At 39.5% G+C, this 122091-nt stretch overlaps 1 protein-coding gene, 1 non-coding gene and 1 pseudogene across 2 annotated transcripts; 1 reads left to right on the top strand and 2 right to left on the bottom strand.

Moving 5' to 3' along the window:
• Positions 1-2512: 2512 nt before the first annotated feature.
• Positions 2513-115630, bottom strand: LOC139741815 (broad substrate specificity ATP-binding cassette transporter ABCG2-like). Its single transcript, XM_071652401.1, is given in 17 exon segments — positions 2513-2660; positions 11437-11501; positions 14460-14549; positions 18603-18757; positions 20788-20912; positions 26026-26115; positions 27242-27327; positions 30321-30371; positions 30373-30387; positions 64753-64940; positions 66806-66901; positions 67316-67467; positions 68212-68369; positions 87049-87201; positions 114251-114365; positions 115122-115181; positions 115617-115630. Coding segments are annotated over 17 exon segments (1761 nt in total).
• Trnat-ggu (transfer RNA threonine (anticodon GGU)) lies at positions 45954-46026 on the top strand. The gene has a single exon. It is a non-coding gene; the product is annotated as a tRNA-Thr (tRNA).
• On the bottom strand, positions 95806-97423 carry LOC139741826 (uncharacterized; annotated as a pseudogene).
• Positions 115631-122091: the final 6461 nt, after the last annotated feature.

The raw sequence follows: 122091 nt of genomic DNA, 5'->3' as shown, positions 1-122091 counted from the left end.
GCAAACTACCCTGGGTCCCAGGGTTTAACGGATAGTTTGCAGACACAAACCCTCGTTGAGCGTTAAGGAGTCTGCGCCAAGACTACAACATGCACTAACTGGCACTGTCCGTCAGACTGTTGGGGGACGCTACAGTACAGGGCCTATGTGACAGTGTAGTCTTGGCGCAGACTCCTTGACCAAAAACGAGGTTTTGTACCTGCAAACAAGCGGTCTGGCAACCCCTTTCCCGACCAGATATTTTGTCAGGTTTTATATTTTGATTATGTACACCCATAGGACATTCATTTAGGCCAAGTTTGGTCCATGGGCTCCATGGGGTAAATTACACCCGCCAAGGGCCCTTTTCGGGGGGTCCCTGGGGGCCGAACCCGCCCTCAGGGACCAGGCTGACGCGCATTTTTTTTTTTTTTAATGAGGAGGGTGGCCCCAGCAACTCTGAGGGGTCAAACCTTTAAGGCTTGGTGGGGTAAATTGACCAGCAGCCAGCTCCTGGTTTAAAAGTAAAAGAATTTCTTCAATTCTGTTTCATGATCAGGCAGGAATGCCACTTCTTTATGCCATAATGAGGTCCTGAATACATCTCTTTTCCTGTATGCCCCCTGAAAAGCAGAAAATGAAACGGAGGCAAAAATATCTATCAATCATCCGCCGGTTTGTTTTCTATCTAATGACGATCGCACCCGCCCATGAACTTACTAAAATCGGGAGAGTGTTCCTACTTCACGAACAGCGTGCGATTCTGTACTTTTTGGCCCGAACAATCCATACATGCTATATGGGTGCTGTTGAAGAGACATTTTCTCAAAAATGGCGAATAGAGCTTTTGAGGCTCCCGTTAGCGACATCTGCCAGCTGCAATAACTGCATTTACTGCGTCAACTTCAAAATTTAATCTCAACTTCACAGCTTCATAATTGACTGGTTGCTAACTAGATTTTGTCACGGTTATTGATAATCAAGTTCATAGCAATTAGCAGTTCGAAGTTCCACTTTGGCATGAGCAGAAAAAAAAGTTATATCTTCCTTTATTCATGTTTAGTCATAAATTTACTGAGATAAGCATCGGTGATATGATTACTTATATAACTCTTATTAATAGTAGATTGCTAGCACAACCACCAGACATCCCGCAAGCCTGATATGTGGCAATATTGATTAAAAAAAAATGTTTGTTTATGCATTCAATGCAAAACAATGTTAGGAATGCTTCCCCAAGTGTTGACTAACGAACCATTCTGGTCATTCGGTCGTCTCACGTTTATTCTTTGTGTGAAAATGGATTCCATAAGTTGTCACATTAGGCAAGCTCACACAATATGTCTCTTTAAAAACGAGTGAAGTGTCTTACCAACTGTGAGAAAAGAAAGGTCATTTGTACCAACGTGCACAATGGTTATGTGCTATTAAACTCCGAGCTGGCTTTTCACACATCTCTATCAAACGGACTCCGCAATATTCCCTATAGATTTTCCGTTCATATATTTTAATTCAACAGTGCCTGGTCTTCGTTCTGAGAACAATTCCATTCACTTACAAATGTGACCGTGCATCACAAAACAAACAAAAAGTCGCACCCCTGGATTTTACGTAAAGACTCAAAAAAGATGAAATGGGTCAACAAATCAATGTTGATTTCTTTTTTTATATTTTGTGAAAGAGCTATCATTCTTCTACATTATTCTTTAGTTTGGGATCATAACATGAATGGGAAAATGTGTTTTCAGCAGTTTTTCTACAACTCTTTTTTGGGGGAGAGTAGAATGATCAGGTACGTCTTAGAGGCCCCTTTTCACTTCTTGAAATCCTTAGAACACTCTTCACTTTCAAGTCTAATAACTTTTGAATGGATAATGCTACTACTTTGAAAGTTGGCATTAATCGTAGATAGAATGTGTTAATAGAGTAAGCCAAATTAAGCTTAATTCAGCTTAATCTAATAATCTCTTTATTGTTGCTGATCCGGTGGTTTACATCCTGTGTTTTGTCCCTTTTAACACACAGCGTGCACGGCTTGGTAAAGATTAAGCACTTGAATGTACCCTGTACTTCAGAGCCTCTTTTCTGAGTTCACACTTTTCCAAGTGTGTGCTTTCTTTCCAGTATTTAGATAGGTTAGGGGAGTCATTTTGAGTTGACCTATACATCATTTTAAAGCTTAGAGTCTGCTCTTTCAGAATCTACGCATAACTAAAAATCCATGTCTGGTGACTTTTTGATGGTTTAGTGATGCAGGGTCACAAATGATAATTCAGTTCCTACGTAGTATCAATTCTTATGTTGGCGCTAATGTTGTTACTTGAAGTGTGGGAATATTTGTAAATGAATTCGTATTGTGACTCACCGTGTAATAATACCAGCGATTACTTCATTTACCCGAGGTTAGTCATTTCAAGCTCTGCATCACAGCAGAGATTCATGAACGCATTTGTGGCAATACCGTCAACACGACCCATAGCATGCATGTGAGCCACAATTTGGATCCAAGTTCCTTTACCGGGGCTCATCTATACTACTTGAGCTTGGGCATCCTCCACAGTTGGATGTAGCCGATGACGAGGAGACCGACAGTCATGATGCCGAGGGCCATTTCGTTTTGCCACAGCCCCCAGACGCTGTAGTCAATACCCTGTTCGTTGAGATACACTGTTCCAGGAATACTGCCACGAAAGGATTAGTCATAATCATAATCTTTCGATGCACATCTGTACACCTACATACGGACATGTTCATGGATACACTGTGTGATTGTCGAGACTATCTCCGGATTTGAACAGAATCATTTCATTGTCTAGCAGCTGATTGGTGCTCATATCTTCGCGTGAACTATTTTGTCAAATTGGAGCACTGTGGTGTCGTGGATAGGGTCTATAGCTCTAGGTGTATGACGGGATATCTCGGATCCGAAAGCATCCCGTTGTGCACTTTTTTGAACAAGATTTTTGAACAACTAGACAGGAACCTATGATGTGTATGTGAGTGTGTGCTTACAATGAACGTGAACACTGGACATGAATACCACCTTTTTAGAGCTCAGCTGACTAGCCTTATGGTCTGTTGCTCCAAGGCACATGAATGATTGATTAATAATTCACGATGGACTGCCTTAGGCACCGCTAGTCTGAATTCATGGCAAAGGGTAAAATGCATGAATAAGAAAAAAGTAAGCATCTGTTTCTATGTGCATACACTACATTTCAGGATGAATAAAAACCAGCTGTGATAGTGGAATTCCTCATGAACAATTAATAAGGCATTCAAACCCCGGCAATCGTTTGGGGTTCACGACACACTCCAATACACTCCAACTGGCCCTGTGCAAAGTTAAAATATAATTTATTATTATCTATAAAGTAAAGATAGAGTAAAATCTTAACCATTACTTGAAAAATTAATCTTGAATTTAATGAAACGTATTCATGCTTTCGTTTTTAAATTTCCTTCATCAAATTTGTACACTATTTAGCTATCACTCATATCAATGTCAGTGTCATCTGATACATAGTTTTTGAACCACTAGGGATCAAAAGTGGGAATTTTTTTGTAACACCTAGTACCAATAGGTTATTAACAACAGCAGGACCCTCAGTGACCAAAACAAAGAGGCTACCCTTAGTAAAACGGGTGCACGTCACGAGACCGACACCCACGAGTCATACAGCCCACAAGCCATACAGCTCACAAGTCATAAAGCCCACAAGTCATACAGCTCACAAGTCAGCAGCCCACTAGTTATACAGGCCACGAGTTCGACACTAAGTAAATAAAGCCCATGAGTTCGACATCAAGTAAAATAAGCCCACGAGTTACACAGCCCATGAGTTCGACACTATGCACAAAAGGCTCACGAGACTGACGCTGAGCAAAGAAAGCCCAAGAGACCGACACTACGCTTAAAAGGCTCACGAGACTGACACTAGGCAAAAGAGACCCACGAGACCGACACTAGGCAAAAGAGGCTCACGAGACCGACACAAGGCAAAGAAGGCCCACGAGACCGACTGGATGAACAACACCACCTATAGACCAAGTAACTGTATAGGGTGTCCAGATAATGGCATAAAGAAGGTATAAGAGATGGAAAAGGGGAGTTGCTAGGGTATTACCTCGTCAATTGCCCTCCCTTACCCCCTGAACGGTTCAAGATTTTTAATTGTGTTTGCGTTTATGAGTGTTTGCGAAAAAATAAACAAAATTCAGTAAAAGTGCATGAGACCGGTAGACACCGACTTAGAAAAAAATAAAATAAAATGATGGACATTCAGATCAACCAACTAGAAATATACCCAGGTATGAAATGAAGTTCACTACAAGAAAATTATTCACAAAATGGTCAGTGTTGTAGTGCACACCTGCTTTACATGATCTGGGGGGGGGGGTAGTCATCTGCAAAGACGTTGAAAATAAATTGTATAAATTCACAGAAAATAATGTTATCGTCCATTAAGACAGCGTTAAGAATTCGGAAAAAGAAGATGCACCCATGACAACTTTTCTATTTCATAAAAAAATGTACCGTTTGGAGAAGAAAAATTTTACAAACACAAGCCACTGAAACCGAGGGGAATCGCTGCGATTTGAAAAAAAAAATCATCTGTTGAATTTGATACGACATAGTTAAAGAAAAAAACAACGAATTAAACTCTGAGCAGGCGGGTATAAGCAGGCAGATAGGGTATCTAATAAGGCGTACTTAACTTGTGAAGCGAGAAAGAAAAGGGCGAAAATAAACCATCCATCGTTCTTGTCCTCTATAATTTTGTCGAACATTTTTTTGGTGGTTGGTACCATGAAGAGGACAATTTTATTTCGAAAAAACGGCAACAATGTCGCTCCCCGTAGCGTGACAGAACTGCCCCCTAAAAGCCACACACATAAAAATACGATATGTAGATGGTGCTGTTATTAGTTAGTTACAATATGTCGCTCGACAGCCTAACGAAATTGCACCCGCCAGTATATAATTTCCCCCCTAACGGAACACCCTGTACAGGTAGATATTTGTAATTGACATGTAGATGGCGCTGTTCGTCCTGTCGGTCTCGTGAGCCTTTTTTGCCTAGTGTCGGTCTCGAGGTTTCTTTGTCTAGTGTCGGTCTCGTGAGCCTTCTTTGCCTAGTGTCGGTCTCGTGGGCTTTCTTTGCCTGGTGTCGGTCTCGTGAGCCTCTTTTGCATACTGTCGGTCTCGTGAGCCTTAATTGTGTAGTGTCGGTCTCGTGGGCTTTCTTTGCTTGGTAACGGTCTCGTGAGCCTTTTGTGTGTAGTGTCGAACTCATGGGCTGTATGATTCGTGAGCCGTATAACTCATGGGCTGTATAACTCATGGACCTATTTATGATGTCGGTCTCGTGGACCGTATGACTCGTGGGTGTCGGTCTCGTGGGATGATCCCAGTAAAACGACCATATTCTTAACTAATCCTCTCCTCGACGTAGAATATCAAACAAGACACCAGGGGGTATTGCGATCACCCGAGTTTCTCAAGTTCACCTTCCACGCATTCTTGCAGACTATTACCTGAGAACATTGGAAACTTGGTGGTGAGTCGCTTTGAGGGCTTTCACGGGGGCATGGGGTGCATTTGGACATTATATTAAAAACTTTAAAAACTAGCCCCAAATTCGATCCCCGTCCAATCCCAGGATTTGACATTACCTTGAAAGTACATTTACTATAATAAACCTACTATGATGAATCTATTCAGAGTTTGTCTGGTTTCAAACAATATTCTGTATATCGCATATTGCCACCTAGTGATAATTTCTGCCAAGTTTGGTAACAAATCTGAGATGAGTTGCCAAGAAGAAGAAAAATCGTGTAGTGGTCCCTCCGGGCCCACCCCTTGGAACTGCCATGAAGTGACTTAAAACGGCAGTTTCCAAATTACCCAATAATAGCACTAACTTAGCGTATCACTGCTTGTTCTAAAAAAGATTTGTGAAGATTCCTTGATTTGGGGCTTTGTCTCTCCCTCCCCATCCTCAATGGGCATTGTACACACTCTAGCAATGACACCTGTCAAGTTTGGTGTAAACATGACCATGTCTTTTGAAGAAGATGAAAATGTGAAAAATGGCTAATTTTAGTTTTCCACCCCTCCAAACAGTCACCAAGCATAGCACTCATTGCACTAAATGGCTTATATCTTCTGGTTCTAAATAGAAGATTTGCAAAGACAACCTTAATTTGGGGGCGTTGTCCCCATTCCAGAGGCATTAGGCCCCTTGGGATCCCCCAAATGAGGATGGTACCCATTTCCAGAGATGAATATTCGATGACCCTAGCGACAATCCTTGCCAAGTTTGGTGAAAATCTGACCAAGCATTTTCAAAGAGAAGATAAAACCGAAGAACTGAAGAGGCATCTCGAATTGAAGTCGAGATACAAAGCTTTGCCTTTCGTTCACTTTTAAGACACCCTCCCAAGCATATTACTAACTACTTGTTTACAACAGAAGCATTCTATCATCTTTCACAATACTTAAAACATAACCTAATACTATACAATTATAACCTAATATAATAATAATTGAAAACATGAGTTGTGAAACAATAAAAAGAGACACCCATTTTTTTTCTGTGTATCACAAGCTAGAGTGTTACATTCTATAGCTGCAGCTAGTATCCCATGAGTTCGCATGTAAAACTTGCAGACGATCGATCGCTAAGGCGTACGTGTTGTGTCATTGTGCGAGATTTGAAACACTTTGCGAAGAGTTTGCGAACAAAATGGAAGCCTCCAGGTCCAGATTCGTTTAGTGAACTGAGGACGATTTCAGTTTTATTTTGCGCGAGAAAGACGCCAAAAACACAAGAACGGCTACGAACAAAGCCGTCAAGTTGTTCCGATCGTATCTGCGGGAAAGAGGCCAAAATGAGGACTTTCAAAAGCTTGACAAAAACATCGCTTTGATCGTTGTTCGGAATTTTCCTTGGAAGCAAGGAAAGCTGACGGGGATTTCTATACGACGACTTCACTTTCTGGCATCCGTGCTGGTCCTAATCGCTACTTGAAAGACGCATATTACCATGGAATCATAGATATCATCAGAGACAGTGAATTTGCCAACTCAAATGTATCCCACCGAGCAGCAACTGTGCAGCTAAAAAACTAGGTAAGGGGGATAATGTGCACCACTCCTCGATTGATGAAAACCACATTACAACACTGTACCAGTCAGTTTCCTTTGTCCAGTCTACTCCAACTGGTTTACAGAGAAAAGTATGGTTTGAACTTATGATCAACATCGGTAGGAGAGGCCGTGAAAATCTAAGGGACTTGAAACGGGATCACTTCCAAGTTTATGTTGACTTAGATGGCCGTGAACATGTAGCGCAAGCAAGAGATGAGCTGACAAAAATACTCGAGAGGATAGTCGATCCACACGAATTGATGGGGGTGGAATGTACGAAACACAGGATGACAAGGGCCCTGTTGCGTTTTTCAAAAAGTATATTTCCAAGCTCAACCCTGATTGTGACGCAGTCTTTCAAACCCCTAAGTCGGTTACACCATCCACAGGACCGTGGTACAAGAAGTGTCCGGTGGGGGTCAACACACTAGGTACTATGATGGTGCAGACTTCAAATACTGCAAACTTGTATAGAGTGTACACAAATGACTGTCTTTAGGGCTACATGCATTACGATACTAGACAAGACTGGCTTTACATCAAGGGAGATTTGTCAGGTTTCTGGTCATAGAAACGAAGGAATCCTTGCTTCATATGTAGGCCGAGTTGGTGACGACAAGAAATATGACATCTCCAATGCCTCGTCAAGAGCTCTAGGTAAAGAACCAGACCCCAAAAGCTCTAAACCTGAAAAGCCATCACCCTCAAGAAGATCAACGATGCCAGCAACTGTGAGTAAAGCTCCAACACGCCCACTGACACTGAAAATTGGAGAAACTGAGGCCCCAAGTGTTGCATCTAGGCTTCAAATTGATCAAGAGTTGAACTTTGATTTATCGTACTCTTTGACTAGTTCCCAAGACATTGAAACACATCACACTGAGTCTCATGTCTTGTGTGAGGAGATAAATAAGGACTGTACTAATTCAACAGGAGACGTAAACAACAAAAGAGCTTGCAGTTCCGTTGCTAACATACAGCAGATCTACTCTCACTCATACAACTTCGAAAACTCAAAGTAGATCTGCGGTTTCAACAGAGCCCTTTTGTGCTCAACAATTGCAATGTGACAACTAACTACTACTTTCTGGAGCACTTTATGACCTGTAGATACGTTGGTGTTACTAGGACATGTTTTGCAACTTTGGAATTCGCGGGATCGACAATAGCTGTAAGATATTCGCCGATGGTGGCGACATTTTTTTTCTAGCCTTTTGGTTGTGATGCCTACTTCCGGTATCGGTGCGCGCGAGCGTACAGCTGTTTGTATTATGTGCAGTGGTGATCACTATGTACTAGTGTTTATGTTGTGAGAAAGCGATATCATTGTGCAAACGGGTCACGCTGTTCAAAAGTAAGTAAAATATTGGATATTTATAAAATGGGTTCAAAAATGTAGCCAGTTGGAAGCGCTGAAATGAGTCACGTGTGCGTGTATTACTTTCTCACTAACATGCACGGCCTGACGTCACAATGTTTACACTAGCAGTGCGCACTCAATCAGTTGTTATAAGTGCGTCGCGCGCCACTATACGCGCTGTCAATCCTGTAAACAACTTCTAGTTCGGGCTGCCGGCCGGCCTTTCTTGTGTGCATACGTGTGGCGTACGTATACTCTTATATTATGTGCGGGATTTCCGAGTGCGACGTGCGTAAAATAAATGTTTTGGACGAACATCTTCGGACATCTTGGCTCTTGAGCGAGTGCTACATGTAGCTGACTGGTATTGACCCACAAAGGTACGTGAAAAATGCTGTTAGTTTTCGACCCATTTTATAAAACAAATGATGCACAGGATTATTTCGTGGCGTTAGTGGAGATGCAGCTCACTCTCGGGTATTTACAATGTAGCGTGCAACATGCACTCGGCTTCGCCTCGTGCATGTTTCACAATTGTAAATACCCTCGAGTGCGCTACATCTCCACTAACGCACTCTATCCTGTGCATCATTTGTATAATATCGCAGTATGATGACAGATACACAAAAATGTCTATCGAAGAGATGGACGGAAGACCGGCGAGCTCAACTTTCGAGTTCACGGCTTTACCGTTGAAGTCACGCTCGGAGCCATCCGCTGCGGTCACCCCACGCCGCTTGCGCAGGGATTCTTCACGATCACAGGGCTGTATCACATCGTACGTGGTCGCGGCTTTCGATGCAAAACTGAGGAGCTCGTCTCTCCGTTTACCATTGCATGGTACGCCTCTGACAGTCAAAAACTTACGAAGTTGGGGGACAGTCATCCTCTGCAAATCTCTGTTCTCAGAACCGTTCATAATGATGGATGAAACGACAAAACAAACTGATAAAATTCGATGAATTCTCCGTGTAGCAATTCGCAAGCCGAGTATACTCTTATATACCGGAAGTACACAGCACAACCGGAAACTCGACCCGTGATAGCCAGAACACACGGCGACCAATCAAAAATAAGCATTTGATACAGCCCTCTAGCGGCTAAATACTTATATTTATTGTTGATCCAGCGAATTTCGCGCATTGCCTTTGCATTCGGATTGGACCTGGAGTTTGCAGCCATTTTTACCGGATTACATCTAGACGCCTATGTGTCTCAAGACTATCACCCTTGGGTACCTGTAAGTCAAATTTTGCCTTACATAGATAAAATTATAGATAATAATGATTACATTGGATGGCTTTAATTTATGGAATACCATGGAATATTGCACTCGTTAGGACCAATATTGCACTCATCTTCGATTCGTGGAACATTGGTTATAACACGTGCAATATTCCCTGCTGTCCCATTCATAGCCATCCAATATGATATTATTCTGTCAAACTGGTAGAAATATCAGCTAGTATATTGAAAATCTGACCACGCATCTTAAAAAGAATATCAAATATAAAAACCTGGGCCACGATTCGTTCAAGGCGGTAATGGGACCACGTCTATTTCTAACATAAATAGCCTTGAAAATCCATGCACTTATGTATTTACTCAGATTTTCTCTTGTTTTAACGATCCTTTTTATGAAAAGAATGTCTATAGTTGGTGGTTCTAGGGATCCTGGGGGTTCCCAGCGGGTGGGAGCATGGTGCCCATTGTATAAGTATACATTCTGTCACCACAGTGATAATGCCTGCCAGGCTTGGTGACAAATTTGACCATGTGTTTCGAAGAAGATTATAAAAAGGCCCCATGTGATCCCTCATCATCATCATCGGAACTTGCACGAAGAAACTTGAATTTGCGGGCAACAATATACTTTTTCACGACATTAACTTTGCCATTTTTGGTTCTAGAAAAGAAGATTTCACAAAGATTGCTTAATTTGAGGTTTGCTCGTTCCCACTCCCTGGGCATTGAGCCAAGTTTGGCGAAATCTAACTATACGTTTTCAAGAAGAAAATGAAAAGGTGAAAATTCGGCCCAAATTATTAGAAGCCCCGACCCACTCCAAGATCTGCCACGAACAAACTTGAAACGGCAGTCACCAACCTAATTACTCATAACACTAAATAAGTTAATCATTTCTGGTTCTAGAAAAAAAAAAGAAGATTTGTACTGATTCCTTTACCTTGTGTGCCCTTGGGGCCTCATTGAGGGGAATGGTGCCCATTTGTACAGATTATATTCTAAACAGGTAGCAATAATACCTACTGAGTTTGGTGAAAATGTCACCATGCATTTTCAAAAAAGAAAATGTAGAAATTGAGCCCCAATCTGGCCGCCCGGGCCATCCCTGATCTGACAAAACATTGCAGACAGTAATCTATGTAGTCGTAGATCTAACATAGCTTATTACTCAAGGTGTGAGAGAAAGTAATATTTTGGGGCTTTGTCCCCCGGGAATGGGGAGAGAGGGATCGCTCAGGGGGACCAAATTTTGTAAAAAGTTTACCATGCGTTATCATGAAGAAGATGAAAAAGTAAAATTTGTGCCCACTTTGGACCCCAAGACCTGCCATGAACAAACTTGAAACTACAGCCATCAATGTACTCTCTTATATAGCGTTAACCTAGATCTGTGATTTCTGGTTCTACAGAAGATTTCTAAAGATTACTTATTTGTAAGGATTCAACCCCTTGTGGTCCCCTACAGATCGGGATGGGATGGGGGGGGGGGGGGGTCGTGGGACACATTGGAGTAAATTGACAACCCATCCCTAGGGATGCTGCGTGCCAAATTTTGGTGAAAATGTGTTATGAGGTTTTCCAAAAGAAGATGAAAATGTAAAGGGTTAACGCATGACACATGACGGACGAATGATTGCAATAGCTCATTTGAGCCTCTGACTCAGGTGAGCTAAAATGTTTCAGCAAATATTCGACTAACCATCCTGTCTGTTCCGCCACATCTTCGCAGAATGCTGTATCCTTGATTTCGTTTATGAGAAGCGCCTGGAAAGGGAACAATCGTTTTAAGAAGAATGTCACACATGAGTATACCAGAAAACTTTGTGCATTATAACATGAATAATGAACTTCTGAAAGATGCACACACATACACACATACACACATACACACACACGCACACATACAGATATAAATGTATAGAACGATCATCAGATCAAAAGAACGCAAATCCCAAAGAGATGTCAGACAGTTCGGGGAACTGAAAGTTCTGGACGAAACAACACCGCCAGTCAAAGTAACGGGAAACCCCGCACTTGAATAGAAAAGGACACAACAGACTCTTCAGGAAAAGACTCAGACAACAGACTCTTCAGGAACACAGAAACGGAGAAAAACAACGCCATCAACGGACACAACGAACGCAGCTACAACCATGACCACCGGGGTGAAACCAGACTTATGAAGGGGTATAACTTTTGCGAATGTAGCGAAATTGGGATTCACCAGGGTTCGTAAAGGGTTGCAGAGGGTTCGTAAACAGTTGCAAGAAAGTTCGCAAACGGTTTTTATTGTCGCAAGCAGTTTTTCTCGTCGCAGAGAGATTTTGAACATGTTCAAGTTCAAAAGTACAGGGTCTTAATCTTTACCAAGTCGTGCTAGCTGTGCAATGAAAAGGACAAAACACAGGATGTAAACCACCGGAGCAACAACAATGAAGGAATTATCACATTAAGCTAAAATTGAACATGCTCTATCAACACATTCTTTCCATAATTATTGCAACTTTTAAAGCATTACAGTTATCATTTCAAAAGTTATTCGACTTGAAAGTGAAGTGTAAAGGATTACACGAAATGAAAAGGGGACTCTAAGACATACTTGATCATTCTATTCTCCCCAAAAAAAGCGTTGTAGAAAAACTGCTGAAAATACACCTTCCACTCATGTTATGATTCCAAACTAAAGTATAATGTACAAGAAGGATAGCTCTTTCAGAAAATATGAAAAAAAAAATCAAGATTGACTTGAGTGACCCATTTCACTTTTTTTATGATTTCTCATGTAAAATCAAGGGGTGCGACTTTTTGTTCGTTTTGTGATGCACGGTAACATATAAACATGACAACAGAAGACAATTTTAACACGATAAGAAATGCAAATTAAGACGCAAAAAAATATTGGAGGAAAAAGAAAAATCATTTGGCAAATTCCAATTCAAATGACATTAGGGAAGAAGCAATAGTGATAACACAAATGGTAGAATTTTGAAATGTTATTTGAAATCTAAGAAAATTGAAAATAATCTCTGGGTCTTGACTTTATGGCATAAATTCTTAAATTTCAAAATAGAAAGAATGAAACAAAGAAATGTTGTCCATTTTGCCATCTTTGCCGCTTACTCTGTATGTCATTTAAAGTTTGAGTTGACAGAAAATTCTGATTTTTCTCCTTCAGTTTCACCGATTTGTTTCTGTTTGAGGATATAAAGGACACAAGGCAACGAATACTTACTTTTGCTATTTCTATCCTGTCTCTCATTGTCTTAAATTGGTCTTTTGTTTTCAATGCTATTTTAAAGGTCATATACAAATAATTGAAAAAATGTCAATTTCTGCATTTTTTTTTACTGTTGTGCCTTGGAGAACAAAAACGAATGTGTTCACTAATGCGTAAAATTTCCCTCAATGATTTTTATCAAAATCTTCTATAAAAAATGAGATCAAAAAGTGTTTACTTTCTTCTTCTTTTTTGATGAGTGTATGTGGTAACGTCTGAGTTAGAATGTAAGATTTTAGGGCAAAAATACAATTAAAAGACGGAAAATGTATGATTTTTAAATAAATGATTTGCACAAATTTAAACATAAGATAAAAGATGTTCTTAATAATGTTGAGCATACCAGAGAAGAAATGTATGAAATATTTGTTAGACCAAGAACCACAACTCTTCTCAGTAAACACATGGAATTTCAGTTTGTTATTTCATGGATTGACTTACACTTACAAGCAACTTTTAGAATATAGTTTTGTTGCAAATAGGTTGTCTTTTTTGTACTAAAAAAATAGAATTTTATGAATATGTATTTCTGCAATGTCAGATAGTAAAAAAAAATACGGAGAATAATGATATCACATCATAATCTTATGGAAATACGAGGTATGCATGGGGTAGACATTTTGTTGGACTGTCCGGTAGCTCAGCGAGAATTGAGTTTGTAAATGCTGTTAGTTAATTTGCTGAAATATATTGTTTTTAAATCAAGAAATACAGGCATTTTACCATCTTTTTAACATTATTCAGAAAAGAATAGGGGAAAGTACTGAAGAGGAAAAGAAATTGGCAACTATAAGAGGGAAATTTGGTTTGCATTTAATAGAGTGGGAGTATGTTCATCGATTGAAATGTTTGGATAGATTAGTGAGTGAAGGTTATTAGTGTGATTTGTAGAGTGCGGCTGGCGTTTGTAAGGAGATAGAATTGATTTTGTAAAGCTTCAAATCTCTGCGGCATAATGTTAAGGGCTATTTTTGTCATTGCTACTTACGGCTAATGCCTATAATTTGTGATTATATTTATTAATTACTGGGCATGAATATTATATTTTGTACATTATAATTTATATGTTATATTTCAATATACCTCATAAATACAATTTATTGAAGTGTAGGATTGGGATTTGAGCGGGGACCCTAGAACTGAATCAGGGGAGGGGAATGCGTAAAGGGGCTGGCAGGGGTATTTTTTTCTTTCATGTAGTTATATGTGAATTTGTTTACAAATGTCAGCTGTACGAATTATTTTGCTGTTGTTGTTGATTAGTCATTGTTGACCATTATATAGTGGGAATACATTAAGATGAATGTTTTGTTTTGTGAAATTTAAGAAATCAAATAAAGATTGAAAAAAAGTGAGTGTCTGTCTGTGTTGGTGAGTTTCAAAGGGAGGGAGGACATAATCTTCCATTAACTCTAAGATGTCTAGAAACATGAAAAGCAACCTACGTTGAGTCCGTATCTGAAGATACTGAGGTACTGCAACCATTGCAGCCAGACGGGTAAAGAGCTGATGTTAACCAACAAACCACCAAATATCTGAGGAAGAAGGAAATGATAGGGAATAAAGATTTATACATATATGTTCATTTTGTATGTTGCATTCGTAAATACAAAATGAATTGTTTTGGTCCAGACAAATCGAGAAGCTAATTTAAATCATGCAATGTGCTTATTCTCGACGATGAAATCAAAAGTTCTCACCCTTGCGCTGTCATAGTCTCCAGTGGCGTTCGTTTGGTCAGTACTACCGGTTCTCTTCTAATTACAACTAAACTCATGCCATTTGATTCTTTTGAAATATCTATTCTTCATGCATGAGTATAGAACACTTAACCTTCACATTGTGCAGCAGCACTTACCTGTCAAGCCACACTCATCAATGTTTATCATCTAAACTTTGATATTTATTAGTCGATTGATGCACGGCTTGATAGGAGTAAAATGAATTACTTGCAGATATCTTTACAAGCTATGAAGACTACATGGTCTAATCATAAAACAGTGTCTTTATAAATGTCAGGCTGAAGTGGAATCAGTGTATTTCGAACAAATATTTTCATAGGCACGCCAGGACTTTGTCCAAACCAGAATTAAACACATCATTATAAACAGAGGAAAATCATAAATAGTGAATGAAGTTGCGCCTGGCAGTGGCTACAGTGTTAGTTATTTCTGACATCATATTCTAGTCTGGGTGCCAAAGACAGATTTTTGGGTTAATCTTGTTTTGCAGTCTGCCCAATGTTTTTTGACTGTTTTTACTCTATTTCGGGGGTGCTGAATCTGAATCTGGATGATGCAGTCCTTGTTTCCTTTAGGGTTTTGATATATTCAAGATGGTCGCCAACATGGCCGTCAAAAACAGAGCCTCCCATGCATTTGCTTCTCAGTGATTAAATATGAACACAATCAATGGTTTTACTCTGTTCGGGGTGCTGAATACGAATCCGGATAATGCAACTCTTGTATCCTTCAGAGTTTTGATATATTCAAGATGGCCACCAAAATGGCCGCCCCAAACATAATTTCCCATTTATTTTCTTCTAAATGGATACAAATTGAAAGTAATTGATAGTTGTACCGTACTTCGAGGGTGGTGAATCCATAAATGTATATTGCAACTTTTGTATCAATTAGGGTTTTGAGATATTGAAGATGGCCGCCAAAATGGCCGCCAAAGATAGAAATTCCCATGTCCTTCTTAATGGTGAAAAATGAAAAAATGCAGTTGATAGTTCCAACCTTTTTCGAGGGTGGGAATTCCTAATCTGCATGATGCAATTCTTGCACCCTTGAAGGTTTTTGAAATATTCAACATTTTTTGCTAAAAATGCGCTCCGAAATCAAAAGCTGCCATGTATTTCCTTGTAAATGGTAAATAAGAAATAGAAAATGATTGGTTTAACCAATTTTGAGGGTGTTTAAATCGAATCTAGATGATGTAAGTCTTGCAGCTCAGAGAGCTTTGAGATGTCATGATGGCTGCCAAAATGACCGTCAAAATTTAAATCGCAGTATGAATACTTCCTTATAATTTGCAAACTTGAAAATAAATTGACCGTTTTATCCTATTTCGATTGCGCTTAATCCGAATCCGGTTGATGTAACTCTTGCATTCTTTAGGATTTTGAGTTATTCAAAATGGACGCCAGAATAGAAAAAATGAGAACTCCAATATGAGTATTTCATTTTAAGTGGTAAAAATAGACAGTTAATTCATGGTCCTACCTTTTTTTTTTTCGAGTAGGATCCGTAGGAATCCGAATCTTGTTGATGCAGCTGCTGCACCCTTAAGGGCGTTGGTTAGGGCTGCGGCTAATTTAGGGCATTTGTAAAATCAGCTAATTGCCATCCAAAATAGTTGCCACAATGTTGATGTGAACCAAAATATCGCAAAAATGCATGCGTCATAGGATGCTCTCGCGTTTACTGAGAAAGTTGCTACTGACATCCTCTCTAGAGGAAGTAAAAGTCTCTCACTTATAAACACACAGATATAATGACTAATGACATATTATGCTAAAAACACGTAAAAAAGATGGCTCGGTAAAAAAGGAAGCCAATATAGCTCCACAGATATATGATCTATTGCTTACCTTGTTTAGCTAGTTAAATTGCTTCACATGTGATTCTTTTTTAAATTTGGGAGAAAGTGATTACTGAATACTGAACTATAGATGTTCTTTTTTTAATAAAACACTCCTTAGGTTCTGATTCAAATATTTTTTTCCTTAATAGCAATGCTGGTTGGCGTGTGACCAGCATTCTTTCGTTGTGTAATATTCGACGGAGTAGTAAATTGATTATGTTTCCATTCATGATCCATAGAACCATCTGAAAATAAGAAAGATCTATACTTGCTTAATCAGTACTTGTCAAAATTTACTCTCATGCAGAGATTGTTAAACAAGTGGATTTCACTTAATTAGCAAACAACCAAAATCAGTCTCCCTTGGTTCATTTTGTTCCGATCAAGCTCCTCCATCTCCCCTACGATGAGTCCTTTTCTTTCCTGAAAGCTTAAGTTTTTATACAGATAAGGTATTCAAGTTATTCGTGACGCTCATGAGCATTGAGCAGATAGGTGGCGCATTTTAGGGTTTTGTCGCGCAGTCTGGCTTTTGTCTTAATATCAGATTTTCTGTTTAACAAGTGAGGTTGCTCCTTGTGAACAATAGTCCAGTTTGCTCACAATAATTAGGTGAGTCAGTAAAACTTTTTAGCAATTATGCCTCTGTGACACCATTAAAATATTAGCAATAATTCTGCGCCTAAACATTTCACATTTTGTCTCTATAAGAATTGGGTATTATCGATTACCGATATTATAATTACGTAGAACGCTTTAGGATTCAAATTGATATATATAGTGGTCATGAATTCAGCCATTTCTGATGACGTAATCAAAATATGGGACAAGTTTAATAAGCATTCGAGACGAGATTCATAAAAATATCCAGACAAGTTTCGGCCCTTATACCAGCAGCTGGCAGCAGGCCATACTACTTACTCTAGTCGAAGTGGAGTAGCTTGGTATGGAGTATTTGGCAGCCATAAAGCCATTTTGTATTTCTATTACATAAGGTAAGAATACCAGTGGTATCTTGGCGGGGGGGGGGGGGGGTTGGTCATAAGTTTCAGAATAATGTTTATATCTTTTCAGTATATAAACACCACATGGGTCATTTCTGATACCACTTACTTCTGGCTGATTTTACAAATTTGTTTGAATGACTCGTATTTAAAAGAATGAAATATTGCTTTTCACTCCGGGTACAATCCCCAGCTTAACTTCATTGGACAATATTTCACCATTTGTATAAAAGATATAAAGGAATTTCCATTATTATGAGACATATTGAAGAAAATCAACACTTACAAAGATGCAAGAGTTTATCAAACCGGTTTTAGCACACTCGAAATAGGATAGGATCATCAATTAATTTCAAATTTTCTATCGTTTATGAGGTAATGTTCATGAATATTATTGGGATTTGAATTTTTTGGCAATCATTCTGGCATTCTTATGAATGCAAGAGTAGCATCAGCCAGATTCAACGTCAGCTCCCTCGAAAAAGGATAAAACCATCTGTTTTTATATATATTTACAAGGAAATACGCTTAAATGTTCGTTTTTTATGGCAATTTGGCTTTGATCTTACGTATCTCAAAAGCCTCAAGGATTCAACACTTCTATCATATGCAGATTCGGATTCGATACTCTCGAAATAGGGTAAAAGCACCCACTTTCAATTTTCAAGAATCGCGAAACATAGGAATTTCCATTTTTGCGGCCATCTTGGATATCTGAAAACCGTCAAGGATGCAAGAGTTGTATCATGTTGACTCGGATTCTGCACCCTCGGGATAGAATAAAATCACACATCAATTGTTTCATATAGAAATACATGTGAATGTCGGGGGGGGGGGGGTGGCCACCATTTTTAATATCTCAAAACTCTTAAGGATGCAAGGGTTGCATCGGCCAGATTCGGATTCGGCACCCTCAAAATATGGTAAAACCATTAAAAAAATCAGTTCAGCCTCTGGCACTTCGGACTATTTCAGGACACCAGCAACTCGTCATACCATCATGATTACGTAGAGGCCAGCGATAAGCAGCGTTGCGATCCCGGCGATGCTGACGCTGGAGCTGATGGCGAAGGCTATAGCGCTTGAGACGAGAGTGACGAGAAGGAGGGTCATGAAGTAAATGAAAAACTGGGCGGCTGACGACTGCAGACCTTGGGAAACAAGAATGCAACCAGAATATTGGAAGAAAGGGTTCAAATTCCACTGTGAACATGGACCACTGGATGGGTACTCGGCAATGGTTTGTAATTGTAATAACCCCAATACTAATCCAGCAGTCTGACATGGATTGTTATACTTTTCCTTTTTCCATATATCCCCATTATTACTTAATCGGCAACATGTTATAATTATTATTTTAAATAAAATTCCTCCCCTCGCTTATCAGCCAAGGCTGGCGGTGGCTAACCACAAAAACAACAAAGATTGTTATCCCCGAGGTCCTTGTCTGATTGATTCGGATCGACACCCCAGCATGTCCTGCATGTCCTTTTTTAAAGGGTGTTCAGACGCAATTCAATATATAATAAAACGATACAGCTATACCAAAACGGTTTAGCTATACAATGAATTTATGCGTCTGAACGCTGGCTAACGAAACGACGTATAACGAAACGACGGTAAGAGCATCGTCGAACTAAACCAGATTATAAAGAAACGATGTATCAAGAATCATCGTATAGCCGACAGACCGTTCAGATGCTAATCTCGACCGTTCTGGAAAGCGTCAAATAGATGCACATTTTCCCACTGTGCAATACATGTTGTTATGGTCATGACGTCGTCGCGAGTGACAGGTAAAGCTTAGGGTCACATTTCGTGCGCACTCCCATTAGGCCTCGCCCAGTTATACCGTTCTATGGTGGCCATACGTTCAGACGCCTCATGGAATGCTGATTCGTTACCGAGTTCTTTATTCGAAAAAAAGTCCCACTCAATTAACCCCCTATTCAGACGCAAGCCAGTTTATTCCAAAACTCGATAAAGAAACGACGTATAAAGAATCATCGAATAGCCGATAGACCGTTCAGACGCTTATTTCGACCATTCCGGAAAAACGTCGTACAGATGTGTAGTTTCTTACTGCGCATGTTGTTATGGTCATGAGAGACAGGTACAAGGTCATTTTTCGTGCTTGCTTCCATTAATCCTCGCCCATTATACCATTCTATGGTCGCCATACGTTCAGACGCGTAATGGAATGCTGATTCGTTATCGAGTTCTACTGTAGTTCGAAACGATGCTCTGACCGTCGTTTCATACGTCGTTTCGTTATACATCGTTTCGTAAGTCAGCGTTCAGACGTATGAATTCATCGTATAGCTATACCGTTTTTGTATAGCTATACCGTTCTAGTATAATTTTTGCGTCTGAATGCCCTGTAAGTTACAGTGGCCATCTCATCATGGCACAGAAGATTTCACATTGGAAGAAATTATAGACTTCAGGCAACACAATGACTGGACAACCTAAACACACACAAACACACACACACACACACACACACACACATACACAAGTATATATATTTCATTGCACAGCTAGCACGGCTTGTTAAAGATTAAGCGCTTGAATAGACCCTGTACTTCAGAGCCTCTTTTCTCAATTCACTCTGTTCCAGAGTGTTTTTTTTTTCTTCAATATTTAAATAGGTTAGGGGAGTCCATTTGAATTGAGCTATACATCATTTTAAAGTCTGGGTTTTCAGAATCGGCCCTTAACTAAAAATCCATGTTGGTTTTGTGATGCAGGGTCACATTTATTTCATAACATCGTTTCAAGAAAGAATTCACAAGGATGCGAAACGATTCTGATTGATATCTAAATATCACCAGGATATCGTAGTTTCACGTATAATTCAAAGTCCAATACTATTCTATCAAATACACTTGAAATTTCATATGAGAGTTCGGCGGAGTAATTGCCGGCGGAGTAAGTGTTGGTTTTGCATATATTGTCGGCGGGGCAATGTAATGCCGTGTCGTCATTTCAGATACACGTAACACAACAGATAACTTTTTACCGTGACCATTATTTTACTCCGACGAGTAGATCAGGACTAGACAACAAATGCCACTGAAGCTATTACAGGTATACAATTCACCTACCATTCATTCAGTTCCAGCATGCCGCACCCGGATTAATTTTGGCACCAGTAATACAGCCATCGATGTTTACTCACCTATCATCCAGTAAGTTATAACAGAGTAGATGACTGTAGGCACTACACGAAGAGGGATAATATCGCAGAAAACCTTGGCAAGAAAATAGGCAGACACCCTGTAGAACCCGCTTGCTGATTCGTGTCTACATGTACAGGGGAGAGAATGCATCAAAATGTATACTCTTCATCCTGCTACATCTTAAACAAGATGCCAAGTTTGTTCCGACATCATCAATTTCGCTGTCGATGGAATTACCCGACAATGACAAGGAGTCATCCTGGATCACTGGAATCAATTAGCATTTTATGGGTGATTTACGATACAAAGAACTTCTAAAAAATTCAGTGAACGTCATTCTCCTTTTCTGAACAAGACACACTGAGAGGGTTTGCTCAAAGTCCCAATGCGGTGCAAATTATACATGTTGACTCGTGTGAATTCATGGTACCCTCAAGATCAGCTGTGTGGCAAAATAAATATATAAATACGTTACTTACATTTTATAATGATTTTCTACTATTTATCCTTCAGATTACTTGCATACATCCACACACAAAAAAACAACAACTTCCAAACCGAGATTCTGCTTTTTGACCTCTGTCAATCATTGCTAAAGTACTAGATTATGATTAACAAAATGTTATCGAACCGGGCACAACTTGCGTGTTTCCCTGCAATGTCTTATGTTCATCATATTAGTTGCAAGGAAACACACAAGTTAAATGATTATCTAATAATTGGGCTCGGGAATGTATTAAATTGGCAACCTGGTAGCGACTCTAGTCTCCCTGGTCGCAGAGTTCGCGGAGACGTCTTTGCGACATCTCATGTAATGAAGCCATGGATCCGGGAGTCGCGAGAGAATCAAACATGTTCGATTTTTTTTTTCCGGGGGCTGTATCGAAGTAATCTGAAGAAAAAAGTAATTGAGGAATATATAGAATGTATTTATGCTACGTTAACACCCCATTTGCCAGAAACGTGGGTAGGTGGAATGTTTTCTTTCTTTTTCCCTTCCTTATTCTGGTCTTGTTCGTTCCAGTCTTCGCTCCAATAAACATGAAGCTGTCAGAATCCGTTCTTACGGCATCTGGTCAGGCGAGACTACGCAATATATTCTATCTCGTCCAATACGGACCGCCTTTGTTACGGCTTACGTGCTCTCACGATTTATTGCGTTTACCCGGTTTATTACGGCCTACACTGTACCCACCGCAATGCCAGAGCGTTAAGGTGCGATCACACATCGCCGCACAGTGAGCCAGAGAGATACCAAAGTGCGCCAAAAGTCACTTTGGGCACTTGGGATTTTTTAATTTTTGACATGCGCTCTTGAGAGGTAATGCTTTGAAGAATATATCATTAAAATATTTGAATCAGGTATGTACATTAAAGGGGTATATTTCCTACCTGAAGTAGCAAAATACAATATTTTAAGAGTTTCAAAGCAAATTGTAACCTCTTTAATAAATAAATAATTTCAACATGTAGTTTTTGAGATATCAACCTGTAATTTCTCCCACATATTTCTCAGAGTTCATTTTACGTTATGAATGCCATAAAAATGCAAAGAAACTTAATGTGCATGAACATTTTACGCTAAATATCCTGGAAAAGAGGCTAATTATTTGTCTTTTTAATATACCCTGATGAAAAGTTTAGATTGCCACGGATTTCCAACTAAATTCTATTACCACCACATTCCCTGATGTCTCAGCTTTAAGCTGATACCAGATTTGGCTGCCACCTTTTGCCACTTTTTGTGTTAGAGCCGATTTTCCGCGACACATTACGCCTATTTTGGACCTTGTAGCCGCTTAGGAATGCTGTTATATCATACGGGGCCGCATGAGGGCGGCATTTTTTTATTCATTAATTTTTTTCTCGCACGTTAAAGACACAGAAACATGAATAACACTGAATAAGAGGCAAACAGAGTTATAAAATACATGTATAGGGCTAGTCCGGCACCTAAAAGACCCCTCCTCCGAAGATAAAAGAGTACATAATTGCACATAGCCAAGGCCATGTAGCCATATTCTCCATAATTGTCAATGCCACTACTGTAAACATAGCTATTGCCACTGCGATACATATTGTATGGACACCTAAATACATGTACTTCGATGCTACTCTTGACATATGCAGATAGACCGTTAAACACCAAAACACAGAGATTTTATTCTCATCGGGTACTCGTTGGAAGCAAAGACTGCTGCTTTCCGGCCGCTCAGCAAAGTGTATAGTATCGCAGTTTGTGAATCCGATTGCAGGTCAATGTCAGACATTGCTCGCGTGATCCTCATCGGATCATGCCTGACATGTCTGACATTGACCTGATAGGCGACCAATACAAGTCGGATTCATCAGACTGTGATCCCATACACTTTGTGGGTTGTCGGAAGCAAAAAAAAACTTTGCTTCCGACGACTGATGAGAAAAAAAAAATCACTGTGGAACGTGGATGAATTTATAATTTCATATGATTGTGATTTCGATAAATTTTTCATTAAAAAAAAATCTTATTATTTTAGCTTTTCCAAGTAAACTTTCATACACGGCAGACTCATTCTTAGCTGCTAAGTCACAACCTTTCATTTTCCTGATTACTGACTTCACAATTTGTTATCCTTCCATTTAAATTAGACAAAATGGTTTTTGCGCTTGTATGAATTGATATGGCATAGGCCTAAGATTATATATGAAGTAGAGAGATAAGAACTATATCGGAGATTGATTTTATATCGCGCATTTATGTCCTGCTATAGAATAAAGTGAAAAAATTCACCCAAACGTACAGCGTACATCATAAACTTATATTCTAACTAGTTTACACGGACAACAGTATCATTTTGCAGTACGTGTGTAATATGGAACTTTCAGCATAAATTCGATTCTTTTAACGAAACCCGAATGTTTATACACTTACTATGACATGTAAGCATCGTGTATTCAATGGTAGTAGATAAGCAGTGTCAGTGAAGGTGAAAAGATAAATTAATCTTTAAAGAAAAAAATAACAGCCTAAGATTTGCATTGCTTTATTCGTCATTTACAGACAGATTTTTGGTAGCCAATGAAAAAACAGCATCACAGTGACGTCATATGAGTTTGAAATTATGTTCAATCAATTCTACGCCCCTAATTACCCTAAAACACCAAATTTGGGTAAAAAGAAACCACGGAATATAATTTTGGCGCACTTTGAGCTCATTCTGGCCCACTGTGCGCCGGTTTAGATGGCGGTTCATGGCGGTTCTCAAACCGCCGTGAACCGTGTCCCAATGATGGCGGAAAGCACTTTAACTACGTTCTCAACACGTTTTGAACACGAACCAAACGCGGATTGACGCGGTAGTAACACGGATCGCCCCGGAAGGTGGAGGAGTCCATACCAAGCCCATGTAGTTGGATGCAATCAGAGCCCTTTCACTTGTCCTTAATGGGTTTCAACAAGGAGCGTTTTGCTTTCTTAGGTAAACACAATTTTAAAGAAATTATGAAATGTTGTAGCCCCCTGTGTTTTACAGATTGATATAAGTGATGCAACAATCAATTATCTTCAAGTTTCAACGTGCTTTTTCTCTCTCAGAATATCTGTTTTAACTGTCATTACAAAGACATACTGTACATATCAAAGCAGAATCCAACATAGTATCCAAAGTTTCCTGTTCATTTGCAGGTTTATTTATCAAGCGATGTACAAGTACTTGCTTGTTTCAACATCTCTCTTTTTTTAAATTAAATTTTCACATAATTACTTCGCGTATTGAATTTAAGATCTTGTTGCTTGTTTATCCATGTTTTCACAAAATTACTTCTTCTTACCTTTCAGAGCTCCTTGTGAAATATGAGCCTATGAGAGTTCCTAAATCGTAAGGGGAATCTGTATGTGATACCCTCGATCCATTACAAAAAAAAAGCTACTATGGCAAACGTGGTTTATGCCGCCCCAGAACTGTGGAACAGCACCTCAAGTGGTAAAACATGCAAGTTCCATCAATAAGTCTAAAATTTTTTTTAAAACCTATCTGTTAAAATAGTTACATAGTGATTGTAGATGATGATTTATGCAGCATGTTGATGTTTCTGAAATTACCTTTTCCTGTTTATCTTTTTGTTCCCCCTCTAAAGCGCATAGAGACCTTGCCAAAGGTATTATGCGCTATATAAGAACGGCAATGATGATAATATAATTATAATATCTTTAACAACAGTCAATAAAAAGACATTATGTACATTATGCATTATCAAAGAAGCATATACAGTATGTGTGCATAGCTTCCTCTTTACTTACAGGTTCACGTATAATAATGGTGTTTTTTTTTCAAGTTTCAACATTGCTTTTCCCTCTACTCTCTTAAGTTTCAACATATCTGTATATCAACATGCAGTCTTGCAAAAAGGCATACATACATGTAATCACGAAAGCAGAACCCAACATATTTACATAAGTTTTCTGTGTATAACTTATCAGGTTCACGTTGCTGGCCATCTTAAAAGCTGTTAAGCTTTAATAAAATTATGAACTTACCTTTTAATGTAAATGATGTAGTATTCAACATACCTAACAACTTTTTGAACATTAAACTTTATTTGTTACTGTATATGTGTTAAAGAAATAAGGAAACTATAGCATTCAATATAATTATTTACCCGATCTTGCATTATGGGTTCATCTTTGCTTTTTCTCTCCATTTTTTATTGCTCCGCCACGAAGTGTCGCCGGAGCCATTATTCTCTTTTAAGTTCATTGTTTCTTTTCGCTTGAAAATTATGGCGGTGTTAACTCGGTATTATCACGGATCTTGCGGTGCAATCACGGAGGATGCCGTTCTGTACACGATGAACGGCGATGTGAACACGGTCCATTTCAAACCGCCAAGACCGCCACGAGAAATTAAACATGTTTAATTTTTCTGGCGGTTTCCCGCGGTTCCCCGCGGTTCTCGGGGTTCATGGCGGATGAGTGACGGATGACCAGGGTTTGTGTACGGTGTAAACACGGTCTTTGGCGGAGCACGGCGATTTGCTGAACCGCCATGAACCGCCATCTAAACCGGCGATGTGTGATTGCACCTTTAGACATTCGTTTGCCACATACAGTAAGTGATGCTGCGGATATCAAGAATCAACACAAATCAGTATATAGAGAATTGTTTCTTTGAGAACCGTAAATAAAACTTGTAGGCCTACAGAAAAAAAGATTAATAATGCCCAAACTGTCATACTGTATAGAAATACGTTTTTCTTACACGAAAATGACTCTCTCGTCGATAAAAAGTTGGACTGCGCTCAAATTCTGGAAAACAACTTGCATGATGAGAAAGAAGAAAGCTCCGATTCTGAAATAGGGATCGGTTCACAAAAGAAATAAAAATTCATTTTTACAAACGCAGCATAAGATAAGATAAATAACATGACATAACGTAACATAGCATAACACAACATAACATAACATACGTCCCATACCATAACATACCATAACATAACATAACATAACATAACATACAATAATCACCAGATATAAAGTGAAGACGGAGTGAATGCATTTTCAAAGACTTAGAAACGGGTCCAATACTATTAAATGCATTCATTGTCAAGAGATGTTAATGGTAAACTGCAAACCGTTGCGAAACCACTTTTCATTGTTTTCCGCCATATCTGGAACTTTAACAGTGTGAAAGTCTTAAAGTGGAATTCCAGTACAGTTAAAAGTGTTACTGATAACAAAGCGTAAAACATGTAATTCCCTGTTGAATAACTTCAGAATGATTATCGGTTAGATATGTAAGGAATTGAGACTGGGGAGTAATTACATTTGAACGAAAAACTGAAAAATGTCACAGTTTTATGTACCAACTATATGGCAAGCTATTACCTGAAAATTAGTGTAACTTTCAAAATTTAATTTCTTAATACTTTTCATCCAATTTTATCAAGTTGTCATAGTTAAGAAAGCCCATTTTGCTCCTCTTCAGACTAACAGCTAACTGCAATGGTATTCCCCTTGAAGTATAGTGTAAAACAATGCTGTTGTACATAAACATATTACAACATTCGATTTCAATGCAAAAGGTGATAAGCGAAAGAAAATCTATTAGTGACTTGTTCATGTTAACTTGTTAAAACATACGATTGGACTCAAATTGAAAATGCAGTACAAATTCAATAGAGCGATCTTAGAGCGCAGTATATTAAAGCGTTGTTGTTGTTTTTTTTGTTCCAAGGCGAACATAATATCAGACTCCCCAGCCCCATTATTATTTTTCATACTTAATCTCGACGTTCGAAGAACTCAAGATTAAGCATTCAGCTCTCATGAGAATGACCTCTGAAAAGTAAAACCGAAGATAAGATAAAAACATCATACTACTAGCAAGAGTCACAGAGCGTCTGACCCTTGAAAGTATTTTCCCAAGACAACTACACCAATAACATGAATTCTAGCCACCTATTAGACTGACTCACCTGTTTTGATAACCAGATGCGAGTGAATTATCTAAATCGAAGTAGATTCCACCGATGATGAGTGCAAACATGATTGTTGAGGAATTCTGCGAAGTAGAAAGAAATTCAAATAATTTACGGGGTGGCTGAAAAATGCTACTTACAAGTGGACACAGTGAAAAGGACAGTCGGTTCTCAGACTATAAAAATGGTAACTAACGAACTTCGTAATGCTACAGTCACACACGGCCAGATTTCGAACCGGGTCCATAAGGAAATAAAACCGTCCCCTCGACTCAGCATGACTTGCATGTTTGTGTGATATCAATGTGACTAACAAAAGACATGGCGAGGGAACATGCAAGTTATGCTGAGTCGAGGGGAAGGTGCATTCCAATGTCTTTTGTTAAACATTTCAGTACTTTAGCAATGATTGACAGATGAGGTCATCTGAGGAATATTGGTTTGGAAGGATTTTTTTTTGTGGGCGTTCCCAAGTAATCTGAAGAAAAATAGAAGGAAAAAAATCGTTAAAACTATATGGAATGTTTCGAGATATTCGTTTCACCGCAAAAGTGATGTTGAGGTTATCAAAGATCAACACAAATCAACATGCATTTGGATTTCAGGGGCCCTTTAAATGTAATTTCCATCGGCAATGTGTTTGCATGCAACACGAGTGATGGTGGACATGAGGTAACTGACCGAGTGTCGGCTAAATCTGTTGGTGTCTCCTTTTCAGGGTGATTTAAAATCACAATGAAGCAAAACATTAATGAACAATCAACAGTCGTAAAATATACTGTAGGTTTTTCCCAACAATTTCATACTTGTGTCATTCCAATTCATGAATGTGCATTTGAATTCACATACGCACGCAAAAATATTCGCCGGGCATTCATATTCAGAGTGCGAGCGATCAACTTCATTTATGGGAGCTCTATTTCGTTTCCGTCAAATCAAATTTAAGGTACGTGCGTTCGACTTCCGAAAAGCAAGCACTGCAATCCCTACTCATGTATTCAAATTCACGCGACAGAGCGTCAATTCCTACTTCGTCGCAATCAATCTAATGAAGGAAATGGAATAGATTTTTTGACGAAGTGGTAATGGGGTCAGGATGGCGAAGAAAGGGGCGAAAGTAACTTATATCAGCACACCGGTATACACTTCTCACAAACGCTTTATAACGTACATGTGTAGGATTACACCTGCAAAAACGTCGGGTGTTAATTACGAAACACTGAGCTGGTGTTGAATTTCCGGTGCTCATTTTTGGTATTAAATTAACACCTCCGGTGTCACTTCAAATATGAAACTTTCTTCTGATTTTTTGACGGGTAATTGTTTATTGTTCTTCTTGTTGATTTTGAATTTCGACAAGAATACGATGAACAGGTTGGTGTTAAATTAACACCTCCGGTGTCACTTCAAAATATAAAAACTTTCTTCTGATTTTTTGACAGGTAATTGTTTATTGTTCTTCTTGTTGATTTTGAACTTCGACAAGAATACCATGAACAGAACTTTCGGATAAAGTACTTGATTTCTGAAAAAAAAAGTTGTAAACGACATTGGCACCACAGGAATACTAGTTTATTGTGGTCTCCTATTGACACTGGGCGGATGTTATACTATTGACATTAACACTAGCAATATTAAATCAACACCATGTAGTGACATTGTTGAATTAACAGCTACAGTGAAATGCCAGGTGAACCCTTTACAACATTATCACAACATAATTTCTACACCTGTCGATGTAGTCCGTCCTCTATTGACCCTTCATCAGTGTTAGATTTAACACCATGGGTATTTAAATCTAACCCAATAGTTTTTGCAGTGTATGTTTAAAGGTAATGTATTGTGTATATTTTGAAGAAGGGGAAAATGGGGCAGGGATAGGGGCAGAAATGGGCGAAAGTTTTTTTTTAAAATAAAACAAGCAAAGAGATGTACACAACCCAGTCATATACGCATTCAATTATGTTTAATGCTTTTGTGTTGTTCTGTGTTCATGTATTTATGGCTTTTCATTTCAAGACATTTTAAACTGTAAGGTCCAATCAGCAGTGCCCCAAACAAAACGACAATTTGAACATACTCCTTGATGACACCGCACACACTAAAAAAGGACAACGCCCCAACAGTAACCAAACAATGCATCAATTTAAAGACAAATTTACATACAGTGATCTCACATAGTCTCGCAAAAGTTAACAAATAAGGTTAACAACAAACAAGGCGTATTGGCCTACAATGTTCAATTTAAAGACAAAACTGACAGACAGTGATCTCACATAGTCTCGCAAAAGTTAAACAAATAAGTTAAAAACATACAAGGCGTATTGGCCTACAATGTTCGCGGTTTCAGTTGCCATGTAGTCCAAATTGCTTTTCTCGAAGGTGTCAATCAACCCCCCCCCCCTACTATGATCGTTTGTATACAGTGCCTGATGTGCCTCTATATGGCTGCCGGTTACACTCGTTATGCTCGTTAAGTGCAAATTTTTAGAATAAAAAGGTGATGACCCTATAAGGCCAAATTGAGAAAGAAAAAATCTTCAGTCATGAGAACCAAATCTATTCAAAGCTATGTAAAAAAAATACACACATACACGGTCCCCAAGAAAACTTAATGCAAGACTTCCTTTAAATTGAATGCACTTATTTGGGACATGGTTGCCTTTTCACGAATTTGAATGACCGACGAGATTCCATTGTTCAGCGTGAAATAAATTTGAATGTTCATGGCTGAAATGCATGCATCTATCTCAGATTTGAATGACGCAAAACGAAAAATTTTACTGCTCATAAAGTGAATTTGAATGACCGATTTTTAATTTGATTGCTGCTTCAGTGCTGCGAGCGTGCAATGCGTAAAATTGAATGCTCAGGATAGGAAATTGAATGACAAAATCATGAAATTGAGTGGGAAAATCTATATAAACTGTACAGTTGCATGAATTGCGAAGTTGCATAGATGTACGATTGTGCATACTGTGCATTCCGATTGTTTAAGAATGTCCCATCCATTGGATAGATGTAAACGTAGTTGCACTTATTAATGAATCGAACGGGCCCCGCCATACATTCTCACCTGGATAAACGTTAGAAATGGATTCCGGAGAATGTTCAAAACGGCCTCGTGCAGATACATGGTAGAGCTGAAGGGATGGAAAGTATAAAGAAACATAATTCATCCAAGGGAAGATAGGTGATTCTATACATATTGAGTAGGTTGTCTACGTGTTGGGCGTGATAACAAGATAAAGTAGAAATGTCGCTATGGCAACTGGTATGCCTCCGCCATAATGGCATGGTTCTCCTAATAGTACAAAGTCTTGGCAATTTGTGATTACAGTTTCACATAATTGGTAAAATATTAAAATGACAGGTTTGTTACAAATATGTTGAATGTTCACTTTCCTTGAACGAAGTATAATTGCATGAATGGCTATATTGTTTAAGAGTGCCCGTATTTGGAGATTTGAGGATTTTTACTTGACTTTTGACCCTTTGATAAGTTTATGCATTAAGTAATTTTCAAAGTATGGAGAAAAAAGTGTAATTTCAGTATTGAATAGTAAAATTTTAGCGTTTTAAACCTGGTCATTGTCCCTTGAACTTTGACCCTATGACCCTAAAAATTCCCAAGAGAAGCGCTGTCAGGTAGAACATGCATAAATATTTACTAAGTTTCATGATGATACCTTGAGTCACTTTCGAGATAGGGTGGGAAAGAAGTGAAATTTAACACTTTCACTTGACCTTTGACCTTTTGGCCTTTGACCCTTTGGCAAGAAACTTCAAGACAAATCTATATTGGGTAAGACATGTTAATATTTCTGTTTCAAGAAAAAATCCTGCAGGCACTTCATTAATATGAGAGAAAGAGTAAAATTTTGAGGAGTTGACCTTGACCTTTGGACCCCTAACCTTTGACCCATGAACCCTAAAATCCCTACATAATCACTGTCAGTCAGTACATGCATATGTTCTAAGTTCCATGAAAATACCTTGAACCATTTGCGAGATATGAAGAAAAAAGTCAAATTGTAATAATTTGACTTGACCCTTGACCTTTGACCCCATGACCCAAAACTGTCTCTGAGGAATTCTTATCTAGTAGTACACATATACGCTAAGTTTCAAGAAAATACCTTCAGGCATTGCATACATATGGGGAAAATAATGAAATTTTGAGTATTTGACCTTGATCTTTTGACCTTTGCTCTCGAGCATAGCGCACCCAAAAGTTGATAGGCACAACTTCGCCCACTCATACATATACATGCCAAGTTTCATTAGGACATCTCTAACGGTTTTTTAGTTACACTGTCCACGAAATTGATTACGGACGGAAGGACGGAAGGACGGATATACGGACGGATAACGCGAAAACATAATGCCTCCGGCGACACTTCCTGGCGGAGGCATAAAAAAAAAAAAAACTGGAACAAAGTTCATGCTGTATTCACCAACATTTTTATTTCTGCACACAAATTTTCGAGCGATTTTCCTCTTTCTCAAGTGTTGATACTGATGTTTATATTGTTGAATATCAACACTTGAGAAAGAGCGAATCGCTCGATTTTGTTTGCAGAAATAAACTGTTGGTGAATACAGCATGAACTTTGTTCCAGTTTTTTTAAAAAATCTTATATATCAATGCATGTATATATATATATATATATATATACATACATATATATATATAATATAATATAATATAATATAAACATATACATATATAAAAGTTTAGTTTTCCGTGACAGTTACTCTCATTATGAGGAAATGATTGTCAGGCACAGTTGATGGGCAGATATATGTTACTAGAAATTATGATAATGAAAATTGCCTGAACACAAACTTAATACAACAGTAAATAAATGCCACGTGTATGGCGGCACACAAGACACCCATCAACGCATAACTTTTTTTTTTCAGATTTTGACTATATGAGACAGAAAAATGGGAGCGGCATTACCAGAAACAAAAAGGTGTCTACAAGTCGCCAAGATGAGTTTTGAAAACAGTCAATCAAGAATTGGGGATGGTAGAAAAAAAAAAAGAAATACAACATGTGACCGTCTTTGACTTGATAAAAGGCAGAAACAGGAAACAGTATAATCAAAGCTAGGTAAAGTCAAGATTTGACGATGATATACCTTTGCATCAAACTAGAACGAAATCGGTCGAGAAATGTGGCAAGTAGAATGCAAAATTGGGGACCATCAAAGATCAACTCCTTTGTGTACAAAGACGGAACAAGCGAGGGGCGATATCACCAGAAAATTTACAAGCGGCTACATTTTGGAATAACGCACTTTTATGTCGTATTTGAATTAGATCGGTCAAGAAAACGCAGCCCATTGGACACACACAAGGCACCAACCAAAATATGAGCTTGAACCTCATAGAAGGCGGACCATTCAATCTGGGCTCTCTGACCTTTATAACTATGTTCAGATTGATAAAATTATAAAGAAAAGTAAGCGTAATGAAGATCATGAATTAATTATCAAGACATCTATGCATTTGCTTAACTGGTGCGGGCGCGGATCCAGGATTTGGCAAAAAAAAGGGGACCCGAATTCGACCGAATCCACAAACACCCGGCTTCTTACCCGAATATTTTATTTTCCATGCCAGCTACTAAAAGCGCAAAAGGGGGGAGCCCGGGGGAGGGGGGTTGATGGTAAAATAAAAAAGTGGCTGTGAAAATAGCTTGCACCTCTATTCACAGAACCACCTAGTGTGCATTTTAAAGTACTTGCTGATGATTCAAGTTTTACTAATCCACTCATAGATACAGGGATATTCTCATTGTATTTATCAATGCATACTTACAATTAAAAGTAATTGCTTTATTCCTAAACCACTTCATGAAGTCACGTCACTGCCAATCATGCCTTTGAATTAACCTCGCTATTTTCCAGCTAAATTTAGCATTTCATTGAGCCCAACATGTCGTCTCATTCACAATGCCAACGGACAATGACAATCAAACCGTCCGCCCGCCCCACTCTCTCTTCAATTCACGGTAAAGAGCTGTTGTCCCACATTCCACACATTGTGTACGCTACTGGTTCTGTGGCAAGCCGAATTATCGTTGAGTTCGGGATCTCTGAGAGTGCATAATGATCACATTTAGAAAATTGCAAGGGTTCACAAAAATAATCCTAATATCATAACGCATTAAGCCAAATTAAAGAATTTCGTGTCATTCTATTGGAAAATGAATGGCCTTTCCAATGGTATGCAAAGTAAGGACATATTTGCAACGATATCGCTGCAATTAAAGATCTTAGGTGTTCCGTTCTTTTTAGGGCCACCAAGTATAGGCCGGGCTATTCAGGTACTTCATTTTCACTCGTTTTAGAGTGACCTCAGGGATCACTCCAAAAATCTGCGAGTGATCCCTGATGTCACTCCAAAATGAGTGAAAATCAACATTTTCACTCAAAATTCACTCCAATTTCACTCTAAATTCACTCTTTTTTTTGTATTTACTCTTTTAAGAGTGAATATTTTCACTCGATTCTTTTTAGAGAGTAGATGATGATGTGGGGGGGGGGGGGACTCCCAGGCCCCCTCTAGATTTCAGCTTTCGACTGCGTGATCTCGACAAAAATCGGCACACAGGTTACCTGCGATGCAATTCACTCAACTGTACAGTTGATTAAAAAAAAAAGAGTTATGCTGATTCATGCACAATGTATACGTGAAATCAGACTTCTTACTATAAATCAATAAAGCAAGCTCCAAAAAGTATATTTTGGTGTAGCAGTTCTTAGCAAATGTAAGTTAAAAGATTGTGGCAACAGAAATAGTTTCTTATGTTATTGTTTATCAATTTCTTATGTATTCTATTGGTTTTTACTTTTTGTTTTCATTGTTGTTTTTTCATGAAATCTGTCGGCCACACTGCCCGCAGAGCATCAAAATATGTTATTTATTGATTTGAAGCAATAACAGCAACAAAAAAAGTGTGTTTTCATGAAATTTGACCGAAGTCACAATTGAAATTGAAATTGTACATGCATTCACGTTTTTGAGCAATTTTTGATCCGACGTGCATGTACGTATTCATGCGTCACTTTGTCGCAAATTACGTATCAAAAGATGCTGGAGACTCAACTAAAAAAAAGCCGTGAAAGCGTAGCTTTTTGCGATGCCGACATATCGCACGGAATGTCAAGGGGGGGGGGGAGGGGAGACTCCCCACCCCCGCGCGCCTAGGAAGTGTTAAGACAGAATAAGCAGTAAAATGTATGCTCGACTTTTTGATGATAACCTTCATATCGAATTGAACAAAATCAGTCCAGAAAAGTGGTCAGTACGTATACCATGCGCACAATGTGACGCGCCGGCGCGGCAGAACACTGGTGAATCCAAAGTTTATCCTCAAGTAAGTGTACCGGGGGATACATTAGGGAACTTTCGCTACACGACGGGAAGAGAGGCAATCAGCTGTGACAGTCCCCGCACTCCGACTTCCGTTCCCATTTCTAGCCAAGTCCGTTTTTCTGTGTGGACGCAGACGTAGCGATTTTATGGCCGGCCATCGCGTTCAAAAGTCGCACAATCGATACGTATCCCCAAACGGTACGTATCCAAAATGCAAGAGATACGTATCCCAATTTGACCAATCAGATGCCTCACAGAACAGATACGTTTCCCTTTATCATCTGATACGTATCGAGAATAATGAGATACGTATCTCTCTATGCTTTTAATACGTATCTCATATTCTCCATACGTATCTCATATTCTCGATACGTATCACACTATTTGGGATACGTATACTCTCTTCTTGATGATATGTATCTTATATTCACGATACGTATTGAATTATACGAGATACGCATACACTTTCCTTTGTGACACGTATCTCTCTGTCCTCGATACGTATCTCACTGTTTGGCAGTGTAACTGTCCAATCAAAACCCGCGTTTCACAATACTGATTCTCGCAGTCAGTTACCCCCGATAATCGCGCTGTTTGCTCCTAAAATGACCGTCGTTGGGCTCCATGGTATACCACGCCCGCTATGTGTACTGCGTGCGCTTCTTTACTCTTTGTCATTACTGATATTGATAGAAATACACTCTGTATTGATATTTTTCCATAGAGAACAGGGTTTGTACAATATCAAAATGCTGAAGGGCTTCGCCTCGTATCAGTACAATGCAGTATGCAAAACACACGCCCTCTACGGTCATAAAAGGTAAGAATAGAGTTGCTGGAATTCTTTAGGGTATGATAATTATGATTAATAATAGCGTTTTTCCTACTCCACATTTCACAGATGGTTATGTGTGTGTGTATGTGTGTGTGCGTGCGCGCATGTGGATGTTCTATTACAGACGGAGGAAGTGGGAAAATCAAAATATTTTACATTCCTGCGAGCTTATGTGGTTTTCCCTTGATCTTAAGTTTTACATGAACTTAAGCAATCTAAATCATGTCTATCTATAGCGCAACCTGTTGGGGGAGCAAGGTTGTTACAAATGAATAAATGAATAGATGGATAGATAGATAGATAGATAGATGAATAGATAAATAAATACGTATTTATACATGGAAATATCAATGGCTACGCTGGATATATCTCAGGTATGCATAATCATGTAAGGCTTACGTGATACTACACACTGTAGTACTTCTATCCTTATTTAGGCAGTTTTTGTTGTTTTTTTATGTGATTGAGAAAGCGAGTATTCAAACAGTTTCATGCAACAAGAGAGAAAATGAATTTGAATGTGCTTTGTCAAAGATTTTGTCGGTTGCATTCTTCCGAGCTCTTTATCGCTTTTGGCAAGTATACGAGACTGTCCACATGCTTCGACACATCACTGAACAAAACATGAATGATTGGGGTTCCAATAAGTCTATGAACAACATGATGGTCTAACTGACTTTGCAATTCTCAGATTATAAGTACAATTATAATTTCTTAAAACTTCTCTTCTTTGCATTGACAGAGGCTACCTCCTAAACAATACAATTAATGGCACAATGTCTAAAAACATATGACATCTTCAAATAATTTCTTTCCCCTTCTCTTGTTAAGGAGGCTGAAAACCTCAGTCATGTCAATGAAGCTGAAATCCGGAAGGACGATGAATCATAGGGTTACGACCGAACTTCACGGAAGGCGTCAGATCACTAATGCAACCCAAAGAAAAAGTCGGGAACCATTATTCCTCCAAGCACCAGCTGATTACAGTATACAAGCGTCAATATAAAAAAAAATGTGCACCACTTTTGTTAATTTTTACATCTGAAAGTGCAAAATCTCCCTTGTGTGGTATTAGTACACGTAGGGGAATATCACCCTTCCCACTGTCTTCCCCCACTCAGTTCACCTCCGACAGACTTAATATACTTCGCGAATTAAAAATGCAAAAACACAAATCTGTAGACCTATCTAATCTGTATCGATATCTAACTGTTAGCGGCGAATGTTTGCGAATGTAGAAAATTGTAGGTTTTATCAGAAGTTTTGAACATGTTCAAAATTTCTTTGCGATAAGAAAAACTGTTTTTGCAAACAATGAAAACTGCTCTGAATGCAATTGTTACCGAACCCTGACAAAACCTTATATGATTTGCTAGAATATGCAACGTTCGCAAGCATCAGCCGATTAGTTTTACAACCCCATAACGTATGTTTTGATTATGAGAACATTTGAATTATACCTGCCAAAACGGAGTTCGATGAGGTCGTATGGTAGTACATAATACAAAAGGTTAATCATAGTACCGATGGATTATACGCGTTCCCCTCCCCCCTCAATATTTTTTTTCGTTTTAAATATCCCGGCAGTGACACTAGAGAAGAAAAAAAAAATAGAATGAATTCTATGAGCGCTGTAAGGCCTTTATTTTAGGTTTTTGTTTGTTTGTTTGTTTTGTTTTGTTGTTTTTTGCTTGTTTTTTGTTTTTGTTTTGTTTTGTTTTGTTTTGCTTGTTACCTCATGCATCCCAGAAGTGGGCTCTTTTGAAAAAAAAATTGCGCCGGCCATAAGGACAGTAATGTCACATAAACATTTTGAGCCCTATGATCTGAAAGTCACCCGCTCTTTAAGTAACTTAACTTTTTATTTTGTAAACGGCACCAGTCAATCTCCTCGACGGGTAAACATTCAGGCAAAGCACACATTAAACATGATGCATAGCAATAAGTAGGAAGCACATGGCGCTCTACATCTGGCAGTAAGAGCCATTCGAGTCGATAGAGAAAAATAGGATGTTTGAGAGCATGGTTTCCTTGAAGGAATTAAACAATGAAAGGATTCAATGTGATGAAACTGTCACATAATTACGTGATCAGCATCAATAACTTGTCCTAGAATGAAAGGTAATTTCAGGCACAGATCTCATCCACGGGAGTCGCGGCATCGTTGATGGCGATCCGTTTATTGCATCAATTTTCTTCATTTCTCTCTTCTCAGGTGTGAAAAATAATTGCATGTAACAAAAGGCAGGTCTCATCTATAAGATACGGCATGATTATATGTTTTGCCAATTAATCATAACAAGCGTGGGACATATACAATTGTTATTATACTTATCCCGAGGATGCTCACGATAGCACTTTTCCGTCGCATTTCTTTTTTTTTCCTTCTGTTCATCAGTATGGCCTTGTCTTTAGAATGCATGCAACCCATTTTTACCAGATCATGCTTATTGCAGTGTTTTTCCCAAGTGTTGGGATACAATAAGAATCAGCCTACAACGATAAAAATCACCCGGTCCCGACGATCTCGTTGTAATGGGATTCACCTTAACACACAAACGAAGATCCTTTACAGTTTTGGAAGTGAAGTGGAGAATTGTACTGTATTAATTTCTTGTACAAACACGCATACACACATCAAGGACTTGAACATTCAAGGGGGTGAGGGAGGCCAGCTGGCCCGGTGACACCATTGCAATCCCAACCTTTGAGGTATGATTTCAAAGTTACTAGTATGACCCTCCTTGGTATGACCTCCCCATTCTCATTAGGTTTACTCATTTCTTCCTTCTGCATGCAACAATCGGGACACCCTATTTGGTTTATTGATGGCACTGTTCATCCTGTCGGTGCTAGTGAGCCGAATTCTTTGCCAAGTTGTCTGTCTCGTGAGCCTCTTTTGCGTAGTGCTGGTTTTGCGGGCCTTTTTGTGCGTAGTATCGAAGTTATGGGCGTCATTTGCCCAAGGAGGTTCAAGAGATGGAGTTACAACAGGGTTATTCCCTTTGATCCCATGTTTGAAGCTGCCACTAGGGAATATTTAAAGTATGTGCTAAACTGGACCTGCCTCACAGATAGGAAGATAATTGATTCATGTGGCATTACATCATGACTCGTCACTCTCAATGGAAGATATGTCTTTAGGATGGTAATTACTTTTTGCTGTCCCTTCTTTTGAAACACGAGCGGTACATAAAGGTACAGACACAGGCAGGTGACAGGGATGTGTTTATTTATTTATTTATTTATTCAGTCTTTTTTCAACAGGGTAGCCCCATCAGTAGGCAAGTATCGTTCTTACTGGGGGCCCTGCACAAACAAACATTACAGTTGACAAGACAGAGACATATACATCAAATACAACACACTGTATGTGGACAGGTACAATTCTTCCACTGAGTCCCCTACATACAGTCACACAATAACTATACACTGACAATTACACGCTTACTAGTCAAACAAGCAATAATAACATGGTGATGGGCCTACGTAACTATCATAACCAAACAATTAACCATAAATTTCATCAAGAATTAAAACTTTCACTGAGAGTGATAAATACCCCCACCCAAAGCGGGAAGAAATGAACCCAACCAGCAACCATCTTATTATATTCTTACTAATAACAAACTTGGGAACATAATAATATGTTACTCAACATAGAATAAGAATACGAATACACTGCCCATTGGCATTCACATATACAGCTGTATATCATATCTCTTGTCTAATGCCCAAAATCTGAGAAAAATAAATATATCGGTAATTTCTGTGTTTGTCAGTGAAAACGCTGTTGCCATGGTAACACAATGTATAACATGAAACAAAAATCTACACAACTATGATATCATAGATCATATCATATCCCAAATTTCAAATCAAATACTAAAAAACTAAAAAAGGCAGTATTATTCTATAATTTTCATTCAAATGATGTTGTTAACATGGCAACGCACTTTTTAACTACATATATAACATAACAAAAATTCAAACATCTAAATCATATGATTACATATGCCAAATTTCAAACCAAATACTCCAAATCCATATTTTTTAACATGATTTTTCATTCAAAATGTACTGTTACCATGGCAACACATTGTGCAACAGTTAACCACAAAGCCTATCTCATCCACTGGCAATTTGAATGACCTTCAAAACAGAGAAAGGAAAAAAAAGAGAAAAGAACAGAAAAGAACAGAAAAGAAAAGAAAAACAAAACCTGTCACCACAGCACATACTCTCCGACAACTACCAAAGGTGGGTCTGCATTCCTACAAACTTGTACATACCATAGAAAACACATGTGTGTATATAACTTCAAGTCATTACCAAAACAATATTGCTTGTGAAAAAAAGAAAAAGACAAAAAACATATACCAAATTATCAAATGTAATCATGTATATGATAATCACCAATACAGCATCTTAATATTGCCGACTTTTCAGAAACTGAGTACAAAATGTTTGCTTTGTTTGAGCATTTCTCACTTCACTTGGAAAACTATTCCAAAGTATTGCACCATCAAAAGACTAGAAATGTCGCTATGGCGACTGATGCCTCCGCCATAATGCATGATTCTCCCAATAGGCGTATAGTACAATGTCTTCACAATGTGTGATCCATGACAGTTTCACATGACTGGCAAAATATTGAAATGACATGTTTGTCAGAAATGTCTTGAACTGGGTTTGCTATAATTTTCCAAGAGTGCAGGTACACATATTTGGGGAATTGAGAATTTTCACTTGAATTCTGACGGACCTTTTTATAAGTTTATGCATTGAGTAATTTCCAAGGTATGAAGAAAGAGTGTAACGACAGTACAAAATAGATTTTTTTTTTTTTTTTGGGGGGGGGGGGCATTGAAACCTGGCCTTTGACCCTTAACCTTCTGGCTGGAAATTTCCTGGAGAATCTCCATTAAGTAGTGCATGTATTACGTTTTGAGACTAATGATGGAAGCATTGCATATACTAGATGAGGGAAATAGTAAAATTTTGAGGAGTTGACCTTGACCTTTGACCCTTAACTACTGACGCATGACCCCTAAATTCCCTAGATAATGCCTGCCAGTCAGTACATGCGTATGTAACAAGTTCCACGAAGATACATTGAACCATTTGCGAGAAAAGTGATATTGCAACATTTTCACCTAACCTTTGACTTTTTGACCTTTGACCTTATGACATGAAACTCTCTCTGGAGAATCTTTACGCAGTATTACATGTCCACACCAAGTTTCAAGAAAATACCTTTGGGCATTGCATAGATATGGGGGAAATTGCAAAATTTGTAGTATTTTACCTTGACCTTTTGACCTTTGACCTCTTGCCAATGTCACAAAAATTTACTCAACTAATTGTCCCATCATACATCATCCTTGGACCAAGTTTGGTGAAAGCTGCTTCATCCAGTTTTGAGTTATCACGTAAACAGATAAATTTTTGGATTTGACCTTGATCTTTGACCTTTGACCGATTTCACTGAAAAACTAACCATGTAATTGTCCCATCATACATCATCCTCCAACAAAGTTTGGTGAAATTTGCTCCATCCAGTCTTGAGTTATCGCGTAAACGGATACAATTTCATGATTTGACCTTGACCTTTGACCTTCGACCTTTAGCCAATTTCACCCAAAATCTAATCAAATAATTGCCCCATCACACTTTATACTTGGACCAAGTTTGGTAAAATTCCAGTAAATCTTACTTAAGTTATCGCGTAAACGAAAGCGGACGGACGTACGGACGTACGTACAGACGTACGGACGGACAACCCGAAAACATAATGCCTCCGGCACCACTTCGTGGCGGAGGCATAAAAATGCCTTTCTGCCACTTTCAGTTTTTACTTTGGGTACAACTAAACCTCTACTTTGAGCGTTTCTCGTACTGTATCGATGTACACTCATGGCAGCTGAAAACATACTCTGCAGATATACAGGGGCAGAATCATTCAGAATGTCAAACATAAGTTTTCCTTTCTGAAATTTCCATCTCTTCTCCATATCTATCCATTTTAGACGTGTGAACATTTCATTCGTTCAGGTTCGAGTGTTTGTCTGCAAAACTATTCTTGCTGTTTGTTTGTGTTGCTTGATAAGAATATCCTGTATTCTTTGACTTGAGTTTGTCCACACACTTGAGCAGTAATCATTGTAAGGTAATATCAGAGCATTTGCTAATAGCTTAGCGCTCTCTACAGTCAAATACTTTCTTACTCTACGGAGCAAAGCTAGCCTGGAAGCAATTTTGGCAGATACCTGGGCAACATGTTCATTCCAGGTCAAGTGTTGATCCAACCAAACACCAAGATATTTGACCGTCTTCACATGTTCTATCGACACACTTTCAATCTGAATATCAATGTTTTCCCTGATACCATTTACTCTCTGTGGGGTGCCGACTTACAAAAACTTTGTTTTTTCAGTGTTGAGTGTTAAACGATTCGAGTTCAACCACGACTCTACTCGCCTTAGATCGTCATTCAATACAGTCTCTAATTCTTTGGGACTCGAAGCAGCTATACATAATAGCAGTGTCATCTGCATACAGAACGATTTTGCTGTGTTTGACAACAGAGGGTAGGTCGTTAACAAAAAGCGTGAAGAGCAGGGGTTCTAAAATAGAACCCTGCGGTTCTCCTGATTTGAGTGCCAGTGTATCAGATTTTTTCCCTTGGATCATTGTGCTTTGTTTCCGACCTATCAAATATGATTTGAACCATGATATTGCGTTATCACCTATACCATATGTACGTAGTTTATGTAACAACAGGCCATGATCCACGGAGTCGAAAGCTTTCCTTATGTCTAGGAATACCAAACCTGTCAGTTTCCCGCTGTCCATATTCCTGAATACATAATCACTGACATAAATTAAAACTGTATTTGTTGAGTACCCTTTCCTAAAGCCTGATTGCTGTGGTGTTAACAGGTCGAGGTCAGCCAGATAATCATGCAACTGAGTGTGAACAGCTTTCTCCAGCACCTTCATTATTGTTGGAATAATTGAAATAGGACGATAGTTATTTACACTGTCCTTATCCCCTCCTTTGTGAATGGGGGTGACGGTGGCTAGTTTCCATTCTTGGGGAATTACCCCAGATCCAAGGGAACGATTAAAAAGGTCAGTAAGCGGTTTGCTAACAAGAGGTGCAGCCAGTTTGAGGAGGCTGGCACTGATACCGTCCAATCCGGTTGACTTGTCAGTCCGAATTGATTGCAACTCCTTCATAACAAAACTCTCATCTACATTCACAAAAGCGAAGGTACCTGGAGTGACTGAGTGATGATTATCCCCATGCGCAACTCTGGTTTCTGCAGAAGAGAATCTAGCTACCAGTTCACTACCGATTGACACAAAAAACCGATTAAATGCATCAGCCACTTTCAATGGATCTGTCTCGCAGCAACCATTTCGACTTATACTGGACGGTACACTGTACGTTGAAGTATAGGAGAAAGACTCTTTAACACTTTCCATAGTTAGGTAGGATTATTTTTGTTTGACACAATTTGATATTGGCAATACTCCTTTTTTAGTGTGGTCCTCAGATTATTCACATTATTTCGACAACTTCTGAAATGTCTCCATGCTAAAGAGTCATTTGTTCGCTCAGCCCTCGCACGAAGATAATCTCTTTCACGTGAAAAATTAATGAACTCCGGGGTAACCCATGGTGTCTTTAACTCTCTTACTCTTAACGAAATAAAAGGAGCATGGGTATCACAGATCTCAGTAAAAGTGTTTCTCAATACTTTCCATCCTTCTTCCAAATCCCCCTGTTTAACAACCGTATCCATACGGGCATCTAAGAGTGCCTTGCAAAAAGCATCTACATTCAAACGCTTGAAAGCCCGTGTATGCACAATCCTGGGAGGTAATTTTGGTCTATAATGCTTACATACTACATATATGAGCTTGCGGTCACTCAACCCGTGCGTTACAACATTTTTTTCACACACATTTGCAGGTCGGTTAGTTAAAACAAGATCAATAAGTGTAGAAGAGTTCTCAGTTACTCTAGTCGCTTGCTCAATCACCTGATGCAAAATTATATTGATTACATAACTGTTTAACTATCCGAGATTCTCTCTTCGTGAACATATCATAATTGAAATCACCAAGTATATAACACTCGAGACCGGTATGCGTGGCCTGGGCTATGCTATCAACCATACATACATGATATCGTGTGTCTGATTTAGGAGGACGATAATATGTACCAATCAGAATGGGTTTCATATTGGTGATTTTCAGTTCTATCCACGAACATTCAATATCAGGGTGCTCAAAATCATATTTCCGTTTGTATGCTATCGCATTGGAAACGTAGACTGCCACACCGCCTCCGCGACGGTTCCGGTCCCTTTTTCTACTGAAAATCCTTCAAATTGTATTTTTGCATCGTTGATAGAGTTATCCAAATGGGTTTCAGAGAAGGACAAAACATCAAAGGGATTATTCACAAATTTTTCCCTGATATGGTCACATTTTGAAAACAAACTGCAAATGTTTACATGTGCTAATTTCAATCCCCTACAGTGTATGTTAACAGAGAAACTAAAATCAGTCAAATGTTCAGTGAGTTCATTGTTGTAGTCATCGCCTTGAAGGTGATTACAAACAGTTGTCTCTTCATTCTGGTCTGAAGAGCGGTGACCCCTGATGGTAGTAGGCATTTCAGAGTGAGTCTTGGTGGCTCGTCGACCACGATGAGTACGTCTTCTACGTCCGATACCCAGCTCACAGATCCTGTGCCATAAATCCTGTGATAGCATCGACTGCTGGCGTTTGATGTTCAGACGATGAAGTGTGGGAACATCATACCTTATGTTCGCCTGACTGTGGGAGGGCAATTCCATGTCGCGGTGGTTCTGAAGATCGTTGTGACGCTCGTCGCTTGATGGGCCTGGATTTAGTTGGACGTCCCCAGACAACTGGATGGCTAGTTGAAAACATGCTGTAGAGTTGCTGTAGTATGGTAATGGCTGTCCATAGAGTTTTAAACGGCAGCCTCTGGATGTACTCTCAATGCATGCAGCTCTCCTCCATTCATTGGCATCAATAGGATAGTTGCATTCATGCAAGTCCACGGGTCAAAGATACCGTGACTATAGTCACTAAAAAGCACAAAGACCACAGTTTGATCCCCGCCATTCTTGCAGCGAAAGATGCTAATCCTCTCACAAAAGATTGCAGTCTGTAGTGCTGTAGACATTGGTACTGTACATGGGATGCAAGAGTGCAGGTAACGGTGGCTTCCTTCCAGTATTAGCCAAGTGATTTCCAAATCTTGAAAATACAAGGAAACAACTTGATAACTTCCCTTCAAATTTGCCCAGTTGAAGCACAAAAACACCATGAATCATCACTTGCAAACAGAATACAACAACGCTGCACAAAATCAAACACAATCCCAAACAAATACAGAGCTCAAAAGTTGTGGGGCTACCTAGGAAGGCGCACACCAATCGCACACCAATCTCAGCTTGTGCGAATAAAAAATCCACAAAAATTGATAAAATAAGAATTAAAATTACCCGACTTTACATGTTTCACTTACTATCTAACATATACATGAATAAAGACCTACACTTGAAGATTACACTATTATTATCAGTTTCATTTGTCGGAAGTGATCGGAAAGATGATAAAATCGACTTTCCATTAAGGGTACAGTTAAAATATTTTCACAACGTACGGATCAGATTTACATTTTTGACATAATCCTGGACAGGAGTTACTTTCTTTGTCATATGCCTTATCATTAGCTGAAGTTTAATTTCATATAATACAAAAACAAACAAAATATAGCCGACATTAAGTTAGCGTTCCAAGTGGATCATCTCTGTGCTCGAAAAGACGGCGGCATCGAACCCCGATCATCAAAGTCACAAATGCACCTGTGGAATTCTTTTGTACGTCAAAAGAAAACTGACAGCTGTTTGAATGTTTACAGCCTCCTTGACTTACCTATTGTCAAACTGCATATGGGTTGTTGAAATTAATGAAATTCTTCCGTCGAGATGTTTTCATTGCAGCTGATTGACAAATTGCCCTACATCGACGTAAATAAGCACTGAATTGATCAGTGTTTTCGTAGTAACCATGATAAAAAATCATGGGCGAGTACTCGAGCAGGATTCGAACCTACGACCTCCTGATCACCGGACAGGCGTCATCTCCACAAGACCACCGAGCTTTCGCCCGACAACAAGTGTTGGTTCTAATCCTTATAGCAGGAGATCATAGGTTCCAATCCTACTCGAGTACCCTGTATGTACGCCCATGATTTTTTATCATGGCTACTACTAAAACATTGATCAATTCAGTGCTTATTTACGTCGATGTAGGACAATTTGTCAATCAGTTGCAATGAAAACATCTCGACGGAAGAATTTCATGAATTTTTATAATTACGCAGTACCCGCTGCATGCTATGGGGATTAGAACCAACACTTGCTGTCGGGCGAAAGCTCGGTGGTCTAGTGGAGATGACGCCTGTCCGGTGATCAGGAGGTCGTAGGTTCGAATCCTACTCGAGTATGTACGCCCATGATTTGTTTTATCATAGCTACTACTAAAACACTGATCAGTTCAGTGCTTATTTACGTCGATGTTTGCCAGTTTGTCAATCGGTTGCATATGGGTTGTATGACTCGTGGGCTGTATATCAATCGTGGGCTGTATGACTTGTGGGCTGTAAACTCATGGGATTCCAGACGATTTTCATAATTTCATATCATGTATAGTACATAAATCAACAGCTCTATGTACAGATTTGTGAAATTTATTGTAGTCCTTTAGCAGAGAAACAATACTTTGAAAAAACTTAAACATATTACACTGAACAATGATGATGATATAGGAGGCTCACATATTTCAGAAATGTAGTAGTGTAATTCCATTAGAATACCGCTTGCTTGCGAGTTCACTTGCGTATAATCTATGCATGCCTTCTTCTTTTGTGCTGCATCCTTGAGCCCGAACTCATGCATTCTTATGGTGACTCTGCCATGTCATCATCCTTGTTCATTGCAATTTGTTATAAATTTCAAAAACATTCTTATTCTTCATCCCAACTATCATGAATTTTGGAACCCTGTCCTCTGTATAACTAATTTATAGTTGTTCAAAAAAAATGTAAAAATCTGAAAATCATCGGGAGATCTCCTTTAATTGTGGGCTGTATGACTCGTGGGTTGTGTGACTTGTGGGCTGTAAATAACACCTGGGTTATATGCCTCGTGGGGTCAGTACATCTCGTGACGTATCACACCCAAGCCAAGCTTCGCACCTCAGGGCCTCTGACAGCTTTAAAGGAGATCGCGGAGCATGGTGATCTGTAGGGCTACTGATACACATCTATGTCAGCAAAGTTTCCCATCGTCACATTTACTCTTGAAATTAAGATTGTTTAAGTTTCAACTTATACAGAACAGCATTGAATTACTGTGTCTGTATTGTATACATTTAAAGCTAAATGTCCATTTTCCTTGGTTATTTGTATGGTTGCCTGGGAGTTCGTTTTTTTTTTGTCTTTTTTTGTTTGTTTTTTGCTCTACCACCAACAGGCAATAGTGATACTCTTTCTGTATAATGTATGTTCAGAATTGCAACTTTATTGCTATTTTGGATGAAGTGAAAGATTAGAGTGACAATTTATGAATGTTGAAGTAAGATGTTTGTTTCTCCACTTTGTACATGTAGGTTCAAAGTGAAGGGGTATAGTTTCGTGCCTCTTTCTGGAGAGAAAGATAATTGAAACTGCACAGACAAATTAGATGTATACTAGTAATATGCAGTATCCGTTAACCCTATTGTGTGTATTCAAACCAACGACGGCAAGTTTTCTTGCTTCCATTCTTCTTTTGCTTGAGCAAGTTAATGATGATCGGTACTTAATAGAACCATACACTATTCTGTTGTGAGACAGTGTGATGCATCTTTCAAGAAGTGAACTGAATGTTATACAGATGTGAAATAAATCTTGACGCTTTATAATGAAGTGGTGATGTGACAATTCTGTTGTTTTATCTGTGTCATAGTTTAAGGTATAGACCCCACAACAGATTGGTGAGATATATGGTGTGCATGACTTACATGCTTTGTGTACCATTAAGAGTTTGATTGAGATAAGATACAAGTCTAGTCAAGTATGAACCAATGTGTCGAATCGAGGTGTTGGTGACTACAAAAATGGCTGCCTACTGGTCAATCCAATGCATAAAAAAATTTTCAAGCTGTCATTTTGTTAAAAAAAAGGAAATGAAAATCATTCCGGCAAATCTATAGAAATAATAATAATAATAATAATAATATATAATAATAATGATAATAATAATAATAATGATAATGTCTTACTTACCCAGGGTAGCCTCGTCAGTGTTGCCACTGCTCTACCAGAGGGCCCTGCCATTATTATTACCCTAACGTTGCCAGGTACCAATTTATACACCAGGGTCGAGAGGGACATGGTGGGTAAAAACATCCTGTCCAAGGACGTAAGCACTGGGCGGGATTCGAACTCGGGTCCTCCGATCGGGAGTCGAGAGTCTTATCCACAAAGAAAGAAGAAACAATTTTGGAAAAAAAAATCATATTGCAAAAAAAAAAAAATGTGAGCTGTTAACTATTGCATAGAAGATTAACATTGATCTGAGGTAGTATTGCATGGAATTCTGTACACAGTGTGAATGTTCCACGAAAATTTTCAACACCTTGTGAATCGGCAATACCTCGTGAATCGGCAATGTTTGCAACTTCAATGTCCAATGTTTTAGTCGTCCAGGTAATTGAACCAGTGCATTATGATGTACATGTATCAGATTGAATACGGTGCACATGTATAACATGCGGGAAATAATCCAAACAGGCCTCTGTGTTTTACAAGTGTACGTATTCGAACATTTCTTTTCATTATGTACAAAACAATGGAAAACTGGTTAAAGTCAAGTAACGTACATGAGAAAATTCATGCAAAGAAAAACAATAATACAAAGTAAAGCACAGTGTATCATTTAATTATATCAATTGATGAATAACAAAACCGGTTGCAATTTATATAGGAAGGGGTTAAAGTTTGAGGGCCTAAATTTTACATTTTAACTCTTCTTGAAATTAATGGTCAACTTTTCACTGAAATTGCCAGATGTGATTGTAAATTGCCCCTGGATGGGATGGGGTGCAAAGCCCCGAAATTCAAGAAATCTCTGCAAATCTTCTGACTGGAATGGATAAGCTAAGTTAATGGTTTAAGTAAGCTAACTAGTAAGAAGACTTGTAACTGTACGTTTGTTTATTGCAGGTGCGGGATGGATCGGGGGTGGAAGTCATGGTCCAATTTTGGGGTCCAACAAAAATTAAACTCAATGCTACCCATGATTATAAGTTGCCTGACTAGAACCCTTTAACCTGTTTTATTTTCATAATGATCTCTTAACGCACGGCAAATCAATTTTAGTAGGCCCTAAGCACTTGTTTTGCCTCTAGTTTCAGCGTTTTGCTTCTTTCCTATTTCACATCTTATTGATGAGAATAGTCTTATTTAGTTCTGGCATCACATGCTGACTTGTTCGCTTGTCATGATCCACTATATTGTATCTTGTATCTTCTTTGTTGTTCTGTTATGTGTATTTATACATCAATATGATGCGGAATATTGAAATAAAAGTACTGTGACAACATTGTGACTGAAATTTTCATTAATGGCAGTTCCGAGGTAGGGCCTGTTTATGTGTGTGTGTGTGTGTGTGTGTGTGTGTGTGTGTGTGTGTGTGTAGGGAGGGTGGGGATGGGGTGGGGTAGCCAAAATGGAGCCTGATTTTTATAGTTTCCTCTTCTTCCTGAAAGCATGGTTAAATTTGTCACCAAACTTGGCGGGCATTATCACTATCACTAGGGTAACAATGTGTATTGAAGGGTTCCAGAACGCTCTATTCAAGAACATACACCTTATATACGTGAGGGTCACAGTAATATCAGCACTCACCCCCCCCCCTTCCCCGTATGTTCGCACCCTCTCATTGCATGTGATATTTGAATGTGAGTTTTATTTATTTCCTATCCATATATATATATATATATATATATGCAAAATCTATCACAGTAATCTAGTTGCATAGTAGAGGTACATACACTGTGGTGTATTAGGTCAGGAGGTAATTTGCATAATCATGGGGATCATTCCCCCCCCCCCATGTAGAATATCCCTATGAGGGGTAAAGGGTGTCCTGAAGTTATTCAGAAGGGGCATTTCCTTTTCACCATTCTCGAGAATGTGTCTAACCATGCAACGTCATTTTAATCAACCTGCTCCTGTGGCTAGCTAGTCCAGTCCCTCATTCCTAGTACTAAGGTGAGGACATGATTATGTATGATGTGTCTATACTATTTCATATTGATTAACATGATGTGTGACGCTCATTATATTACATATGATAACTTGAGAGTGTTTGGTTCTGCCAAATAATTACTGTATGAAGTTACATTGACAAAGCAGTGGTTAATGAAGATGACATTTCAGTCTCCCGAAGTGCATTAGCAACTAAGAATATGTAGTTTTGTTTTCATATCTATGCTTTAGTGTTATTAATATAGAGTGGTATTGGTGGGGAACACCACTTTCAGCAAGCTTAATGAAGGACTGTAGATGTTTGCAACGTCATCTTTATTCTATGTGACTTTGAGAAGCGTGCTTGATGCAGAGAGTACAGCATAGAATATATCTCTGTCATATATGGAGATAAAAGACAAAAGTGTTCACATAGCCCGATGTACACTAGGTGATATCAGTGGGCACTCTGGAGGATAAAACAAAGGGGAATGAACTTGACCCCCATGGAATGATACAAGGTGCTGGTAGGTTATTTGGCTTTGATAACAAAGGTTGACTACCTATACAGGGGACTAAGAGCAGAGATGTATTCAAGGGAATGGGCTCTTTATCTCTATTACTCGGCAAACTTCCTCTCTCACCATTCAAAAGACTTGGGCTAAAGTGTGCGATGTGCTGTGCACCCCTATGTTGATGGAGATGTAGACAAGCTGCTTTTTGTTTCTGTAATGTCAGCGAAGGACGTAGCTAGCTAGATTAAGTTCAGGCAGGAAAGCCTCTACGCCCATTGACGCATGTACAATATATTTCAAGTTTTTAGATGGTGGAAATAGTATATCTTTTACATATCTATCTCTTGTATGCTATAACTTTGTATATCACTGCGCTATCCTAGCCGATTAGTCCTTTGAGTAAAGTTTTCAAACCGCTGTATGATGTCGTATTATGTTATCGGTTAATATAGTTAGCATTTGTTAGTAGATTGAATGAAGTTTGGGTCGAATAATTCGCATTATTTATTATACACACAAGCACATATTTGTCGTCACTTCGTGTACAGATCCCTGACATAGGGAATGATTAAAGAAATTGTATTCATTCGCATTGTTAATCTTAGAAGACACCAAGACTTCTGTCAAGTGGATGGATCCCAGAGCACTACACACGCTGTAATGTCAGAGGTGAATAGTTTTTCTCAATATTTTGTATCAAAGTGAAGTAACAAAGACACCTTTTTGTTTGTAATGGAAACAGAAAACCATTTTTCAGCATCTTCTTTTTCCAATCTTCATTGAAACAGAACCAGGTGACTGATTTTGTCTAATTGCATAATCAACATTTATGACTTAATGAGTCATTTTAGACTTATTGGAACCCCAAATCATTCATGTCTTGTTCAGTGATGTGTCGAAACATGTGGACAGTCTCGTATACTTGCCAAAAACGATAAAGAGCTCGGACAAATGCAACCGACAAAATCTTTGACAAAGCACATTCAAATTCATTTTTCTCTTGTTGCATGAAACTGTCTGAATACTCGCTTGCTCAATCACGTAAAAAAACAACAAAAACTGCCTGAATGAGGATAGAATTACTACAGTGTGCAGTAACGATTTCGTAATCCGTACAAGATTATGCATACCTGAGATATATCCAGCGTAGCCATTGATATTTCCATAATAATAATAATGATAATAATAATAGTGGCTACTTGTATAGCGCACAGGTCCACTTTTCAGTGCCCATGGCGCTTCAAAAATGAAAAGATATCATATATTTACATGCATATACATATTCAAACCTTTCAACAAAGAAGAAAATGGTAAACAAAAACAAATATACACCAAATAAAGAATACAACATATACCTATTAAAAATACAATATTGATCCAATATTAATGACATACAGCAATTACAGTCCTCAGTATGAAAGGAACAGATAAGTTTTAAGTTTGGATTTGAATGACTCTGTAGATGACAGTTCCCTTAACTGAAGAGGTAACTTATTCCACAATTTTGGTCCCATGACGGAAAAAGCACGATCACCATACCCATGTTTTACTCTGGGTGTTTGGAGTAAGAATGCATCTGATGATGAACGTAGCCTTCGTGTCGGATTGTATTTTTGAACAGAACTACTTATGTATATTGGGAAAAAAGAATGAATTGAATGATGTACTAATAACAGAATCTTGAAAATAATCCTTTTTTCTACAGGTAACCAATGTAAGGAACGGAGAACTGGTGACATGGAATCAAACTTATTAGTAAAAGTTAACAATCGGGCAGCAGAATTTTGCAACCGTTGAAGTTTTGTGACATCTTTTTTTGAAAGATTACACAACAATGAATTCGAAAAATCCAACCGAGAAGAAATCAAAGCATGAATAAGTGTCTCAGCTGCAGATTTAGACAAATATTTCCTTATGAAACTTAAATTACGCAACTGATATCGAACATTCCGCTGAATATGAGTTACATGACTTCGAAATGACATTTCCTGATCAAATATGACACCTAAATTACGGGCTGTTTTCGACGGAGTAATGCAAGTGTTACCGATGTTGACATGACATGACTGATAATTAACTTTGCTTAACATATGCTTTGATCCCAATAACAGAAACTCAGATTTGTCACCATTTAGTTTAAGGCCATTGGATGTAAGCCAGATTTTCAGGTCTTGCAAACATGCTTCGAGTTTTGCAATGGCGGATGACAATGAAGACACAGTGTGTTTAAAAGACAAATAAAGTTGTATATCATCCGCATAACAATGATAACTAATACAATGCTTGCGAAATACTTCACTAATTGGTTGCATATACAGAGAAAAAAGCAGCGGGCCTCCAACAGAACCTTGAGGTACACCAAACTTTGTCATAGTTTTAAAAGAGGTAGAATCACCAAGTCTGACATAATGAGATCGATCACGTAAGTAGGATATAAACCAATCAAGAACAGTTCCTTTGATGCCCAAATATCTCAATCGTTGAATCAGAATAGCATGATCGACTGTGCCAAAAGCTGAGCTCATATCAAGCATGATAAGAGCAGTGATGTTACCACTATCTCATTCTCTGAACACAATATCTGATAAGTTGACTAACAGTGTTTCTACACTATGACCAGGCTTGAAATGAATCAAGCAATTCATTATCTTGCAGATACATCGTCAGTTGTGAGAAAACAACCTTTTCAAGCAATTTACTTAAATAAGGTAAATTTGAAATTGGGCGGTAATTTTTTAGACACTCCTGATGTAAGCTTGCTTTTTTCAAAGTTGGATGAATAACTGCTTTTTTACACACCTGTGGAACGACACCTAATCTCAGGCTAGCATTTATGATTCTTGTGATAACGGGTGCTAAAACTCTGCGACACTTCTTAACCAAATCTGTTGGGATTGGATCAAGTTCACATGATTTGTTAGGTGAGTTCTTAATAAGCTTTTCTATCTCATTAACAGTGACAGACCTAAACTCACTCAATTCTGACTTGACTTCACATACAATGTCACTTGGCTGTTCACAACGAGTTGGGAAACTCCGTTGGATTGCCACAATTTTATTAATGACATATTGATTAAAACAATTGGCTAACTCAACTTGATCACCATGAGTGAGGTGTTCTGGTAAAGGAGATCGCTGTTTTCGGTAAAGTAAAGCATTAGCAACTTTGTACAACTTCTTTGTATCTTTCCCACAATCCGTAACCTTTTTTGAATGATATTGTAACTTAGCATCTTTAATCAAGGCATTTACACATCGCCTTTGTGCATGATACATCTGCTTGTGAATCTCCAGTTTTGTGGACCTTGACTTCCTTTCTAACTGTCTACGAAGCAGTTTTGCTTGAGCTATTTCTGGGGTAAACCGTTCCGTATTGGGGTGTATTGTGACCTTGATTCGTTTCTCAGGTGCCAACTTATCAAGGGTGGCGGTGAGTAAGGTGTTATACAAATTCACTTCATCATCAACATTATTAACTTGAGATTCAGCTGATAAAGGAGACTTAACGTGAGTATCAGCAACAAACTCTTGTGGGTTTACAGATTTCAAATTCCGTGTAACAACAAATGTTTTTTTTTTGATACAACGTTTAGGAAGGTGCAATTCACACATTATTGCTGAATGATCTGATATACCTTCCACAACACCGGTATTAGAAAGTTGTACAGTGTTACCTTTATGAGTTATAAGCAGATCTAATACATGGCCTCGATTATGAGTTGGCTCATTAATATGTTGAATCATATTAAAGGCTGACAATAATTCAGAGAACAACTACGAATTCGAAGTTGATGAGTCCATAGGTATATTGAAATCACCTGCAATCAACAAGTCAGAGAAGCTGTCTATCGAGAACATTAGAAAACTCATCCAAGAAAATCTGAAACTGTACTGAACTGGGTGGACGATATACATTGATGAAATGCAACGATTTCTGCATATAATTCAGAGTCACCTGAATCATTTCAAATGTTGTAACATTTGGGGAATCTACAATTCTGACATCTAATTGACTTTTAAACAACACAGCTATTCCTCCTCCTCGTTTGCCAACTCTGGGAATGTGCTTAAATGTGAAGCCATGTGGTGTCAATTGACCAATCGGAGCAGCATCATTAGGCGTAAGCCATGTTTCACAAATAGCAAGAATGTCTAATTCATGATCAAGAATATAATCTACAAATTCAGCGGTTTTGTTCTTCAGCGATCTGGCATTTAACATAGCAAATTTCAAATTCATACATGAAATATCAGAATTCACAAATTTTCTTTCGTGTAACAACTTCACAGTTTGATCCCTATTTTGTCTTACTACTCTTTTACCTCTGTGCGTCTTTTTTACTCTGTTAATCTGTAGTGCTGTTATTCGTTGCCATGTCACTTCATTAATCCTAAGGCAAGAAGGTTTAGTGGAGTAAACATTGTAAGGGTTCAGCTGTAAAAGGTCCGAAATACTATATGCACGTCTTGTATTGTTATCAACAGCATGATCTTTGGTAGCTGACACACTAAATGACGGACCTGGGTTGATTTCAACATCTCCACTGGTAAGCAGTGACATTTGAAAAGTAGAGCTTGCATTCTTATGATACAAAATGCATGCTTTTGAGAAGCCTTTTACTCTGATACCGGTACTAGACATGTTCTTATCATTCTTCACAGTTGGTAGTATAGACCTACTAAAAGTGCATGTGGCTGTACAACAATACATACATGGCAAAAGAGTCAGCATTAGACTCACAACAAACATATACCTCATTCGTCCAAGTCTTCTTCTTCTTGCTTATGAGGCAGCAGCAGCTAAATAATGTCCCTCAATTGTAGGCCAGGTTACAGTCTGTGGAGTAGGGTGTGTCAGGTCCATGTTGTCAGGAGGGCGGAGATCAGGGCACTCACTCAAGATGTGTTGAGCAGTCTGTTCTGGTGCACCACACTGGCAAGCTGCTGACGGGCGTAGCCCCCAACGATGCATGGCTGCATTGAAACGCCCAACTCCCGTTCGAATCCGATTTAGAGATACCCACTCACTCCTTGGGAGGTTTGCTCCTGGGGGGACAGATGTATTGGGCGTGACAACGAGTTGGGCAGGTCGTTGGGTGTCTTCCCAGCTTGTTCTCCATGTCTGGCAGATGTTGAAGTCTGATCCTCTCAGCGTTGCTGCATGGCGGGAGAAAGGGCGGCGAGACTTCAGTCGCTGATGCCGCTGACCCAGAGTTACAGAGCCCTCAACTACGTCGTGGAGGAGGTCGTCCGGGTTGCTGGAGGCCTTGGTTACCAGCCTATGTGTGTGATGTTCTCGGCGCATGGGGGCAGGAGCGATGCCTGAGAGAACAGGTAGGAATTCTGTTGGTGTAGGCCGGAGACATCCTGTTATTAATCTCATGGTGTCATTCAGAACTGAGTCAAGTTTCTTGGTGTGAGAGCTCCTACACCACGCAGGGGAGGCGTATTCCGCGGCACTGTATACCAGTGCTAGCGCACTAGTGCGGAGAGTGGTTGCACTGGCACCCCATTTTGAGCCTGCAAGTCGGTGAAGGAGGTTGTTCCTTGAAGACACTTTTGCACTTATGGCCTTGAGTTGTTCCTTGTAGGTCAGCTGCCTTTCCAACTTCACTCCAAGGTAGGTTGGTGTAGCTTTGTATGGAAGAGGTGTTCTATCAAGAATGACACTGAGTTGCCGATTAGCGTCCTTGGTGTTCAGGTGGAAGGCTGTTACCGTTGTCTTGGACATGCTAATCTTGAGTCTCCAGATCCTGAAGTACTTCGCGATTTGCGACATATCTGCAGTGAGGGTATTCTCTACATTTGACCAGGCTCTGTCAGAGTGAAGAAGGGCAAGGTCATCTGCATAGCCATACTGTCGTGAGGTTGTGAAGGGGATGTCACTGATGTATATGTTGAAGAGCAAGGGGGATAGTACAGAGCCTTGAGGAACTCCATTCCGCAGTTGGCGTGGTCTGCTGGACTGTCCATCACTAGTCTTCAGAACGAACCTCCTGTTGGCTAGAATGTTGCAGAGGAACCTCACCATGTGGCGATCAGGGATTGTCTTTAATAATTTCAGAGTCAGACCCTGATGCCACACAGTGTCGTAGGCTGCAGTGAGGTCGACAAAGATGGCGCCAGCTTTGTGATTCTTCTCAAAGCTGTCTTCGATGTCATTGGTCAGCTTGACAATTTGGTGGACTGTACTCCGACCATGGCGGAAGCCCGTTTGTTTATCTGGTAATTGTGGGTCAACCACAGGTTCTATCCTCGCCAGAAGGAGACGTTCCAGAAGCTTGTAAGGGACACAGAGAAGGGAGATTGGTCTGCAGCTCTTGGGGTCATCAACTGGTTTGTTTGGTTTTGGGAGAGCAATTACAGTGGCTTTTCTCCATATCTTAGGGATGACTTGGTTGGTGAAACAGCAAGAATAGAAATCTGTTAACCACTTCTGACATTTGACCCCGCAATGAATAAGGAATTCCGGTGGGATGTTGTCCGGACCTTGGGCCTTTCCACTCCTAAGTAGGGCTAAAGCATTAGCTAACTCCTCCTGAGAGAAGGGGGCCGACAACCATCCATCCACTCCCGGGACCTGCCATAGGTTGGTAGTCTCCTGTTTCACAGATCGAGTGTGGGCCTTGTCACAGTCCTTGAATCGCCCATTGCTAACAAGTTGTTTGGCGATGGAGTTGGCTGACACAGGTCATGTTCTAGGTTTGGTACTGTTTCCAGTGAGGCGTTTGAGAGTCTTCCAAGCAACTCTGCTAGAGTGAGTGAAGTCTATCCCTTGCACGGTTTCTTCCCAACGTTTACGACGCTTCCTGTCTAGACAATCAGTCAGTTCTGAGGCTTTGGTGGAAGCCAAGTCTCCAGGTTCAGATCGCAAGAACTGGTTGTAGATAGCATCACATTCTTCGTCCCAGGTGGGGATGTAGTGTCGGCGAAAACCGCGCGGGATGGAATTCGTTGCTGCCTTGATAAGTATATTGCAGAAGTCTGAGTAGGCTTGGTCGATGCCACGGGGAGTTGGTGGAGGGAGATTGCATACGGCTTCATCTACCAAGTTCGAGAATTTTTTTTCCAGCCGGCCTTGCGGAAATTCCAACGCTTAACAGGCTTCGTTGTGACTGGTCGGACTGGGTTTACTGGTATGAGCAGTGATGGCTTGTGTTGTGACTTGGGAAAGGGGTCTAAGATAATCCGGTGAGGTGATGGGCCTTGAAAGTTGACAAAGGCTAAGTCAAGATTTGACGTTGTATTCCATCTGCAAGAGTGGAAGCTGTCTGGCTGTTTTGGGTCAAACAGTAATTGGACACCAGCTGTTGAGGACCAATCTTCTAGTGCAAAACCATCTGGATTAGTGGATGAGTAGCCCAATGAAGTACTGTGACTGTTGAAATCTCCAGCATAGATGCAAGGAGCACTGAAGATAGTTAGGATATTTGGCTGGAGTCGAAATGAAGGTGGCTTGTAGATATTTACAATGGTAACCTCTTCAACTAACGTTGCCGTCCACTCCACTGGTGAGTCTGATGGACATGAAACCAATGCTTTCCAACTGTGAGTACTCTTGACAAAAGTTGCAATCCATGAATTTCGCTTACTGTATGTGCGGCCTCGCCTGATAAATCAGTCACCTGATCGATCAGTTGCCCCGGGCCCACCACAAGGAGGTTGACAAAACGGACCCGCAAACACTATTCAGTGCTACTCGATATTCGTGTGTATCGACTCGAAGGCTATTTATAGCTGAAAGTTCTAAAGGAGAAAAAATTGGACGTGTCCTTTAGCTCTTGTGACGTCACAATAATGAATTGCGTCAAATCTGGCTGCTTACGGGTGCTTTGTGTGCGTTGCTGAAAGTTAGCTGCGATGACTGTAGGGGATGACGTCACAACGAGGTTTGTTGGCTGAAGATGCGCACTTGTTGCATGTTTGGTGACGTCACACTGAGGATTGTTGACTGGTACGCGATACTAATACTAATGTTGATATCTATAGTGACGTCATAGTAGGCGGAAATCCTTGCGTAGGACTATTTGCGCGTCTACCTAGCGTATTTTTTGTTAATATTTGTTATTCAGCGTGTTTCTACAGAACCCCAAATTCCGGGTCTATCGGATTGTATCCGATAGAGGGGGCTGTAGAAACACACCAGTAACGGTTTCTTTCCGATGCAGATTCCGATACCGATTCCGCTTAACTTAAAGGGGCATAGTCCCGGTAGTGTAGATGGCGCTGTTGATGATACTGCCGAAGATTACCGAAGTAGAGCTGTCATCAAGAGTAAAGTGCGTAGGTGTTGCTAAGTAACGTTGCCTTTGTTGTCTTCTCTGCGCATCGCGCAGTCTGTAGTAATGCCAGGGTGCGTGCATATGTGCTTGTTATTATGACATCACAAAAGAAGTTTGCTAACGCTGTCATCCCCCTCAGCCGAATCATGAGCCGAACTGTGATCGGACCACTGACTACAGTGAATCGGACTTCTTCGGACTCGGGAAAGTGGGCCAAAGCGTAAGCGCCAAAAGAAGTCGATAGCGTAGGTCTCTATAGGAAACTTGCGCCGTGCGCCCGCGTACGCATTTGACTAAAACACGGGGACCATGCACCTTTAACCGTCTAATGAGGTAGTTCTTTCCGGGGCAGTTTCCAGTGTCAGCGCTGTAGAAACACGCCAGGTTCAATAATCCGATACTGACCCGGAAGACAATCACCAGTTTGACAGACATGTGTACGGTAATGTGGCCATGACTTTTATGTTCATGCATGTTGCAGCTATTTTATCTAACGTTGAATAATCCACTTTTACAGTAGTTGGGTGTCTCCAAAACGTCCGAGTATCAGGTTCTAACGTTACTAGTCACAATTTGCCTCAGATTTGACAAACTTGTAAAGAAAATACTCTGAATTTTAGCATAAAGAAAAGACACACGAACAGGGGCAGGGGTGTTATTTTTACACAGTTGCGCTGTAGGCCTAATTTTAAAACCAAGGCAACTAAAAGAACACTAGATCTAGAGTAACCGTTCTCATATAGTTAGGCCTAATACTTTTTAACGTTAGATTCGAGCAACTAGAACCTACGAGTACGACTAACTTGTTACATTCTAACGTTAATTGACAATACTAACTAACGCTAACAATACGTGTGAGATGCACATAGAATCTAGTAGGGGTCTATTAAAACTAGATATTCTCTAGGCCTAATACTTTTTAGTTCGGAAAAGACAAACTCTAAAGTCTAGCATTAGCAAACTAGTGTTAGGGTTTGTTTTACGAACTTTTTGTCGTTTATTCTAAAGGTTCGTTACTATAGGGTCTAGAACCTAGTTTGTTAATCCGACAAAGAATCAAATAGAAATATGGATCTTGGTAGGGCCTATAAAAATACGACGTTTCGTTAGTCCGAAAATGAAAGGAAATTCAAACATTCATTTACTGAGTATCGAAACATAATTGAAGCACATTTTGTCAATCCAAAAGTGGAAAGAGTGAGTCCACTTGGGGTGTATACAAACGTTAGAATATGTCTAGACCTAGTTAACGTTAGATTTTAGAGGCAAGGTGCCTATTAAACAAACTTTACCGTACGTTAGAATTAACGCTATCTAACGTTAACCGTTAAGTTACCCGTTTTGTTAGGCATCCTAACAACAGCTGCTTCTGTTCTAAAATCTAACGTTGACTTGGAATATAACTAACAGTTCTTTAATGTTCCATAAACCCGAGTTTCTACCCGAATTAAATCCTACCTGCCCGAAGAAAGAGGTCTAACACAGTTAACACAAACAGTCAACGTTAGCCCTCACGTTTAATAGGCCTTTGTTCTAACGTTACTTATAAATCCAATGACACACAGTCGATCCTTTTAGTTGTAACGTTAGGCCGTTTGTGTTTAAGGACTCTGACAGTTAGACTAACGTGTATACTGAACGTTTTAACTTGTTAAGTTAGAGTGGTTCTCTAGGTCTAGGGCCTATAAATTTAAAGGGGCCCTGAAATTCAAATGCATGTTGATTTGTGTTGATTTAAAATACCGTCAAGTTCTCAATACTACTTTTGTGGTGAAACGGATATCTAACACGATTAACGTTAGAAACATTCTATTTATTTTTAACGACTTTTTCTTTTTATTGTCCAGATTAACGTTAGACTCTACTTGGGAACGCCCACAAAAAAAAGAAAGAAACCACCTTCCAAACTAACACGGGTTACAAGTTCTAACGTTAGATCTACTTTAAGACATTTCTAATCAATATTATTCCTCATCTGTCAGTCATTGGTAAAGACAGTAGATCTATGTTTCTAGACGTCTACTGAAATATTGAACAAAACTAAAAAAAAAAAACACCTTCCAAACTAGTTCTAGATTGACTTTAATACATTTCTAATCAATATAATCAAAATAGAGCCTATAATATGGAATATTTCTTAGAACCACCCTTATATTCCCAAAAGTGATGTTTTCAAATAAAATTGGATTTCAGGGCCCCTTAGAACGTTAGTAAAAGTAACTGTTAGGCCTATATTCATAGTAACGTTAGAATCTAACGTTAGGCCTAATGACAAGTAGAAATGTGGAAATCACTAACATGAATAGTCTAACATTAACGTTAGAGCTAACTTGTAGTAGTAACAATGTTAGCTAGTAAGATAGTATCCAGTCGCAGTAGGCCCAACGACTCTTTACGCCTAAACGTGTAACTGCTAGGCCCTAATCTAATCATTTTTTTAATCTTAACTTGTTAGCGTTAAATGTTAGACGAACGCAAGTTAGAAATATGCCTAACGTTGGGCCTAGCCCAACAGTTGAGTAGGAGGTTCTATTTGTTACTTCTACTCTAGAAACTAGTTAGAATTGATGATAGAACTTACAGAACTCAGTCAGACGCGACAGAAGCTATGTCTCTGTGTGAACTGCTGTTGTCTCGTCACATGTGATAATCCAGTTATAAAAATCCAACCTTAAGATCCGTGAAAAATCGACGAACCAAAGAATTGGTAGAAAACAAAACTAGTTTCTAATCCATATAAACGTTGGAGCTAACGTTAGAGTAGGAGCCCTAACGTTAAGTTAGATGAAAACAAATTCGTCCAGCAGCCGGTCGTAACTTGTACACACTAGGCCGGGCCGGCCGGCCCAGGGCTAGGCTAGCTAGGCAGGCCCTGTGCTCAGTTTCGTTCAATCGGTGATCGCATCCGCATCATCAGTAGATGCTTGACCTTGACCCAGGCCCACAATGCACCAGCCAACTTTCCAGACATCCGGTCACACCTGCATTCAGGTGGAGAATCTGATTCAATCCGATTATGCGCTTTCTGTAGAAACAACCCGGTTCCGCGTTAGCGCACTGTTTGATTACGCGCTTGCAAATGCTAGGTCTATCGGATTCTCTGTAGAAACACGCTGAAAGTTGGACGCTAAGTTTATTATACTTCTTCTACAAAAACGACCAGAAACGAAGAAAAAACCCGGAAAAACTCGCAAACACTCAAGTTACGCAACACATACCAGACATCTGCGGAATCAGCGTGATGAGTGCAATCCAGGCATATGAAAAAGTTTCTCTGGTGAGGCGAAAAGGCGCTGAAATCAGAGCATAAGATGGAGCTCCGCTCCGGCACGTCCGTCCTCCAGCACATCACACATCACACATCACACATCATTCGTTCAAGTACAACAGTTGAGCGCATGAACACAAACGCGTATGACTTCTACGCGCTTAACAGCTCTAGGCTCGCATGAGCGCATAAACACATACCTGAGTATAAAGGCTGTGGTGTGGCTCCCGTACAAACGATATCAAACCCCAAATCCAGTTTGCCGATTTTCAGCCAAATCTTCGAATTACTTAACACAAAAATGGTCCAGGAGATTCACAAAGCACATACAATATAGTTGGCACAGTGACACAAAAATAATATCACAGAACAACACAAAAATCATAAACAACTCAGAGCACAGAAAAGAGGCAACCACGCAGGGCGCTCTCTACGTTAAAACGTTAATATAGATGCGTATTTATTTATCTATTCATCTATCTACCTATCTATTCATTTATCTATTTATAACAACCTTGCTCCCCCAACAGGTTTGCGCTATAGATAGACATAATTTAAATTGTTTAAGTTCATATAAAACTTAAGATTAAAGGAAAACCACACAAGCTCACAGGAGTGTAAAATATTTTGAGTTTCCCAGTTCCTCCGTCTGTAATAATACACCCACACGCGCGCAAGCACACACATATACACACACACATGCCCATCTGTGAAATGTGGAGTAGGAAAAATGTTATTATTAATATACATTATCACACCCTAAAGAATTCCAGCAACTCTATTCTTACCCTTTATGACCGTAGAGGGCGTGTGTTTTGCATACTGAATTGTACTGATACGAGGCAAAGCCCTTCAGCATTTTGATATTCAACAAACAGAGTGTATTTCCATCAATATCAGTGATGACAAGAGTAAAGAAGCGCACGCAGTACACATAGACGGGCGTGGTGCACCATGGAGCCCAACGGCGGTCATTTTAGGAGCAAACAGCACGATTATCGGAGGATACTGGCTGCCAGAATCAGTACTGTGAAACGCGGGTTTTGATTGGTCAGTTGCACTGCCAAACCGTGAGATACGTACGTATCGAGGACAGAAAGATACGTATCACAAAGGAAAGTGTTTACGTATGGAGAATATGAGATACGTATTACACGCATAGAGAGATACGTATCTCATTATTCTCGATACGTATCAGATGATAAAGGGATACGTATCTGTTCTGTGAGGCATCTGATTGGTCAAATTGGGATACGTATCTCTGGCATTTTGGATACGTATCGTTTGGAAATACGTATCGATTGCCCAACTTTTTAACGCGATGGCCCGCCATACGATTTTGGGTAATGTGTAAAACGTAAACCGTCGCGTGGCGTATGACCGTCACGCACAAGATCGCTGATTGCCTGGCTGCTCACTCGTGCCAAACAACGAGACCGGACGCTATTTTGGCCGAAAGCCGTTCTCGATTTCCCCAGGACGGGAGGTTTTGAGGATTTGGGCATGCGTAGAACCGAATTTTGCACACGGCACGCTCACGTATTTGCCGCGTCATACTTGCGAAAGTTCCCTGAGAGGAGACAACGGAGACAGAGTGACATAAACAGAGGTTACAAGAAAACAAATACAAATGCACTTGCTTAATTCTCAATTTTTTAAGCAGCTGACCGTCACAAAGGGACTCGGGAAGGCGCTTTGGAGGAAGAAAATCGCTACGCTCATTCTGGCATTCATACACTAATGCCCACATATCTTTGGAGCTCTTTAAATTAGCCTTCGCAAGGTCAGTAAACGTGTGCAGTCAGTGGATGACAACGGAATAAAGACGCAACCAGGAGATACAATATCTAATTTATTTAAAAGAACCAAAATATGTCGATATATACACCGAAATTGTGGGACAAAATATTTCAACCACCAAAATCTGAAAGGAAATGGGGAGAAACATTTAATCAAAATTCGGACTGGATCAAAAATATACAATGTTCATTATACAGGTACCCTGTACCAAAGACAAAATTCTTCACGGAAATATTGGTGTTAACAAACTACTTTTTGCAATGGGAATCTCTCCACATTTGTTTTGGAATGCGATGCTACGCAACTATTTCTTTCTCAAATACAGGAAATTATGTTACACAATCAAACTCAAATTACTGAAGTGATTTTATATTTGGTTCCACAGAAAACCGAAAGTGTTACAAAGTGTTTTCTTTGTATGCAAAGTACCTTATATTTTGTATTAGAAATAAAAAAAGAAATAATTAGAGTTTTGCCAATCTTTTCAATTTCGAAAGCACGCGAAGAAAGATTACTACATGTCTGGAAAGACTAAAGGTTTTGTATCCAATATTAACTGGAATCTTATAAATAGTATTGAAACTGTTTGTAGCTGCCTGTCAAATTGTATTATCTGTTTCATGTATCATAATAGATGTGAAATTTATTTATACCTGAATGTTGATAACCAAATAATATTTCTTTGTGAAAAAAGTGGGCAATATGACATGAATTTGAAATACTGAAAATTTCAGTCGGACCTTCATGATCAATGACATCTAAGTAGCTGTTTTTAAAACCCGGCAGCGTGGGGATTTACGGGTGGCCCGATTCATTCGCTGCCCGCTGGGGTAAATAAAAATCAACAAACATGAATAGCACCCGTCAGCGAATAATATGAGTTATATCGAAATGTATACGCTCATCGGTCGTCTCCAGTCGAGTTTTTTCGGCTTGGTGTGCACTTACATGAACACGAGTGATAGAGCTGTTCACAGTTCGTTACTAGGATTCTCGAATACTAGTATATCCGAGCTGGGCCAATATTCCTACTCCCTAGCGTTCCATCGCTACCGGGCTTTTTAGTACATCTCACCTGTGTACGGAAAGGGGTCGGATAGTCTATGGACGCGATTGCAGCCTCGTTCTTCTCCCCGGTGAACTTGGAGTAGATCTGATGCGTGGCTTCGGTCATCTGCTGGTGGTGGGCAGACTTCCGAAAGCTCTGCACAAGCTCATCTAAGTCTCCCCCCTTTTCTGCTGCTCCCGCCCCTACATCACCGTCTGTGGAAAAAGGAACCTTGTTTTTCCTTCATCTCTGTCATATTTACACATTGATCAACCGCGTCATACTTCAATTTTCTAGTAATCCGGAGGTCTCGGGCTCGAATCCCGATGGAATCACATATTTTTTTTTTTAATTCGCTCTCGTTTTCATTCATATCATGTATCTGTAATGTTGCCTTATTTGTTTTAGTATATATATATATATATATATATATATACATATATCTAAATTATATATATATATATATATATATATATATATATATATATATATATATACATACGCAGGCACCTTTTAAATTCACTGATCAACAGGACCTATGAATAAACATAAAAAGGATTTTCCGGTATGCATAATATAATAGTGCTTGATAATGGAACATTATGTTACCCTGCATCACAAAACAAACAGAAAGTCGCCAGACATGAAATTTTAGTTAGGAGCATATGAAGAGCTTATTTGCATAAGGGACTAGATCCGTTTTTGATGAAAATAGAGTTATTAGCATCACTGCACAGAGTTCCATTAGTGTTAGTTACAGTGAAAATTTCAACTCCAGACAATTATTTTAATAGAAATTATTGCAAAATTAGATTAAGATTTTCCATACACTTGTGTACAAATTTTCACAAACAAACAAATTTTTCTCTCAAGTACTAAAAGTGGATCTAGGCCCATTTGCAAATAACCTCTTCATTTTCTAAAAGAGCAGACCTTAAGCTCTAAAATGATGTATAACTCAAATCAAATGGACTCTCCTAACCTATCTAAACATTGGAAAGAAAGCACACTCTCAGGAAAAGTGTGAACTGAGAAAAGAGGCTCTGAAGTACAGTGTCTATTCAAGCGCTAAATCTTTACCAAGCTGTGCTGGCTGTGCGATGAATGGGACAAAAAACAGGAAGTAAACCACTGGAGTATCAACAATGAAGGGATTATCAGATTAAACTGAAATTGAGCATGCCTTATCAACACATTCTGTCCATAACCAATGCCAACTTTCAAAGCAGTAGCATCATCTTTTCAAAAGTTATTAGAGTTGAAAGTGAAGAGTGTGTACAAGGTTTTTCAGAAATGAAAAGGGGACTCTAAAGACACACCTAATTCTACCAAAAATGTTCGAGATAAACTGCTAAAAAACACACTTTTCTGCCCGTTTTATGATCCCAAATTTTAGCATAATGTAGGAGAAGATTTGCTCTTTCAGAAAATATGAAAAAGTGAAGATCGGCTATAGGTTGACCCATTTCACCTATTTTTAGTCCTCACGCAAAATCAGTGTGTGCGACTTTTTGTTCGTTTTGTGATGCACGGTCACATAATTACAATCCAGTGTGAACTGCATAGTGGGCATAGCTTCTGTCTAACAACATTACCTCGGCATCAACCGCCAGCAATGTTCAAATGTACGCCTATAACAAATTAATGACATGAGTGACCCAATCATAATATTTTACATATTGACTGTGTGTCGACTGTTATAAGCTACCAGTTTCACAAATACTTTAATCATCTTTAATGGTTTGATATGGAGGATATAATTTCACCCTTTTCAACAAAATTTAGCTTAAGCAATCAAATAACATACGTAATCTGTAACCATTCATCTAGAATATTATCTTAAAATGGGGTGACCGAAAAAACAACATCCATTTCGAAAAATTGTTACACACGCACATACACACAAAGACTTCTCATAAATCTGCTTCTTATCTCTCTTCCGTAGATTTGTGAATAAGTCAACAGAAGAGAACTTTGAGACACTGGACAGATCAGGTCACGAGTACGCGTATTCGAATCTCGGTGTGTAGGATGTAAGAACGGAACCCAATCGCATTGTGTTGTCATTTTCAATACGTACTTGTTTCATTCTTCGAGAATCTCGTAGACGAATGATCACCAGTGATGACGTCAAGGAAGAAGTCCGGCGGATTGTTATGTTTTTCACAGTCAAATCCTGGCGAAACCGATTAAGAATGACGAAGTTACTGGGATAAAGCACTAAAGTTCTCGAAAAGAGCAGTCGACTTCTCGTTGAGGGAATTGTTACATTTAAAGACCAACCATGCTTTGCGATATACCCATGCAGGTTCCTGATATACTCATTATATACCAAGGAGCTGAGAGCCGACTTTCAAATGGCTGCAACTAGACTCTGGTACCAAAGATTTGGGGGTCTAGAAGCTATAAGCATCGATAAAGCATTACATACAGTACCTTTGGAATCGTATTTTTTCTCTCTTTTTGCTCACGTCCACGGCAGTAACGAAACTTAAAGTCGTGGCATAAAATGAATGTATTTACATGCTATGATTTTAATGATCTAAATGCACCTACTATTAGATTTTATGTTGACAGTATAGCGACATACCTATGGAGGAGAAGTACTGGAGCGCCTCCTGCGCTGGGCCATGGTATATAGTCTGGCCTCGACCCAGCAGATGCATCTTGTCGAAGAGCCTGAAGATAGAATATCTCGGCTGATGTATGGAGAAGATCATGGTACGCCCACCGAGAGACAATCTAATAACGGATACAGATGAAAGGGTCGCGGAACGTTTTGTAGTGCGTATGTACGTGTGTGTGTGTGTGTGTGTGTGTGTGTGTCTGTGTATGTGTTTGTGTATGTCCGTATAATGTGGTTAAGGTAGGGTGACCCGCTTAGGGTAGGGGTTAGGGTTTTTTCACCTTTTTGCTCTTGACTGATTCGGACAATGGTCAATGCTCCCCCCTTCTTCGGTGCGAAGAACGTCTGGGTGGAACCATCGGGTCATTTGTGTGTGTGTGTGTGTGTGTGTGTGTGTGTGTGTGTTTCACGAAATTGTTCCTTTTTTGAAAGAGCCAGAAGTGTGTACGTGTGTGGAGTTGGGTAGGGGTAAGGGGGAATGGCCCTGAGATGTAATGAAAATGATGGGTCATTTTCGTCTTGGCTGTTCAAACAAGGATTCCTTCTGCAAAATTGGATAATGGTTGTTTTTACTTTGTATTACATTTCCCTTTATGTGGAAGCTAATCAGGGTTACTACACGTAAGGATAAGCAGAATCAAGTATCTTGAATGTTTTCATACTGATAACGCAGTAAGAGATTTTGCTTGCAACAGATTGCAAGGACAGCTATGTTTATATGACCGCAACGAATTTGGGGCGCATTAATTCTTGGAATGCAATTTCCCGATTGTGCCGAATCACACATTAGCTCATTTGCCCAATGTAAGGTTGATGCGGTGGATTTTTTTTTTTCAACATGATCATAAAGAAAAAATTACTTGGCCAGAAGATGCATGACAGCGTTGGCAGTGCTAGCATCAAGTCCTGTAGTAGGTTCGTCCAGGAAGAGCACGGTGGGTTTGATGATGAGTTCCATCCCAACATTGGTCCTCTTCCTCTCTCCTCCTGAAACCCCGCGGATGAACTCGGTACCGACCTGCCACCAAACAATACAAGTCATCATAAAGATATCAGGAAGGTGAAATATCTCTTCGTTCACCAGTTATAATCAAGCAGTAGCCTAAATGCTGAAGATTATTTAGAAGAGGAGAGGAAATTCACAGAAACAACATAAAGTATGACGACCTATTAAGTGCATTCCGGTAAGCCAACCCATTTTAACACAGTTGTGAGAGCAAGCCAGTAATTTCACTTGACATAAATATCGGGGGTTTGTGCACTTGAACTCTAATTATGATTGATCATGAAGGATGTTTGCCCTTATTCAGCATGGTAACTTTATCCACATTGCTTCTCTCCACCTAGGAGTATAAATGTTTACCCGATAGGATTAGAGTGTTTATGCTTTTGATTAGCATGTGCCCGCCTGTAAAAGGCGACTGGCTGGAATGCTCCCAGGGAGTGGAGAGTGAACACTGTCAGTGCTGGTTGGAAATATTGTATCCAGAGACCGAGGTGAAAGGATAGTATGTGTGCGTTTTGAACACTCTACTCAGTGGATTTAGCGCAATATAAATTCATATTATTATTATTACTATTATCATCATCATTATTTTTATTATCAATATTATCATAGCATTATTACTATATTGTTATTATCATCATTATTATTGATATTATTATCATCATTATTATTATCATGATCATCATTGTTATTCATGGTTTATCAAAATCGTGATTCGCAGCAATGAGATTGCTTAATTGCTCACAATTGTACATAAAAGACATGACGCATACATATAAATATAACAAAACTGTGTGAAACCTGTACTGGAAATATAATCATAGAAATAGTTCTTTATACATACAGACCAAAATGCATAAATATATATATATATATATATATATATATATATATATATATATACATATATATATGTATATATACATACACACACACACACACACACACACATATATATATATATATAATTCCGATACTTTGCTACGAGTAAAATGCCTCTTGGTGCATTCTGAACATCTGCTGAGGTGCATAAGGGATGTGTCTTTAATGAAGCATATGTGTGTATAATGTGTATGCCGTTATGTGTGTGTGCATTTAACGTGTGTGTATTCAAGCGTATTATGGTTTTGCGTGTTTGTTCATTGCTGAATTGCTCCCATCTGTACTCGAAAAGACATGCACACACAAAACATAGCAAAACCGTCTTTTACTATACTACGAATACAATCACAAAAACACTTCCTTGCACATATAAAACAAAATTATTTAGAATACATAAAATTCCAGTTCTTCACACGAGGAAACAACCTCTTACTGTATCTCGAACATGTGTTGAGGCACTTGAGGGGTGTGTCTGTGAGCATGCATGTGTATAATGTGTATGGATGCGGGTGTGTGTATAATGTGTATGGGTATAATGTATGTGTGTGCGCATAAGTGTGTGTGTATTGAAATGTATGGTTTTACATGTTTACAAAGATGAAATTACGGACATGCAGTAATATAAACATAACAAAATCGTCCATTGTTGCACCAGAAATATATATAAAAAAACAACAGTTCATTGCACATATAGAACGGAATTGTCTAAAAATATACAAAATTCCAATTCCTACCACGAAGAAATTACAAGTGTACATCTAGCTGTATTACAAGCGGTCTGTTGAAGTGCTTGCAAAGGCGTAGAATACTAAATGTGCACCTAAAAGTATGTGCCTGTGGGCGTGTGCATGTGTGTTTGTGTGTGTTGTGTTTATGTATGAATAAAATTGATTTCATGAGAGCTGACACAGTATTCTCAATAACGATACAAAGGATTGACATCTACGCCATAAAATTGTATCAGTGAAAATATATGAGTTCCCAGGATAGCAGTCCCTTTACAAATAATACAAAATCACTTGTTACTATTGAAACTGCATTGAGTAAGCTATATGAAAAAGACCTTGACTGGTATAGAGTAAACTGTATGAAAAGAAAATTTGACCGGTATGGAGTAAAAATAAATGTGTATTGTTACAACAAATTTATTTATTTATTTATTTATTTATTGCAATTCTTTATCCAGAGTAGCCTGATCAGCATGAGATATATAAACAGGATAAACTATTACATTTCAAAACAGTATAAAGTAATCACACACATCAAGTATATAAATAAAATAATATCATACAATCATACAGATTTAAAATAGACTAACTGCCGGTCTTCCTCAGGGCTCTGTTTTCGTAAAAATCCATGAAACATGAACAACAACATCCACAACGGTAACAACACCAACAATAAGAAAACAATTTGTTTAAAAATAGATAATTGTGGCAGATCAGCACGGGACACGTAATACAGTCAAATATAAAAATGAAGTGAACGCACATGTACAAACACCTGGAAACACGATAAGACAAAATAACATCTAGAAAAAGGAAAGGAAATGATTCAGTATTTCCTATTAGGCGGCTGCAACTCATCCCGCTGTTCTACCGCGAGGTAATGTGTGTTATAAACAGGGGTCCCATTGATTATCAGTACAAGGTTTTTAATTGCCCTCAACACACTTTACAATCAGTTCATTCAATCATGCAACATCTGCTCCTCAACAAATAATCGCTGTAGAATATCTTGATATTACACCGTTACACCGTTCACATGAAAAGATAAACAACATCATCAACAGATTAAATCATGTCGTGTGGGTGTACTTCGAAACAGTAAAAGCAAAATATTAAGCAATAACAACAACAATTCATTGCACATGTCGAACGGAATTGCCTAAAAATATACAAAATTCCAATTCTTGCCACGAAGAAGTTACATCTAGGTGTATAGTAAGCGCTCTGTTGAAGTGCTTGCAACGGCGTAAAATATTGCGTGTGTGTGTGCGTGTGCGCGTGTGTGCGTGTGTGTATGTGTGTGTGTGTGTGTGTGTGTGTTGTGTTGATTTATGCATAAAATTGCTGTCATAAGAGCTGAGACAGTAAACTCAATAACGACACAAAGGATTGACATCTACGCCATAAAATTGTATCAGTGAAAATATATGAGTTCCCCGGGATAGCAGTCCCTTTACAAATAATACAAAATCACTTTTTACTATTGAAACTGCATTGAGTAAGCTATATGAAAAAGATCTCGACTGGTATAGAGTAAAAAATGAATTCAACTTGAAATATATTGTCCCAACAAATAATCACTGTGAATTATCATAATATTGCATGTTTACAAATATTCGTATGAAAAGAAAAACAACATCATCAATAGGTTAAATCATGTGGTGTGGGTGTGCTTGGAAACAATAAAAACAAAATGTAAACTGAAAAGATGTAATTCAAACTGCTATACCTTGCCTGGTTTATAGCTTCACACGCCGTTATCATTGAGCAGCCTTATAATGTATGGAAGTATGTATCGTCCCGTTTTACAACAGACTTCTGAGTAAGCGTGACCTTTACGTATAAAGATCGAGAAGTTATGGCGGTTCGTGTAGGAGGGAGCTAATGGTGGAAGGGCGACTGTATTTTGGTCAAACCTCTACCCAATTTGAGAGTCAGCTTTTCTTTTTATTTATTTATTTATTTATTTATTTATTTAGTCATATTTATACAGGGTGGCCCAATCAGTAGTCAACGCACTGTTCTCCCTAGAGGCCCTGTGTCACAAACTCATTCATAAAAGTCAAACGAAACAGACAAATAACACTACAGAAATATATGATATATATGATTACAGGAAATGGATCTAACAAGATCAACATAAATATCAGATAACAAATAACGCAGGTTATGAGGCGAAATGTTTCAAATAATTACAGCAAAAGGTAGCTTTTGAAGGAGAACTGCGTATAATTGCAGGAAGTGCATTCCAAAGCATAGCTCCAGAGAAAGAAAAAGCCCTTTTCCCACTCTCAGAGGTGACTCTAGGCAAAACAAGACCATGGGTGCCCGCCCTTCTTGTCCTGTACCGATGTGTACTACTGCATAGCGTGAAGCGATCAATCAAATAGGATGGAGCAGAACCATTAATTACATCATATAAGAGCTTAGCCCGATGGAACCGCCAACGTTCCTCCATGGGAATCCAGTGTAAAGTTTTGAACATTTGAGAGGAAGGTGTTAAAAGATTTGCTTTCAGTATTATCCTTGCCATTTGTTTATGTTGTTTGATCAGTATCGACCTGTTGCGCTGATTGCAATTCGTCCAGGCATTACAACAATAGTCAAAGTAAGGTAAGACCAGTGCATTACCAAGCAATCTAGCGCTGTCAAGAGTTAGATATTTTCTAACTCGTCTGAGTAATGCTAATCTGGCTGCTATCTTTTTTGAGGTATATTTGATTTGCTCTTGCCAGCTAAGATGCTGGTCCATCTAGACCCCTAAATACTTCACACTTTGGACCTGTTTGATAATTACATCATTCACCTTAACGACCATATTCAGATTGGACTGAGCAAACTTCTGTTGTGTGCCAACAACAAGTACCTGTGTTTTATCTACATTGAGTGTGAGGTGATTCTCATCTAACCAAGACTTCACTTTCTTGAGTTCTCGGTTCAAAACCATTTCTATTCTTTCAGGATTTGGATCACTGAACATCATAACAGTATCATCTGCATACATCATTATATCACATTCATCAACTACTCTTGGCAGGTCATTCATGAAAATAGTAAACAACAGAGGTCCTAAAATGGACCCCTGCGGTACTCCAACCTTTGTTTCATGAATGGCAGATTTCTTTTTTTGAACAACAGTATACTGAGTTCGCTCATTTAAGTAGGAAGTAAACCACTTAAGAGCTGTTCCCTCAATACCGTACATTTGTCGCCTGCTATCTAGAGTTGGGAGACACAGAGTTTCCAGAGCATGTCTGTAACTGCCATACAGAGGCCCAAGCATGAGGCGGCAGGCCCTTCGTTGGATTCACTCAATTTGAGCCTTTTGACTTTCGGTTATACCCGAGTGCCAAACTGGTGCACAATACTCTACCACGGGCGGTATATACGAACAATAGACCGACAGCAGGTCAGGCAGGGGAAAATTGAATCCCTTGAGAATTCGAAGCATGTGTAGCCTCATGCTTGTCCGCTTGACAATATCATTAACATGACAATTCCATTTGAGGTCATTCTGGATCAAAACTCCCAGTAGTTTTACAACTGACACTTCATTTACCTCTTCGTTCCAAATTGCTATTTTTGGCGGAATCATTTCTGTGCGCACGAAACTGACATTCATTGCAACACATTTCTTGGGATTAAATTTCATGTTGATATTTGTTGACCAAGTATTCAGTTCATGTACCGTATTCTGAAGAGTTGACGTGCTCAGTTCCTAAGCGAACTCGGTGATGATTTTGGCAGGAATTTTGTCTGGTCCAGAGGCTTTCCGCGGGTTGATAGAACGAAGCTACCTGTATACTTCCCATAGCTGAACGAGTGGGATAGGCTCGACAGTCAGTAGGAACGAAGGGAGGGGGGTGAGGTCCAGTTTGTCGATGTCCTTGGCGACATTGATGAGAGACTCGTTGATCTGTCCAGCTTTTCCTGCAAAGTCACCCCGACATAATCCCTCAATCACTGCAGATGTCTGATTAGTTCTTATCCCAGTCATAGATTTTACACTATACGCGGTCGACATAAAATGAAGACTTTGCACAGGCTATGCGTCGGGTTTACGCGTTTCTTATGTGTCTCCAGCGTGCTGTTTTACCAGTTTTACCGACTTTGCTTGATCACTGATTTGATTTTGGGTGTGTTCCAAGGTTTGTCGTTGTCATGCGTTTTTGTTGTACGTGTGGGGAAGTATGTGTCGATCAGAGGCAGGAGGGTTGAATAGAATGTCTCACATTTTGCGTCAACATCAGTAGCATATTGAACATGAGACTAATCCGTATGTGCACTCGATTCGGCTTAGGTGTGAATTCCCGTGGAGACCACATGGCCGTGCCATGGTCGCTGGCGCCAAGTGGGGGTAGTATCGATCGTGTCACATAAAATTGGCTTATATTACTCACAATTCTCTCCTGTTTGATGACCCCTGGTCGGTTTGTCAACAACTTGTGCAAATCCATTACCGGCAGTCAGCTGAGTGACATCGAGTTCATTGAAGTTCCCCAATAGGATAAAGCCAGCATTGGGGTGCTTAGACGAAATGAGGTCCATCGATTCAAGAAGATGATCGATCAGGCATTCGTCTGTGGCCCCGTTGGGTGCAAGTGATAAATGTGCGACAACAATGATGGAAACGGATCGTGGAAGTCGTTCTGGGAAGACTTTCAACCATACGACTTCTAGTTTATCAGGAACGATGATGTCTGAAACCGGTTGGGAGTTCAGTGATTGCTTTGCATACAAAGCTACTCCCCCTCCCCGGCGGTGCGATCTCGATTTCACGAACACATCGTAATTCTGCACCATGATGTAATCGTCTAGTAGATCGGAACGAAACCAGGTTTCTGTAACTACTGTGACGTCGATATCATAAGTTCTAACATAGGCGGAGAACTCATCAAATGTGTTGTTAAGCGACCGCGAGTTCGCCAAAAGAAATGCAGGAAACTCGGGTAATGTTCTAACCAATGGAGTTGACACAAGTGATACACATATCAGATTTGGTCTATTTCTTTGTGGGGTGACAAGTCGGCCGATGTCATCCGATTATGTCCGATTACCGTTGGTATCTTCCTTCGAAGTTGTCTGCCCCTCTTTTACCTCTGTCTGTGGTTGCGTTTTTGCCTCTGAGATTGACGGTCAATTCCAAGTTGTCGAATGGTGTCCAACGTTACGTGTGGTAAAGACGTAGGGGCGTGATTACGTAACCTTAACAAAGAGTCCACTTAGGTATGACAGGCGGCGTCTTTGCTGTGACCTGTGCGCGGGAACTTCAAGTTTGGCATCCATTTTATCAAACGGGCTACCTCGTGGCGGTACGCGTGGTGGGACGCCAGAGTAGGCTGCCGGAACAAACGGTCTGGCTATCGTTGATGGTCCGTAATAGATAATATACTGAGACAACAGTGAGAGTCCAGCGGAAAATCAACATGCTTGCTCTGCAATTCAGAAATGTTCTGCCTGAAAATACTGCACCCAGATTGATCTTGGCGGTTCCCTGCAGGCACCAGACAGGTAATGCGGATTCGACATTTTCAGATGCTGTTTCGTGATAATGATCATCTTTAGTGCAATTCCCCGACTGGTCTGTGAACCTGTTTGTGAAACTCTGACATTAAACCTGTATGACTCTCAGCCGAGTAGATGTATGTCTCCCAGCCCCGATGCATGACTCTTTATAAAGTGAGTATGACGTGCCGTGATTATCTGCGACGATACGAGTGTGAGACCGATGTAATGATCTCGCCCTAAGCAAGTGTTAAGTGTATGCTGTTTGACCCATTTTGCCGTATTACTTTCACCTACATAATAAGTGTGCATTTGATATGAAGTCAGAGATGGCAAAACTGAAAACGAACTCCTACAGAGGAACCCCTGGTGGAAAAGAATTCAGATGCAAATTGCCTAAGTATGTGACAACTGACAGCTTACGAACAGCCATTAGGCATCTGCACTGCTCCTATGAAAAATACGGCGGAAATGGGAAGGATGGTTACATTAGCTACATGACTAATTTGCTAGGGCGTATTTTCCCAAGCCTCGAAAAGGGAATCTTCAGCCACTTTGTACATACATTCGACTTTGAGAACATGGTACCTACATTAAAACAAGACGCCAGTACAACTGACTGCATTCTAACAAAAGTCACATCGCCCTTGACAAAAGTGGGATTTCGAACGAACAAAACGTCGTGTCTTGTAAGAGCTGCAACACAATCGTGGAGTCACTCTCTGCTCTTCGAGAACAAACGAACGCGCAGAACCAGAAAGTAGATGCTTTTGTGTCCTGCAACAAAAACCCCGCCAAGAGCCTGTCTCACAATCACTCCAACTCTGCAAACAATACAGCCAGCGAGCAGCCCCGACCTGAAGAGGGGGCTGACCACCTGGACTCGCACCCCTCGCTTTCAACGGATGACAAACTTCAACAACAACTGCACGACTACGGAGAAAAGCACCGCGCCCGTTATGCTGCAATGAACACCAAATCCCAGGTGTCTGATCAACGCCCGGAAATCGTCGATGTGTTGATAATTGGTGATTCTATGATGAAAGCAATCAAGCCGTCAACACTCTCCAAAACTTACAGGATCCGGTGTAAAACAATCCCGGGAGCTAAGATCGAGAGCGCTTCAGATGACGTTCTGTTTAACGCGTGTTCTCTAAGTCCTAAGGAGATGATTCTGCACCTAGGGACGAACAACATCATGGACGACGGAGCCGACGAGATCATTGCCAAAATCTCGTCCCTCGCAGATGAAGTCGTTGAAAATAGCTCATCGACGAAAATCACTGTGTCAACCATCATTCATCGCAAAAACGAATCACTAGAGATGTCTCAGAAAGTCAACGCCGTCAACAAAGAGCTCAAAGTTTAAGCCAATCAGCGCAAATGGGACATCATCGCAAACGACAACATCAGCTCCGATCCGCATATCAACAGAGATGGCGTCCACCTGAATGCTGTTGGAACCCGCGTCTTTGCCACAAACATCATCGCGCACCTCCGGAATGAAACGCATCAGTGGAATATCACCAACACAAGGTCGCACCAACAACAGCAACAACAGCAATTCCAGCAGGATAAACAAGGAAATTGGCAACAGCGCCTCTCCTACGCCAACGCAGCTAGAGACCAGGCTTCACATTTTCACATCACGGGCCGTCAGTGGACGTGACCAAGAGGACGGGTATTCCCCCGAGACTGGATAGACAGTTTACAAACCACTCACAGGCTGCTGAACCAGAGACCAATGCAGAAAACACCAATCGAATCTCTTCCACTGAAACAAAAGCAGAATCTGAACTTTCATGTAAATATTATGAGCTTGAGGAAGGATCTCTCCCTCGTATTCCTGGTTGTGGTCTTATAATAGGACATATTAATATTAACTCTCTACCGGCAAAGATTGATGAACTAAGATTTAGTCTAAAAAATAAATCATTTGATATTATTGCCATAAGTGAGCCCAAATGTGATAATACAATTGCTGACTCTGAGATTGATATAAATGATTACACGATTATCCGTAAAGACCGTAACAGACATGGTGGAGGTGTAGCCAGATACGTTAGCAATACTTTGGTTATTAAAAGTGTTAACATTGTTGAAAGTGATATTGAAGCAATCTGTATACAAACGGTAATAAAAGGTGTTAAGCCATTGGTTGTATGTGTTGTCTATAGACCGCCAAATTCATCTCCTGATCTTTTTTATTCATTATAAGTGATATGGTAGGCAATATCGTAACTCAAATACATAATGATGTTATTATAGTTGGTGACTTCAACTGTGATATGACCCCATCCAGGAATGATGGTACCTCAAATAATCTGCAGTTGATAATGTCAGGATTTTTATTTTATCAATTGGTCGATATCCCAACTCGAATAACACGTTCCTCTAAATCTATTATTGATTCGATATTCTGCACTAATCCAGATGATCACAGTATTTCAGGAGTATTTACTACGTCATTTAGTGATCATTACTTAATGTTCACTGTGAATGGGGACGAGAGCCCCAAATCAGTTGAAAATACCATTGTATGGAGAGATTACAAAAACTTAAACAGTGAAGAATTTTATAAGGCTCTGTCTGAGGAAAACTTCAGTATTATTTGTAGTATGTGTGAAACAAATGAAACATGGAAACTCTGGTATACCTTACTCGTGAAAACTGTTAATGAGCACATCCCATCATTATAAGAGGAAACGATTGAGAAACAATCCATGCCCTTGGTTTACCGGAGAAATCATTGCCTTAATGAACCGGCGTGATTATTTTCATAAAAAGGCTAGGAAAACATCTTCCCAATCTCACTGGATTGAATACAAATCACTGAAAAAAGAAGTGAAACGGGAACTAAAAAAAAGCAAAATTCCATTATATGGAAGCTCTTATAAATAGCGATCAGTCAAATTCTAACGCAATGTGGAAAGTGCTAAAGAGTATCACCAATAAACAAGGAAGCAAAAATATAACTCTGACGGTAAGTGGAAAAGATTTCTCCGAACCCAACGATGTTGCAGAATGTTTTAATAATCATTTTATTGATTCTGTTAATGATTCAGTGCAAGAAATTAATGACGATAGATATGAAGAAAAAATGAAGAAAGATATCAAGTACGATTTACCCGTTGTTTCACAACACTTTGTTGTAAAAATGATAAATGAACTTCCGTGTAAGAAAGCTACAGGATATGATGACATATCGGTCAAACTCCGTAAACGATTAATCAATGCCCCTAATGTCTTAGGTACACTGGTGCATATATTAAATCTATCACTCACTGAAGGAGCGTATCCATTAGACTGGAAAATAGCAAGAGTTCAACCCATTCCAGAGTCAGCTGATAAACATTGTGTGGACAACCATAGACCGATAGCAATTCTTTCCGTGCTATCAAAAAGTATTGAAAAAGTTGTTGCTTCGAGCTTCCAGAAATATTTGGTAAAATATGATATATTATCACTAAATCCGTTTGGATTTCGTCAAAACCACTCCTGTGAGATTCTTTATTTTGTATGGTTGACGAATGGTCCCGCCACGTAGACCAAGGGAACATGAACGGAATTGCTTTCATTGATTTACGCCGTGCATTTGACACCGTAGATCACTCTATTGTGTTAGCTAAACTTAAAACATACGGTTGTACTACACACAGTGTGAAATGGTTTGCATCGTATTTAAGAAACCGCAAACAGTTCGTCTCATTTGGTAAGGGAATATCCTCAACAAAGGAAGCAAACATAGGTGTCCCACAGGGCTCCATTCTAGCCCCCACTTTGTTCTCATTATTTATAAATGACCTTCCACATTATGTCACAAGTGCCTCAATTTACATGTATGCCGATGACACAACTGTGTCAGTACCAGGCAAATGTAAAGAAGAAGTAGAGAGTAAACTCACCCCGGCATTAAATGAAACCCAAGCATGGATAAGAAGAAACAGGTTAATTTTGAATTTAAAAAAACCGAAAGTAATGTTACTTGGGTCAAGGCAAAGATTGAATTCTATTCCTGATCAATATTTATCAATTGATATGAATGGGCATGCATTGGAATGCCTAAATGAAGTCAAATGTCTTGGTGTAATCATTGATCATAATTTAGATTTTAAGAAACATATTGAGTTTGTAGCGCAAACAATGAAATAAAAATTAGGGCTTATCGGCATAATTAAACACTGCTTTAATGATTCTCAATTGATGAGACTATACTGGGGATACATAATCCCCCACACTAGTATATCATATTGCTGCAATGTATGGCCTGGCAGATCAGAATCTAAGTATGATATCATAAACAGGCTGCACAAAAGAGCAGCATATATGACAGCGAATTGTTCATGGGAATCCCGCTCTGAGGAGGTCTTTAGAAAATATAATTGGCTCCAGTTGCACCAAATTTTTCACAGGTCCTCCTGCTGTTTGATGTACAAATGTGTATATAAACTGTCTCCTGTTATACTTTATGAGAAATTCTCATTTGTCGACGATGTGTCGTCAAGAGTAACCCGTTGCACAGATAAACTCCTTTTAAGACTCCCAAAGTGTCGTACAGCTTTTCATCAAAAATCCTTTGTTTATGCAGGCTCAGAAAACTGGAATACGCTCCCTGAACCTGCCCGCTTTATAAATAGCATAGCATCATTTGAATACTACCTTAAACACACGTAAAGAGGTTGCTTAATTCCTGTCCCTGATCAATTGACGAGACCCACTTTTGGAATATCCCATGACCTCTCTTCTCCCATCTTCTCCCAGCGCTTCGGCCACAATATTGAAAGGAAGCAAACATTTTATCCCTGTAAGGAGCAGATGTTGCACGATTGAATGAACGGATTCTAAAATGTGTTGAGGACAATTAAAAGCGTTGCACTGACAACTAAGGGGACACTGTTACGGCACATTTTACCAAAATGTGCTGTAACTATTGTACGGCACATTTTGGTAACTGTACATTTGGGTAAATTCACCAAAATGTGCAGGACTTTGACGGCACATTTTGGTAACTTTCTGCTCCTCCACAATCATCACAAAAACAAATTTTAAGTGCAGTTTGTTTTTGTCCCCACCGAATGGGTTCGACAGCCTATAAAGGCGGTGTCACACCTTTCCGGGCAAGCTACGCGGGCTTGTTGCGAGTAAGGTTTTTCCAGCACGCAGGAAAATTATCTCACCCGTAGTTGCCCGGAGCTGCGCACGCAAGTCCGATTTACCCGCAGCCAAGGTTTGAGCAGCATCTCGCAGGCAACTCCCACGCAGGTACTTCGCAGTCCCCGTATGCGGACAGCGCGGCCAAGATAATGACATTCTGTCATTTCTGTTGGACTTCTACCATTCCTTCAGATACATTTCTGAGTTGTCCAGCAAGTAAGACACATGCACAACTCGCCCAAATCCTTGTCCGCCCTCAGAAATTGTCCGGTATGCTGGAAAATCCTCACACGCATCAAGCCCGCGTAGCTTGCCCGGAAAGGTGTGACAAGGCCTTAACATGATTACGGGTAAAAAAGGATTTGCGTGCGCACCTCCGGGCGACTACGGGAGGGAAACGTGCTAGGTACTGTTACGTGCAGGTCATCTGCGGGGACCTCCGGGTAGTAAAAATTGATATTCGCAAGTCGCACGCAAGCTACGCGGGCTTGTTGCAAGTAGGGATTTTTCAGCACGCAGGAAAATTTTCTGCGGACGGACAAGAATGTTTACGAGTTTCGCACTTGTGTCTTATTTGCTAGACGCGTGCTACTTACCTTCTACTTGCGTGTATTCCGTTTGACCTGCGTGAGAACTTTGAAACCGATCCGTTTTCTGTTACGAGCGACTTACGGGTACTGGGAAGTACCTGCGTTGGAGTTGTCTGCAAGGTGCTGCCGGTAAGGGTCTCCTACTGGGTGTTCTGCGTGTACCCCCGCAACTCACTCGGAACATATTTTGAACAAGCTCAAGGCCTTGTCATACCGTATCTGGGGAAGTTTGACTTGCGGGGAATCAAATTTGCTACCCGGAGCTCTCCGCAGTTGGTCCGCACCTGACAGTATCTAGCGCGTATCTCGCCTGTATTTGCCCGGAGGTGCGCACGCAAGTCGATTTATACCCGCAGCTAAGTTTACAGCGTGACCAATACTTTTTCCGGGTGAGTCGTGGGAATTGCCCGCAGAGGTACACGCAAAACACCAGTAGGAGGCCCTTAGTCGCAGCACCTCGCAGGCAACTCCCACGCATGTATTTCGCAGTCCCCGTATGCGGCCAAATTAATGACATTCTGTGGTACTTCTGCCATTCCATTAGAGGAATTCCTTCAGCCCCACGCACCTGGCACGCAGGTCACACCGCATACCCGCACGAAAAGCAATCGCAATAGCTTACTCGAGCCTTCAGCTCGGGTGAGCTAAGTAAGTGTCTTGCCTGTCTTTACAGCAGGACCATATAACTCCTTGACCGTATTTTAAATGTCAAGCCCATCCATGGCTTTTAAGTTCAGTTACCAAATGTGCAGATTGTCCAAAATGTGCAGGCAAATCCACTTTTAACTGCACATTTTGGTAACAGTTAATCCCGTCAGGTATAGGTGCACTATCGGCACAGTTTGGTAAATTACCAAAATGTACGGTTACCAAAATGTGCCGTGACATAGTGACGGCACATTTTGGTAACTTGCACATTTTGGTAATTTACCAAAATGTGCCGATTTACCAAAATGTGCCGTAACAGACCCCTGTTCATAAGACACCCTCATTTCCTTGCGGTAGAACAGCGGGATGAGTGGCAGCCGCCATACGAGATATTGAATAATTTCCTCTCTTCTTTCTGAATGTTATTTTTGTTTTATCGTATTTCCAGATACTCGTACATATGCGTTCACTTCATTTTTATATTTTACAGTATCACGTGTCCCGTTGTTAATCTGCCACGATTACTCGTAGTATTCATTTTCAAACAAATTGTTCTCTTATTGATGGTGTTGTTACTGTTGTTGATGTAGTTGTTCATGTTCCATAGATTTTTACGAAAACAGAGCTCTGAGGAAGACCGGCAGCTAGTCTATTTTAAATCTGTATGATTGTATGATATCATTTTCTTTAAATACTTGATGTATGTGACTATTTTATATCGTTTTGAAATGCATTTGTTTATTTTATGCCGTTTATTATATTTTATGCTTGATCAGGCTACTCTGGATAAAGAATTGCAATAAATAAAATAGATAAACACAAACATATAAATTAAAACAAATATTTAGACAAACGAGGTGTGTAGGCGTCTACGTGATAGCGCCACCACTTTCCAATTAACTTAATGTCGGTCTTACCAAAAATTGCGCATGCCTTATCCTACCTCTGTAACACACATGATGAAAAGAGTCTGTTATATCCCCAAATGCTTTGTTTTCATAGAAAGTTTACATCCACACAAAAAACACAATGTTAAAGATACAACATAATCCGTGTAAAATTGACCCAAGTCTCAGAGTTCGCAGGTAACCTACACAAAAGTGTTAAAATCTGCCCGTTTCTTAGTTATTTTAAGTTTAGTGCTGACACGTGTAAAATTGACTAGAAATTTCTGGTGAATTGTTTACCATACTAGTTAGTGAATTTCACACAGAATTATGGTAATTTCTTTTTCACCAGGAAATTCTGGTAATATGGGCAGGAATATAATGAATCGATGATGTATATATATATATATATATATATATATATATATACATGTATATATATATATATATATATATTACGTGTAATAATAAAGTCACAACAGAGGAATGCAGGGAATGCATTAATAGCCAATCTTGATTTAATGAATAATCCGAATTTTCGAGGAACCTTCCTCTTCTTCAGGGATGACAGTGCGCACTGTCATCCCTGAAGAAGAGGAAGGTTCCTCGAAAATTCGGATTATTCATTAAATCAAGATTGGCTATTAATGAATTCCCTGCATTCCTCTGTTGTGACTTTATTATTGCTATTTCTAGTACTGCCAATACGCGGAACAACTACTATATTACGTGTATATATATATATATACACATCCATAGAGTATTTTTACAAGGAAATAATATGCTCATTCATTATCTCACCACACCTACTGCCGTCCCCTATGTCATTCTAACCAATATCTAGCACATTTTCAAGTAGTAGTACCTTGGAAGCCCTACAGTTATTCCTTGAATATTAAGCAAATGTATGTAATAATTGCTGAATTGAAAATTCATCTTAGAGCTATTATTCTCCATTCTCTTTATTTTTCATTTCAATTTTTGTTCAGAACATGTACAGCTCATATAAGCAAGAAAGTCAACATATTTTGGTACAAAATCAAATTTCTTTAAAGTCCGATACTGCTGAATAATTACTCAGCATTCTTTCATTGTTTATTTCGACTTACAACTGTGATATTCATATCCTATACAGCGTTTTCTAATATAAAGAGTTGTTATAACAAAACTGAATATGACTAATCCATGGTGAATAATAAATATATATCTCTACTGATCGCAATCGTCTAAACTTTTTAAAATGTACATTGAGAGCTACTTAAGCCGCTAGTTATTAGGCCTATCTATTTAAAAGTTGGTATAAAAACGAGGTTAGAATTATTACTGAATGTGATTGATACCCCCACCTAAACCGGAGAGAGTTTGCTCAATCCACAATATTTGTGTATGTCCTTTATTTAAAAATTGCTATTACCATGGCAACGCAGTGATTCACATTAACAACAGAAGTATTTTGCTCATGTAAATATTACACTGGTCACATAGGCCAAATTTGAAATCAAATGCTAAAAAAAAACTAAGATAGCTAGAAAAATGCTTTTACCTCGGCAGCACAATGTTCACCACTGACAAACAACAAAATTCGCACATACATGTATATACTACAGCAGTAACATGCTCCAAATTTAAAGTGAAATGCTCAGAGAACTGAGGGAGTTAGCTCAATCAACAATATTTTTCGTATTTTTAATATAACACTAGTTACCACGGCAACACATTGTTTGTCATTGACGAAAGATGAAGCTTGGACATTTAAATATTACAGCAGTCAGAAGAGGAAGACTTCAAGTGAAACGCTCAAAAGCCGACGGGGTTATATCACTTCACAATATTTTTTAACAACAACAACAACAACAACAAAATTACGGTTACCATGACAACAAATTATTACACATTGACAAAAGCCGCGATCACACTGACAAAAGAATGTGAAGTTTTCGCGATCTTTCGTCGACCAAAACTTCTCGATCCAAAGATCGAGAAGTTTTGGTCATTATTGCGCGTACGCAAGGAAGAAGAAAGAGTACGCTGATGTCTAGTGATGTCTAGTTATTTTGACGTAACAATATATATATATATATATATATATATATATATATATATATATATATATATAATGGTATTATTATCCGCGTGTTGGAATAAGAGCAGAACAATTTAGGCCCTATTTGATAAAGTTTACCAGCTATTACTCAAACATGCCTTTAGAATGTTTTATCTGTATATTTTAATCGTTATGCTCTCTTCGGGTTGCTATGTGTTTTGCGCGGCTGGTAAACGATCAGTTTGATTTGAAAATGTCTAATGTCTTACTTCTTATGCATTTTATGATACATTGTTACGTCATCATTGAATTTAAGGATTTTGCACTCATGAAAAAAGCGCAAATTTTGAGCTAACAACCGTGCGTATTGCTATGTATTTTGCGCGGCTGGTAAACGATCAGTTTGATTTGAAAATGTCATATGTCTTACTTCTTATGCATTTTATGATACATTGTTACGTCATAATTGAATTTAAGGATTTTGTGCTCATGAAGATAGCGCAAATTTTGAGCTAACAACCGTGCGTGTTGGTTGCTAGCTCAAACTCTAAGCTGACAACCAGGCGCGTTTCTTTGTTATTATTATTATTTTTCTGTGCTGAGCTTCAAATACAAATATCACTGTTACCCTGAGGAAGATCCGTGCAAGGGTCGAAAATTTCGTTTACAAATAAATGAAGTTGGATTCTAATGCATTATGTCAACTTGTTTGTCTTCATCGTCTATATATATATATATATATATATATATATATATATATATATATAATTATTAGAAGAAAGAGTCTCAAGTACGCCATGGATCCAACGATTACAATTTTTTTTTTATTACAAGATTTTTTTGTAATCGTTGGATCCATGGCGTACTTGAGACTCTTTCTTCTAATAATTACAACATTCGAAGTCCAACACGTGGAAAATTCCAAGATATATGTGTATATATATATATATATATATATATAGTTGAAGTGGGCTCGGCCTCGTACGTTGTGGGTATTTTTATGTATACGTGTGACGGAGCGATGACTACTCGTAGACGTTGCAGTATGTTCGCTAATAGCCTTTAATTCTCCAGAGCTTTCGACCGAGTTACCGGTCTTTTTCAAGGGCTTGGGACGTAAACAAAAGAAGCAAAAAAGCAAAAAAGACGTCGACTGTCATTCCATGCTATTTTCTGGTTCCTAACATCCTTGCTTTTTTTTAATGCATGTGATTACACATTTGTAAGCATGAACAATTATTATAATTGTACTGGATATTTTTTTTTTCCATTTCCGTCTGAGAAGACGGCTGGATAGCCCATATTCAACTGCAATAGCTGGTCTTCCATGGGGTCCAGTTGGATGTAAGGCGGGACCACTTCACAGGGTTAAACTCCCTGGTCTTTGCAATAAGTAAATGAAGCTGGATCTTACTCTCTCACACACGGGATCTCCATTTTATGTCCTATCTGAGGGACAGAGTGTTTTGCCTTTTATTAGAGGGAATGGTATGACTACACACAACATTACTCAGTGGGACCCGGGAATAGAAGCGAGGTCCTTTGGATCGTGAGGCAGACGCGCTACCGACTTGGCTAACTCGCCGTGAATTCAAATTCACACTGGCAAAAGATCGAGATCTCAAAGATTGCGATCATGCAATAAACTGAATTCAATCTAATTGAATAAATCAAGTATTTAAGCGACAAAGAGTTTCACGCTTAAAGAAGAAAAAAATATCTGTTTGGTGGAATAAATCTCTGACAAAGCAAGTGAGGCTATCTGATGGTATCGGTGTGGTCATCAGACTAATAAATAATAATATAAAAATCATAAGGAGCTTAAGCGACCTGTTCACATGAACTTTAAATCCGATTTGAATGTGAAGTTGAATATCAAAATGCAATGCTAATTGGATATTATGAAACCAGTCAAAGCTTGGGTAGGTTACAATACGACAAATGGAAATTATACGCTGTTAAAACTTAATGAGATTAGTATAATGAGCGGACAATGTAGTGATAATTAATCCCTGGTGACATTGTTAAACAGAGAAGAACATGGGTTAGGTGCTGGAAAAAAGGATAACCTTTTTGACACCGTATCATATGAGTGTAGACGCATTGTTCCCTCTTCTAAACAATCTCAGCAGAAGTACCCTTATGGACCCTGCTACATAAATCACGATATGCACGTATGATTTTGGAGAAATAAAAACCACTTATTAGAGACTTATTATCGGTCATAAGTGAGAAACCAGAGTGTGAACAAACTTTGCTGTCGGCAACGTGATTGAGGCCGAGCTCCTTGATGATGTCAATCACACGGTCTCCTCTTTCTCTCTTGTTGACTGTCTTTGGTAGACGAAGTGCTGCGGAGAACGACAGGTTTTCCCTGATAGTGAGCGTACCCATGACAACATCATCCTGTGTGATAGTCGAAAGAAGGTGTAAAACGTAAATGTAACCGCCGAGCTCTAAACCCATAAAAAGTCACAAATAATGATTCTCTGTTATGAACCAAAATATGTCACCTCGTTTGACAGACTCAAATATATATAGTTTGTCTTATTCTGGACGGGAGTATTCATTTCTCTACCCCATGTCAAAATTTGGCGGTTTAAAACAAAACCGACGAAATCGAAGTATTAGCAGTTTTTATGCCTCCGCCACGAAGTGTCGCCGGAGGCATTGTTTTCGGGTTGTCCGTCCGTCTGTCCTTCCGCCCGTAATAAATTTTGTGGACAGCGTCACTAAACAACCATAATGAAACTTTGCATGTATATGTATGAGTGGGAGAAGTCTTTCAATTTTTGGGCGCACATGCTCAAGGTCAAAGGTCAAGGTCGAATGCTCAAAATGTCACTATTTCCCTCATAACTATGCAATGCCTGAAGGTATTTTCTTAAAGTTTAGTGTATATATGTCCTTCTAAATAAAGATTTTCTCGAGAAAGGTTTGGGTCATGAGGTCAAAGGTCAAATGTCGAGTGAAAATGTAAAAAAAAAAAATCAGTTTTTCTTCTCCATATCTAGGAAATGTTCAAGATAACCTCATGGCACTTAAAACATATGCATGCATAGACTGGCAGTGATTATCTAGGGAATTTAGGGGTCATGGGGTCAAAGGTCAGGGGTCAATGGTCCAGGTCAACCCCTCAAAATTTAATTATTTCTCATATATTTACGCAATACCTGCAGGATTTTTCTTGAAACTTGGTATATACATTTGTACATGTATCACCGAATAGGGATTCTCTGGAAGCTTGTTGCCAAAAGGTTGAAGGTCAAAATGTCAAAAGTCAAGCAAGAAGTGCTAAATTTTACTTCCTCTATTTCTCAAAAGTGGCTCAAGGTATCATAATGAAACTTAGAACGTGTATATTTATGCATGTTTTGCCTCTTGGAAGTGATTTTCTTGGGAATTTTAGGGTCATAGGTCAAAGGTCAAGGGCAAAAGGCCTGGTTGAAATGCTAAAATGTTACTATTTAGTATTAAAATTACACCTTTCCTACATACCTTTAAAATTACTCAATGCATAAACTTATAAAAGGGTCAAAAAAGTAAAAATCCTCAAATCCCCAAATACCTGCTCTCTTATAAGGGCGGAGGTCCACTAGGGCGCGGACAAGCCTAGGAAGGGTTGCGGAAGCAAATTCTGTCATTTCGGCACCCTGTCCGCGTCAGACGCGGAAAAAGTGTGCGATTCGGCTTGTCCTGGGACATTCCTAGGTATGTCCGCGGAATGTCCGCGGACTGACTGCGGACATTCCTTTGAATCACTCAGAAATCACTCCGGAAGAGCGCGAAATACCCCGGAATAGGCTAATCGTAGCCGGGCAGCGCCGAAACATCTAGGATTACACCAGTAATGATTAAATCATGAACGCGGACAATCAGGATGACTTGTGGACAACAAGAGTTAGCTATGGGGACAGTATGAGGAAATAGGGCAAAGTTGTAAATTGGGAGCCGACTTTCGATTTTTCTCATTTGACTGCTAGCCGTTATGGAAGTCACACCAGCCGAAATTCGCTTTGCCCCATTGCTTCAAATACCAGCTATGAGAGGTGCTGAGATAGCACCTACAGCTCAAAGGTCAGTGAGGCATCACGGACCTGATACAAGGAATGCTTTACCCGACTCCCTAAAAACATGAACATGTCTGTTTTCCTCCAAAGCCAGTTTAAAGAAATATATTTTAACTCAATATAATTAGTAAAATAAAGTATAATTATTGATATGATATTGTTTATGTTTTGGTTAGTGTTATTGTACCGATATACTGACGAATAATTATATATTATAAAATGGCCCCAACACAAACATTCAACTCCCCTATTGCACTCGCACAGCACTCACTCACATCTTCTTTTCCCTCTAAAGCATACTATTGTAATGTAGAAAAAAAAAATGTACTTTTTGTGAGAGGCAGACCTGAGTTGCAGTTGCAGTTGCAGAGATGTCTCCGCTATAGTCTACGACTCTGAGACGTCTATTGAGAAATCTCCGAGCAGGCGCAAGAAATTTGAAGACACGATTTAACAATGTGGCTGACCGATTTTAAAAATTCTCAATCTCAGATCTCTGACCTTTATAATGATGTTCAGATGGATGAAAACTATAAAGAAAATCAAGCATAATGAAGATCATTAATTAATTATCAAGATATCTATAAATTTGCTTATCTGGTGAGGGCGCGGATCAAGGATTTTGAAAAAAAAGGGGGGGGGGACCTGAATTCGGCTAAATCCACTAGCACCCGGCTTCTTTATAACCCGAATATTTTATTTTCCATGCTAGCGACGAAAAGCTCGAAAGAGAAAAAAAATGGTGATGAACAAAACTTGCCCTTCGTGTACTTGCACCCCTGTTCACAGAACCACCTAGTGTGCATTTTGTACAAATTGCCTGGTATGATTCAAGTTTTACTAATCCAGTCATAGATACTCACTGTATTTATCAATGCATACTTACAATTAAAAGTACGGCCTTTATTCCTAAACCACTCATGAACTCACGCCACTACCAATCATGCCTTTAAATTAACCTCGCTACTTTCCAGCTAGATTTAGCATTTCATTGTGCCCAACATGTCGTCTCATTCACAATGATAACGGACAATGACAATCACACCGTCCGCCCTGCCCACTCTCTCTTCCATTCACAGTAAAGAGCTGTTGTCCACATTCCACACATTGTGAACGCTACTGGTTCTATGGCAAGCCGAATTATCGCTGATTTCGGTATCTCTGAGAGGGTAAAATGATCACATTTGGAAAATTGTAAGGGTTCACAAAAATGGTCCTTAAATCATAACGCATTAACCAAAATTAAAGAACTTGGTGTCATTTTGTTGGAAAAAGAATGGCCTTTCCAATAGTATGCAAAAATAATGACATGTTTGCAACAATATTGCTGTAATTAAAGATCTTTGGTGTTCGTTTCTTGGTGGGTCACCCTGTATATATATATAAAAGATAAGTAACAAAGCTGCAACAAAGTTCATGCTGTATTCACCAACGGTTTATTTCTTCACACAAATTTTCGAGCGTCTCGCCGCCCTTTCTCAAGTGTTGATACTGAGAGAACAATAACAAAATTAAGCCATAACAATATATTGCAACCGTGTTACCAAGGATGCGCGCTTTAACGCATCAATGCTAGGCATCCTAACACCCAGCGCGCATCCTGGCAACAGTGCAATGTTACGTCATAATAAAATTACAATGAGTATAAAGCATACATGAAAAAAACTTGGCACGACTGATACAGAAGTAATTCCTCTGAATACGCAGCTGCGGTGGTAATGTAAAAGCAGTGCATTATTTCTTTCAAAATTCAACATACACATAAATTAACTTTAATTCTAGTGTATAGATAATCTTTACATAATCTGAAATTATCATGATTAATATAAACATTCAATTTTTTAAAATCAAACTGAATCGTCACACTGATGGTTATGCAAAATACGTGCAAGCAGTTTACTATTCCTTTCAAACTTCAGCATACACATACATTAACTTCCAAATTCTGGTGAGTAGATAGTCTTTAAATAATCTGAGACTATAGCATGAATATGAAATACGTGAAAAATCATATTTTTCTTCTTTTGATTAAATAGATACGTCACAATACGTCTCGGAGTGGAAAAAAGACTGGTTCCAAGAAATGGTTAAAAGGAGCGTCAGCATTATATCACTCAAGCAATATAATGATAAGATCTATTGCAGCGGGGTAAACGGGAGAACATACAACAGTAAGCGGCGCACCTACTTGTAAAAAGTGTAGTTCGTGAGCCATGATAGATCTATGTTCATGCCCTGTCCCTGGAAGCTTCGTGTGCGGATGATTGTTTTTAGTTCTTTCACGTGTCTTTCTTCAAATGCTTCCATGTCCTTGTATAAAATGCAACATTGCAGATCTGTTAGTGTGTGATTTGTTTTGTTGAAGTGTTGTGCGACTGGATGTTGTGTTTGACTTCTAATGATTGTGCTTTTGTGATTGTTGAAACGTTGTCTGAAGTTTGTTGTTTCTCCGATGTAGACAGCCAGGGGACATTGCTTGCATGTCAGGCTGTATACTACATTCTTGCTGTTGCAGTCCCCTGACGTCGGATGGAGGGTGTGGCCGGAGCCAAGTTTGATATCTGTATCTGTGATTAGGTGAGCGCATATTTGACATCGTTTGTTTCCACATTTATGATTTCCAGTAGGATTGATTGTTCTGTTGACTCGAGATCGTGTAAGCAAACTTTTCAGGTTGCGTGGCTGTCGTTGTGCATGTAAGGGACGTGCTGTTAACTCGGGAGCTACCGACTGGACTTGTTTGAGAGTAGGCCATTCTTTCCTCACTTCCTTCATGAACTGTTGTGATGTGGGATGATATGTTGTTACAAAGACTTTGCGTGTGTGTGAGTCTTTGGGTTTCAGATTATCATGATGTAGTAAGGATGAGCGTCTTTTTGCTATCGCGCGGTCCCTACCTGCTTGCACAATGTCTAACGCATCCAGAAATTCCTTGTGATCAGAAATGATTCGTCTGTAGCGGAGCATTTGACTGTACACAATTGACCTCTTAATATGATTAGGATGGAAGCTGTTGTACTTAAGATACGTCTGTCTGTCTGTAGGTTTGTGGTAAACAGACGTGTTCAGCTTCCCTCCTTCTTTGCGGATAGTCACATCAAGAAAGTGTACTTCTGACCTAGAGCTGTCCATAGTAAATTTGATGTCGCGATGAACCATGTTGAGCTTGGAGTAGAACTCCGACAGCTGTTCGTCAGAATGGGGCCAAATGAGAAAAATGTTGTCAATGTAGCGGACGAACATGCTAGGTTTTAGAGTTTCTTTCGAGAGGAATTCTTCCTCGAGTACGGCCATAAAAATACTGGCATATGCTGGCGCAAATTTTGTACCCATGGCAGTACCCTGAGTTTGTAGAAAGCATTCATCATCAAATGTAAAGTAATTATGTTTCAAGATGAACTGGGCAAGACGACAAATGTCTTCTATGGGCATGTCAGAAGAAGGGTCGTGTTTGGTCAAAAATCTACGCAATGCATTAACCCCATCGGAGTGAGGAATGTTCGTGTACAGACTGACGACATCCAAAGTGACTAGAGTGCAATTTGGAGGAAGCTGAATGTTGTCGAGTCTATTAAGAAAATCATTGGTATCTTTTACATAGCTCTCGATGTTATGTAAGACCCCTTGTAGATACTTGTCAATGAAAGCTGACATCGGTTCAGTAAGTGAACCTACACTGGAAACAATTGGCCGTCCAGGCGGAATGATCTTATGTTCTCTCGATAACTCAGTAATTTCGGAAGTTTCCAAATCTTCAGCATTTTTGTCAGTGGCATTTGCTACCATCGTCGGAAGTTTATGGATCTTAGGTAATGTGTAAAATCTACTAGTTACCGGCTTACTTGGTACAAGTTGTTTCGCTTCTCTCTTATCGATATGTTTCAGGTTATTACAAAGAGTCTCAGCTTCCTTCGTGAACAAGCTCGTAGGGTCACTGTCAAGCTTCTTGTAGAATCCAGTGTCGGACAGTTGTCTTTCCGCCTCGGTGATGTAGTCCGCTGTATCCTGGATGGTGACGGCTCCCCCTTTGTCAGCAGGCTTAATCGTGATGTCAGCGTTGTCACGCAGGGATCGGATGGCGTCTTGCTGCTTCCGTGATATGTTCGATGAGGGTTCCCGTTCAGTCTCCTTCAGCAGCTTGTCGAGGTGTCTCTCCACATTGCTCACAAACGAGTCGATGAAGGGGTTTCTTCCGCTGGGGACAGCAGGGCGTCGCTTTTGATAGACTAGTTTCCTCGTCGGCCTAGGTTGCGACGCTTCTTCTTCCTCTGCCACTGCCTCAGATTCTGGGCACCTGTTTGCCGCGCGGAGTTCGGTTCGGCGGATTTTTTGTGTGAACTGGAAAGTGTCTGCACACAGTTGCACTTTATCGAGTCGCCTGTTAGGGCAGAAAGACATACGGAGACCAAGTACGCTCTCCTCCCCTTCAGACAAAGTGCAACTCGATAAGTTAACTATAGGCCTATTATTCCTCTCACTGTCACTAGCAGGAGATCTAGTACGTGAACCAGTAAGGAATGTTAACTCACCGCGTAGTTTCTCCAGCTTTTTTCTTTTGCGGGCCATGCATATTCTCAGGTGGTTATTGTAATGCGAGTCTATTTGTGTAATGACTCTTGTCGCGTCAGAGTTCTCGCTACGGAGGATGTCGATGAGTAGTTCTTTCTGCTTTCGTGATGTCTCCGTCAAACGCTTTTTCCTCTCGTAGGAATCTTTGAGAGCGGCGTTTCTCAGAAGAGCTGAGGCCTTGTTGACGATGTTGGTAGCACGCTGGCTGTTGTACGTTGATCGCATTGGGTTCTTCAGACGAAATCCTTTCGGTATCAGGCCAAGTTTCTTCGTTGTAGAAAGGAAAAATATATCCGAATGTGTCTGGGCTAGTTTTGTCACAGTTCTCTCGGTTTTCCTTCGAGCGTGGAGGCAATTCGCATGTAGAATATCCATGTTGATAAGGTAGTCCACGTGTTGGCAAGATAAAAAGATAAGTAACAAAGCTGCAACAAAGTTCATGCTGTATTCACCAACGGTTTATTTCTTCACACAAATTTTCGAGCGTCTCGCCGCCCTTTCTCAAGTGTTGATACTGAGAGAACAATAACAAAATTAAGCCATAACAATATATTGCAACCGTGTTACCAAGGATGCGCGCTTTAACGCATCAATGCTAGGCATCCTAACACCCAGCGCGCATCCTGGCAACAGTGCAATGTTACGTCATAATGAAATTACAATGAGTATAAAGCATACATGAAAAAACTTGGCACGACTGATACAGAAGTTATTCCTCTGAATACGCAGCTGCGGTGGTAATGTAAAAGCAGTGCATTATTTCTTTCAAAATTCAACATACACATAAATTAACTTTAATTCTAGTGTATAGATAATCTTTACATAATCTGAAATTATCATGATTAATATAAACATTCGATTTTTAAAAATCAAACTGAATCGTCACACTGATGATATCAATTTGATATATATATATATATATATATATATATATATACATATATATATATGTATATATATATATATATATATATATATATATATAAATGATCTAGTTCCACTTTTGTGGGGTTTGAGGTGGGCGGTCACATTTAAAGCGAACTAAACGATGCACTATTTATACGATGTAATGGCAACTATTAAATATCCCTCAAATGAAAATGACTTCTGAAAAGAACGCAAAAATCCCTAAAGTTTACTCGGAGGGGAGAGCGCTGCTTCCAGTCAGTCGTCACGGCGTGCGAATCTCGCACAGAGCGCGGAGGACGTATGCACGCTCGGAGCTGTCATGAATACATAATTAGCTGTGCAGTGTTCTTTTTAAACTATCGTTGTGCAGCCCCAGCATAACATTTACAGCTCATTTTTACATTAAATGAAAGAAGAAAGCTCAAGGTCTAATTTAATGACAATGATTTGATAATACTGGAAAGGGAATTAGGGTAAAAACACGAGTAATTTCACGCGTTGAAGATATAAAATTTAAACCCGAAAGAAGTGGGTCAAATACGTTCTTAACCACCTTGCATCTCTTTCAAACTAAATAAGTAGCATACTTGATTATCTTATTTTCAAAATATGGAAAAATCAAGTCACTCTGTCTTTTATAACTCATGGGATCCAGCAAATTACAACAGTACGTCACACCTTCGTACAATGCTGGATCGTGATTGGTCAGAAACGACGGTCGCACGACGTCATCACATCGTCTGCTACAGTGGTTTTTTTACTTCCTGTGTCGGATCTCGAAGACTGAAACTCGGCTTAAACGTGTATATAATAGGTTTATTCTTTCATATTCTGTCAAAATTTCGTAGATAATTATTTAAGGATTCGTTATCGCCACTTTGTGTTCGTATGGATTTGTCATTTGTTTGACTACTTGCAGATACGAGCACGTCAGCAATTTCACACGTTGTAAAAAACAAACAAACAAACACTTGGGTTTAGTCCCGTAAACTAATATTTGTGTTACGATGTTTCTCATGCCTTTTCTTTTCTGAAATGTTCCATCGTGATTTTCTTTTCATGTTTAGTCTTACATCAAGTTGTCTGGCAAGTTACGGTTTAATAAATAATATAACCCTGTGTCTATTTTTTCCTTGGACATTCTCAATCCTTCAAATTATATTTCTGGTTTTGATGATATGTCCGCTAGATTATGATTTATCCACTTATTTTTTAATTCTAATTTAGATTTTATTCGACTCTTCCGACCCCATTCCGGGGTATGAGAGTACAACACATAAATACAAGATATGGTTATAACAATATCAAAGAATACATGTTTGTGATATATTACAATGATGTATATAAAATAGTCTATACCTACTTAACATATATACAGTGATATACAAATTGGCAAGCAAGGTTAACTAATCGTATGAACCATACGACCAAACAATCGTGACATACAACTACAAAAAATGTACTAGAGACCGAGTATCACTGGATGCTTAATTTTTCTACCACTACGAGTTACAATATTTTCCTTCTTGACTACAGTACACTCAACTTGTTCAGGCTTCTGCAAATTTGCAAAATATGACATGATCAGCCTCACAAATAATACTAATCTTTTAAGCTGTCCTAAATGCGTGCATGAAAATAATCTGGACATGTGGAATGAGCAAGGACGTTTAACCAAATAATGATTGCTTAAATATAACTACCTTTCCTTTTCAAAGAAGGGACATACGAAAACATAGTGAAATTCATCACCCGTTTCATGCCTATCACAACAAGGGCATTGAAAATCCCTTTCATCAAATGACTGTACAAATCTTCTATTATTAACTGGCAACTTAACCTACATCTAAAACGGCTCAATGAAATTCTATCCCTCCTACTCAACTGGACTAAATACCTTTCAAAGAGACTATTCGTCTTAAAAATCCTATAATTTAAACATACTCTATTTGACCAAACATTTGCCATCAAATCCTGTTTAGATATATCACTTAATCTCAGCTTCAAGGTGCTCAATATCCAGTTATTTCTAAATCCTTCCCCTTTTCTAAGCCATACAACACCAAGACCAGCATTGTTTAAAATTTCCTCAATATGAGATATCCACTTAGACACAAAAGTCGTGTCCTGTTGACTTATTAATCTTTGGAGTGTATAAAACCTGAATGAATATTTAGCAGAAGAACCCTTTATGATCCTCAGCCAAAAGCTAACCATACGATATTTAACAGTATTAGCCAGTCGTGTTCTCCCGGTTTCTGCATATACCATACAATCTGGTGTAAATTTATGTACACATAACAACGATTTCAAGAATTTCCTATGAAAAATTTCAATTTGACTCAAATCCTCAAAACCCCAAACTTCACACCCGTACAATAGTATTGGTAACACTAACTGATCAAACAGTTCGCATTGAATATCCACAGGAAGCTTGAGTTTCTGAACCTTTAGTGACATAGAAAAAAGTGCTTTCCTTGCCTGTGTCACCTGTTTAGAAATAGCCTTCTTAAAACTTCCATTATAATTAAATTGAATACCTAAATAAACAAAATCATCCACTACATCAAGTTTGTCTTCACCAAAACTGAACAATGGAAAGTTACGTACTTTGCCTCTTGAGAAAATCAGGACTTTAGTTTTTGTAGTATTGACACTTAACTTCTAATCTATACAATATCGATGCAATGCATTCAAAGCCAACTGAAGCTCTTCTGGACTGTCGGCTAAAATAAGAGTGTCGTCTGCATACAACAATGTATATAAATGTATAAAAAGATCCTCATTAATTTCTTTGTCTAAAATATCAACACAAACTTTTTCAAACAAAAACTGCAGTCCCTTGAAACGGCAACTCCAAAACTCAACGATTCAAAATCATTGAGATATAATGCAAAAAGCAGAGGCGATAAATTTTCACCCTGCCGTACACCAGCATTACACCGAAAAGCCTCAGAATGTTGACCATCTACTAATACACAAAATTTGGCTTGAGCATACATATTCTTTATAACTGTAAAGACCTTACCATCCACCCCAGACCTCAACATTTTATGCCAAAGTGATACCCTATCAACCATATCAAAGGCTTTCTTAAAATCAATGAATGCACAATAAATTCGCTTGCGTTTAGACAAATATATATCAATTAAAGTTTTCAAAACAAAGGCGTGATCCATTGTAGAATATCCAGTCAGTTTTTTAACTGGAACTTGGAAGCTGCAGCTGGGGACTACTGGTGATTTGCATGAATGTTAATCTTAAATAATTTGATGAACTATTAATCATGCCACATGTTTTTATCATTATTATATGTGACAGTGCACCTCAAAACAAACAAAAAGTCGCCAGACATGAATTTTTAGTTAAGACATATTCTGAAAGAACAGACTTTAAGCTTTAAAATGATGTATAACTCAAATCAAATGGACTCTCCTAACCAATCTAAATATTGGAAAAAAAGCACAACCTCAGAAAAAGTGTTAACTGAGAAAAGAGGCTCTGAAGTACAGTGTCTATTCAAGCGCTTAATCTTTACCAAACCGTGCTGGCTGTGCGATGAATGGAACAAAAAACAGGAAGTAAACCACTGGAGTAAAAACAATGAAGGGATTATTAGATTAAACTGAAATTAAACATGTCTCATTACCACATTCTGTCCATAATTAATGCCAACTTTCAAAGCAGTAGCACAATCCTTGCAAAAGTTATTAGAGTTGAAAGTGAAGAGTGTGGACAAGGTTTTTCAGAAATGAAAAAGGGATTCTGAAGACACACCTAATCACACTATTCTATCAAAAATGTTTGAGATAAACTGCTAAAACACACACTTTCCTGCCCGTTTTATGATACCAAATTTTAGCATGATGTAAAAGAAGACCTGCTCTTTCAGAAAATATGAAAAAGTCAAGTTCGGCTAGGTTGACCCATTTCACTTGTTTTCAGTCCTCACGCAAAATCAGTGTGTGCGACTTTATGTTCGTTTTGAGGTGCACGGTCACATATTATTATTATTATTATTATTATTATTATTATTATCATTATTATTATTATTATTCTAGAGCCCGAAGGCCTGGATTCATGAAGCAAGCAGTTTCGTTTTCTTTTCAGGGTGATTATTTAAAATGTTAATTTCCCCCCTTTTTTTTGGGGGGGGGGGGGAGGGGGGTACTCCCGATTCCACAGAAGACTCTCTGGAAATGAACAATTATGAACCAGCATAGAATCAGAAGCATTTCATTGAACAATCTTCCTGATAATTGCATTTCAATGTTGGCAGCTCTATTTTATGAATGCAAACGAAATACTTTCAAGGACACGCCAAGCTTCGCGCCATATGTAGGAAAAATCTTGACTTCGGCGATCGCAACTTCCGGTGCGAGTCTCTTTTTAGTCAGTTTTTGAACGAATTTTTAAGTAACTTACAGATATTGCATCTTTTCGATTTTTACAACAAGTATCGGTACATGCTTTCTCTGCCGAATTGAAAAAAAAAAATTAGAGTATGAAAAGTTTTATACCAGTCAGGATCCAGCAAAATAGAGGTTTATGTTTCGAATACATCAAAACTACGAGCAAAATATAAGGTAAATTTAACGAGAGATTAAACATTGAAAATATTTTTAAGAATGGACAAATTTTATATCAAAATAAAGAGTACGAAACGGGTAATTGGACTCACACCACCATGTCGAAATCGTATACACAGCAGCGCTAACTGCATGGCAACTGTTTTGGAGCTTGTACAGAGTCTCGCAAAATCCCGTGAAACCTCAAATTCGCGAGACGGTCATGCTCATCGAGTAAACACTGGCACACGAAACCTCATTATGCCTAATTTGCATACGGCGTGACGACTGACTGCTTCCTCTTTTTCCTAGTTACGGTTGGCAAAATATCCACTGCCTTTTAAGTCAAGGCGCAGTGACCCAGAAAAAATGACTTCGTTCAACCCACCCCGCAGAAAAGGTTTGACTGCATGGGGTGGTCGGTTGGACCCTCTGGAACACCCCTAGGTAGTATGTGATTCCAAATTGTGGTATCAATAAAATTTTACAGGCCACTTTAGTTGAGACAAGACCTTATTCTTCGAAAAAGAGTCTGCGCGTTCTAAGACTACTACACGCACCACGCGCGCTGCTACAGGCGCAAGTGCCAATGGTGCGTGTAGTAGTCTTAGCGCACGCAGACTTTTTCTTCGACAAACAAGGGTTTTTGCCTGCAAACTAAGTTTTCATGCCAAGTTGGGGTCGGTGTAGTGTAGTTTCTAGCCGTTTTTATTTCGTCTTTATTTCTCCGAGTTGTAGCAAGCCGAGTGAGAGCGCATACCAAGTGATTGCGACGCCCTAACCGTTTTTTTTTCTCAATCACTGGGTATGCGCCCTCACTAGGCTTAGCGCAATACAACGGGCTTCTGCACAATGCACAAGCTACAACTCACAGAAATACAGACGAAATAAAAACGGCTAGAAATTAGACTAGGGTGGTGACGCTTGTCGCTATTGGGGCACTGAAAATGGCAAAATTATCACAGTTTTTGCATTTATTTCATGAAGAATTCATCAAAACGCCATAAAACTATATATGTACATGTTGCTAGAGATGTCAGCAGTACAATGGGATACATTGTAAGGTATAATATTGTGCATGGTATCCATGGTAACCGGATGCCTACAGGTGATTGGTAACCCCCAAAATGCCTCCTACTGCTTCCAAACATTGATTTTTTTAAAATTTTATAGATGCAATAAAAAAAGTTTATCGATTATCGTTAACAAAAGTTTTCTCTTGTTGCCATGGCAACCAGTATTATCCAATCAGGATTCAGCTGTCAGTAACTTAAAAACTAAAGCCCATAATTTCAAAAAGCTCTTTTACTTCCATACATGTTACATATCATTGTAAAGCTCAGAGCTTTCTCTTTTGAGCCATGTATAGAGAAGTGGGAAGTCATTTTGGCCTTCTTTTTGTGGATTTCAATCTTGGAGGTCACAAATTGATTGTCTAATTTGTCGCATGTGGGAATGGCAGCTTGTGAAAATAATTCGTAATCTTGCCTCTGGCCACTACTGGTAAAAAAAAAATCATATATGTATATGTATATACTAGGCATCCTAACACCCAGCGCGCATCCTGGCAAACAGTGCAATGTTACGTCATAATGAAATGACAGTGAGTATAAAGCATACATAAAAAAATTGGCACGACTGATACAGAAGTAATTCCTCTGAAGAAGCAACTGCGGTGGTGATGTAAAAGCAGTCCATTATTTCTTTCAAAATTCAACATTCACATACATTAACTTTAATTCTAGTGTATAGATAATCTTTACATAATTACATCAGGGGACTGCAACAGCAAGAACGTAGTTACAGCCTTACATGCAAGCAATGTCCCCTGGCTGTCTACATCAGAGAAACAACAAACTTCCGACAACGATTCAACAACCACAAAAGCACCATAATCAGAAGTCAAACACAACATCCAGTCGCACAACATTTCAACAAAACAAATCACACACTAACAGATCTGCAATGTTGCATTTTATACAAGGACATGGAAGCCTTTGAAGAAAGACACATGAAAGAACTAAAAACAATCAAACAAGGAGCTTCCAGGGACAGGGCCTGAACGTAGATCTATCATGGCTCACGAACTACACTTTTTACAAGTAGGTGCGCCGCTAACTGTTGTATGTTCTCCCGTTTACCCCGCTGCAATAGGTCTTATCATTATATTGCTTGAGTAATATAATGCTGACACTATCTTTTTAACCATTTCTTGGAACCAGTCTTGTTTTCACTCTGAGACGTATTGTGACGTATCTCTTTAATCAAAAGAAGAAAAAAAAATGATTTTCACATATTTCATAGTTATGCTATAGTCTCAGATTATCTAAATACTATCTATTCACCAGAATTTGGAAGTTAATGTATGTGTATGTTGAAGTTTGAAAGGAATAGTAAACTGCTTGTACATTTTTAACATAACCATCACAGTGTGACGATTCAGTTTGATTTAAAAAAAATCGAATGTTTATATTAATCATGATAATTTCAGATTATGTAAAGATTATCCAGCCGTTGAAAACGTTAAATGATATATGCCTACATGGTGTATTGTATTCATGCCATGAGCGTAAATCCCGGGGATGGGGGAATGCATCCCCCCCCCCAGAAATGGAGGAGCCTGATGGCTTGTACAATCATTACCCCTGAAATTTGGAAAAAAAAAAGAAGCAGAAATGTGATTGTATCAATTTTAGGGCATATTGCATTACGTTTTTACGCCCGCCTTCAGAGAGCTAACAGAGCTTAATAGTTTTCTATATTTTAGGTTATGTATACATAATTTCCTCAAGCGCTCGCTCGCTTCGCTCGCTCGCGAAAATAGTAATATAGACATAAGATATGGTCCAGACATTGACAACGTCAAATAATATAGGCCTACACGCATTATGACGCGTGCAACTCGGTACCATCTGTAAATTACGTACGAAAACAAACAAACAAACAAACAAACTGCCACCATAATTGAACCCCCTTAATTTCCTCCTGAATCACTGAGCAAACGACGATGACACTGATGACTCAGTCAGGATATATCTATGGGAATACACAGGGATGATCAGAGGCGTCGATCCTACGGGGGTGCAAATGGTATTTGCCCCACCCCCTGGAAATGTTGGGGGCAAACATAATCATTTGTTTCCCCCAAACAATTCCCGATATGAGGACAAATCTCGAACTTTCTTGATGGATAATTGTCCACATACCGCCGGAAGTATGCACCAGATCGTTGAAATGTGATCACAAACATGCAGAAGCTCCCCGCTGGGTCCCTTCCGATAGGCTTTGTACACTTTTGAGATTGACGTATTTCCTATTATTTTATCAAAGAGTGTGCAGCAGATCTTTCAAGGGATCGTACAGTTCTGGTTGAGACCTAATTTCAGGTTTCTAACATTTTTAGGTGAGATAATGAGAAATCTCATATGAAATATGAAAGAGCATGCAATTTTATGAGGAATTCAACGTTTATTTGATAAAAATTGGTTTTGAAATGGCTGAGATATCCAAAAAAGAACGATTCTAATAAAGTGTGGGACCCACACTTTGTAACCATCGCTTTGTTTTACTTTGTTTGTGGATATTTCAGTTATTCCAAACCCGATTTTCATCAAATAAACTTTGAATTCCTCTTAAAATGGTATGCTCTGTGCTATATCATAAGTGTTTTCTTGGTATCTTGCAAAAATTCGAAAGCCTATTTCTCATCTCAACCAAAACTGTACTATCCCTTTCACTTACAAAACTTCCCTCATATCATACATTCAGAGGCGTCGATGGCGGGAGGGAGGTACGGTTCTCCCATAAAAGTATTGGGGGCAAACATATCATTTTGCTCCTTCTCATACTTTCCGAGATGTGGAAATTTTCTTGTTTTTTTTTTTGATAGAAAACTGTCTAAATATTTCACCCAAAGATGGTTGAATTTCAATGCTGAAAAATAGAAAATCTCCCTCACGTAAGAAGGGGCTAGGCCTACCCCCTTCCATACCCTCCCCGTTCGGTCGTTTCTCCTAGATAAAGTTTTAGATTTACAGATTTCAAAATTTTTCATCTAAAGTGTGCACCAGGTCTGTCACTTCGGTTTTAAAAGAATGCACAAGTTACGTCGGGTGGGTGGGAGGAGATATCTAGATAGTTTCAATTAACGGAGGGTTTCCCTCATGGATTTAGTACACTTCTGGGATTGAAATTTTCCCAGATTCCATCATTAATGTGTTTATGAGATATTTTCATCTTAATTCTAAAACTGTAAAAGCTCCCTGGTATTCAGGGGTGTCGATCCTGGAGGGCTAGGGCGCAAGCATGTCATTTTGTCCCCAATGATTCCAAAAATGAGGAAAATTTTTTTTTTAATTCATTTGATTTGATTTGATAGAAAACTGTCTAAATATATTACCCATATAACGCATATACAGTTTTTGATAGAAAACTCTACAAATATTTCACCCATATTATGCACCAAATCCTTGAATTTCAGTTCTGAAAATGCAAAATCTTCCTCACGTGGGGGGATACCCTCTCTCACACTCTCATTTCATCGCCTATTATATACTGAATACACTTTGTGCAGAAGTGCAGAATATTTCATCCCAAAATGTGCATCAAATCTGTCACTTCAAATCTAATAAATTCAGAAGTTCCCTCATCTTTTTTCTCTACTCTGTTCCTATGCATTTGAATTAGACTTGGCACGCTTTGGGGATTGACTATTTTCTGATCATTCCTCAAAAGCGCGCATTAGATTGTTTTATTTCAATTCTAAAAATGCAAAAACTTCGTTAGGTGGAAGAAGACTACCCTCTCCCACACAGTCTTCCCGTCAACTTCCATACATTTGGTACACTACAGTGATTTCGCACACGCAGATCAAGATTTTTGCTTTTTTGATACAAAATTGCTCAAATATTTCACCCAAAGTGTGTACCAAATTGCTGAATTTCGATCCGGAAAACGCAAAATCTGTCTCGCATAGGAGCGGGATACCCCCTCCCACACACCCTTCGGTCCTTAGTACACTTTTATAGATTGACAGATTTCCAAGTGTTTCATTCAAAGTGTGCTCCAGGTCTGTTACTTCGGTTAAAAAAATACAAAAGTTCCATCGGGTAGGTGGGAGGAGAAACTTTCAATAAACGGAGGGTGTTACCCATAGATTTAATACACTTCTGGGATGGAAATTTTCCCGTATTCCATCGTAAATGTGTTCACGAGATATTTTCATCTGAATTCTAAAAATGTAAAAGCTCTTCATATGCAGGGGTGTCGATCCTGGAGGGCTAGGGCGCAAGCATGTCATTTTGTCCCCAAGGATTCCTAAAATGACAGTTGGGGACTTAAGTGATGAGTTTGCTTTCATCCCAAAGGATCCTGTGTTCACAGGTATGGGCATGGTGAATGATAGCAGACTTGAACCTAAAGCCCCTTTGATTCTTCCTGAGGGTATTTTAAACCGGATTTTCACCTCAATTACCTTTGAGAACATGCTTGCCGAAATGTCGGGACTGGGACGGTCCTTTTCAGGGTCAAATACATGCTGCCTTGAATGTAGACTAAACGTGCCCACTTGAGGATGGCGTCTGCAACAGTGATCTACGGCGCGAGCTGCGTCAGCAGTTCCTGGGCCTCCCGGAATGTGATCGTTGTTGTATCGCGTTGGTCTCGATTCGGACACACAGGAGATATACGTTCAGACAGCATTGGCTAAAGGCTACGGCATAACGTGCGTACTCATGCGACATAGTACCTTTGTATGCGGTGTCGTATTATCGTCGGTCGAAAACTACAAACAGAGAACAAAGCAAAAGACCGCTCGTATCGTGTCATCATGTTAACACCTTGTGCTACTGCAAGTAAGCTTTAGATTTACTGTATACAGATCATGTAACATGTTGTAGTTATGGGTACGAGGAAAAACTCAGTTTTGTCCAGCACTTGCATGTCAGTTCTAAATGGTCATGTACTGCAAGGCCATGGGAATAGATCTACATTCAACTTCATGCAGTTCCACCAGTGTGCTAGAGTGTCAACAGCATGGAAGATAACCCATTCACAGCAGAGTAAATTGAGATTTCTAATCTTACTACTGATATTGAGTGGAGATATTCAATTAAACCCTGGCCCTAGAGTGAACAATGTCTTTCCGTGTGGAGTCTGTGAGCGACCGGTAACGTGGTCCCAAATAGCAGTATGCTACTCAAATTGCTCACTCTGGCACCACAAGTCATGTGAGAGTATAACCACGCAAGACATGTCTCACTTCTCACAAGTCCGAAGTTGTATGGCACTGCCATAAATGTAATAGTGCTAACATCGACAGCTTCACTTTCCATCACTATGAACTGGAAGAGTCAAACACCTACTTCCAACTCGCCAACCTCAACGACGTACCTGTAGAAAGAGAAGCCAACGTACGTCTACACCAAGTTCGACTAGTAGTAGTTTGACTGCTCCAAGCTTGGAGATCAGGTCTCGTCGTAGTACTTCTTCAGAGTCAATACCTGACAGCGAAAGACCAAGTACTATCTCTGGCTCTAGTCTGGAAAGCGAAAATAGCAGAATTTTTCAGAAAAAAAACTGGTAACATTAGATTCTTGACTGTAAACTGCGGCAGCGTGAGAGGAAAGACGGCAGTACTTAAAAAAAAGTACTTAAAAAATCTGTGGCACAGAATCCTCGCTCCAAGAAATTCAACCTATCCTGGACCCGGGAGAAGATGCCATCAAGAACAGCGAGGTGTTCCCATTGTGATACTAAATCTACAGGAACGTCAGAGATGGTTGCGGAGGCGGTGTTTTCATAGGAGTACAACGAGAAGTCTTGTGCAGTGTGAACTCCCAAACGCAGTCACGGAATGCGAGATTAATAATTATTGGACAAAGATCCAACCAACTGCCGAGATCAGCTGAGACATATTTTGGAGTCTTTTATACGCCTCACCGCAGTCCCTCAGATGTCAAGCGACTTGATGAGTCCCTAAAGAAGTTTCTTGGGAAACAGAACAAGACCATTGTGATCACAGGCAATTTCAAAAGCCCTGATATAGGCTGGCAAACTCTCAATCTGCGTCAGAATGCTCAAGACAGAGAAGTCCAACAAGCCTTGATCGACCTTGCGTTGGAACATGGACTGGTCCAGATCAACTGAGGCATATTTTGGAGTCTTTTATATGCCTCACCGCAGTGCCTCAGATGTCAAGCGACTTGATGAGTCCCAAAAGAAGTTTCTTGGGAAACAAAACAAGACCATTGTGATTGCAGGCAACTTAAACTGCCCTGATATAGGCTGGCAAACTCTAACTCCGCGTCAGAATGCTCAAGACAGAGAAGTCCAACAAGCCCTGATCGACCTTTCGTTGGAACATGGACTGGTCTAGATCCACAGCCAAGCTACAAGATATAACATCTTAGATATCGTGCTGACAAACAACCCAACACAAGTGAAATCATCTGCAGCATCGCAGGTATCAGCGATCATGCCATGGTGGTCACAGACTTTCGCATGAAAACAGTTATTGTAAAGACACCACGGAGAAAGATTAATAAGTACTCACAAGCTGATTGGGACGAGATGAGAAAGGATGTAGCCAACCTATCTGAGATGGTCGTTGAAAGAAAGAGGCAAGGGACAAATGTTCAAGACCTATGGATTACGCTGCGAGACTCGTTTTAAGACATCAAAGAACAAAGGATCCCCTCTAAGTCGAGCAGCAGCAGACGGTCACTTCTTTGGTTTAACTACAAGCTGAAAAGGATGGTGAAGAGGAAGTCACGGATGTTCAGGAGAGCTAAGCAATCAAACTCATGGGATGCCTATATACGGCCTTTCAACACCTGTGTAGATAAGAGTTACGTCGAGCTGAGAGGGACCACTTCATCTCCTCCATTGTCGATGAACTTGAAATCAGCAAGAACTCCAAACCCTTCTGGAGCTACATCAAGGCAAAGAGGAAAGACAGGAATGGAGTCCCGCCCCTCATGCTGGAAGGAAGCTGGTGAAGGACAGTAGGACCAAAGCAACCACCCTCCTGCAATAGCTTACATCTGTGTTTACAAGGGACCAGACCAATAGCATGCCCAACATTGAAAAGAGCTAGAACTGCTCCCTCCTCCCTTGAAGATTACAGCTGATGGAGTTCTCAAGCTATTACAGGACGGCAACATCCATAAAGCTTGTGGACCGGATAATATTCCTAACATCATCCTGAGACAGTGTGCCACCGAACTTGCACCAGCTTTGAGTGAGATATTCCAGCTCTCCCTGGACACTGGGGCACTACGTACTGATTGGTTGCAAGTCAACGTCACACCAGTTTTCAAGAGTGGGGATATCCACCAGTCGGCAAACTACCGTCCCATCTCACAAACGTCGGTCACATTTAAGCTCCTGGAACATATCATATGTAAACACCTCTTTGATTACCCGGAGGAAAACAACATCCTAACTCACTTAAACCATGGTTTCAGATCAGGATACTCAAATTGAAACCCAGCTGATCACAGCCCTCCATGACTTGTTGTAAGCAAACGACCAAAGGAAGCAATCGGACATTATAGTGTTTAACTTTTAAAAGGCTTTCGATAAGGTACCCCGTGAAAAAAAAAACCATCAAAAATCTCCTACATTAACTTACGTCCTTCGGAATCATCGGTTATACCCACACATGGCTCAGGAACTTCCTAACAAAACGCCACAGACATGAAAGACGTCGTTGATGGAGAGATCTCCCACGATGCACATGTTGTTTCGGGTGTGCTTCAGAGGACAGTACTCGGGCCACTATTGTTCCTTTGCTATGTAAACGACCTACCAGACACAGTGAGGTCGCAAATAAGGCTGTTTGCAGCCGACTGTCTCCTTTACCGTCAGATCAATAACCAGGAAGTCCACTACATCCTACAAAACGACCTGACAGCTCTGGTCTCTTGGGCACATGCATGGGGTATGTGCTTCAATGCAAAGAAGTGCTACACCATAAGTGTCTGAAGTAAATCATCCTTCTACCAACTCGGTAGCCATATCCTGCAGTACTTCCATGCCATTCGTTACTTAGGGGTCACTATCTCAGAGGACCTCAAGTGGAAGAAGCACGTTGAAAAGACCACGCAAAAGGCGAACTGAGTTTTATTCCTCCTTCGGAGAAACCTCCATTTTTGTCCTGTTGACGTTAAGCGAACAGCCCATACTGCACTGGTAAGATCACTTCTTGAATACGGTGCCACTGGCTGGGACCGGTATCTGCAAAAAGATATAAACAGACTTGAAAGCGTCCAAAGAAGAGCTGTTCGCTTCACCATAGGAGATTATGTGTCTAGAGGTGACTTCTTTATCACAAAAACAAGCTGACTAAATTGCATCTCCCAAGTTTGAAGGGAAGAAGAAGGAACCTCGAACTCACCCTCTTCTTCAAAGTGGTCGGGGATGGGGGGTGGTGCCGGCTCTCCCAATTCAAACTTTTGTTGTACAAAAGTCAGACGACGTGTCTGTGTTAAGCAATTAACAAACTGTAATACTGTACGTTTGATAATCTAGATAGACAAGTGACAAAGAACAGTAAGTGCTTTACTGAAATAAGAGCACGAACGGAACAATTCAGGGACTCATTCTTCCCTTCTACCGTCATCGAGTGGAACCACCTGAGTGACGCCACTATCAACTCGCCATCAATCGCCCCATTCAAAAAGGCCATCAATAGAACCTTCTAATCATCCCCTGCGCCCTCTCTCGTCCGATGCGTTGTGCCCATTAGGGCCCTGCATCGCACACATCCAGATCCAGATGTGCAGCGCTGCAGACGACATACATAAACAACCATATTGCAGTATTGCGCCAGTGATCTTTGTAGGAAACTACAGAAAAGGGAGAAATGTGGCTCGTTCATCGTCATTCAAGTTGACATCGTAACTTTTCCTAGGATGTCAAGTTGACATCCTAGTTTTATGAAACGCAATTTTGCTATGATAGCAAGTTTGCATTCCAGCAGAAGTTGACATCCCAGCAGGACTTGCTGGGATGTCAACTTTGGTAGTTTTATGAATCGGGGCCCTGGTGGACACTTTTAGTGAATTTCATTAATTTCTGCACACACACACACACACACACACACACACGAATAAAGGCCTTGATGGGAAGACAACTGGCGCAAAAGGGAGAAATCAGGCTCGTCCATCATCATTCAAGTTGACATCGTAACTTTTCCTAGGATGTCAAGTTGACATCCTAGTTTTATGAAACTGTTCATCCTGTCGAACTTGTGGGCCTTCTTTCCCTAGTGTCGGTCTCCTGAGCTTCTGTTGTGTAGTGTCGAACTCGTGGGCTTTGTTTGCCTTGTTTCGGTCCCTTGATCGTCTCTGCGTAGTGTCGAACTGGTCGGTTTTGTTTGCCTATATAGTCTGGGTGCCAGAGGCTGAACCTTGTTTTACCGTCCACCCAATGTTTTTTGATGGTTTTACCCTATTTCGGGGGTGCTGAATCCGAATCTGGATGATGCAACTCTTGCATCCTGGAGGGTTTTGAGATATTCAAGATGGCCGCCAAAATGGCCGCCATAAAAAACCGGAAATTCCCACGTACTTCCTTCTTAATGGTGATATACTGAAAACAATTGATGATTTTACCCCATTTCGAGGGTGCTGAATCCAAATCTGGATGATGCAACTCTTGCATCCTTGAGGGTTTTGAGATATTCAAGATGGCCGCCAAAATCGCCGCCAAAAACCGAAAGTTCCCACGTATTTCCTTCTAAATGGTATGAAATTAAAAATAATTGATGATTCTACTCTATTTGGAAGGTGCTGAATCCGAATCTGGATGATGCAACTCATACATCCATCAAGTTTTTGAGATATTCAAGATGGCCGCCAAAATGGCTGCCAATTAAAACCGGAAATTCCCACGTATTTCCTTCTAAATGGTGAGATATTGAAAAAAAAATGATGGTTTTACCCTATTTCGAGGGTGCTGAATCCGAATCTGGATGATGCAACTTTTGCATCCATGAAGCTTTTGAGATATTCAAGATGCCGCCAAAATGGCCGCCAATTAAAACCGAAATTCCCACGTATTTTCCTTCTAAATGGTGAGATATTGAAAACAATTGATGGTTTTACCCTATTTCGAGGGTGTTGAATCCGAATCTGGATGAAGCAACTCTTGCATCTTTGAGGATTTTAGATATTCAAGATGGCCGCCAAAATGGCCGCTAAAACCGAACTTCCCATGTATTTCCTTCTAAATGGTGTGAATTGAAAATAATTGATGATTCTACCCTGTTTGGAAGGTGCTGAATCGGAATCTTGATGATGCAAACTCATGCATCCAACAAGTTTTTGAGATATTAAAGATGGCCGATAAAATGGCTGTCAATTAGAACCGGAACTTCCCATGTATTTCCTTTTAAATGGCGAGACATTAAAAACAATCGATGGTTTTACCCTATTTGGAAGGTGCGGAATCCAAATCTGGATGATGCAACTCTTGCATCCATAAGGTTTTGGGGCTATTCAAGATGGCCGCCAAAATGGCCACCAATTAAAACCGGGAATTCCCATGTATTTCCTTCAAAATGATGAGAAATTGAAAACTATTGATGGTTTTATCCTATTTCGAGGGTGCTGAATCAGAATCTGGATGATGCAACTCCTGCATTGATGAAGATTGTGAGATATTCAATATGGCCGTTAAAATTTGCCGCTCAAAACGGAACTTCCCATGTATTTCCGTCTAAATGGTGACAATTTGAAAACAATTGGTGGTTTTTATCTTATTTTGAGTGTGCTGAATCCGAAGCTCAGGATACAACTCTTGCATCCTTAAGAGTTTTGAGATGATAAAGATGGTCGCCAAAAATGACCGCCAAAACGGAAATTCATATGTAGACCCCATATTTCCTTATAAATAGTGTACAATATAAAACAGTTGGTGGTTTTACACTATTTTGAGTTTGCTGAATTTGAAGCTCCAGGATACAGCTCTTGCTTCCTTGAGGGTTTTGAGATAATAAAGATGGCCGCTAGAATGGCCCATAAATGGCCGTCAAAATCGAAAATTTCCATGTAAGCCCTATATTACCTTCTAAATGGTGTAAAATTGAAAACAATTGGCGGTTTTATTCTATTTCGAGGGTGCTGAATCTAAACCTGGTTGATGCAACTTTCGTGTTCTTTTTTAAGGGTTTTGAGATGTCCAAGATGACCAAGAGCACCCTCGAAACGTAGTTGCTGAAATTCGTCCATTCGTTAGGGCTTTTAGACGTTCAAGATGACAGCCAATATACATGCTGTAAGTGGCAGAAATTCCAATGTTAATGTATTTTTTCTTAATGGTAAAAATTTTAGAATAAATTGATGGTCTTACCCTATTTAGAGGGTGCTGACGGTCTTTGAAGGTTTTGGGACATCTATAAATGTCCTGCATGAACGAAAACTTCTTAACATTTGCTTATACTTAAATGGTGAAGTACTGTGCTCTAACGCTCTTTAGCACTCCCCTCCATTTCCGACCTTTTTTTGTTATGATTCAGTCACATTTTGTCCATGTATTTCTTCAACTAAAGTATGTTTATTGATTCATGTAAACACATGACGTGTATCTAAATTTCATTTGGAAATGTAAACGTTACATTGTACTTAATTTGTTCATATGCAATTGCCGTATTATATGCTTTGGCCGGAAATGAAACAAAAATGAAAAGAAATGAAATGAACGCGAAGCGGGGGATTAAAACCATGCAGGGTGAAAAGCAATAATTCGTATTCTTAAATTCAACTCAGTTGAGCGAATTTGTCATATCCGCCAAAAGTTATTGACACAATGGTGTTGTAATATACTGAGATATTCCGATATGTCTCAAACGGAACTTTAACACGTACGGCAAAAAAAAAAGAGAGAAAAAAAAGAAGTGATATTGATATCATACTGAAACGTACAAACACAAATATACGACTGAAAATTTCTTTATGCATAATTGTTATAAAATAATGCTTGTGGTCGCCAATAATATGGCTCCACAGATGTGAAGTTAAACCTTTTCGGCTATCAATAGAGTAAAATTGAATTATGGTATGTTGGTAATTGTTGTTGAAACTTGTCTTGTAGTCTGACGAGTCTCGCCTCGTATTCTTGTGAAACTTGTCGCATATTCTGATTACGTCATTGGAAATGGTTGCATTCATGACCACTATAGTAGATATCTATAAGGGTAATTTCAAATGCACTCTGCGCGATTATGATATTCGTAAGTACTGGATTATCAATTATTACCTTCGATGTTGCCGCTTGTTTTTTTTTTATTTAGTTTTTTTTCACGGCGCGTTACCTTTGATATATAATCCATATATACATATATATATATATAATCCATATATACATATATAATATCACATCATATTGCCGAAAAAATTGAAGCATAACTATAAAAACGTCCCACTCGTGTCTTCAACAATGTCATCAAGACCACCAATATAAGCCAAATAACCAATTTGAGTGTTCATGGATGAAGAGATTAAAACTGCTCATGGATTAAGACAGGTAATGTTGGGTAATTTCAGTACACTTTTTTACATCACTATCACAATATGATTTAGATGAACATGTCTTGTCCATTGATTGTTAGTGTTCAAAACTTATCCATTATATGTAGAGGAAACAGTGTAATCTTGAAATTATTCAAAAGTATCTGTAGTCTTGAAAGGTTCATTGCTGGCACACTTGTATCGTACCAACTCAAAAGATATCCGGTATAGAGCTGGTTTCACTGTATATACAGCAAGTTCAAACTGTGCCATTGAGGAAAACCTGAAATCTTACAGTAAAAAAAAATAGGGTAAAACCATCAATTGTTATCAATTTCTCACCATTTATAAGGAGGAAATACATAGAGTTTCCGTTTTGGCGGCCATTTTGGCGGCCATCTTGACTATCTCGGGGTGTATCATCCATCAGATTCGGATTCAGCACCCTCGAAATACGGTAAAACCATCAATTGTTTTCTATTTCTCACCATTTAAAAGCTAAAACATAGAAATTTCCGGTTTTAATTGGCGTCCATTCTGGCGGCCATTTTGGCGGCCATCTTGAATATCTCAATACCCTCAAGGATGCAAGGTTTGCATCATCCAGACTCGGATTCAGCACCCTAGAGATAGGGTAGAACCATCAATTGTTTTCAATTTCTCACCATGTTTTTTGAAGGAAATACATGGGAATTTCCGGTTTTAATTGGCGGCCACCTTGAATATCTCAAAAACTTTATGGATGCATGAGGTGCATCATCCAGATTCGGATTCAGCACCTTCCAAATAGGGTAGGATCAACAATTATTTTCAATTTCACACCATTTAGAAGGAAATACATGGGAATTTTCGTTTTTGGCGGCCATTTTGGCGGCCATCTTGAATATCTCAAAACCCTCAAGGATGCAAGTGTTGCATCATCCAGATTTGGATTCAGCACCCTCGAAATAGGGTAAAACCATCAATTGTTTTCAATTTATCACCATTTAGAAGGAAATACGTGGGAATTTCTAGTTCGGGAGGCCATTTTGGCGGCCATCTTGAATATCTCAAAACCCTCAAGGATGCAAGTGTTGCATCATCCAGATTCGGATTCAGCACCCCCGAAATAGGGTAAAACCATCAAAAAACATTGGGTGGACGGTAAAGCAAGGTTAGGCCCAAAAAGTGGCTTTGGCACCCTGACTAATAGTGTCAAACTCATGGACTGCATCACTCGTGCGGCTATTTACTTGATGTTGCACTCGTGGGCCTTGTTCACCTAGTGTATAACTCGTGAGCTGTATAACTAGTGGGCTGTATGACTTATAGCTAATTGAATCGTGGGCTGTATATTTTGTGGGCTGCTAACTCGTGGGCTGTATGACTCGCGAGTGTTGGTTTCTTGACGTGCACCCATTCCAAATACCAGATATTGTATCTTTCACGTTTTACTCTATGGCTTTTTTTTTTCGAAATGCAGACGAAAGAGATTTGATTCTTGAATATTAAAAATCTTATACAGTGTATCTCTTATATACTGTTCGGAAAAGTTTTGTCACAAGAACTCCTTGTTGATGTATTGAATTATCTTTAAATCTAACATCTTTGCAACCATTCTACAAAGGAAAAGGCAAATGTTATTCAAAACTCTAATCCAGAACAAATATTAATCTAAATCAAACTGACAGAAAAAGTGCAAAATGATAATGATATGACAATTCTATATATCGTCAATGACGAAAAAAATCTTTTCTAAGCGCTTTACTATATTAACAAGAGAATTATGCTAAATCTGTCAATTTGAGTGACATACACTGTGTAGCAAAAATATTCAGAGTTGACAAACCTGAACCACATATCCAGAGACGCACTTGAAGTTCCTTGGCTGGGTGTAGCCATCAATGAGGACGTCCCCCGACAGTCCAGTTGGGTCTTTTCGTGCCGCTAGCACGTCAAGAAGCCTGGTGGTCACATACACGCATACATGGAGATAAAAATAGTGTGCTTTTCTGAATTCTACAGTACATAAATACTTAATCTACTTAAATTATAAGGTCCAACTGCGTCAAACGGCTAATTAACTTTGGCCTTGTTCATTCGACTGATAAATACCAATGTTAAGACGATACAATAAACAGACAACTAAGATCATCTCAGCTATGCTCAAAGACAACTGCCTACATCACTGGACTAATAACTGCATTTTTGTTGGTAGTAGGGCCGAGGCAGCTTTTCTATAAGGGATAATGATTACCGTCGTCTTGTTTATCAATGTAGGTAAAACAGATATTACTAGTCATGAAAATCTATTGATTCTGAGAGTGGTAAAATCTTGTCTCGTCATAACAGTGGTGATCAAACCGTACATCTCTAGTGCCGTTTACATGATAAATGTTTTATTTGTTTCAGATCTCGGATATACAAGCATGATTAATAAGTCATGCATGGCGGAGCACCGTGGAGAGGATTGAAACTTGACACGGCATGGTCATGATAGCGATATTGAAACAACTTTTCTCCTAACTAGTGCACCCATTTCGATTTTAACTCACTGTGGTGAGGCCTAATGAGAAGTAGGCCTACATACACGGCATTTTGCTTCACTTCTTAAATGATGTTCAATTGGATGACTTGTGATTTATAACTCGCGGGGCAACATTGCATAATAATCTTTAATATAGGTTTTCACGATTAAAAAGACAATGGACCGCACTTACGAAGTTTTGCCGCTGCCAGTAGGACCGAGAATTGCGTTCATCCCAGGTTCAAACACTCCGCTTGGGACGAACAAATAAAGTGATTACTATGGTGCTTTATAATTTCGGTACATGAGATGAAATGATACCTTTTTTTAACTTGAGAATTTGAGTGATCAAATATATCTTTTATTTATGTTTAAAAACTTTTTCCAGGGTCTGTCGGTTTTCGACCAGCCAGGACAACGGGAAGTGGCTGTATCATGTTACGACGGAGTCAACAGGGTGGAGATAATGCATATTGTCGTGCGATTTCATTTTGAGGGAGATAATGCGCATTGTCGTTAGTTTTCGTTTCCTCGATCAGAAATCTCAACACATTATTTTGCTGAATAGCTCATAATCCTTGACAAATACATGCATTCCGACATCTGGTATAGCATCCATTTTAACAATTCAAAAATTGTGAGCTGGCATTGTATGAAAGCTTGTGATGCTATTGCTGGCAATGTGCACCTCCATGTAGTCATGACAACGTGCATATCGTTATGTAATGTATCATTATGCTAATTTGTCCCTCCTGTGACGTCATCGAGGGCAAGAGAAAATTTGATGGATATGAGAAGGCTGCGCTTTGCACAGTAAAGAAAAATGAAATTGAATATATATATGGGCCTATATATATATATATATATATATATATATATATATATGTATACATCTAGCAGTCAAAGGAAACCGAATCGCAAACATGAATTTGACCAACACAACAATGGAAGTTTGGGGAAAATTGGACAATCTGTCTATAAAAATTCAAACATTTTCACTTTTGTACTATAATGAAAGGACGCTTGGTTTATCTCTGTCAGAAAACTGCGGAATATAGGTTTTCCCGTTCATTTTGACACTTTTTTTTCATTCAGTTGAAGAGATTTAGTTCAATTTCGACCCGAGAAATCTGGAATATGCCAATCCTAGTTTCAAATTCGTCTTTTGTCGATCATTTTCGAACAAAGTCTATTCAATTTAGTCATTTGTCACACATTCTTGTCGTTTACAATTCAAATTCGTCCATCACTCTCGCTGCATACGTAATAGCAAAAGCAATTTCGTCTTTTAGCGATCTTTTAGCGATGTCTTTTCTGTTGAGATTTCTTGATTATTTCATTTTTCTGCAACCATTCACTTTTTTTCACAATATAAGAGTGACATACACACACGTGTACCAACTCCGACAAAAACACAGAAACACATACACACGCGTGAACCACACACACACACACACACACACACACACACACACACAAACAAACACACAAACAAACAAACATACCCGAATCAGAGTACACACTGAGACAAACATATGTTTGTCGCACAAACGAAAACAGTGATCCACGATTTCAAGGCTCATTACCTGATTATGGTGAAAGACAATCTTACATAGGTAGGGACCTAGAGTTTACGCAAGTTATATATATTGTCACGACATGACTAAAGATCGTAATTCCTGTTTTTAATGGGCTTGTGCCGAAAGGGTGGGTTGGGTGGAGGCGCGTCGCGTTAATGGGAACACCACCCTTCGTCCAAAGCTCCCCCGGTTTTGCCGAAAGGGTGCGTTGGGAGCGTTGGGTTGCGTCGCGTTGACTGGAACCCCACCCTTCGTCCAAAGCCGCCCCCCCCCCCCCGGTTTTGCCGAAAGGGTGCGTTGGTACTTTTTCTCATGTAATATTAAAAGACGAGTTTTGAATTCATATTTAACCTTCAAACAACCATTTCAAAGAGGCTATCTTCCGGATCGGTTTACACTCTATTACCACTTGGTCTACAGCCAGTTGGTCTAATAGACTGTTTAATATCAGTTGGTCTAATAACCATCAGTTGGTCTAGTCATCATTTCGTCCAATTACTGTTTGATCTGATTGTTATTTGGTTAAATTACTATTTAGTCTACAGTCAATTCGTCTAATAATAACCATTTGGTCTATTTTTGGTCTAACACCAATTTATATCATCAAATACCGATTTGGTCTATTATGAGTTGGTCTAATTCCATTTCGTCTAATCATCAAATGGTCTAATAAACCCAAATTTGTCCAATCATTAATTTTGGTCCATTGCCCAGTTGGTCTAGCCTCTGCCTATCATCATTTAGTCTACACCCATTTAGTCTAATAATCATTGATCTTATTGTCATTTGGTCTAATAGCCAGCCTCCTGGTCTAATCAGGTACCATTTGGTCCAATCATCGTTTCGTCTATATGATCAACTGGGCTTTTTTTTTTTTTTTTTTGGGGGGGGGGGCCTTTTTCTACGACTACGGACTACCCTCTGACCCTGCATTGAGGGAGAAAACATATGTTCATACACATGAAATAAGATTAGGGTAAAGTTTAGGGTCCCTCGCCCCTCCCCCATGGTGCCAGGCCAGCACCCCCAGAAGCTGGACTATATACAAGTGTATAGATAAGCCACTGATTATCCACATGATCCTTGCCCTGTAATGTAAAACAGAAACGGATATTAGGCCAAATGGATATTGGACCAAATGAACATTGGACGAACTAAATATTAGATCCGGACGATAGCCTCTTTGAAATGGTTGTTTGAAGGTTTAATATAAGTTAAAAACTCGTCTTTTAATAGTACATGCGAAAAAAGTACCACGCACCTTTTCGGCAAAACCGGGGGGGGGGGGGGGGGGGGCTTTGGACGAAAGGTGGGGTTCCAGTCATTGCGACGCAACCCAACGCTCCCAACGCACCCTTTCGGCAAAACCGGGGGGGGGGGGGGGGCTTTGGACGAAGGTTGGTGTTCCCATTAACGCGACGCGCCACCACCCAACCCACCCTTTCGGCACAAGCCTTTTTAATGTTCTCTGACTGCCGAATATCGGGAAAAAGAGAGAAAATGCCGGCTTAGAACTGGATTACCGTCGCGAGAAAAGACCCCAATACCAACTGACTGATTTCTGTGAAAAAATAATGAAACTGTCCAAACAAAGACGAATTTGATCCTCACATTCTCCAGTCGACGGGCGGCGGGGAACAATTTCAATGACAATTGACGATTTTGAATGCGATGTCTTTGAAAATGGCTGAAGAAACCGAATTGCAATGACAATTGACTAAATTGAAGTTATGATTTGCATTCTATGTGCTTCTCGGGACGAATATGAATTAAAAAAAAATCTTTGAAATTGATCTTTATAATGGCGAAAATGGACGGAAAAACCTATATTACCCTTAATATACGTCAGTATTAAATCGATTAGAATCCGTACTTCTCATGAAATTCTCCTTATCTTTCAGTTCTTTATACCATTGACCGCAATGACGTCATGAAGTGTATTAGTTTCCTCATCCAGCGATGACGGCACCGAAACTAGATTCAAAACTTTTGAATCGATTGTCCTGTTTTCCTCAAACTGTCACTGATGTGTTCTACTAACATTGCTGCTTTCAAATTTGTGATTTTGAGCAAGAGCTTTCTTTAATGATCTTGTAATATCTGGACTAATTCAGAACAGCAGAAGTCATGATGGATTTTCTATCTAGTCACCCTTTAACATTCCATTGCCATTACCTCCGTAAACGACAGATTACTATTAGGACGCAGCTAAGCCCGGCTGTGTATTAAGTGATAAGATGACAATTAATCAGGTTGCTTAGTGAAATTTCCGTTTACAGGGCGGATTAAAGTACCAAATTTGGAGAGATAATCTCTCAGGACCAACTTATCAATATAAGAGTAGGACCCTTCTGGATTTGTTTCATTTTCATGGTATAAAATGCTGAATTTAAATTGACTGAAGTTTCATCTTGAAAAAAAAAAGAAACAAACCGTCGGCTCAAATACGCGCAAGGTTCACATTTCGACAGTTACACCGTATTTATGTATCTGAGCAGTGGCGGATCTGGGGGGGGGGGGGGTTAACCCCCCCCCCCTTGGGCTGCAAAGTAAAAATATAATGTGCATAGGAAAACGTAGAAAAACATAGAAAAAAGGAAAGAACACACATTGGGGAGGAAAATGGCAAGTGCAGATATTGTGAGAAGATAATAATGATACTATTCAACTCATCTGGTAACTTATTAAGTTAATAAGCAAACACATGATAAATCTGAATATAACAGCCCCGGCGATACGGTGCAATTAACTCACTGATAAGAGGCCAAACCTTTTGAATTCGTAACGGTCATCGAGCACTGAGCGGAGGGAAGGAGAAAAAAAAATCTTGAAAGTTCACCTCCTCGTGTCTCCCTTATTTTAGCACCAAATCCCTTGAAACTTCACACCTATATCTAATATGGATATATCATCCTTCATATGATTTTTGGGCGAAAGTGCTGATGTATCTTTTGAGATATGTGTGTTTTTCTGTTTGAGTCGACCGTGGGTAAGGGTTACGATTTTTTCTGGACATAAGTCTGCGCCTGCATAAATATGCATTTGCTTAACATATTGCTAGTCTGTATACACCAGACTCACTACCTGCGAAGTTTCGTGTTGGAGCAATTCGTCGTTGGGCAATTAAAAGGGCGAAATTTCCGATAATATCGTAAAATATCGATTTTCGTTTTTCAGCATTTTCTGATAGAGTTTTTAAGCCCTTTCAGGTGATGTATTCGAAATTGCACAGTTCGCCCTATTTTCAGAGATATTCAATGATGTTAATAGGGCAAAATCGCCCGAAACCGCAAATGTGGACAGAGAAAGGGTAATGTCAACTTTGTCCTTCTTACGCGCATGAAATTACGCGATTCGATGTCGTGTAAAAAGGGCAATATCCATAAAGTTGTGTAGTGAAGGACTCGCGTGCGCTCGCATGCGCACGCGCCTGCTTCTATGTTTTGAGCAAAGATAAGTGAGGTTCACACCTAGGTCCCTTTACCTTAAGGTTTTCTAAACCTCGAGGTTTTGTAAACTACGAGGCACTAAACTCCAAGTTAGCGTAGATGTAGACGCATGTAGTTTAGAAAACCACGACAAAACCTTAAGGCGAAGACACCACGACAACGCCACAAGATTTCTTAGGGTGTTGTCGTGGTTTAAGCGCGTAGTTTAAGCGCGCTGTGGCAGCGCGCTTAAACTATGACAGATGTGAACGGAGTTTTGTTAACCACGACGCTCAGTTTTTTCCACAATAGTGCGCAACCCTATGTGCAAACTAGGCGTCCTTTATTTTCTATCGTAGTTATCTTTACCTCGAGGTTTTGCTAACTGCATGTAGGTGTGAACGGCATCGAAGTTTTGTCGTGGTTAGGGGAACGCATTTTTGCGCTCGTGGTTAGTATAACTACAAGTTTTTGGATAGGTGTAGACATGGCTATTGTAGAGATAACAAGATACGAAGGCGCGCGATAACAATGGACACAAAATGGCTACCCTACATGACGATACAAAAGAGAGCTAAGTACAAACTCAGTACACCTAGAAACATCATTCATTTCCAAAGACAGTGGTATTTTTATTATCTTAAAAAGATTTAAAAAGTATAGTCGTAGCTTTTTTTCGATTAAAGGTATTATTTTGAAGAACGGGATTTTAAAGTAATAAGGATTATTTCGTGGAGGTAAAAATTTGGCAACAACATGATCTCACAATCAAAGACGCTTGATAAACAACAGCATCTTCAAAGACAGCGCGTCTCAGGCAAAGACGCCCATCACCTGAGACGCGCTGTCCCTGAAGCCGCTGCTGTTGTTTATCAAGTGTCAAGACAGCGCGTCTCAGGTGACGTGCGTAATACGCATGAGGACCGCGCGCTGTCCATTTGTTTTGTACAGGATTAGCGCGCACTTTCGTGTCTTATTAGTTAAGCGTCTTTGGTTTTGAGGAACTGGCGCATTAATAATACTAGCCGGGTTCACACGTACACCAATTAGCGGGATACAAATCTCGAGATTTGCATCGCGATCGTCATCCCGAGTTTTTTGCACGTGTGGACAGAAAAAAACCCGAAAATTAGCGGGATAAGCATCGCGATGCTAATCCCAAGAAATCTTGCGCTGGTTCCTCAGCGGAATAATTGGCCGCGCGCTGGTACGTCGGGATTAGAATCTCGAGTTTTTATATCCTATCATGCTATGCGCACATCACAACAGCGAGGCCTCTGCGAAGAGGTCCTTCACCTCTTTGGAGCACAACAACAACAGCGCGCGAACCACACCACTGACGCGTAAAAGACAATGGACAAAGGAAAGTGCGCACAGGCAGTGATAGAGAAGGGCGCTGCGTGACCCAGTTTGCAGGCTTTGCTGTTATCTCTGTCGGCAATTAGCGGGATAATTCGGTACGTGTGGACGCTCGCCAAATTAGCGGGATGGCGATCGCGATCGGTATCCCGCTAATTTGGTACGTGTGGACGCTCGCAAAAAAACTCGGGATGTGCATCGCGATCGTCAACCCGCTATTTTGTACGTGTGAACCCGGCTAATAACAAATTCTTATATAGCGCATTTCGGACTTGAAAAGAATTTCAATGCGCTTTACTAACAAATAAATTATACCATAATATGTTGTACAAAATCAGAGCTACGAAGTCTCACGCATTGTGAGTGAGACTCAAGCATTTAGGGTCTGTCTCACGATCTCACGCATGACACCCATTTTTCTCACGCATTAGGAGCATAGCTTAAAGGATTAAAGTGAGAGTTGCAATTGAAGGCATAATTCCCTTTTGTCTTTCAAAATAAGTGAAAAATAGTCACTTAAGTATGCACCAGCTTGCACCATTAAGAGCTAAAAACTGAAAAAGCTTCCGACCGTGGGAGGGCGGACACCCCACTCCCACACCTTCCCCTCGATCAGTTGCTTCGCTCCCTCGCTCACGCACATGCGCGCGCGCAGAGATGTGCTGAGTCATAAAAATCTCACTCATAAAATTTTTTTAACTTGGCATCTATGCAAAATGTGACAAAAATTACAATTTACTAAGCACAATATATCACTCTGACAATAACTATTTCTTACACATGTACTAAAGGTCAG

The sequence above is a fragment of the Diadema antillarum genome, unplaced genomic scaffold, assembly GCF_040938485.1.
Source record: "Diadema antillarum isolate AM-2024a unplaced genomic scaffold, OU_Dant_1.0 seq00000955_RagTag, whole genome shotgun sequence".
Taxonomy (NCBI): Eukaryota; Metazoa; Echinodermata; class Echinoidea; order Diadematoida; family Diadematidae; genus Diadema; species Diadema antillarum.
This window is presented reverse-complemented; position numbering and strand designations above follow the sequence as displayed.